This window comes from Odontesthes bonariensis, chromosome 1 (assembly GCF_027942865.1).
Source record: "Odontesthes bonariensis isolate fOdoBon6 chromosome 1, fOdoBon6.hap1, whole genome shotgun sequence".
Lineage (NCBI taxonomy): Eukaryota > Metazoa > Chordata > Actinopteri > Atheriniformes > Atherinopsidae > Odontesthes > Odontesthes bonariensis.
The window spans coordinates 27,220,579-27,352,382 of NC_134506.1; the positions used below are offsets into that span (position 1 = coordinate 27,220,579).

Genomic DNA, 131,804 nt, shown 5'->3' on the forward strand with positions numbered 1-131,804 from the left:
TAGAAATGTAAACCTAAATAAAAGTAATCAAAAATGCATGTGTTGCTGCATACGGTTTGCATTTTGGTCCACATTTGAACCTCTGTTATATTCATTTGGGTTCTGTTCTCTTCTACATTGGTGTAGTTTCTACTCACTTGATATTCATTCACAGAGTCTATTTGTGTTTAGGAAGTGGCACAGAATACAAATATGTACCATGCTTTTTAGCCCCATCTCATGTTACTAACTATAAGACACCACTGAGGACACGGTGTGCACTTGCTTTACTTCAATAGTACATTGTGCAATATTTTGCCACTGGAAATATTTTTTTTCTGCCAGCCACACAGTGTTGTAGTTGTGGAGCTGTTTTTTTTTAACCTTAAGAGTTTGTCTGTGGGCAGATTTTAAGTGTCACAAATGTGCACGGTCCAGTCCAAAATCTTTCAGGGTGTTAATTTGAGATTGCAAATAACTGCCTAGTTTGAAAATGGATGTGATCCAATCCATGGATAATGAGATAATGAGAACTCACATTAGAATTCAGTAATGCCTAATGTGGAGCCTTTGATGGATCACCATGTTGCATCTGGTGTGATCCCATTGCAAAAAAAAAGCTGTCTGGCGTGTTTATGTTCTGCAGAGCAAACAACAGATAGGTGTGATGTTAGCTGGTTGTTTTCAGTGTCTGAATCTTGTCTATTCTTTCTCTTCCCTTTTTTTGTGCTTTCTGTCATTTTGATTCTCACCAAATCATTGCACAATAGTCTGTTAGTCCTCACATGTCTGCTCTTTTTTATCACTATGAAAACCGCCGCATGTGTTTGCACAGAGAAGAACAGAGGAGGTAGACACTGGCTGCTGACCTCAGCTGAACATATTCTGGCTTTTCTCTCTGGACTGTGTGTACAGTATGCAATGCATGTGTGTACTTTCACATGAACAAACATTTTTATTAGCCAGCAGGGTTGGGCCGAGGGCAGGTTGAAGGGTGAAGAGAGAAAGAATTAAAGGTTTCTAAATTGGTGCAAAGAGTGACTTTCTCAGAATGGTGACTTTGTAGGACCTAAAGCTAATCGTGAAGGGAAAACACACATCCTGACCTGAAAAATACAGAGACAGATTCCTGCATCTCCAAAAACACAGCACACAGATAAAAAAAAAAAAAAAAATCTATTTCATAGCAAAGTAAAACATTTCATCAGTCTTGTTCGATTCCCAGGATGCAAAGTGAGAAGAATCTTGACCAAGCTTGAAACTGCTCAGATTTGTGTGGCTTTCACTTGTGTAATCAGACCAAGGTCTTTCTGGTTGTTGAAGAAGTTGAGAAAAGTTGAAAAATATGGAATAATCCCATCAACAGGTCGAAAACGGTGATTAACTTCACGGGACAGCCAGTGAGACAGCTCTCAGGCAGCTAATGTGGGCTGAATACACAAAGGTTGATGGGTGGCAACAGAGAATCCATTGATTTCCGCATGTCGTTGTGGAGTATCAGAGGCCTAATTGCATGAATGTCAGCTGTGTATAAGTGGCTGTTCTGCATGGGTCTTTTGGCTCAAACTGTATGCATGCACAGAAGGCAAAGCACTGACAAACAAAATCAATTGTAATTTCAACAGCTCACATTTTGACAAGCTTTCTTATAGAGCCCCGCTGTTTCCTTGTACAACTTTACATTGGTGTCTACCATTATATTTCTGCATACTTCACCACTAGGGCGCAAAGTTACATCTTTAAAGCTACTCCGTATAAATGTAAAATGGGCTACTTGCTAAACTTTGAACCTGTTCATGAAATTTTAAGTATGTTTTAGGAACGATGACCTGTGTGATAAGTCTTGACTTATCATGACTCATTTCATTATATATTACAAGAGAAATAGGAAGCAAGTGCATAGTAAAACATGTACAAATTTAAATGGAAATATAATATCATGGTTCTGATGAGCTAAACTTTAAACAGCTTGCAAACTGAGGAAAATATGCTGACCCATCACGTGAGCACATGCCCCCTGCTAGGGCTAATCGACATTTTTAGCTAGAGCTTTGATTCGCTAAAAAAGGATTGATCAACCCTAAATTTCACGAAAATGGATAAATGACTTTTTTGGACGTTTATAATAATAAAAAAGAGAAGAAGAAAGTCTACTTGGATCCCGTTTTCGTTTATTTGCCCGTCTATACCCTCTCGTCCATCAATCACAAGTGCCTGCAGGTGTGGCGACCATGACAACGCGGAAGTGAGCTGCCCTGCGCGCAGGGAGCCGTTGAAGTCCGTCGTCCTCAGTCAGACACGATGCCTGACAACAGCAGTACCAGATATTGTCAAAGATTCTCATATACAGTCCTAAAATGTCTCCTGTTCTTCTATGCCTGCATCTGGTGGGTGAGTACTGCTTATCGTGAACGAGGACAGCAATTGTTGTTGGTCTCCCGGCTGGCTGGCTGACTGTGTGTTTACACTCGGGACTGAGGTTTCTGTGTGTGCAGTTACTGTCGTTAAGGCGTTCATTGACGCGTGTTATTATTTTATCCACGGTTCTCATGTGAAGCCCTCGATATGCAGTTGTAAAGCGCCAGGTGTTGGACCTGTGGAACAATGATACTGCTTGGATAAAAACCTTTTACCCTCTACGCTGTGGCCCCACCCTAAACAGCGCACCTTTCCTTTACCTGCCTGTTGAGACTGGGCAGAGCGACAAATGAGGAACAGCATTTGGTCTGGGAGCTTCCACAGACCGTGGGGGCATGATTGTTCTCCTGTGGTCACACACTGAACCACAACATGATTCATGGGTGAATCACATGTATTTGGTCAGAAAAAATGATGATTAAGTGGCTCTAAATGACTGAGTTGGTCCAATATTTGGGTTCAGGCGTTGTGCAGGCTCATCGACGCGGTTTTAGCACGTGGATCACAGTGTGGTTGTCTGCTGTCATATTGTATCTGACCCAAGAGTCTAAACGCCTTGATTTACAAAACCAGTTTCTGTGCTTTTTACAGCGTGAGTGTGGGGATCTTTATATCTTTACAATCACAGAGCGCACAGTCTGGCCACCAAAGACTGGGAGGGAGCAACATACTTATATGTGCAGAGTAATTATCACCTGGATCTCAATGTAATGGAGATTTAAACTAAGTTTAATCTCACTGTTTAACATCTGGCATGCAACTCAACTGTTTTGTTTCACTCTCAAAGTAATTTTTGCTTAATATTTAATGTAAAATGTCATGTTGACATGGTCCACTCCAGCCCACACTAACATTAAGCAACTAGCTGGTAAACTTGTGGATTGTTTAGAAGGTTGATGATGTTAATATTTTCGCAACTGCTTCAAAGTGGTCTAAAGATTTAATAACTGGTTCTTATCTCGGCTTTGAGTGTGTCCTGACATTGGGGTCAAGGGAGGCAAACTAAAGAGCACCGTTTGCTTAACCTGCTGGTATGTCAATAAATGAGCTAATTTATGCTTTTACCTGGTTTATCTTAAGCTGCTGGGGTCCAAGTCTTTGTCCAGTTAAAGGGATTTAAAAGTTAAGGTTTTTACTTTGAGAATTAAGGGGGAGACATTCCTTGATAATTTCAAGTTAGCTGTATAAATGGGAAGTGTGTAAGGAAGTAATATCAAATATCAGAAGTGAACAGAACTATTGAATGAAACTAAAACAAGGCTTATGTCAAGTTTGTCTTTTTATTTATTTATTTTTTTTCAACATTGCCAACCCTGCAGCTGTTTCCTTTCAAAGAAAAAAAATAACAGATTATTATATTTGTGAAGGAAGATGGTTGATTGACTTTTGAATTGAAAATCAGTTGAAAAAAGAAAAAAAAAAGGTTTTCCGTCTCAGATTTCAGAGCATGAGGTGGAGAGGCACAGAGGACTCAGTAATAGGTTCATTATGGAGATTGAATGCTGCACTGATAAGGGGAGGAGATGTAGATTAATGACTTGTATTTAGTTTGTTCCTACAACTTGTTGATTCAGTCCTGTTAAAAAGACATTTTCCCTACTGACTGTCTCTAAAGAATGTGGTTCGTGTCAAGACTCATGAGGAGTTTTGGTCAAATTTTCACATCCTCCTGGAAACGTAGGCTTACAATCGGCACCATGATGCCTGACTCAGATGTGTGGGGGTTGGATTCAGCTTATTTGTAAGTAATGATTTTACACAGTTCTTGCAATTAATACCAGAAAAATACTGAATAAGAAGAATGGGGAGGGGGGGCCTCCCCTGGCTTGTAGGACAGGATGAACATGTGCTGGATATCAGCTGCAGAGGATGTAAACAAGTCAAATAGAACAATGTACAGTACGTTGGAGGAACAACATCCAGACAATGAGTTATTTCCTGCTTACTGTGCACAAAGATTTAAGTAACTCCAGGTCAATCACAAGCTGTAAAGAAACGTGTGACTATTTGGACTCAAACTGAAACTGAAGGAAAGTATAAAGATAACAGGTGTGTTAAAAGGCTGGAGTGGATTACTGAGACATGAGTGGAGCTCTATGGAGCATGTTTATAGTTCTCATTGCAATCTGAAGCTGGTGCCAGATGGTTTATTTCTGTCAGCTGAATTTTAATGAAAAAGTAGAAAGATTATTATTTTTTTAACAATGGCCTTGTTAGTGCGCTCTTAGCTCTGAATTCCCTGTATAGCAAGTTATTTATTCATTTTTAGTCTGCTGCATGATATTATCTGCTTTTCTTCTTATTTTTTATTTACACATTGAAGGTTGACTGAAGTCACTCAAACTCTCACACAAACACTTCCCACTGGGGACTTGTTAGTAAAATCCGGTCTGACTTTTGACTTCCTAGCAATCATAATTGCACTGTAATTTGGGACAATGGGAATCATTACATATTCAGCTCTTCACATTCCACCCACCATTGCCTCATAAACGAGTCCTCTGTTTTTCCCATTCTGAGCCCACAACGGTGCCTACTGAACAAGCAAGTTTTACGTCTAAAGGAATGCAAATGACTCACTTAGCCTGTAGGTTAAGAAGTGCTTTGTTCAGATTGCAAGATCCTTACAGTCAGAATGTTACTATGCTGATATTTGGCAGATATTCTGTTTACTAACACACACAATCATAGTAGCTTACGTGCATAGTTGCTGTTCTCATGTGTCCACCAAAATATTTGACAAAATGGCACCATACTAAAAGTCAAGGTCAGAGTCACTTTCTGAGGTACGTTTAGTTGCAAATTGTCAACACGGTAACAAAAATGCACAGAGAAGAGAAGCAGTCACTGGCACTACAACTGGAAAGAAAGTGTGTTTTGAAAAGTAAGATTAGAGTTAAACTTTATCACCAGCACAGTTTTTACTGTCTTAAGTTGTGCAGTTGTTATTCATCCTCTTGGTATTGCTCATCATACTGGCAGCTTTGTGTCTTTGTATTCCTTTGTTCATCAGATTTAACCACTTTGACCAACTTTTTGTCGATAACCTGGTAACAACAGTAGGCATCCCGAAAATGGTGGGGTCTGTCCTTAAAATATGGCGCAACTATCCCAGCATGCAACATGGTGCGAGCTGTTTTCACATTCTCTGTTGCGAACCTGTAAAACCTTCTCGACTGTGACATTTACATTCATGGAAGACGGCGTACGAGGAGGACTGTTCCTCTGCCAATCGCAGTGTCTGTAGTCACTGTGTTGAGTCATTCTTGGGCAACATGCTGCGGTACATGTGAAGCCTTGATTGGTCTGTGAGGGTGTACAATAGAGATAAGTGTTGCAGGTTAAGCCAGGGAGTGGTAGTTGAATGAGTGAATTAGACTTGTATTGTAAAACACTTAGAGGGAGAACTGCACCAACAGTGCAGTGTGTGTATTTGAGTTAATTCAGAGTTGTCATACTGTAACTTTATTTATTTTTATTGCTTGACACAAATGGAAAAAAAACAGCAGACTGGAGACATGAGTCACTTTCTCGCTAAGTGACAGTGTGGACTCTTACCAGATTGAAAGAAATGCATTCAATCTGAAAGGTGTCTTCACGTTCTTGCCAAACCCCCGTGTCTCCATCGTGATTCTTTGGTTGAACCCGACCTCTTCATGTCCTCGTCTCCCCACGCTAACAGTTTTTAGTCCATTCTCAGAGCTGCGTTTTACTTTCAGGCTCTGCACCGTCTGCTCCCACAGCAGTGAGTCAAGCACAGTAATAGCACTGTCAAGTTGTTTTAACAGTGTGACAATGTCGCCTTGGCCTACTGCCCTTATGTCACCAATTCATCCACGAGCTAAGTGCATACTGATAAACACAGTGCTGACTCTGTTATTACATTTGTTCCACCAAGGTAAGAGCTGGTGGGATGTTTTCACTGCTGTTTGTGTATTTGACTGCCAGTATGAAAATGCTAAAAAAAAAGAAGGACATTTTTTTTTATTGAAATCGCTTTGTTTGAAATAACAAAGATATTATTATTTTCTTTGTTTTCTTTTTTCTTTTGCACATCTATAAGTCTTTTGGTAGAGATTGCGATTGTTGTAATTTTTCAATTGGTGACAGAAATTTTGCGTTTGTCTGTCTTTTTTTTTTTTGTCCTTGCTGTGTGTTTCTGCCCCCCCCCCACCTTTTTTTTTTTGGCAGACTAAAAGTGAGCCAGCAGCAAGACACCATAACAGACAGCAAGCAGGGACTTGTAAGGAGAGGACATCATGGTGGATTATAAACATAATTGGAATACTTATGTTAAACACCTCTTTTCTTTCTTTCCTCTCCACTTGGCACTTATGTCCTCTTCCTTTCTGACATATTGTTTGTCATTCTTAAGTTTCAAATGCTGGTTAAAGATAGTGGGGGACAAAAAGAGGATCTCTTGATACTAGAAATTGGCAGTCCTCATAGGTGCTGTTGAGTTTTTGAGATTGTAATTTCAATATGGATACCAGTGTGGCTGCTGCTTTGCATGAAAAGTCACTGAAGCTCACAAAAGAATTTACTTCATGTTGCCAGATGGTGTCATTCATTAATTGGCAAATTCATCACAGAGTGACAGTAAGCCAAATGCACCTATTTGCGCCAACATCGGCTTGCTTTCCTCTCCCTGTGGTCACATACTCTGAATTTCAATACAGCTGCTTCTCAAACAACAATGCTCTTGTTTACATATTGAATTTTTTTTTTCACATGTTAGTATGCCGTCACTTTGAAATTGTGCTACTATTACTCTGCGCTAATCCTGATTTTCTAGCCTTGTCTGATTTAAAATCACCATTAACATAATGACAACAGCTGGCCTGTGTGTTTGCCTTTATTTACATTTAAAATTATCACTCGGAGAAACGGAAGTGAAAGAATGTCATCTCTTTCACACGGCTCACACTAACGTCTTGGTAACAAACCACAAGATAAGCACTCTTTCACATGTACGTCAGCTGCTATCTTCCTGTTAACTGAGCACAGCAGCACGAAGCAAGATGTCAGGCTAAACTGGCCCACAAAATTCAACTGATATGTCAGATGTAGTTGTCCTTTCAGGATCGTGCAGTAAATTCCTCCTTTCATTCTAAATGCTCTTTGTTTGCATATTGGTATGTGGCTGTGTAGTTCCTTTGCACGATCGTCCTACTCAAACATCAAAACTTTTCATACACTCGTGCTGTCTCTTGTCAGAGTTGAAGTAACGGCTGCAACAAATGACTTAACTTGGCTCAAAGTTTACATCATCTGAAGTCCACAGAACAACCCTTTTTGTCTTTTGTGGCCATTTTCATTTGTAAATTGACTGTCAGATTTAGGTCACCACAGGCATAACTACTGTTGCACGAGGGCCTGTGGTGATGAAGGAAATATAGTTCCTTATCGTTTAGTTTTTGTCATATCTTTCATTAACAGATTTGCAGTGTAAATAATCTCACCATTAGGCTGTCAGTATACAAGTTGTCAGACTACATGTGCCCAGTGGGCTGTTTCTGTAGCAATGGTGCCGTGTTTCCAAAAATTCCTTTGGGGAGTACTGAAATGGGTCGTTGCACTGTAAATTGTAACATTGATTTGATAGGGTGCTTATAATTGAAATTACTCAGCAAATTACAGGTTTGTTGACTGGTTATCACGCTTACATTATTTATTTATTTATTTATTTTATATATATATATATAGTTTTTGTATGAACTGAAGATTTTGAACCAATAATGTCATGCCAGCTTTCCAATCATAACTCAGGTGTCCCTTATTTTCTTTTTGTTTCTTGTTGTTACATTTTAAAGGAAAAACCAGTGAGTTCTACCTCGAAAACAAATTTGTCGAGGCCCTCATATCAGCGATAGTATTTAATTCACCATAGCTTCAGTGTGTAGGCGACACGTCACAGACGGTAAAAGTACAGCTCGTCTGTTTTTATCTTGATTGATGTTGATGATAATGAAGACTTTTAAGTTTATTTCTCTAATTGCATGTGTCTGCCCTCTGTTAAAGCTCGGTTACTTTCATGCCTGCTGCACAGGAGGTTGTTGGTGGCGATACATGGGCTGCCGTGGCAGTTCAGCAAATAACACTTTGCTGAACGTGTGTTTTCTTCTGTGTAAAGCTGGCGTAAGAACAATTTGAGTTCATCAGTTCATTTAAGTAAGGTCCATTTTAGTATCACATCATTTGAATTTCATGTTGTGTCTTTAAACTGTACAGTGATGGGGAGTAGAATGTTTTACGGATGCTCACTTCTGCTTAATTTTTTTTTGTGCCGCCTTCAAAGGAAGCAGTTTACAGTGTTCGTGTCTGGTACATGTTTTATTTCAGCTGCAGCTTTACCAAAGCTGTTTGACTTATTGGGATATCCTTGTCTTACTCAAGTAATTTTCAGGGACAATCTGAACTGGCAAATCTTCCCTTTAGATGAGGGAAATTTCCACTCTGGAGTTTTTAGATTATTGATCCAGGGATCATTTCTTAAAATCCATGTTGTGGTTGGAATTCTTTGTTTTATAATTAGTCAGGACCAAACTGAATTCTGCTAACTTTCTCTGCAAACGAGTAGCAGCAAATAATTTTTTTTTTTTTTGTATCTGTAAATCTCAACAACTAGAACGAAAAGTTTGATGATGTTTTTTTTTTTTTTTTTTTTGTCATTTTGGTGAGCTGACCCCTTGCATTAATCTTTCCTCTCATAATATCACTTGAAGATTTCAACAGGTACACAAATAGTTGTGCAAACTTAGGAATAGATTGAGATAATGTCATTCACCTGCTGTAAACTTATTTGACTGAGTAGCTTCTTCCCTGAGGATATATTTTTTGATGTTCCCAGAAATTGAAATAATTTCTGAAGAAGAGCGCTGTCACAGGCTGCTTTATTTGCTTCAAATAAGTAAAACAAATTGTATCTGACTTACTGGACTGAAAGACCAACATTAACCTCTTTAAAGCTTCGCTACTAACATTTCTAAATCATAAGCCTTCCTAGTTGGAATCCACAGGCCAAAAAAACATATAAAACTGTTTCATAGTGCAAGTGGTAATCACTGATCACATGGAGCCTCATAAAACAACAGAATATTCAAATTTTCTTTTCAGTATGCACAGCCTTGTTCTCATATGTTGCTCATAGCAAAATTTATTTTTTCTTTGAAACTGAGTGGCTCCATCATTGCTTTGTCACTTTTCCAGCTGTGGCAGACATAATTAGACTGATCCACTGACTGTCATTCTTTTATTCATAGTAAAAGCTCCTAAGATCTTATGACTGCTAATTTCCCAGCATGTTTAATCTGATGACTATTACTCTATAACTGCGACTCCTTTCTGTTTCCAGTTAATAGGTGGCTGTATCCTGGCCATTGGCATCTACGCTGAGGTAGAGCGACAACGCTACAAGACGCTTGAGGGAGTGTTTTTGGCCCCAGCTATAATCCTGATCCTACTGGGAATTGTCATGTTCATTGTTTCACTCATTGGAGTCTTGGCTTCACTGAGGGATAATCTAACTCTGTTGAAAGTGGTGAGTGCTGGGTAAATTAACTTTGATGTTTAGTCTATAGATTTTCGATTACAATTTTTATTTTTTCAAACAATTCTGTTTTGTTTTTTGTTAGAATAAAGACACTCAGGAACAATGCATGCACCTGTTGTGTTAATCTGCAGGTCACAGTAATTAGAGTTTATGGAGTTTTAGGATTTACACAGTGGACTGGTTTGTGATCAATCAAAATTGTGATCGATCATATCAAATGAAGCATTGAGATCTGTCAAGATAAGTATAGAATAAAGAAACAAAAAAACAAAAGTATAGATACAGCTTCATTGTTTTGGGCAATGAGAAGATCATTGTTAAATTTCACTGGTGATGTTTTCTTTTGTGCTTATGTTCTCTAAATCCTGACTGAAATTCATCTTAACATTTTTGTCAAAATTATCATAAAAAAGCTTTTAATTTCACTTTTTGTTTCATCAATGACGAAGTTAATGATATTTGTACCATTAACTAATGAGGGTGATCTGGAAATGTCATTGCCAAGAGACTGACCAAGTTCCTGCTACAAAACAAGTATGTTGACACAAGCTGTCAGAAAGTGGGAGTCCCTGGTTTCTCAGGTTGTTTAGAACGCGCAACAATAATTCTCTTGGACCAGATTCAATACACCTATAGAGAAAAGAAAGACCTCCATGAACATGGCTACATCTGGAGAATGCATGCTGATCAGTTCCACACCAGCTGATAAGCCTTGCCCGAGACTCTTCCGTGTGCCGATGTGTATCAAGAGCATCAAAGAAAGCTACTATGCAGATGTGAAGATATGCCATGCACTGCAGGAATATACAACGGACTAGCAGCATGTATATAGCGATGGGGTGCTCCATCTCACTCATTGTCTTTTGAGATCATCCTGATCAGCACAAGAACAATGGTCAGAGAAGTGCGGAATAAAGTAGGCCAATAATTGCCATCTTCGCTGTTTCATGGATGCTGTAATTACTTTGCTGCAGACAGCTGCATGCACAATGAGGCTTGAAGAATTGCTCTCCTGGGCCAGACTGAAAATAAAACTTGCCAAGTCCCACAGTCTGTCAATCCAAAAGGGTATACAGCTGGACCCAGTCTCCTTCCTTCCAGAGAGAATCCCAGGGCTTGTTGACCAACCAATCAGGAGCCTCGACAGAGGGTACACATTGGTTGACATGACACCAATGCCAAATACTTTTTAGAGAAATGGGAGTTTCTCCATGTAATCCCGCTATCCACACTTTTGTTATTCAGTGCGCTCTTGTTGGTGGACTCATGAACATTGAAATTAGCCAACTTGACAGATGCGTATAGTTGAAGTTGTTCTGGGGTCATTTGTGACCTCATGTCACAACTGATCAGTGATGCAGGGAGGGCATTTTATACGCAATCTATTGACCTCTGGGTTGGTGGAAACCAAATAAAGGGGGCTGCACGGTGGTGTGGTGGTTAGCACTGTTGCCTCACAGCAAGAAGGTTCCAGGTTCAACACCCAGCTGGGGCCTTTCTGTGTGGAGTTTGCATGATGGCGCCGGTGCATGGCAGCCTCGCCTCCGTCAGTGTGCCCCAGGGCAGCTGTGGCTACAATCCAGTAGTCTGCCACCATCAGCATAGCACTTTGAGATTCCGTATAAAATGAAAAGTGCTTTACAAATGTAATTGATTATTATTATTATTAAATACGTTAGGTGATTTTGTCATTTTTCTTGCATGATAAATGTTAACAGCTTTTTTTTTTTATTTCTTCTTCTTTTATTGAGGTAATTAAAAATCCTCTTTGTTTGTATTATAATACACATTCAGAAATTTGTTGTGAATTCCAGATCATGTTCTCAATGAGGTCTTTTTGTTAGCCAGTTGATTTAAAAACATCTGATTTTAGAACTCACAAAAAAAACAGCTGTCAGAAAATCCAGCAGAACAAGAAAACTCTGTGCTTCTTTGTGATCTCATTGTACGCATCTAAGCCATCGAGGCATTTACATCAGCTTTAAAACAGTGATGGAAAACCCTGGTTTAATTGTATCTTGGGTTTCACCATTTTATTGATAGTTGCCTCCAAAAGCAGCATGATTATTGTAGATATTAACATTTGAAGTGTATAATTTTTCTTCCTGTCTGTCATGTCACAGTTCATGTACACTCTGACAGTGTGTCTGATCCTGGAGCTGCTTGGAGGAGTCTTGGCGCTGGTGTTTCGCAACCAGGTGAGCTGCCCATGATGTCGATCAGTAAGCTGACAGTTTTAAATGCCCTTATGTCAGTAGGTAAGCGATGGAGGGATGTAAGAATAAAGCTTTTTCTCTTGTAGAAGGGAACAGGATAATAACCAAAGTTTGCACAACAGGAAAGTGACACTGGGTCAAACATTCTGTAAATTATGAGGGAGAACAATTAAATTATGTCATACCATTATTAAATTAAATTATACTGTTTTATTTAATTTTTTTGAGCTTTAGTATCTTTGACAACAGATAACATTTGGAAGATAACAAGATGATGCGAATAATTTTAATAGTATAGATTAATCATCCCTGACCAACTACATGACACAGAGACAGATGTAGTCTATTCAGTGTCAGATTATCGTTTTTACATCAGTATGTTCTGCCTATTTTAAGTTATTGTGTGTCTCTCCTCTTTTGTCAATTGCATCTTTAATATCCTCCTGCTTTTGAATTCTCCTTTTGTGTTTAATACTATCTCTGACTTCAGTTTTGGATCTAATTTCCTTCCCTGCAACAAATCCAGTTGTTGTCCCGCACATGTTAATGTCAAATGATCTCTTGTTTTGAATGCAGCCATAACTACACAAGCAGCTTCCCTCAGTACTAGCTTATATTGTGAACAATATTAAATAGAAAAAAAAACCAAAAAGACTGATGAAATCTGAGACCTTCATTGATCATTCGAAATGTAAAAACTGGAGTTTCTGTGATTTTCTTGTTGAAATTACTGACTCATTAAATGTGGAACAGTTTTTGAAAATGCATACAGTGCTCTCTCCAACAGATAGTCCAGGGGTCTAGACCACCCTTTAATGAATCATGTTAAGGCAACATGAATTGAATGTTTTTATTTGCCTTGCTCTGAAGAAGAGCCATTCCACTTAACTCCACTTATGTAAAACTACTGTGAAGTTGTTCCTGATGCTGCTTCACAACTGGAGGTTTTTATGATGGAGAAAAAACAATAAAGTTGTTGCTTGAGCATCATGCTCCAAAATCATGAGTGATCATAATATTCATGACATTTTTCTGGTTAAAGAATCAGTTTTGAAATTCTAATGAAAAATAGCTGCTCGGTCAAAGAACTGCATGAAGTATACAAGCTTGTTCAAATATATAAGGCAGATCTTCAAACGGCACCTTTTAACCATGCTGAAATTCCTGGCAACCCACAGAAATCAGGACCATGCAGAAATGTGTCAGGGTTAAATGATATGACGGTACTACCACACAAACTGTGTGACACTTTTTAAAAGTTCAATTTAAACTGATAGGGAAGCCATTGTTCATCTCAATACATGTACTGCCAAACATTTATCAGATTTTTACCCCATGAATCTTAAATATGTATAGTTCAGAATGACCAGTTATCAATAAAAGTCAAGGTTTAGTTCCTTTCTGAAACATGCATGCATACACACACACATGGATAGAAGTAAGAAACAATAATTTTTGTTGTGAAATGAGATATCTCCCATCATAACAACAAAAACGTTTCTTTGATAAGGCTGTTGGTACAGCATGATATGCTTCTGGGTCATCTGGCAGACAGTTGTATCTTGTCCATACTTTGTTCATTTTAATAGTAAGTAGTCTGTACTGAATCCTCTTTTTATAGCCTCATTAAGTGGTTGAAAGACGAAAGCTATAGCATGCTGTATGTAAATTGCAGATCTGTGATATTGGTCTGTATAAACAATATGGACTTCTCTTGTTACCTTCTAATTTACATAATGATTGCGTGGAGCTGGCAGTGGATGGGATTTTCAAATGCCTCATTATTTCTATCATGCGTGGATACTCCTGCTTCCTCCGGCATTACAAAAACATGTCAGGTGAATTAATAACAAGGGCAGCAAGGTTCTGTGTTCTGTGGGGGCTGTTGGTGGCCTGGGTCTGGGGGCCCTCTCGGCCTGCTTCTGATTGCTGGAGGGGGGATTGTGGCCCTATACACTGATATTTAAGCATGGTTAGCATGTGGGACCATCTATGTGTATTGCATGTTCATACACACACACACACTCACACACACACATACTCACACACACATTCATTAGCCCAGTAGCATGCTTACTAAGCAGTTGTTGTGCTGTCCTGTGGTTTTAGGTCACCTGTGTATTATATGAGATTGCTGTTGCTTGTGGTTTTTTTGTTTGTGTGTTTGTTGTCTGCTTACAGGTGCTCCTGGTGCTTCTAAGGTTGGATTCCCCATGAAAGCCGTGAATTGTCTTCAGTTTTGTTTTTACAGGTGTAGCAGCTGGTTGTCTGATTTTTCATTGTTTTTTATGTTTGTCTCTTCATGTTTCTGTTCCTTTTTTCTCTTCTTCGCTCTCCCTCTCTCTCCCCCGGTTCGGTTCGGCACTATTATCACATCATGTTAAATATTGTAACAAAAACAAATAAATAAAAATGAGGAGTTGATGGGCATCAAGGGGAGCTTTACATTCATAAAGCTTCCCTTGGCATAGCAAATGTGTTTAGCATAAACGGTATTCAGATTACAATTCTGCTGCCATAATGCTGGACAGGACAAGGGTAAAAAAAAAATGAAATAACAAGGGCAGCATGTATTGAAAGTTTATTGTTGTTGCAATGTTAACGTGTGCAATATTGATTTCAAAACTGCCATTTCCACTTGAAATAGGACAGTGACATGAGTGTTAATGAGGACTGCATTTCACTTGGAGGATATTCTACTTTTGTGCATGTTCCTAAACGAAGTCGAACGCAGACCCTGTTAATACAGCTGAGATTAGCACCATCTACTGATGTATTTGTTCAAATATTGCAAGTCGTATCACCATCATTGCAGTATGCAACAAGATATTGCATATCCCTAAAATGAACCACTCTTATTGGTAACCCAAACATTAACTGTAGATGTGATTGTGAGAAAGCATTGTTGTTTTTCTTCATTGACCACCCGTGTACCCTGACATGTGCTTCTATTTGATATGCTCCAGTGCAGCTCCCCCCTTCACTGTTACTTTAGAGTAAAAAGGCAGCATGTCTTGCATTATTTATTTATTTATTTATTTATTTTTATCCCATCAAAAAGAATAAATAAAATGTCATGGCTGTAGGTCACTGTGTTGATGGCAGTTTTATGTAAACTACAGTAATGATCAAGCTATGCTACTTCGCTGGTGTATCATTTGCACTGTGATAGAAGTAACTGTGTGACAAATGTGTGCATTTTAGTAAGATTTATTTTTCTTTGATATATAGATTTAGGTGATAATGATGGGATAAAGACATTTTCCACTTTAATCCGTTTCAAAGGAAACATTTTAGTTGACTCCACCACTCCCATTTCTCTAAATCTGAATAATGTACCGTGGTTTAAATATGGCTGCCATACCCTTGGAGAGTCAATGTGAGGACCTGACATGTTCAAGACTAGAGGAGGAGAAATTAAATGAAACCTTCAGTCACTTCGATCTCAACAGGAGTAACATTGGCTCATTATCATTCATGATGGAGCAATAATAGTCCATAATAAGCCATCCACAGCAGTCCTGAAAGCTTTCTGCCCTGTCAACAATTTTCAGTCTCTACCTCTTGAGGAAATTACCCTGCCAGCTTCTTGCTAAGCTGTGTGCACTAATGTCTGCATAAGGCAGCAAATGGCTTTATTTAACTGTGCCCTGATATTTGGGAGTGGCCCCAATATATTCGCATTGATTTAGATTCAGAAAGGGTCGCCAAAGAGCCTCATACGCTTTTCTCAACCTGCATTGAACAAAACCCAGCAATTTCCATGGAGATCATTTTGCTTCATGTCCTGCATCCTCTGTTCGGTACCCAGGTGTTACTCAGTACTATTTCCAGATGTGAGAGTGTTTCTCCAACAGAGAATCTCCTGCAGACTTCATGATCTGCACATCATTAGAAAAATCTCCAGTATTCCACAGCAAACACTATTGTAAAGTGAAAAAGCCTAAAACTTTGTTGTTTCCATCGCAAGTGATGCCTACAAGTAAATAAATACTAACTGAAAATCTCTCAATGAAGATTCCCTGAAGAGTCCAAATTGAAAAATATTGCCATTCAGTGCCCTGCACCAGATTGTGACTGACAGATGTGAGAGGCCATAGTGTCACATTTTAATGTTCCAGTTGGGTGTATCAGTCACCTTCACTAATCGGAGCATTTCCCCTCCACAGCTGCCTGATCATTGATCAGCTGTGTCATGGAGACTGAAAAAGTGTGGTAACATGACCTCCTGCACCCTAAAACATGCACTAATGGCTTGCTTTTCCTCCCTTACAGACGGTGGAATTACTGAACAAGAACATTCAAAGGGGCATAGTGAATTACTATGATGACCTGGACTTCAAAAACATCATGGACTTTGTGCAAGAGAAGGTAAAGTCATGCGCATATTTCCTTTGTCATTTAACAAACGTGATTGAATCAGAAAAATAGAAAGTGTATTATTTCCTTAAACACTAGATAGATAGATGGATACTTTATTGATCCCGAAGGAAATTCAAGCATCCAGTAGCAGACATATAAGAGCAATAAAAATGTTTATACAATTATAAACCCTTTAAAAACAATCTAAGAATTTAAAAAACAGTTTAAAAATATAAAGTGACCAGTGAAATTCAGAAGTGCCATCACTGAGAGCTGTTGTACAGCCTGATGGCCAGAGGAACAAAAGAGTTTTTGAGTTGATAAGGCACTGCAGCACAGATGCCAACAGGTTTATCCTTACGAGGAGGAGTCAGTGTTTGTTGGGGAAAGCAGCATCACCAGTGTACTCGAATGTTCACAGCACGATGAGTCCAAAAGTTGTCAAAGCTGTTCAGAGCCATCAGTGTGCACCTGCTCTCTAAGCACTGCCGCACACACAGTCTGAGGCTAGAGATCTGTTTCCCAGCTTTTATTCTCCACTTTTAGATTCAGTGCCTAGAGACTATGCACTGTTCAGTCATTGAGAGTAAACAGCAACGCACAACAAACTCCACTGATTGGCACAGGCCAGAAGACAGATGATCCTTCAGTCTGAACTTGTGTGATGAAGGAATATGTAGTGTGACCAGCACCAATACCATTAGAGCAAGATAATGGCAGGATTAAATAATATAGATTCCAAATTTCAACAACCAGCGACATCCATGCAAAAGCCAGTATATCTGTAAGCAGAAAATATTCTCCTTTTCCTCCTCTATATCATGTTGAGCACAGGGCCGTAACGAGTGCATGTTCGGCTCAGCATCCATGACTGTGACGATAAATCTTACTTGTAGCAGCACAACAAACAGTAATGTTTACATTTTCTTCTGAAGGCCGATTTATTGTTCCCAGTTCATGTTAACTTGTGTAGATATAAACTCACGCTGAGATTATGGGTATTTAACAAAAGCCTTGGCGGCAGAGATGCACAATTCTCCAGCAGAGCAACAGGACGTTGCCACAGAGCAATAATCCTGTGTAAAAGGCAGAAGCAGACTGGTTGAAAGGTTGGTTAAAATAGCACAATATGTGCTCAATACAACACTGCATTTGTTTATAATGAATGTTTATGCTGCAGACCTGTCGGTAACCAAATGTCTTTCTGATGATTCAATATTTTTTCTTACTCCGTTTCACTGCAGCTCTTATCTCCCCCATGAGAGAGACTAAGAGAAGAACCAGATAGAACAAAAACACGAGCAAGAATATTCAGTTGTCTCACTGTTTTTAGGACAATGTCTGCAAGTGGTAACACAAAACTTCAACTCACATCTGTAAGGCCGTAGCCTATTACCAATGAATTGTACCCAAGTGAGGACTTTGGTGTAAAGATTAGATAAAGATACTATTGTAACTAAAACCTTTAATTCTCAGACACAGCTAGTAGCTTATAATACAATAACTCTTGTAAATGAGTCCCATCAGCCAATGTTCATCAACTATTTTTAAACGAATCATTTTAATGTCATACCAGTAGTAATACTGGTGTTTATTTTTCTTGTACCGTTGCCTCTGCTGTTTTGACACTTACTATAACTGCTCCAACTCCTTTCCTATTGCTACTGAGTTCTGAAACTACCACTGCCGAAATGATTCTGCAGCACCTGAAAATACTGCAGAGGCTCCTACTGTCATTCTAGCTTTTTAACACACTTTTTAAATTGTAAGGTTTATGGTTTGTTAAGTTTTCTCACTTCATGAGAAAGGGAAATCCCAAATTTCCCTTGGGCAACATACTGAACCCCACATTGCTCTCCACACTTGTAAGATGCTTTTGATAAAAGTATCTGTTAAATGAATTTAATGTAATCTAACCACAGCTTTTTTATTTTAATACTTTATCATTTTTTTTGCTCAACTTAGTTTTATGTATATATTGCCAAATCATGAAAAAATATCATGTCTCACTTTTACTGCCTTTATTGCTACTTTTGGTATAGCTGATGATGCATTACCTCTACCAGCTGAACAGGGTGTTGTGTGGAACAAGAGATTATACATGTCACTGATTAAACCAAACAGCCAATGAAGGGACAAAAATACCAGCTGAGATGCCAACCACATGGCATGATGGTGTGTGGAAGTTGTGCAGCTTGTGTAAAGTGGGTCTAATTTTCCTTCAGAGGCTGTGGGGTCAGAGAAGTGGGCTATCTATGCTCAGATTTGCCTCTTCCTTTAAAATGTATAGATGCTGCACCTCCTCTAGTCTCCTAATTGGACAAGTGAGCAAAAATCAAGCGGCACTGATGCACGAAATGGCTCTTCGTTGGTTTGTCTTTTCCCTGAACAGTCACTGCTGAAAGTTTAACGCTTCCACGAAAGCATTTGTGCACATGTAGAAGAGAAATATTTTATTTTGTTGGCAGAAACTCATCTGTGTGCCTGATTTTTTTTTTTTTTTTTTTTTGTGTACATGAGCTTCTAAACTAATTGAATGCCATACAAATAACAACTTTTGGAGCATCCAGATGATCACTGGCTCAAATTACCATTCAGCTGTAATCTAACAGGTGTTGGTCATGATTCATTTTCCTTGATGGTGTGTGCAATGTTCCTCTCCTCTGCTAATCTATAAAGCTTATTGCAGAGCTCTATTCATTCAGTTTGTTTCAGTTGGCTGTCTCCAGGCACAACGTCCCTGTGTGCTCAATAAAAGCTTGAAAAAAAGAGCTCTCCAGCTTGAGACTGTGTGTGGGAGCATGATGTACTCTGAGAACAGGTTCACACTGTCAACTATTAAGAGCTCAATTAAAATCTTTCCACTGTGGAACAGGGCAAATTTTAGATATTTGAATAAAAAAGTCTCGGCTTTCCAACATTTGTGGACAGATCAAACAGCCTTTGAACATCTTCTGTCAAGTAAAGAAATGGCACGTCTTGTGTTTCTGGGCACGAATGACGATTTCGCTCAATTTGAACAATTATATTGACTTCTTTTTTTTTTTTTTTTTTTTTAAAGAAAAGCATCACCGGCTTTTGTTTTCAGATTGGTGGCAGGACACTGTCCACACAATCCCTGTAGGTTTTAGACTTTAAACGGTGTTTTAAAAACCCAACCTCTCTGTTTTGCATGACTCTCACAGCTGTAGATGTAGTGTCATTTAAGCTTATGAAATTAAGAGATGTGCATATGAATTAACCCCTTATTTCCCCCAACAGCACAGTGGTTGTGTACACCAGAGTACATAGAATCGTTGTCACACTTGATTAAAATCTTGTTTATCAATAAAAATCGGATAAACTCTTGGACTTAACTGGCTTTGCCATATTTATTCTGGCATGTCGTCCTCCAAAAGATCAACTCTGCTTTGGATAACAGTTTGTTACATTGAAAAGCATTTACACTTTGTTTTCAGACCAAGCAAAAGAGATCGTGTTACTTTTGCAGCTGTTTGTTCCTGTGATGTGCTGCTGGAAGATCTTAATGTGATTTAAAAACAAAACAAAATTTCGCTGTCCTTGATGTTAGAAAGTCATTTGGCAGAAATGTGTTGAACTTCATTTAGAGTTTTCTCCCTGGCATTTGTGTTAAGCTGCTGTCTGGTTCAAGTGTTCTTGCAGTAGAAGAAATTTAATCGTTTCCCTCAGGGACTCAAACGAGACACAATCAGAACTATCTTTGTGGGGACTGTTGCTTAAATGCAACCATCTATAGGTGAGTGTTTCTGTTACCTCGTTAGGATCTTTTCTGGGAAAATGACTCTCCTTGTGGGGACCAGTAGTCTTTATGAGGTTGAAATCCTTGTTCTATTGAGGAAGATCATCATTTCTAGGGCCCTGGTTATAACAGATGTTAGGGTAAGTTTGGAGTTATGTATTATTTGCTATAGTTGCTTGTGTTTAATGGCTGTACACAATGAATAGAAGTCAGTGCAGTGTCTTAATAAGAACAGCTGCATGTCTCTAGTTTTGAACGAGGCTACATTTGCTTTTGGTCCATCATATTTTTTGGAGGATGGTTAAATCAGATTTGTTACCGTCATGTGTAAAACCTATCTATAAGACCAGTCTTCTGGCATGAAAACAGCTTAATACTCAGCGACCTGAACAGTTTACCACTTCCAAACAGAAAACCACTTCTTTGTCGTCATTAAATTGTCTGAATCTGACAATTCCAACTTGTAACTTCCACTGCTTTGTGTGAGCAACTGAGCATTGAAGAAAAACTGACTGTGTGTACGCTCTTATCCCCATATTTATCCCTATTGCTTTTTTTGCAACTTATCACCAGCTCTAACAGTATGTCTGTCAGAGCATGTATGCAATAAACACTTAATCATTTTGTTGTGTTTGGTTAGTACTTTGAAAAAGTTTAATGATTAAATTTAAAATTGGTTAGCTTAGAAATAATCTGTGACTGTTCTAATAATCAAGTAATAGTTCCAGGTCTTCATTTATGAGTGTTTTCTGATTTTTCTTTGTCTGAAGTGATATAAGTGAATATATGAGTGTAATATATTTGGGTTTTGGACTGCCAGGTATTTTCTGTTCTCTTCTTACATTTTACAAGTCGCTCTGTCCCATACTCACAGCTCTGTTACAATGTTGGAGGGTGTCGTAATGGAGGTTGCACCACCTTTACACTCTGGGTTAATGCAAAAATATCCATTTGTTGTGGTGATAGTGTGACCTCATTTTGGAACACTTGCAAGAAACAACCCAGCAAATGTTGTGATTCTATTAGTTTTAGAGCTTTTCTTTCATTTGCCTAAAGGTAAAAGCAAGCCTGCCTTATTGCATGATCCAAATCTGTCCAAAGCTGCCATTTTCAGCATGCAGCTCAGACATGTAACATGTATTCATGTCCTGAAATGTGGCAGGCATTCATCAGCATTGATCAGTGTATTAGTGGGGGGTTGGGTCATATCCTGTAAGTTTATTTCAAGTTGACCTTTCTATTCGCCGTGCTTTAGTGTTCTGATGGAGATGTGACCTTTATTCCACCAGAAATGCCTCCATCTGTGTACAACACAGCAGAAGGCAGCCGCAATTACATTGCATAATTAATCAAATATTGACTGCTGTTGGGTCTTATTGCAACACACTGTAATTTTTCATTTTCTTCATCCTTGCCTCAATCACAAAATGGCTCAAAGATTAGGCATTCCTTAATAACAAGTTATACTGTAGCCACGGCAGTAAGTTTTGAGGATTGCAAGAGATTTCACAGCCCACGGCAAAGTAATTCAGACATTTGGACAGACATGTAATTTCCTCAGTATAGCGTGGTTGTTTGACACCTAGACTATCATGTATAATTATGTTAATTTTGAGTATTTTAAAGCGGGTAGTATTCAGGCAGAACCGCTTTTTAAAAGTGGTTACTTTTTGGACGATCTTACTTTCAGTGTGTTCTTTTGAGGTCGTGCCTGCTCTCAGTAACAGACTTTAAATCCTGCTGTTATAAAACCTGAAATGTCTCAGTTAAGTCGGATACTATTATTATTATTTTTTTTTATAGCTCACAGTTATAAATCATAAAACTGACTGGGGAGGCCTTGCAATCTGTACATCATAATGTCCTCTACCTTTAGACTCATGGAAAGAAAAACATTTGGCTTATTCAACCAACATTGTGAGCACACCATCTGCTGTGGAAAACGATAAAGAGAAAATTATTTCATATCAAGTGGAGATGAGATTAATAGTAGAAAAAGAAGGAAAGAATCTCTTGAGTCTTGACATCGATGTGGATTTGAATTTTAGAATATTTTACTGAATATAGACATCTCAGAGGAACAAATAAGTCATTTCATCAATATGTTATTGACCCCTTTGCATCATCTGAGACCTGATTTTATCAGGTTTTTTTTTTTTTTTTTTTTCTACACCGCAGTCCATCGATCAGAGAGGAGGTGGACTTTATACTGTCTGAAATGATCCATCAGTCATGCGGTGTGTGTTTATTGTGGTGTTATAGATCTTCAGCTGCTGCCCCTTTAGTTTGACCAGAGCTCTTTTTGCTAAAATTATTGACCTTTTTCCTCCAGAGAGCATACGCGGAGATGGAACTGATACTTTGTGCCCATAGCACTTTTCAACAATCAAATGGGTGAAGTTAATGATAATTTGTAGTGATGGTAGTCGTTGTATTGAAAAAGTTGGTTGTTGTGTTTTAAAAAAATGCATACTTTATATTACCGCAGGAGATTTTGTTTTACTTGTGTTGGAAGACAAGATGCAGTCTAATGCAATGGTGCAGAATTAATCCTCTAAAACCCCGTCAGAACACGAAAAGGAAAAGTCATGTAACTGGCACGTGTCTACATGTAAAAAATGTAGTTTCGCAATACAGGAGCAGAAATTTGTCCTTTACCTGTTTTAAAACACAAAGTAGCACTTTGTTGCTTCAGGTTTTAACGTATATACATTTCTACCAGCTAACATGACATAACATACAATAATCAGTGGAATCTATAGGTAAATAAGACGACACATAAGAAGTGGAGAGTACGTTGAGCCATCCTCATATTTCAAATGTGCTATATAAATAAATGTATTGGGATGCTGAACTCATGTGTGAGGATTAAAGCAGGAAATAAGGGATTTACAACCCTTGGCAGGGAGAACATAAAGACAGAAGAGCAGGAACAGATTAAACCAAGGTGGGGAAATTGAACTGTAGTAGAGATGTCTGCAGGAATAGAATTAATGGCTGTTTTGCTCACTATTTGGATCGAATGGAAAAAGAAAGAAAAAAAATCTGTGCACACTGTTTTTTTTTTTTTTTTTTTTTTTTTTTTTACTGAGGTAAACGTTCTCCTGAGTCTGTGATACAACTCTTTTTAACCACTTTTTTGTGCTTGCTTTAGTAAATGATAGTTGTCTCTTGTTTTTTGTGTCTGCTCAAAACATGTCCTGTCTCTAAACCTACAGTATGTGCACAGTTTTCTGTGTTGGTGTTGCTGCACTGTTATCCCTTTGCTTTCACCTCTGTTGTAATTGCTGCGGTATTCCCGACAGAGACGTGTCATTTAACAGGATGATGAATAAACTGTTTGCGTGTACATCCTAAAACAACTGCAGATTTTTGGGGGGCTTATTGCTAACATACATTTAGTTTTCTGTCTGTTTTTTTTTTTTTTGTTTGTTTGTTTGTCTGTCATAGACTGTGTGTGCATGTGAGGACCCCTGATATGTCGTGCATATGTTAAACAAGGCACATAGATCCCTGCACAAAGTTGCAGTCTGCCGTCTTGTCCTATTGCATAATTATGTATTTAAATCACTTTGTCTCTCAGTGTGAAGATGTGGTGAAAAGCAAAGCAGAACACTTTTTCCCTTCAAGTTTTCCTAAATATCATGTTTTGAATTGTCAATTTGCAATTGTGGAGTCATGTTTTAACAAGGCATGTAACATAATAAGTTATATAACAAGGATGAAACTTAAAACATTCAGCTTTTACTGAACTGAATGAAAATATTCACTCCAGGATTTCCTCTTTGCACAACTGCAAATAATAACAAAAATAACAGACGTGTGGTTTATATTAACAGGTAAATCAAAAGGTAGATTGAAATAAAAAAAAGAACAATTAAAAAGAGAAAATTAAAAAAAGAACAAACCAAAAAATGTAAACAACAAAAATAAGACGGCTGCCCTGTTTGAGAATATCCAGCTGCATCAACACATGACACATGTTGGCTAGCAGTCCCTCATTTTGCAAATTCTATGCCATCTGATAAAATCACCTTTGTCTAACTCTGGTTTGATGTTGGTAGTAAACGCATGTCGAACGACTAAGACTGTCCGTTCACATGCACAGGAAGCTGCAGGTGTGGACATAAAGAGGTGAGGGAGGAAGAGTTTTTTTTCACGAAGCAACCAGCCTGTGCCCAAAAGACCTAAACCCCTATACACACAAACACATTTATTTTGATAAGCATTTGGGTCACATCCCAATGCAGTTTTGTTCACTGAAACCAAACCTTTTGGAAAATGCCTCACAGGGTGAAGCTTTTCACTGACTTTGACTTTAAGTTTTATGTGTAGACCTGACAACCTGGGATGTGTCTTGCTATGTCCGATTGTGCGCTGTTGCTCTTTGGTCTGATGTCAAAATATGCACCAGGTTCCTCTTTGTTAACATGCAAACAGGAAACTCCACCAAAATATTTCCGATCCTAAACTCGTTAACAGCACTTTGCACAGTCATTCTCCCACAGCATTGGGACTGAGGCTACAGAATTATTATTTTTTTTTTATTTAAAAATGTTTTTTTTATTATTATTTTTGGATGAGATTCTACCTTGTTGTTGGAACAACTTTAAGTGTTAAGCTGATTTGCTTGAACATTGAGGGTAAGACGACTATGTTGAGATCACCTGTCAGTGTTGTCAGAAAAGCAAGTTATGTGAGGTCGGGATATTATCTGTGACAGGATGGTCATTAAAAGTGGTCTGGACTATAAAGTGTATTGCTGCTTGTACTTTGTATAAGGCAGTTGAGTGTCACTGTGGATTTGGTGTTGTGATGTTTTTTTTTTTTTTTATTATTATTTTTTTTTTTAAAGAACGTAGGTGTGAAAAACCTATTTTATACAAGAACCTGTGTCGCATAAGTTGTCAACAACAGTACAGCTCAGCTTTTGCCAACAGAAAAAGAGGCGGTGGCGGGGGCTGCACAGTGAGTAAGGTGGGGGGGGGGGCGACACCTGCTGGCTCCACTTTACAGGGTAAACAGATGTCATCGCATTATATCTTCACAAATGGTATTGTTTTTCATACCTTGATTAATTGAAACATTTTGTCCATGTTAGCCTGGATAAATTGTAGCAATAACCTTTAAAAAATGGTTGCTAAAATTTAAGAAAAACAGTTTGACGACCATCTGTTAATCAAGGGTTGATCCTTTAACATCTGGGCACAGATCACACAACTACCTCGTCGTTACTTTTACTTTAGGTAGAGTCGTGTTGGTGGTCAGAAATGCTACTAATCCATTTTCTAAAGAATAAACTTTTTACAAATTAAATTAAATCCATTTTTTATGGACATTGGGAGTGTTACCTGGTATGAGCGGCTTCCTCGGCATTAAGTAACAAGAGTAAATGTATGAATATGTCCTCCCTGATGGCACTGTTGAACAATACAATATGTTGCCTCAGATTAAATGAGGAACAGGAGCTCGGTTTCTCTTTAACCTATAATCACACGTTCCTAGTTTTGCTTCATGGCTACTATTGAATAATAAATGCAGGTTGGGAGCACAAGAAGGCAAACTGTCTGAGCTGAGCCAAGTGCCCACGCAGTTAGTCACAGTCAGCCTGTCTGCCAGTGAACAGCAGGTCATCAGTCAGTTGGACATTTGCTTTTTCACTCAACGTAATTGGCTTCTAAAGAATATGTGTCATCCTTCAATGAATGAGATGAGATAAAAGCAGATGTTGAAATGGAAACAAAGGTTTATCCATGACACCAGCTGATTCAAATGTTGTTGTTGTTGGATCCAACAGAAAAAATTGTCGTAACTACTAAAGTTTCTACAAACTGAGTGCATTTATAGCTAAGGCTCTAATGAGGATGGGTAATGAACTGGGTACAACTTCAATCTTCCCAAAGATGGGATTTACTGCCACAACTAATTGGGTAACTCGGTGCAGAGTTATGTTTCTGAGGTTGTCATTCCTGGCAAAGATGTCATTATTGCTTTACCTTCCTGTCATCTTTTTCTGAGTCTTGACCCAGTGTTGAAAGGCAGTTTTGTGGATTCACACCTAAGGGAATAGGCAGTAACGTCTAGGCAAACTTGAATCATATCAACATATTTATCATGTCGCCTGGCAAAAGAGCCGCCTCATATTTATTCATCATAACCGTTTATCTCGAATGTCTCCTCAGTTCTTTCTGCGTCACAATCCCCCTACTGAAAAGAAGGATAATAATAGTTTACTCAGTGAAGAGCAAGCTGAGCTAATACTGTGGCTTCGGGGTTTTCTGCCACCGTTTATGCTCTGAGGCAGCTGTTGGAAAAAGAAATTCATGATGAATAGCAATGTTAGTCACTTGATGTAATTAATCTGTGTGTGCCATCAAATGCCATCCATTGAGCCAGTATTTCTTTTGGTGAAATATTAAAAAGCATTCAGTTTCACAAGACTGGGACTTCTATCATTTTATTAAACTGTTTTTGTTTTAACTTGTCGCACACGTAGACGGCTGTATCCCATTAATCTTATTCAAAAGTTAAAAGGAAAATATTCATGGAAAATTTGTCTGCAGAAGAGAAAATTACCTGTGGTTTCATGAAATTGTATTGTCTGTTTTTAATGGTAATTCCAAAACAACCTTAAATGATGGGACTCAGAACACTCAGTTAAAACTAATATTGAAGTTGTTTGCAATAGGTTTTAGTCAAAGTGGCTTTAATGCTCTGTTAGAACCAATACACGAGCTGTTGTTTAAGCCTGGACTATGATGCTGTGGTCAGTTTGTGGTGACAATATCCAGATGTTAGTTCTTTTATTTTATAACATAGTTTTGGGCAGACTGGTGCTGTTTCAAAGCTACAGGTAGTTTAAATTGGTAGAAAGAGACCTGCAATAGGACTGTGATTAAAAAGAATTATAATAATTAATTTATTCTATTAAAGCCAAACACCTAAGCATTTGCTGTACAAGAAACCCTTGTTTTTTTTTTTGTTTTTTTTTACTGTTATTACCCATTAGTTTTCTACACCCATGAGAAAAGCTGTAGATGTGCAGTTTTTCAGGCTCATAATAATCAGGTTATTTTTGTATGAATAAAAGTATAAAGGCAGATGTGTACAGCTGTTAATGCCATTCTGAGAAATGCCAAGTTTCAGCTTAAAGATTTTTGGGAAAAATATGTTATATTTGACATCATGCTCATGTTTTACAAATGCAACTAAAGTCATGGAAATAAACTATATATATTTGACTAATTCACAAAGTGCCTAAAGATATTATTTTGAATTTAAGTCAGTGTTAAATGCCAAAAAATGCATTCCTCTGGAAATTGTTGGGTACAAGGAATGAGTAAACAAATAAATAAAAATGCATGATGTCAAAAGAATTATTGCTCGAGTTTCCTTGGAAGCAAAATGTAAGGAAATGAGGTGTTGCTCAAGACTTTTGCACAGTCCTGTTTATGAGGATAAGTTATTGTACATTCAAAGCATCCAAGTAAGCAGTTATTGAATTAAATGCATGCTACTTTGAATAAAGATGTAAAGTAAAAACTTAAATGTAAATTTCAGATGTATTCTTTCCTCTAGTCTGCAAGTAGTCAGGTTCAAGGAGCAAAAACACACAAAAAGCCACAAATTGACCAGTATATTTAAAAAAATAACACTTTTACGCTAGTGTGTCACCTTGGTGAAAGCTTGTAGAAGAGCTACATACCTGCATCTTTAAGCAAATTAAGATCAGAAACTGGGAAAATCTGTTTAAAGAAAAAAATAATAATAATTTTAAGTCCCCCATGATTCTAATATAATGTAGACTGTGACCCCACCTGCACCAACATCTGTCCCATGAGTGCTTAGCAGTTCCTCTGTTGTTACTCAGTATTCAGTTACTACAAGATTACAGGATTTCTGATTTCTCACCAGTCAGACCACACCTAAATTCTAACTTGTGACCACATCTGACAGTGTGCTGTTGATTTTAAAAAAAAAAAAAAAAAAAAAAAAAAAAAAAAAACTCTCCATGGGCTGATGCATTTACATCTGCCAAAGTTCTCAAAACTAATTTTGTGGGGGAAAAAACATTAGCTGTCTTTGAGACACATAAACAGACTTGCAAGGTGAAAAATAATCCAGCTTCCTTTCACAGCTGGTAGCAAACAGCCTCCTCCTTGGCTGAGGTAATTATCTTTCTTTAGTTGTTTCCTTTAGCTCGTTTATTTTCCCTGTGAAGTAATGATGTTTAGTTTTTCCCAAGGGTTTGCAAGTAATGGCTAAAAGACTGGGCAATAAAAAAAAGAATTGGTTGGTATCAAATTATTTTGTGTCCGTGAACCAACAGCAGGCCGTTGCTGGGTATCACTTTATTGTTTGAGGCTGGACGTCTTATTGATTTTGGGAGTAAACCTGTCATTCTGCTGCTTTCAATTGCTGGATGAATGTAAAACAAAGGGAACAGGAGGAAACCATGGATTTATGTTTGATTGCTTTTTAATAATAAACGTTGGAGACGGATATCTTTGTTCAAAATTATTTTGGTCCTTTAAGGAAAATAAGGGAGAAAAAGGGATGACAGAATAAATGACAGTTTATTTTATGTAGAACTGGGTTAGACTGACATGATTCTATTATTGCAATATTTGATTAATGTATGTTTGATTCAAACCAACTTGTGATATAAAAACTGACAACCTGGCCCTTTGTGTGTGAAGAGTTTTTGATTGATTTTGCCAAATTGACATATACTGATTTTAAAAGAAAAGATACAAAACCTTTTGTGTCATAATATATAATGCATCACTCAGCAAACCCACTACCTGTGCACTACACAAACACACACACACGCGCACAAAAGTGTGCACACATCCAATTACATGGAAAATGTCAATAATTGTGGCTCATTTCACCCTAAAATGTTTCTGGAAGTCTCCCAGCACAATAGAAATAAAGTTGTTTACCAGGTTGTGGCTCTGTGTTTATCTCACTCTGCCCCCCCCCCTCGTTTTAATTCCTGCCGTCTTTCTTGTCTCTGGCAGTTTCAGTGCTGTGGAGGTCGCGAGTTTGAAGACTGGGAAGTAAACATGTACCACAACTGTTCTGCACCTGGTCCACTAGCCTGCGGAGTTCCTTACACCTGCTGCATCACTACTAAGGTATATCTCACAGATTGTAATACCACTGCTAACACTAATACTATGCCTGCTAAAACTTCATACACTACATAATTATATTTCTGAATCACTATAATACAATGTGCAACTATGACAGTCAGGGACCCAGTTAACAACAGTTTACATACTGCTCTCAAAAACTTGTAGTGTTGTCATCATGTTTGTTTTAAGCCTTTTTTTCCCCCACGTTGTAAATCGGTGGAAATCCAAGATACAACCACGAAATGTAAAACGGCGAGCGCTGACCTAGAAAACAAGATTGGAACATCACAAACAAATGAACACTTAGTCCCACAGAAGGTCCTGACTGATATGCGCTTTTTGTTATATGAAAGAGCACAGATTGTCCTTGTCAGTCTATTACAATTGGAAAATTGATATTTGTTCAAGGTTCAAGCTGCTTTTTGTAACTTCAGATGGAGCCGAGCAGAGCCTAATAAACCGATGGACCACAAGTTTAAAGCAGCAACATTTAGGGTGTCTAAACAAATACAGTGAATCTGAGGTCTTGGTAGCCTTCTCTGCCTTGCAGCTTGATTCTAGCTGCTTTACCATTTATTAGCTGTTGACAGCTAAACTAATCAAACACCTGTCACCTGTTTGCTGCTATGTTGTGAGTTATGGAAATTAAGTCTTAAAATAAAAGGGAATGTGTGATGTTGAAAGATAGAAAACAACCATATTGGTCATTTTCAGACAATCCACTGTGTGCTGCTACGGTGTTTTAGTTAGGAAATCATGAAATAAGCTCATTAAATGTATCTCGTGTATGATAAAAGCTGTAATTATCCCATTTTGTTTTGGTTGGGAAATCATCTGACTGAACAGATGTTGTTTCAGTACCACCCACTGACAGATGCACTACATGTGGATATATGTTTTTAAACTGGTATAACTGGATGGTACTGCTAGCATTTGTAACATTAGCACAAGTATGCAAATAGTAAGCACATTATTTCTGTTTTGATCATAATAGGTCTGTGAAGCCCTGAACAGTCAGATTGGTGCGCCTTAGTACTGGCTATGAAATTTGATTAAATCACTCACACAAGTAGTGCAACCTTTATTTTATACATCTACACTGAGGAGAAAGAACGAACCAAATCACAAAATAAATTAACATTACCTTTGTGCATTACAGGTGCTGGTCAACGAATTAGAATAATTTGAAATAGTGCAATCAATAAATTCTTTGAATGCATTTTTCGTGCAGAAAGCAAATCAGGTGTTCACCGCACCTGTCCTACTCGTTAGACTAATCACAGAACTCGTTACCTGTAAAAAATTTGCTCAGCTGATCTTTCCAAAAGGCCCATTTAGGCCATTTAACTGTGACACTGTTGTTTTATTGAATTAGAATAATGGAGAAACCGTTTCATTGAATTAGAATAATTTTTATTATAATTAGAATCATCACTTTCTCAGTATTTTGTGGCTGCCCCCTTGGCTTGTATGACTGCCTGAAGTCTCCGCGGCATCGATTTGACCAGCTTGTCGCAAGTTTCCGCACTCACAGCTTCCCAGGCAGTGGCGATGTTCTGCTTCAGTTGGTCCAGCGTAGTAGGCTTTCTGTCGCGAATTTTCCGCTTGACGATGGCCCAAAGGTTTTCAATGACATTGAGGTCAGGCGAGTTGGCCGGCCATGCCAAAACTTCAAGCTGTTTTTTAGTGAACCAATCTTTGGTCGACTTTGCCGCATGAGCCGGTGCAAGATGCTGTTGAAATATGAAGTCTTCTTCGCCGAACTGTTCCTCAACAGTCGGAATCAGGAACGTTTCCAGAACATCTTGATACAGTATATCAAGATGTTCTGGAAACTTGCGACAAGCTGGTCAAATCGATGCCGCGGAGACTTCAGGCAGTCATACAAGCCAAGGGGGCAGCCACAAAATACTGAGAAAGTGATGATTCTAATTATAATAAAAATTATTCTAATTCAATGAAACGGTTTCTCCATTATTCTAATTCAATAAAACAACAGTGTCACAGTTAAATGGCCTAAATGGGCCTTTTGGAAAGATCAGCTGAGCAAATTTTTTACAGGTAACGAGTTCTGTGATTAGTCTAACGAGTAGGACAGGTGCGGTGAACACCTGATTTGCTTTCTGCACGAAAAATGCATTCAAAGAATTTATTGATTGCACTATTTCAAATTATTCTAATTCGTTGACCAGCACCTGTACTAGTGGATGTACCTTGTTCTATTTCATCCCTACTGACCGCCAGAGGCGGTGCTGAAAGCACTGAATATCCCTTCGCGCATGCGCCGTTCGAGTAGTAATACCAACAGAGTCACACCTGTGACATGTCGGGTGATCAATCAGAGGCTATATAGTCTGGTGTCATCCGACACTCTGTTCCTTTTTCTTCTCGCGTGCGGTTCGCTTGCACAGCATCAACCTATCTTTCTTGGTCATTTCGCCGTCGTCTGATGCCCCATTGCCTGTTGGCGGGAGCAGCGATATTTCGCCCTCCTAGGGGCTGCGACGAGTTACTCTGGGACCGATCTCCCGACTCACAGGTTGGTGTTGTGGTGCGCACACTTCGGTGGCTACTTTCTAGCCTCTCCAGTGTTGTTGCGCTTTAAAATTGGACGGTGGCGCCTTGGCCTACCGCTTTTTCAGTTAACCTAAGCTACATGCGTAGCCTCTGAGTTTCTTTTTTTGGTTTACTCGGTTGCGGTGGCGTGTCGCCCCCTCTCCCGATGTTACACGGCTGATTGCTTCCTAAACTAAGCTACCGGCGGTAGCCTCTGTGTTTTGTTTGCCTTAAACAGTACGGTGGCTGATTGTCTACCTGTTTTTTTGTATTGAGCTACCTTTTGTAGCAGCTGTGTTTCGTTTGCTGTGATTGGTGATGGCGCGTTCGCCCCCTCTCCCGATATTAAACAGCTGAGTATTTAAGTTCTGATCTAAGCTACCTGCGGTAGCTTCCAAGTTCTGGTCGCTTCGATCGGTTATGAGACGTTTCGCCCCTTCTCCCGATATTGACCAGCTGAGTATTTAAGTTCTGAACTGAGCTGCCTGCGGTAGCTTCCGAGTTCTGTTTTCTTGGATCGGTTATGGTGGCGCCTCGCCCCCCTCTCCCGATATTTACCGGCTGATGATTCAGTTTTACACTGAGCTGCCTACGGTGGCATCTGTCTTGATTGCTTGATTGGTGAAGGAGCGTTTCGCCCCCTCTCCCATGACCAGCTGATTTTCCAGTTTTGGACTGGGCTGCCTGTGGTAGCTTCCGAGTTGTTTGGTGGCGCTTCGCCCCCCTCCCGGTTTTACCTGACGTCTCACTCAATTTTTTTCATTGAAGCTTATTTGGGAAGGCTGCGTTTCGCCCCTCTCCCAGCTTTGGTGGACGTCTCACTCTGTTTTTTTCATTGAAGCTTATTTGGGAAGGCTGCGTTTCGCCCCTCTCCCAGCTTTGGTGGACGTCTCACTCTGTTTTTTTCATTGAAGCTTATTGGGAAGGCTGCGTTTCGCCCCTCTCCCAGCTTTGGTGGACGTCTCACTCTGTTTTTTTCATTGAAGCTTATTGGGAAGGCTGCGTTTCGCCCCTCTCCCAGCTTTGGTGGACATCTCACTCTGTTTTGCGCTGAGATTTGATCGGTGAGCCCCCTCTCCCGGTGGTAGCCACTTACTCAGTTTTGGTTGCCTTAACAGGTGAAGGCAGCGTTTTCGCCCCCTCTCCCGGTTTTGGCTAGCCGCTTGTTCGGTTCTGGCTGCTTTAATTGGCATTGAGCGTTATTTGGTGAAGGCTGCGTTGTCGCCCCCTCTCCCAACTTTCGCGGACGGATCACTCTGTTTTGCGCTGAGCTTTAACTGGTGAAGGCAGCGTTTCCGCCCCCTCTCCCAATTTTGGCTAGCCACTTATTCGGTTCTGAATACTTTAGTTAGCATTGAGCGCTATTTGGTGAAGGCTGCGTTGTCGCCCCCTCTCCCAACTTTAGCGGACAGAACACCCTGTTTTGCGCTGAGTTTTAACTGGTGAAGGCAGCGTTTCCGCCCCCTCTCCCGGTTTTAGCTAGCCACCTATTCGGTTTTTTGTGACTGCCCTGATTGGTGACGGCTGCGTTTTCGCCCCCTCTCCCAGTTTGGGTTTGGATTGCAGTCCGTTGTTCTGGACGTGGCTGCCGGTGTCAGCTCCCCCGGTCTTGCGGCCTGCGGTTGGGCTCAGGTCAGCTCCAAACATGGATGGCTCCCACGGTTGTGCGGGTTGTGGGACCATGCTTCAGGCAGATGATGGCCACGATCTGTGCCCTGCCTGCCTTGGGCATGATCACCTGGTGGAGGCCCTATCAGAAAATCCCTGCATGAACTGCAGTTACATGCCCCATGCCGTGAGGGTGACTCGGCTGGCCCAATTGCGCCCCGAGGTTGACAATGACATCCCTCTTTCTGGGCAGGTGACCCTTCCTAGGCGCTCGAAGCGCCGGAGTGAGGCCGCGGCCTCTGTGGCTCCTCCTAAGAGGAGTCGAACCAAGGCTGATCGGGGCCTTTCCACAATGGTGGAGCGTTTGTCTGCGGAACTTGCAGAAATGAAGTCCCTTTTCCAGGCACACCAGCTGGGTCCTTCGGTGGCTGGGTCCTCTTCTCCCCCCATGCCTGAGTTGGCACCCGAGGAGGACGCGTTGTCTTTGGCTGCCTCCGCCTCTCACTTTAGGAGTGAGGAGGGGGCGCAGTCGTCTTGTACAGGGTCTGGCTCGCTCTCTTTGTCTCAGGGGGCAGCTAGTGGGTCGAGCGACGGCTCTATGTGGGACGTCATGCAGATGGCGTTGGGGCAGCTGCAGTTGACCGTCCCGCAGGCGCAGGAGTCGGCTCCCGGTAGCACCTTTTTCAGGCGCGGACAGGCCCCTGCTCCATTCCTTGTCCCGTCATCCGAGGAGTACCTGAAGGAGCTACACGCTTGTTGGCGGGACCCCAGAGCCTTTTCCCGCCTCTCCCCAGATGGTCGCATATTGGAGGCTATGCATGAGTCGGCTAAAGCAGGCTTGGATCGCATGCCTGCGGTTGAGCCCGCTGTGGCCTCACTCATTGTGGCGCCGGATGAGGCCCTCCGTCGTGATGTTCGGTGCCCACGGGCTCAATGCCGTGTTACAGACGACTTTCTCTGTAGAGCCTATAACGCCGGGGCGCGCGCTGGCCGCCTTGGCAATTCCTTGGCGCACCTCATGTTCGCCCTTTCTTCATCCCTACAAGACTCTGGTGGGGCCACTACTGCGACTGGCTTTAGTGATGCTGCGCTTCAGGCTTTTGCGCTGATGACTAGGGAGCTTGGGCGCGTGATGTCTTTCTTGGTTCAGGCTCGTCGACAGGTCTGGCTGGCACAGTCTCCGCTGACTGAAACAGGTCGTCGGACCCTCCGTGGGGTGCCTGTGGTGCCAGGGGAATTGTTTGGCTCGGCTGCCTTGGAAGCGCTGGAACGGACTGTTCAGGCGCGGAACACCAGGCAGCAGCTTTCAGGCCTGAGCAGGGGTATGCCCCCCCCTCGGCGGACATGGCACCCGCAGGCGGGCCGCAGTAATATGCCGCCACCTCGGGGTCGTGCTCGGGGTCCCCCGGCCGCACGACAGGGGCCCAGCAGGGCCTTTCGTGAGCCAGTCCGCCAACCAGCCAGGCAGGCCCGTGACCCAAACTCTGGCCGCCACCCCTCCAGGGCCCCTAGGGGCCGTGGGGGCAGACGGTGATGCCTCCAGGCCGACCGTCGGATTTTATTCCCGTCAGCAGCTCCGTTATTGGGCTACTCGTACGGGGGACCCATGGGTGGTTGCGACTCTGACCCATGGTTACCGACTACAATTCCGACGGCGGCCTTACATTTCACGCCAGGTCAGGGTGACCGTGATCACCGACCCGGTAAAAGCCCATGCATTAGACCAGGAGCTTTCCGCCCTCCTGGCCAAAGGCGCGATCGAGGCAGTGGATCCTCTGCAGCAACCCAGAGGCTACTACTCAACGTACTTCCTCGTCCCCAAAAAGACGGGCGGATTTCGTCCCATTTTGGATCTCAGGGGACTGAATCGATATCTCAAGGTACTGCCCTTTCACATGCTTACGACAGCAGAGGTCCTTCAGACTGTCGCGAGGAACGAGTGGTTTACCTCAATAGACTTGACGGACGCGTACTTCCATGTACCTATTGTGGCAGAACATCGCCGTTTTCTCCGGTTTGCCTATCAGGGTCGCCACTGGCAGTTCCGAGTGCTCCCATTTGGCCTCTCTCTTTCCCCGAGGGTATTCACTCGGTGTGTGAAAGCAGCCCTCTCTCCTCTGCGGGCCTGCGGAATGAAGGTGCTTACAGACCTCGACGATTGGCTTCTTTGCGCTCCATCCCGAGCACACGCTTTTCGCGATACGGATCGTCTGCTTGGTCACGTGTCCCAGTTGGGCCTCCAGGTCAACTCGGAGAAGAGCTGCCTGACCCTGTCTCAGGTGACCATTTTTCTGGGGGTGTTTCTGGACTCGCCTTCCATTCGGGCTTACCCATCTGCCCAACGGGTGACCGACATACTCCAGTTGGTCGGCCGATTCAGGCGGGGCCGGCAGTTACCTTACATCACCTTCCTGCGGCTACTGGGCAAACTGACATCAGTCACCCGGGTCGTGCCCTTGGGTCTGCTGTCTCTGCGCCCCTTTCAGAGGTGGCTCAACAGCTTCCGCCTGGATGCCAGGCGGCACAGGCATCGCCAACTCCTGGTGACAGGGTCATGTCTTCGTGTCCTGAGGCCATGGAGGGACAGGAGCTATTTGTCCAGGGGTGTCCCCATGGGGATAGTTGTGTGTCGGAGAGAGGTGGTTACGACGGATGCCAGCCATACTGGATGGGGGGCGGTATGGCAACACAGAGCGGCTCAGGGCCGCTGGGGCCGACGGGATCGCTCCAGGCACATAAATGTACTGGAGCTGCGTGCGGTGCATTTGGCACTCAGACGCTTTATGCCCCATCTGGAAGGGAAACATGTCCTTATCCGGTCGGACAACACCTCCGCGGTCTACCACGTCAACCATCAGGGTGGCACCAGATCAGCACAGCTGCTGGAAGTGGCCACAGACCTCCTGGAATGGGCCTCTCCTCGCCTGTCCACCCTGCGGGCAGTGTACTTGCCTGGGCAGCACAACCACGTCGCGGACACTCTTTCCCGCCAGGCGACTGCTCCGGGAGAGTGGTCCCTTCACGGCGACGTGGTGCTCAGGATCTGGGACCTCTTTGGTCAGGCGGAGGTGGACCTTTTCGCCACGGAGGAATCGACTCAATGCCCCCGATGGTATTCCCTTACGGGGGCGTCAGGTGCACTGGGCCAGGATGCATTGGCTCATCCTTGGCCGAGGGGCCTCCTGTATGCTTTCCCACCCCTGTCTCTGATTTGGCCTACTCTTCGGAGAGTTGCCGAGGAGGGCCACAGACTGTTGCTGGTGGCTCCGTGTTGGCCGGCACGGCCGTGGTTCCCGCTTCTACGGAGCCTGTGTCGCGGCGCCCCATGGTGTCTCCCGAACAGGAGGGATTTGCTGTCCCAGTTGGGGGGGCTACTGTGGCACCCCAATCCCCAACGCCTCCGGCTGTGGGTTTGGCCACTGGACGGCTTGAGCAGCTGTTGACCGGTCATTCTAAAGCCGTCAGACGCACCCTTTTGAGTGCCAGGGCACCCTCTACTCACCAGCAATATGAGAACAGGTGGCGGCTGTTTTCCCGGTGGTGCTTTGCCCGCAAGGTTGATCCAGTCACCTGTACAGTGTCCACTATACTGGAGTTTCTCCAGTCTCTTCTTGACAGGGGCCGCTCTCCCTCAACGCTTAAGGTGTACGTCGCGGCCATTTCATCTGGTCATGCTGGCTTTGAGGGCTGTACTGTGGGGAGCCATGAACTGGTCTCCCTGTTTATGCGGGGCGCTCGTCGGTTGCACCCACCGATGGCCCCACGGGCCCCAGTTTGGGATCTGCCCCTAGTGCTGGAAGCTCTGTGTCACCCTCCATTCGAACCTTTGGAGCTGACGGACCTCAGGTGGCTGTCGTGGAAAACTGCCTTTCTGCTGGCTATTGTCTCGGCTAAAAGGGTCAGCGAGCTACATGCTCTTTCGGTCAGCCCTTCCTGTCTCAGGTGGGGTGCTGAGGACTCTGGAGTCACCTTGTGGCCAAACCCGGCATTTCTGCCTAAGGTGTTGCCTCGTTCGCATTGCAACCGGCCATTGAGGTTGGCACGATTCCGACCCGTGTCGGAAGGTACTGCTGGTGGGTCTCGGTCGTTGTGCCCAGTGAGGGCACTGGAGGCGTACATTGCAGCCACTGCTGCTATTCGACGCTCAGACCAGCTGTTCCTGTGTTATGGAGGCCCTAGGTTGGGTCGTCCCCTTTCCAAACAGCGCCTCTCCCACTGGATCGTGGATGTCATCTGCCACGCCTACGCTACGGGACGCTGTTCCCCTCCCGTTGGGGTGAAGGCACACTCTACCAGGAGCGCCTCTGCTTCCTGGGCTGCCCTGAGAGGGGTTCCGATGGAAGCGCTATGTGCTGCTGCATCATGGGCTTCCCCGAGCACGTTCACCCGTTTCTACAGGGTGAATGTGGCCTCCCCTCATCCTCTGGATCAGGTTCTGCGGCGAGGGTCCTCTGAGCCTTCTCAATGAGGTATTTGCTCTGGATTCCTCGTGACGCCGCTGGTATTAGTCATTCAGTGCTTTCAGCACCGCCTCTGGCGGTCAGTAGGGATGAAATAGAACGAAAGTTACGTATGTAACTACGGTTCTATGAATCCCGGATGACCGCCAGAGCTTCTCTGTCACTCAGAATCCTTGCATTACGCGAGAAGATTCTGTAGGAACAGAGTGTCGGATGACACCAGACTATATAGCCTCTGATTGATCACCCGACATGTCACAGGTGTGACTCTGTTGGTATTACTACTCGAACGGCGCATGCGCGAAGGGATATTCAGTGCTTTCAGCACCGCCTCTGGCGGTCATCCGGGATTCATAGAACCGTAGTTACATACGTAACTTTCGTTTTTCACATTCTGTTATTACAATTACAAAATGTGCCCTTTAATGTGTTTAGAAGACGCTGCAGATAGTCAAACAATTACTTCTCTTATACTGAAGGATGTTCACAGCTCTCTGTTTCCCCTTTACTTTATCTAATCCTCTGTTTTTCCCTACAGCCTAATGAAGTGGCCAACACTTTGTGCGGGTACAAGGTGCTGCAGAAGACGGTACGTCTGAACAAAGAAAATATTTGTTCTTGGTTAACCTTGACTTTGACATGCAGAGCAGAATAACTTAAACATTCTATAACAGATACTGGCTTTGTATGTTTTAAGTTGTCTCACTGACAGCTGGATGTTTCAGTACTGCCGGGTTTCTGTGGCTTCCATGTTTACTGCACCATCACTGCTACAAATCCCTGCTGTTCCAAGTCTGAATGAAGATCACATATTGATCAATTTCAGGGGGAGGAGGGGGGGAAATCTGCAAAAGCTAAAGCGTTTTTGATTCTGTAAAAGAGGAAAGGATGTTGTCTTTAACTTGTACGTAGTTTTGAAATTTGTTAGATTTCTGTTTTCCTCTCAGCGACTGGAGTTGTTGGACATCATCTATGTCAGAGGCTGCACTGATGCGTTCTTCATCTGGCTGATGGATAACTATAAGACGATGGCGGGGCTGTTGTTGGGGATCCTCCTGCCACAGGTACAACAAAACATACACATTTCACTCACATTCAGTTTTGTCTATGAAACCTTCTCGCAAGCTTCTCTTTTTGCTTATGGAAAGGTAGACTACCTTTGTTTGCCAGAAACCTACAAGCATATTGTCTGGGAAAAAAAACTCATTCCTGTAAACTGAAAAACTAACAAATTGTATGATTTAGCTGAGAAGTCAAAGCCATGTCACTGTTTTTGTTTTATTTCATTTTAAGTCGGAGTTTTCAAGCATGGATGTTTATTAAAAGCTGTTTCATTCATGATGTCTCTCTTGGGGAGTCCTGCTAACTCCAAAAATGGGGCATTGGCCGCAGATTCTCTGGTTCTTCTGGTTGTAGGGTGAGCCCTTTTTACAGCCTTATTCTAGTACAATCCAGAGAGTTTGGGGGCTTTTTATCATGATCCTTGTAAACAACTCATGCACGATGCGGTGGTCTGTGCTAAAGATGCACCGATTGCAAAATTCTTGGCCGATACCGATATCCGGTTTTTAAGGAGATCTGACCTGCCAAAACCGTTTTTTCCAATACCGATTTTCTATCTAAGAAATAATTATAATCATATAATAGACACAATATTTGTTTGGCTTGAATACCCTTTTCCCAGACAACATTTTCCTTATATAACTGCAATTAAAACCACAACTAGTGGTAGGCTATATGCTATCATAACCCCCCCTTTTCAAGAATAAAACATCACAAATAAGAAATGGAGTGAGAGTTTCAACAGTTCCTCCTGAGCAGATTTATTTTCAACACTGACACAGTTTGTGTATATGGCTTGAAACGCTCTCAAACAACTGTCAGAAAAGTACCACCTACTTGGTTATTTGTACCGTGGACTCAGGTGTTTCATCAGATTTACGAAGCCTTTATCCTGTACTACGCTAAACGGCTGGTCGTCCAGTGCCATGAACTCCATTATTTTCCTAGTGGTGGCGGTGGACTTTTCAGTGTTGATGTCGAACATAGCAGCCACGGTGGAGGGTTGCTGTGGTTGCTGCGACTCTGCTGCATCCCCCCAATCATACACGCATAGCGCTATCTATGCGTGCAAAATGGAATAAAATCTTTCAGCACCTAAATATGCACCCCACTCATTCTTCAGACAACACGCACACGCGGAGCAACTTGCTGTACTCAGATATTCTGAAGCAGAATTTGAATGGAGGTGGGGTGAGTTTCACATTCGATAAGATTTTGCTGCTTCTTTCGTTGTCATTTCTGTTAATTAGGGGGTGTTCACATCCGTTCCAAGCTAAAATGCGTGTTGAACTAAGAATCACGCACAAGCATATTGTTTCACGATGATCAAGATGTATGAAATAGAATTATGGAGGGCACAGCTTTGTAAATCGAGTGGGGAAAAATGCATATGTACATTTCTGCCTCTGTGCATAAACACAGTTTTAGTCATAAAACTAAGGATGCTTTTAATCATCTTGTACCTGAATATATTCAGAGAGGTGTTTCCATGTCCCTTCATGTGTGACACTATATTAAAGAAAAAAAGGCAAAAACCACCTTAAAAGACCTAAAAAAAAAATTAAAAAAACTTTGACTTTTTTATGTAATACTTTAAAAAATTAATTAATTAATTAAAAAATAAGACGATTGATAAAGATAAACTAATTGTGTCCACTTTGCTTTTCAGAATATTTTGTTTAAATCCAGCATGTGTTACCTTTAACTTACCAGTCGGTCGGTGATATTCATAGGCACTGCAGTGGTTTTGTATCATTTGTAGGTGTGACTCTCATAGAGCAGCATGTTCCAGCACTTGTCAAATCTGTGAATATCGGGAGCTCAGAGGAATGAAGCATTTATCCATATTCAGCAGCCTGTCAGGCAACTCGAATGACTAAATGAGTGAAAATGTAAATTTCCTCTTCTCTCTGACACATTTGTACACCAGCACTGAACAAAATGCTCAACACACCGCTTTATTTAATTTAGGAGTGATGTGCATTTAGATCAAACAGGTCACATTTTTTATTCATAAACCTACCGAAAAAAAAACTAATTGGGCTTTAACATGGTGCTAATCTGCGATTTAATACGAGCATTACAACTAAAATATTTTCATGTGGACCAAATTTGTGTTTTAAGATCACTATTATAAAGCCACTGTGACATTTTTAAAACCCACACTGTGCATTTATATGAACTATCTTATACTTTTCTGACATACCCAATGTGTTTGTTTCCTTATGCAGTAAACTGTGTGGGTCTAAGATGGATGGAATCTGTTTTTCAAAACATTTTTGACCTTTTTTGAATTCATGCGAAAGCCTCAGACACTCTGACAACTATGAACATATTAATGTTGTCAGAGCGTTTCTGACAATTTGAGCTATCATAGCAATGGGCTACAGATGCTACCAGTCAATTGTCCAGTCCAAACATCGGGTACTTCCTATTTGCCTTATTTTCTCTTTCCTGGTTCCTCAGGTGGTCCAAACATCAATCTAGCCCCCCAATATCAAAGATGTCTGTTTGCTCACTCCTTTTCTACTCTGAGTGAGGTTTGCACAAAAAACTGTCACAGAAGCCTTTTATCAAGCCTGTTGGAGATCTGCAGCTGGTGCTACATTATTTGCCATGTGGCTAATAATCTCATGTGCATCAGGCAAAAAAACACATTTTGACATGCAAGGTACTTTTGTCCTATTCAAAACAAACACAAAAAAACGTCTAAATCATTTAATAATCCCATCATAACCTGAATTATGACATAATGAAATATGAACAAGAGGAGCACAGATACAAAATCTAAATAAAGCATTGCTGGTGTATTATTTAGCGTTTATTTGTATGTTGATGTTCAGGTGCATGTCAACCTGTTTACGTAAGAGGAAACACGCAGAGATGAGGTATTTGGTTTGTTTTTGCGTATTTTATAGGATAAATTAAGTTTTTATTTATATATTTATCTTATTTTATTTCATGTTGATCTTTTTGTTCTGTGGGGGGCATTACTGTGCTGGATGTGGTCATATTGTCCTCTTTTTTTTGTTGTTATTCAGACAGTACATCGTATTATATGTGCAACCATCGTTTCTAAAACACGATGCAGACTGAGAGCTAGTGATCAAAAACAAAAGGCTTCCAATTTCTGTTGGAAAGGCTAAGATACGAAGAGAGGACATGAGTGAGAAAAGTAACGAATGAGAAACATCCGCAGTGAGCTTTCTTACCTTCACTCCCATTGAGATTCTGCCTGTTTCTGTGTCTCTGTATAGTTCTTTGGTGTTATAGTCAGCTGGCTTTATATCACTCGTGTTGAAGACGCCATCATTGAGTATGGTCACTACATGGACGGGCTGCTGGACCAACAGGACAGAAGTGCAAAGAAAAAGGGCCGCTTGGACAAATGGTTTAGGTGTATGCCAGAGTTGGACTGAAAACGGCGAGCACAAACATGGACTCCAGCCAACACTGCACGTTTGGTGTTCAGCAGATTATTTAGAGGTTTTTTTTTTTTCCTTTTTTTTTTTTCTTCTTCTCTGTGTTTTCTGTATTACTACTCAATAAATTACACGATTCCTGTAGATGTGTGCCTTTTTAGCTGTATTGTCTCGTGGATAAACACAAACTGATACGACCACTTTTTTTCCTGCGTTTGTTTTCTTCTGCCAATCGTCTACATAATGTAACCACTTGGGAAGTACTCCTAAAACCTTAAAAAGCTAAATAATGAAGGCCAAGTGACCATGTGTTTTATCTACATATAGACCTGGACAAACAGACATTTTAGACTAGCTTTTTAAAATCTGAATTTAGTTTTTTCTCCTTTTTTGAAAATCTCTACTGGTGCTCATTGAACCTCCATGATGTTTCTGGCACATAAAGAGCAATTCCTTCAGCAAGGCAAAGCCGAGGTGGCCTCTTGGAGACATGTAACGTAGAGCAACTGTAGAATCAGTTAAATTTTGGTACCAATCAGGATTACCTTTTATGAAATCTGTGAAATACAGTTTTGGCCTCATGGAGGATGCACTCTGAGTGGATCGTATTCTGGTGTATTTTCTTCACCAAAGCCATTTCTTTTTTGATCAAATACATTTTGTGTTGCAAGAAAACAAAGTACTTCTTGTTATTTTTAAAATGAATGCTAATAAAAAGGTCAGGGTTGTTGGTTTTTTTTTTTGTTTTTTGTTTGTTTTTTGTTTTTTTTTATATATATATAGCATGATAATGGAGTGAATATTAATGAAATGTAAAAGTCCCAAGCTGCAGAGTTAACAAGCTTTTTTGATGTCCTAAAGCCACAACAATACTGCTACGTTTTATACCCAGCAGCACCCCAGACCACCTCTCTACAACTGAATACATCTTTTTTTTTTTTAAACTCCCATTACATATAATACCACTAGAAATCGTTTCCCTCAATGCAAGTGGTCAGATAAATCTGCAGTATCATTTCTGCGACATAGACTGATTAGAATGTATATTACTGTACATATAAACATCCTACAGCATGTAATCCTTTGTGCCATGAAGAGCTACCATGTTTAAGGAACTGCGGTAATGAGGAGAGGCCAAATATCTCTTCTTAGCTCAAGTGTTTTTGTTACAACAATGTATGTCATGGATGCAACATATTTGCAAACCTTTGATGTTGGTTCTTAACAGTTCAACCAAGGTTTGCATTATACTTCAATTTGCTGTGGAAGTTATATTTCTTCATTGAGATGTTTTAGCTCGACTGTAACTTAACTTATTTGACCAACTTATTAAGTTTAAGGCTGAAGGGTTGCAAGGGAAAAAAGGAAGAAAAAAAAAAGGATTTGTAGTGTATTCTGTTCTGGGTTTTTGAATATGTGCTGCAGTAATTGCCTACTTTTCACAGATAGGCTGCACTCAGGCATAATCAGATTCACAATAAGGGTCCTTCTTGCTGGTTTAAAGCCACAAGAAGTGTTTAGAATTTAAAGTTTTTTTTTTTCTTCCTTTCTTTATCTTATGACCATAATTACAGTGTGAGCTCTGCTGAGATTACTAATGATGGTGATTATAGCAGACTATTATTTGGCCAATTAAAAAAACATTACATATAGAAAGGATTCCATTCCTGAAAGTATTTATACATAAAGATAGATAGATAGATTGATGCAGTTTGTATATTTTGGTCATTTCCTGCATATTATCTAATACTTGCTACCAAAGAAATTATATTCCAGTCACTGTGATGCTGTGAACATGTTACACTTTGCCAACATTTCAGTCATAATTAAAGAATCAGGAATATCCTTTTTTAGATCACACACAGCTAGTTATGTGTCACAGTTTCTGCTCACTGCCCATGTTCGTGCCTTAAGCTGTGTGCATGTCGCATGTCAGGTGTTATGAATGCTTGCGGTCATTATGTGGTAGGTGGCCTCTTTGTGAACTGCATTCTCTGTAAACTTAAACTCAATGAAGTGTGTTTTGAAGACATTTTCATATTGGATGTGGAAAATAAATGAATTTGATTGTTTAAAGAGTTCTTTGTCTTTGAGGTGATGGAATCAAAGGGTTATTTCTGTAAGCGGATGTTTAGATGTGGGAGGTGTTAAATAAATGATGGGTGACATCACACTATATTTTTTGTAGGATTCATCCTTGGTTTCTTGCAGTGTGTGCCTTTTGTATGTGAACATAAGTATGATGACAGTGCAGATCAGCAAGAAATGGAACAGATTTTTTCTTTTTTATTTGAATGAAAATCTAACAAGTATCTTACAATTGTAACAAGTCAGCAGTGAGAAGCATTAAAAACATTCAAAACACAAGTTTACATCAGAGCAAAATGTTTCTTCATATTGAGAACATATGTGTTTAAATCCACATGTCCAATAATCAGTCCATTAAGTCAGTGTTATTTGAACATTTGGGCTTTTAAAACAGGATTTAAACTCATTTGATTTCACATTAGGAAGCACCACCATGCAAGAAGTTTTCCTCTCATACAAAGTCATCATCTGCACATCTTTGCATTATTTGACTGTAAAAAAAAATACAAAAAAAACTTCCTCATCTGCTGTACACATAAAAGAAATATGTGTTATGAGCGAGGAGTGTCCATTGTGGTTTGGTGTTTATCTGTTATACTTTCTGCCTTCCTCTCGCTCCTGCCGCCCCGAGGAATTCCTGCTGAATGGAGCCAATAAATATTTTACTTTGGCCTCTGCCAACGAGGAGGAAATTATTTTTCCACATCACCAACGAGGAAGAGAGAAGCTTCTGTGAATTGTCTAAAGGGAGTGGTCATGTCACCTATACTCCATCAGCAAACACCTTAAAAGGCCAAAGCACCACTCGCACTAAATGCTGTTGTGGACCCTAATTTCAAGTGTTGATCACGCACTAGCGTGCAGTTAAAGTTGGGGACAGATGTGGTAAGAGAAAAATGCAAGTACAGGTCTTTAACCAGACATGAACTCTGGCCTTCTGGCATGCCACATAAGTCGTCACATAAAGATGCTTTGTCATGGGGTGGTCCGTGGCGTAGTGGGTTGAGCAGGCACCCCATGTACAAGAGACTATAGTCCTCGCTGCAGCTGGCCCTGGTTCGAGTCATGCATTGGATGGCCCTTTGCTGCATGTCGTTCCCCTTCTCTCTGCCCCCTACTTCCTGTCTCTCTTAACTGTCCTATCCATTAAAGGCACAAAAAAAACCCATTTAAATAAAAAAGATGCTTTGTCAGATGACTCCTTATCTTTACTTTGTAACCGACTGGGTAACCCTTTTGACAGGTGTCACTTTCCTATGAGCAGAGTAATCACAAATATGTCAAAAAAATCCCTGCTGCTGCTGTCCCTGTCAGGTGACTCACCAGAAACTAGTGGCAGATTGGAGAAGAGTACCATGTGATCACCTCTACCCTGAGGCATCTCTACTCCCTGAATTAGCAGGGAAAGTGCTTTCAAAATACATTTGATTCCTGGAGATATGGGCAGGTCTTGTTTATGAAGTTGACTTCTTAATTCCGGTCAATGCTCAGATTCTACGATCTGATATCCATCATCATGGTCCAGTACGGCAAACAGGTAGCAGCTAGCAGGTGAAAACAAACAACTGGCTAATACTTGTGGCTCTGAAGCTATACGGTGTCTAACAGAGAATTAAAGTTAAGGCCATTGAGGTTTCTGAAAATCCAATGAGACATTAAGCTGGTACATTTCAGAAAGACATTTGAATACCAGGAGAATATCAAGTATATGTGTGAATTTATGATCAAAACTAAAATGCTAGCAGTGACTGATTCCTTTTCATTTCCTTAGGCGGGAAAATTTTAGTTAATCTCAGGCTTTCAGTCATCTCCTGCTCGGTCTGTCATTTAGTAATTTCCTCGACTTTCTCTTCTTCTCTACAGCTGTTCACATGAGCAGACAGATGTGCAGGAACCAGAAGAGAGTAAAGGTTGTGTTCTGTTAGGCTCTCAGCCAGCCTTATATGACCATATGTGACACGTTTACAGAAGCAGACGGCGTCCACTTTAAATCAGACTTTTCACAAGTGGTTTATCGTTTTTTAGTTTATTTACAGTTCAGTGGATCTAGACTAGGTCTGTTTCCTCTTGCCTCTTTGTAATCCAGACTCAACCATGTTTAGGGCTCCGTGTGAGTAGTACAAGCTGTTGCTTGACTCCTATATTCATCTTGTTGTTCAAAATTGATCTTTATCACTATTGCAACTTAAATGGTATTAACTTAAAGGTACGTATACATATGTACAATCATACTCATTTTAAAATAGAGCAGAGCTGAGCAACTCTTTGACTCAGAAAAAGTAGAGCAATGCTGCAATACGGGAGAAGAGAAGAGACACGCTGAATATACAGAGAGGGACAGAGGCGAGTCTTACTAAGGACGCATTGGTGCAGCTTCTGCAGTGTAATTTTCTCATGTTCAGAAACTAAATGAGTCACTCCAAACTATAAAAACACATACACATTTACACACATCTCTTGCCATCCTCTCAGCTTCGTTTAATGGACCTTCTGTTTGTGGTTAATCATCCGAGCACAACTTCTAAATTGTTAAATCCAGAACATTTTCCCGTTGACAAAGCCAATAGATTCAGTTTAAATCACAATTAAAGGACCGGGGGTTGATGCATATCGCAGTTGACACATGAAATTGAGCCGCAGCTCAAATGTTAGGCTGTTAATGCACACTGAAATAACACATAGGTCAGAAATGTCACATTTCATAATGGCATAGTAAAGAGAATATGGAAGATAATGGGCTGTTTGCTATGAGCTTGTAAATGATCCATTCAATCAGGGAGCTAATGAGGAACTGAAATAATTTTTTTCACTTTAACAGTTGAGCTGCCAGCATAATTTCAAAGGATACTATTTTAATCACAAAGAAAAAGTCTGGTTCAGCCAAGGAGAGATGTGTTCAAACAGTGCACCTGAAGTTATACGTGCTCCAACTAAAACATTTTTTAAAGAAATCTGAAATCATGAAGACTGCAGTTTGTTCAAAAATCCATTTTATCAACACAAAAATACCATATTTAACTTGTTTGTTTCTCTCACAGACAAACACACACAGACATTGACAGTGTGTCATTGTCCAATAACGCGTGGGTAGGTGCTGGCCATTTATTAGTCCAGCGTAGTTAGATGTCTGGCCTGGTGCTGACATTTACCCCCTCAACACATAATAAACTACCCTGATCACCTTGTGTGGGCAGCTGCAAATGGAGAGTTTCTTCTTTAAAACCAAGAATGTTTTCTTTAAACATATAACACACTCCTCTCAATGTGACTGCAGAGAAACTAGAAGATTATTCTTCAGAGCAGCCGCACTTTTCCGAACCCTTCACTCAAATGACCGCGCATTAGCAACATGTGAGACTCATTTATTAGTCTGGTAGTCAGTCTGATGTGATGCTGGCATTTAACACAGACATCAACCCTCAATAATCTAACAACAGGAATGAATTGAGCCTGAAAAGCAACAAGTATAGAGTCTTCAAAAGGTACCACAGACTGAAACAAAAAATATCTGAAATGTTCATTCAAGTTTAACTATCAGACATGATCAGTGATATTAACCAAAATATAGTATATCTTGGGAATGCTCTTCATCGGTTTTTGTTGTATTCAGTGTCAAATATCAACAGCTGCATAGTTGCTGATATTGTGTTTTTGGTTTTGTCCGTATGTTTTGTGAAAATCAGGAATAATCCAGATCACTTCTATGATTTCGTGGTTCGAGATGTACACGTTGATCTGAAAATCTCTCAAACAGCAGCTGTTATGAGCGGTACTCGTTGAGGGAAGCACAGTGTCACTATAACTGCAAACGTAAAATTGTTATCTGTGAAGACAAAGCAAACAGTCTATGCAAATGATTACACTGAAACATTGTGACAACCGCTTTTGTTCATTAAAATTCTCCAGCTGAGGAGCCTATCTATGTACGCCACAAGCAATTGAAAGCAGAGCTTTTCTGTGAACACCTTAAAAGATATTGCTCTGAGTTTCTATGCCTCGGCATAGGTTGTAGATTTGTAGTATTGCTTTAACTTGAAGTTTCTACTTTACTCTTGTGAAATTGCTGTCAGTTTAGATTTATGACATGACATTTAATTACATTTTGGAGTAAGTGTTGGCTTGCTTTTGCTTTAAACATTTTGTCTCTGTTATACTACCTATCTCACCTTCCACTGAGTTTGGTGTTGCTGCTGAGTGCCCAAAAATCAATAGCTGTGGTCGAAAAAGATAGAAATACGGTCCTCATATAAGGAGCAAACACATTCAGCCACCTTCACAGTAATCAAAACTGAAGGTTGAATAACTATTGTTCTCTTCAAACAACATAATGATTACATGTGTATTTCTTCTCATAGCAGTTTGTCTGCAATATGTTCCGCATACTGAAGCTTATATAGAGAGTTTAGCAGAAAGCTGTACAAAAAATGACTCAAAAGGCGACCAACAAAAGCACCACACGGGCACCGTGGACAGAGAGGTCAGAGCCATTCATTAGAATAATACACTGCTATTTCCAAGAAGTCTTCCACACAAAGCAACCGCAAAGGTTGTGACCAATAACACGGTCGAAATATGACGAACATGACCCATAACAATGTTCTGTAAATTTCCATCTCTGTGCACGGCACAAAGAAATATAACTCATGAGGATTTCCAAGTGAGAGCAGACTTCAGTCCTTTGATAAACAACAAAATCCTCATGAAGCGGGAGGAGGTGGGCAGGATTTAACAGTTAGGCTAGCATGGCCTCAAACGTGTGGCTTAAACCATGGGAAACTTGATCAATGCCAACATTTGTTTTGTTTTGTTTTGGGGTTTTTTCACTTCAGTTTCATTTGGTCAATAACTCAACAGGTCACTTAAACACTTCTCTCACTTCCTGGTTTGGATATTACTTGGTTAGAGTTATAAAATGACCATTGTTTGGGTTAAAAGGCATACTTTTACAAGCGACCATCACTGACATGGATGCCATTTTTCTTGTTGCCTTGGTTACGCGTGAACATAACAACATGTTATAATTAAACTCCTGCTTCCTGCTTGGGTTTAGACGGTGACATTAGTTAACATTAGAGTTTCAAATCAACTTGGTTAGTGTTTAAAGCAGATGGTTGAGTGATGACAGTTCTTGATTAACAATCTTGGAGTAGACCATAGAAAATCTTGACAGAGATTTTTACAAGTTAAAATAATGATCTCAAACAACTAAAAGCATGTGTACTATTTTGTCACAGCACTTGGGGGAATGGCTTCTCTGGAAAAACAAGTAAAGGTGGATGAGCTGCTGTCGCAGTCAGAGGAAGACACCGTCAGAACCAGCAACCAAATATAGGACAGAATTACAACTAACCCTCTCATCATGCTTTACAGTACAGCCAATAAATCTGATTCCTTCTTCACACATACACTTGTACAAGCTGGTGTTTTTTAATGAAATGCAGATTTATGTGAAGATCGCATAGCTAGATGTACCCCGTTCTCTGCCTCACTATTTTTCTGCCTTTTGTTTTTCCCATGTATTTCTTCTTTGATCCCCTTTCTGTCTTGCGTGTGGGCAGCTGTGGCGCTCCGATTCTTAGCAGGGTTCCACTTCAATCACTTGAGGTTTATCAGCTCCTCTCCTGCAGTACATCCACACCGCTTCTCCCCACTTTGGCCTACACTGCAATTCAATTCAACTTCTCTCAATGCCATTTTCAGCCTACTTTGCTAACAGCCTTCCGTGCTACCTCCTTCCTCTTTGATGTATTTGATACCGCACAACTGCAGCTGGATAAATGATGGTCGGTCATATTGAAAGGTGGTTGGAGAAATTTGCAAGGAAAAGACATCTGCCCTGTAATGAGAACTCAACCACACTTACAGTGTGCTGTTTTGTGTGTCTACAGCAGTAAAACTACAAATGTTCAAAGTAAATATAATGATATAATAATATAGTATTCAACAAAAAATCCCTTCGATACTTTGTCTATTGCGAAATGATCAAATTGTCGTTGTCGCAAAGGGTATCTCATAATAGCAGTAATTGAGAAAATTGCTTGATTGTAATGGTTCGTAATTTAAAAAAGGAAAGAAAATTTTAAAAAAGTGAAATACACCGTTGTCACAGGCTGATGATTGTTGTCCTCCTATTCTCATAGTTATCCACATGAATCACAGCTAGTACAGCTGTATCTTCAGTGTCTTCTTTCCCTCACAAAGGATGGTCCAGTGGATCCTATGTTAAAGCGATACAATGTAACTTCTCAAAAAGCCCACTATGGAGCTCCCTCTACAGGCTTGGAGGTAATGTACGGTTACACTGTCGTAAATACAACACCCTTTCGCTTTCACGTTTCGCGTTTGTTGGCGAATCGGCGAGGAGTCAGAAGGTGCAAGCTATGTCGACTGTGAAGGTAAGATTAATCAAATGTACCTGGGAGCGTGAGAGGGGTCTATTTGTTTTTGCGGTAGGTGTGCCAGAAAGCAAGTCTCAGCTCAGCTCCCGGGCCGCTCCAGCAAAGTTACATAGCGCAGTTATTCCAACTCAGACCCCCGAAGGGCATAGGAGACAGGCCAATCGTAATATTAAAACTCATTCTAGCCGCACAATTTTTTTCAAGCTGTTATTTTAAGGTAGAAATGTTACATAGTATTACTTTAAAGGAGATCCGAAAAGCATCGGAGCTCCTTTCATAAGCATAAGAATTCAAACAGCTCTTATCATGCCTGCCACTTATATGCTTTCAGGTCACGTGACTCAGTTAGGAGATTCCTGAGCAATATTAGACTGATAGACCAGACCCAATGACAGTCCTCAGGTGCTTTCCTGCTTTGGAAATGAGCCCTTTGAGGTCTATGATCATGCCGGCGTGATCAGATCGCATGACGTCATTACGACTCAGACCCCAGAGGGTTTAATAACAACCACAGCCTTTCTGGGTGATGAAACCTAAAACTGAAAACAGGAGTTTGTGGCCTGTGTCTGAGTCTAAGCTCTATTAAATTAGTCCTTTTAATGAAAGGATATGAAAGTCATCTTCCATTTTTTATCATCGTTCCCATGCAGCAATCATTCATTTTTCAGCAGACCACGGTCTCTTATCACAGAGGGCATTTAATTTGTCACAGGAAGAACAGCATAGATGTGAATAATACCACTAATGACCACTTATCTATTTCACGTTCATATTGTATATGCTGACTCACTGAGACACATGAATGGAAGGCATGTAAAGGTTCAAAAGCTCTTCATACAGGAAAACCTAAGAAATTTGACCATGTTTAATCAAGCATGCAATGTGAAAAATGAAAAAGCAAAAGATCCAAACTGGCAGCTTGGCAGCTTCCATCAAATGTCACAATGAACCCTGGACTATTTGTTTGAAGAACAGGAAGGTCGTGACAATCATCACTTGATATTGGGCCAGTCGGTTATGAGTTTTCTGTAGGCTCTTGGGCGGCTCTTTGTCTTTGGCAGGTTGTATCTGATGGCTGGTGTGTCTCGTACATGTTGTGACGTCCTGTTTGTTTCGATCACATTGTGTGATATTGCAACATGTATGATGTGAAAGCAAAATGGGTTGCCACCATATCGTGTCTGCCTGCACCAGCGGTTTATGTGATATTTGTGATTCATTGTACTGCTTATGTAAAACATACCTCGCATTGTTTCTTGTAGTTCATGTGAGATTTGTCACAAAACACAAGAAGCCATGACGGGGGCAAAAAGCAGTGGGGACATAAACTGAAATGCAAAGGCTGACTTTTGGTTTCCATTTGACTGGACAGGTTGGCGAGGGCAATGCAGTCTGTTTTGAATACCTGATTCAATCCACGCTGAAGGAATAAATTTACCATGGATTAAAAACCGTGTCTTATTTTATGCCCTAATAAATGTAAATGACAGTAAAAATATTCATCCCTCAAATGTAAATGAACAGTTAATGTGCTGCAGATAATTGTGGGAGGAAGGGAGTGAGCTGACAATCAGCCAACACCTGTTTGTCTGTCATAGTCTGCAGTTGTGAGCGTGCCCAGGAAGCCAAGAAGATATTACACTTTCCCTGTCATACTGAGCTGTTATGTTTTCATCCGTGTTTTTACTGTTCAGTCGCTCAAATTGTGTTTCATGTACCCTCGTGCTAAACCAGCAGAGCTCTAACACCTTGAGTGCAGTAGGTTGCTAGACTGATAACAAACCCTATGTTTGGCTTTCTTCCCACTTTTCCTCTGATGCGTTCGTTGGTGTATGAACGTGTGTATGATAGAGGAAAATAAAACACTGTTTTTTTCCTGTATAAGTATGTTTGAATGAGTAAATGTGACTTGAGTGATCAGCTAGATTAGAAATGGGCTTGATTAATGCATTTTACCAAGTGTTATTTTTTAGTAAAATGATTACAGTTGCATGATTATACTGAATACACTGTAATATGATATTTTTTATGTTTTTCATGCTTGATATTAGATATCCATGCTACAGGAGTTCATCATTTTTGGAGCTGATCAGCTTGCAGTTCACTTCAAGCTCCCCTTCTTTTCTGAAGGTGGAGCTCAGTTGTGCTACTCGTCACACTTGCAATGTAATCTAATGTAATACAATAGACATATCATGCACCTGCTCCTTGCAGGCTGATGATAAAGTATGAAACAGTCATAGAGCATTTATAAAAGTAGATCATGTAGCTGTACGTGGATGTGAAGTGTCCCTGTATGTCTCAGCATTTAAAAAAATCATTATTATATGGACTGTACAGCACATTTCTAGTCTAGCTGACCACTCAAAGCCCATTCTACATGCCAAATTCACCCATTCACACACACTCATACAGCACGTCTACATCTATACACACTACTTGCTTTCTAATCATTCACACATACATTGATACACCGATGGATGCATCGGTAAGCAACGTGGGGTTCAGTGTCTTGCCTAAGGACACTTCGACATGTAAGGGAGGCGGAGTCGAACCACCGACCTTCCGATTGGTGGGCGACTGCTCTTCCTCCTGAGCTACAGCCATTTTCATTATATGCAAATCTTACTTGTACTTTACAAAGTACAAAGTCTTTTTGTGGACACAGGTTAATCCTGCTCATTCTTTTTATATGTTTTTACAATATATTTCCACAAATGTTTGAAAGTAGCTGATCCCTTTCTATATCGCCACTCACAGAGATGGAGCCTGTCCATTCGAGGTGTGGTTTCTTGTCTCATGTAAAGGTCCCGAGGCAAGCAGACATCATCGAGGCCCTAAATTAAACAGCTTGTCAGGTTTTCTCTTCTGGCCACCCTAAGTGGGTTTCAAGGAACCAGTAGAAATGTTCATCTTTTTTTGTTAAAATATAGTAGAATTTACTTTCATATACTTTATCACGTCAGTCTGTGTGTTAGTCTGCTGTTCACATGATCATAAAATGAACCAAATTAAATTGGGGAGGAACGAGTTCAGTGTAATGAAACAGATAAAGACTATTCAGCTGAACAAACAGTCTTTGACTCTCCTCGCCTCTCTCTCAATTACACTTTTCTGTCTGAACTTGGAAGCTAAAATTGCCAGTTGAATTACCAACTTAGAATGTGAAAGGAACCTAAAAATCCAATATGGCTGTTTCATGCACAAAAAAGAGGGATAGCTGCAGTTATAATCTGTTTGTTTGCATGTCTAATAATACAGGCTAAAGCGTTATCAACTTGTATTCCTAATAAGAACCGGGTCAGTGAACTAAACTAATAAAATATTGTTTTTTTGTCTTGCAACTGAAATGCAGTTAAGTCAGGTGTGGTTATTTCCCACGCAGAGTTACAACTTCTGTGGAAATGGAACAAAGTCTAACACTGGGTCTCATTTAGTCTCTTTTGCTTTGTCTCTTGATCAGTTTCAAATTTAAAAGTGCCAACACATGAATCTGTTGTCCATATCGCGGGGCACATATGACCTAAAGAGTGTTACAAATGTTTACTGTGCAATGTCATTCTTACTACAAATAAAAAAGAGATTCTAATCAAATTCCAATTCTAATCAATATGAGTATTAACGACAGACTCACAGATTTGACAACTCACAATTTTCAAGGTCAAAAATGAATGTTTTATTTCTGTTTTCTAAAAACAAATATTGTTTTTCGGGGGCGCAAAAGTTTGAAACTGGAAAGTTGCATGTTTTGCCTTTTGAAGGTCCACCTGTGAAAATCCAGATGTTAAATCATCAGTGCTCCATCAAGCGCTTAATGCGCCACATGCCCTAGCATATATTAAAAAGCTTGATCGGTTGAAAGAGATCAAAAGGTCAGTTTAGTCAGCTATGCAGGTGCTGTGTTGAATGCGTGCTGCTAATGAATCTAAAAAAGACCAATTACCTTCCTGTCTTTGCATCTATCTCTTTCTTGTTTAACTCTCTAATTTGGCTGTGACCTTTAGAGAGAAATGGTGGCGAGGCATGAAAAACATCCAGGGTCTGTTACAAAGACAAAATGAAAAAAAACATAGAGGAATGGTTGCATTAAGGAGCCAGTGGAGTGAAAGGGTCAAGTTGTGTTAATATACAATAAAGATCAGAGAAGGATATCAAGGATTCCTCAGATCCTTGATAAATGCCTCACGATGGTAAGGAGACAGTGTGAAGTAAAGATTCTTCATGTCATCCCTGTGAGCTGCAGCTCTCACAGTTTGACAAGATTAAAGAATTTCAGCAGCTGTGACCTGACAGCTCAGTGGGAAATTCATTAATGGATTTAAAATCCACAACAGGTGACAGTGACAGTTTGAACTCTATTAATACAGAGGCTCGGAGCCACAAGTTGGAACAAGATTGATCGCTCTGAAGAACATTCCGTCATTGAAATGCTGAGAAATCAAACACATACGATCTATTTTGTGGTCCATGACCTAAAAAAGAAACCTAAGCACAATAAGCATTACTGTGATGTCAGTAGTCACTTTTTGGGCCAATGAGATTTTGGGCACTTTGTGCAAAACCGTGGGATTTCAAGTCCTGACTTCCCATTTCCAAGGTGCATCAAAAGCGGCATTTCCATTTTCGTTTCAATTTGCAAGATCGCAATCAGGAGAAAAACCAGTTGGCCAGTTTCCAAGCTATCTATATATATATATATATATATGTATTTTATGTAAAATACAAGGTAGGGCCTGGCAGGGACAATACTAAAGTTTGCATGCATGTTTCTATCCATGTGTTTAATAACCAAACCTCCAGGATGTCAAATTTAAAATGTGAAAAGAAAGTCACACTGCAACAGGCGAGATCAAAATGTAGTGTCTGTGAACTGATTTGGTGTGTAGGGATCTGTCAAGCTGGCACATAAAGTTTACATGTTGGCTGTTCTGGTCTCTGTCCTACTGTGAGTGGGCCCCCCGCTGGTATGTTATTGTCTGAACATACAGAGACTGTGGGACTTAATCCTTATGTCTAAACAGTCAGTATGTGGTATTTATGGTATTTTTCAAAAGCCCGAAAGGGACACAAAGTAAAAGAGAAAGAGAAAATATGTAAATAAAGAGGTAATTCTAAAAACACAATGCTGCAAATGAAATAATTAAGTACAACAAAGCAAGGATTTAAAAATGCCATTGGTCCAGGATAGATTTTTATTCTATATTGCATTATATCATAAACTGTGTGTTTTATTGTAAATCTGAAAGTTTGTGGCTGCAGCTCTGACTGCACAACACATTACTCATTATGATGCACGTGCTTCAACTGTAAAGGCAGTAAGAAAAAATGATAAGCATAATCTGTTGTTCTGAAAGTCTCGCACACTGACAGTTGGTTTTACTGGATATGTGCTGTCATCTCCTGGTCACCCTCTGCAAAAGCAAATCCGGTTTATTCTACCCTTTTGAAGAGAGTCTGAAGAAAATAGTTTTATGAAATATAACAGAACTGAAACTCCTGTTTTCGTGTTTTAAGCTTTCACTGTTAAGCATAAACAGCACAATGTCCTCGAAACTTCAGGCAAACTGGAAAAACCTCCAAAACCTGCAAAACCTGCTTATTCCATTTGGATTATTATAATTTACGGCCGGTAGGTGGCGGCAAAGCTCTGTCATTCACAGTCCGGCGCGTGTTTCAGCAACCTCTTTGGTCATTGTCGTGTAAAAAGCAGCACACTTTGCCTGATTTATTTATTTATTTTAGCAGTTTCTGTTAGCGTTTTTAACACGTTTGTAAAGTTTGACCTGTTTGCTTGTTTTAGTTTTTCTACTGAATGGATTTACCTTGGGCCAGGGGATAGTTAATAGTTTTCACCAAAAACAAAATTAATTAATGCTAAGTTCATATGACGTGATTTGTTTAGGTTAATGTATATTTTAAAGCTTAATGGTGTGTTAACGGTTTCAACTGGCACATTGAATATGAGAGTCCTTGCTAACCATTTGCAGAGGAAACTGTTTTTTCGCAGACTGCTGTCTTTTTCGCAGTGCCAGTCATGTCTATGGTGCCAGTGCTCTGGTTTTTCGGTTCTTTGTTTCTCTCGCGATATTTGGATACACAACAGTCCTTCTACTATCAGCTGGCCGAAATGCAGACTGGAGGTTCTGTTTTACCCGCAGAAATGTTCAAAGCAGAAAAACTAAAAGCTTTGGTCAATGACCGACTAAAGGCGGCCGCTGAGGACATTTTCATCCTATTTGAAAAAACTATTAAAGACTACGAGGCGGAAGTGTTTCATTCAAGGCAAGAGACCGAGCAACAACAACGAAGGCTGGCCGGGTTGAAAGGTAACGGATTAACTTAGACCTTCACCACGAATGAGATGTGGCATGAGTCCTTTCTTTATGAAAGAAATTAGTTTATTAAGCTGTGCTGACGTTTTCATACTTAGAAAACATTACACGCCAAATAGCGCCATTTTGCATCCCCCGCCAGGGAAACGGGATGAAAAATGGATGTTGCTAATGTATCACATAATGGGTTAATTGGTATATTTACATGTTAGGTAATCAGACTACTTGTTATTCAGGGCTTTACAAAAGTGTTAATAACCCACACTAACTTTTCTTTACCCCCACCCTTATATTAATGATAAATTGGACAAAATGTCCCACATTCAGATTTTTTTTATTACATTTATGTATTTATTTAGTAATGTTGTGATCTTAAACCTAGTAGAAAAGTAAAACAAATAAAACTGATTACAAAAGAAATTGGTGGGGAAAAAAATATCTGTGAAGTAAGGATAATCCTGCTGGTGTTGTTTTATGTCTGGCTTCTCTGAGGATTTGTGACAACTTCTTCCAGTTCACTGAGTTCATTATGAATCACCATGTGATAAGGTTTGAAAATATTACAATAAATAAGTCTAGAGATGTTAGTTTGGCTTTTTTTTACCTATCACATTTAGAATATTTGCAAGATGTTGTTGCAGAAGTAGATTTTCATCCAGTAAGAACTTGTTATATAAGAATTTTAATATTCAAATAATTTTTAAAGCAGTCTGCATCCACATAACCTAAAATGGGTGATGGAAAGCATATTTTTAGACATCTTTTTAAAGGTATATTTCAACTACTGGCACATCAATGATGCATGTTTTACACTTTTCAGAACTTTACGTGGCATTTATGTTAAAAACCACTTTGGTAGCAGTTACAGCTTTAAGTCTAAGCACAATATGGGCCTTTATTCTGGGCAGCAGGGATGGTATTAGCCATATAATACACAGTGCCTGGGGTTAGCGTTCCATTAAAGTATTTATATATCTGATTAAATCCCCCTTTTTCTTGCTCTCATAGTCCATTGAATGCAGTCTGACAAACTCTGTAAAGATGCTGTAGTATAAAGTGCGTAATGCATTGTTGAGAGTTCAATCACTTTAAGATGGAGCTTATAGAGGCCCTCTTTAGGACCTCTGCTGACTTTCTCTGAAGCCTTTTTAGACTGACTGTCAGGTCTCCTCTTTTAGTCAGTTAGGAAGCACAGGATGAGCCCTGCTGGTTTCAGTCATCTTCAGTAGTGTCTCCTTTCCTTTGATGAATAGTTCAGTGCTCCCTATGATAAAGGAGGTCATAGATGAAGCACTGACACAGTTTTCCTTAAAACCTCGAAAATGTAATCCTCTCTTATCATGGCTGCCACTTAGACACTTGCAGTTTCTTTCACTCATTAAGAGGAAGCAATCATCGAGGACAAAAATGACTATTTGGACAGGTAGATTAGTGTTTATTGACATAATATGAACAGGTATACATGAAGTACATCTTGGGAATAATGAAGGCACGTTTAAATCTGAGCACAAATTTCCACAGCAAACGGTCCGAGAACTTTAGCAACTGAGAGATATTGGTTTTTGATTTTAAAGGATTTGCCAAAACTGTCACTGAAAATGCATTTTCATTTTGGCATCATGGGTATTTTTGTGTAGATTGAAAAACTGTAAAATTAGCTTAAATTCAAACAATCTGAATCCTTGCCTTTAATCTATTATGCTGCCCCTTTGGGCCTCAAAGAAAGACAAATCCATTCCCCACTTAAACATGACACATTTGTACCTAGCTTTCATTTTGCCAGCTACTCTAGGAAAATAACAACTTTTAAACCTTTAACTTAAGACCTTTGCATTTATGCTTTTTGCATACTGTTATATTCATGGTTGAGTGCTCCAGTGAAGACACTGTTGATAAGACTGAACAGTCAGTTGATCTACTTTGTTACTATTTCTTCGTGGTTGTATTGTTGCTATTCCAGTCATTTCATCAGCAGATCACTCACAAAATGTCAACATTTTTCTTGACTGGAACATATTTCAATGTCTGCCTTGTCTTGCTGTCTGTTGAATAGAGGCAAAGCTAAATTTGCTTGATGGAGTTAAAGTCTGATTTTTTTTCTCTGATGTGTGATCCTGTCCAGCTCCCCTGCAGCTCTCGGGCCAGGAGGGGGATGTTCGATGTAAGCAGGATGACTGTGAGGGGAAGACTAACCTGTGTGAGGATGACCACGACACCCGTCCTATTAAGCAGGAACAGGAGATAGAACTGTGGGCAGCTCCGGCAAGTGAAAAAGACGAAGAGGCTGATACCAAAGACTCCATATTCAACATAATCTACGTGCAGAGAATTGATGAAGATGAGAGGCATTCTCCACATCAGAGCCAGATAGTTGAAAATAAAGAGGGATATGCTTTGCCTGGAAGCTCATCTCACCCTGTTAAAGAGGGCTTTGGGGCATTAAAGCCTGCCAGAAACTGCCAGATGGGTGAAATAAGTGATGTTAAAAGGACAAACAAGGGAGGTCTTCACTCAGGTATTCACAGTAGCAAAACGCAGACGGCTGGAGGGAAAGTAAACTGTCTGTACACCTGCGACATTTGTGACAAGAGCTTCAGGATTAAATCCATTCTGACTCGCCACATGAAGACGCACACCGGAGACAGACCTCACAGGTGCAGTGTTTGCGGTAAAAGCTTCATTCAGCGCTCTTATCTGCAGACGCACATGAGCTCTCACTCTGGACAGAAACCATACACGTGCAGCTTTTGTGGCAGAGGCTTCACACAGGTCGGGAACATGAACGCTCACATGCGGATCCACACTGGAGAGAAACCCCACAGCTGCGCAGACTGCGGCAAAAGCTTTAGAGAGAAAGCCGACCTCGTGAAGCACACGGTCATTCACACTGGTGAGAAACCTTACAGTTGCACTGCGTGCGACATGAAATTCAGCGCTCAGTCTAATCTCACGCGCCACACCAAGACCCACTCAGGCGAGAGGCCATTTAGCTGCACAGTTTGCGGGAATAGATTCATCCGGCGTTCCCATTTAATCGTTCACACGAAGACCCACACAGGAGAGAGGATGCATCCTCGTCAGAGTGGGTCAGAACGCACATTGGATGAACGCTAAATAAAACCAAACCCGTGCTGGCCCGTTTCTTAGCTGTTCCTGTTAGAGAGTGATCAGGAAGTTGGACTTTATTGAACTTTTCTTTGTGTGTTGGTGCTTTGTGTTGTTAAAAAAAGACAATAAAAAAAAAATCACAAAAATAAACAGACATATTTTTTTTATCTCTTCCCAAATGATCAGTTGTTCTCAAATTTGACATTTATAGCCTTTCTATTGGTCCTGGAAGATGTTTTTAGTACTTTAGATGTTTTTAGTGGAGAGCAAAATGAAGAAAAATGTTACTTTTTAACAAAAATGTTCAACCATTGAATAACTGAAGACTGAAGACATAAATCTTCAAGACTCTCTTTGGAATATATTCCGTCGGGAATATCTAGTATAGAATAACAGTATATCAGTACTGCAGCTTCTATCCAACATTCCTCAGTTGAAGGTGAGTTTGTACCACGGGAGACGCTGGGGGCAACATGGCAGAATCATTGACTTATCTAACGATATAATATGTATCATATATCAGACTATACGCACAGTTTGATCCGCGGCATCCACAATAAAACATCTATCCTGTCAAACTGTGTTTGAAATGTTTGAACTGACAGAAATTAAATCAATTCCTGTGTCCTGGAACATTCCAACATTAACGCTTGGTTTTCTACATCTCACAATGTTTTGTCCTAAGATGTCTTTGTCTTGGGTCTTTTTTTAACCTACTTTAGCTGCTCTCTTGAGTTCAACATCTGGACAGTAAGTTCCATGAATGTCCAGCTCAGGGTGAAACTTTGTTTTTGCTTTTGACATTTTCATCTTCCTCTTTAGTGGAGAAGGTGAAAGATGGACATTTAAATTCCTCTACAAAATAAAGTGAATCTTTTAATTAATCATTTAATCGTTTAATAGCAGGAACCCTATTTTCCATTGAAGCAGCCATCGTACCAATAAAACTTCCTTCTAATTCTCTTCTGTCTAAAGTTATACCCAGGAGCTTGGTGTGGTTGGACCTGAGAACTTGGATTCTTACTAAGAAACTTACTTAATTAAACGTACTTAATTCAGCTGCTCTCACTATTATTAACAAATTTAAGAATGGTATTAATTATCCACTTTTAAAAATTTGATTCTCTGGAAGGGTTTTCTTGAGGAACTTTTCTTAACAGTAAATAAGTAGCTGAACTTCCTTTTTTTTTTCTACAGTAGTTTGCATTTAAAACACGAGGCAAAGGTATTAAAGTGTGTGAAGCTGACTGAACACAAACAATTAAATAAAAATCCTTATCAAACACTTTGCATGTTTCGAGCTGATAATCAATAATATGCGCAGTTCTTAAGCCATATAAGGTATGGGATCGAGAAAGCTGCACCTACATCCAATCAGTTTACACATATGAACTTTTATTGGGTCTAGTTAAAGTCTTGAGGTTCAGATTAAAGTCCAATAATAATCTAGTGAACAGCAAAAGACCAGCTATGCAAGAGACAAGAAACCTCCTCTTTAAGTACACAGGAACACACCTGAAGGAATAAGGTAATCAAATATATTCTAAAACTAAATTAAATTGAAATACCTTCTTTTTCTCTGTTAATTTATCTGATAGTTTCAAAGAAGCAACAGTTAAAGCAGAAGTTCTCAGTATCTTACTGTGGCTCTGATCGTTGGTTAATGGTGTAACGTGCAGTGAATTCTTTTTGCTTTGGAGATTTTGGTCAAAATTAACTCCCGTGACCTTGGAGATATTTTTGGGGTGAAACCCAGAGAAAAGTCGAACCCTTTCATCAGATTTAATGTGACTGCTCATCCTGATGGGTAACGTAATAATAGATTAAAGTAGATTACACTGACAAAATAAGCTTGTTCTTACCTTTATTGACTCTTAATCAAGTGAGGCAAAAAATAGATGCCGTTTGGATACATTTTTTTTTTTTTTTTTTTTTTTTTTAAAGCATGAAAATCTTTAATCTGATAATCTGTTTGACTCTCAGAATCAGGCCTAAAGCATTGGATGTGTTTTAGAAGTAACTATGACCATGCCTTGAAAATAAAGGCTTTCTATATCAATGTTTTGTCATTTGTTTTTTGTACAAAAAAGGGTTCCTTGAAGTTGCTGAATCCAAGAGGTGCTCCTCCACGAATAATTATGAGAATGTGGGATTTACTTGTATTGTAACTTTAAAAAACTAAGCCATGCCATTTCCGAGATCAATTGAAATATTGAACAAACTGTGTTATCGAAGTTGTGATCTCGATGTACTTTTGTAACTCAGAGGGGCTATTTCTCTACACTTTATTCAGTATTTCTTTACCTAAAGCTGAAAACCGTAGACTCTAAAAACGACAGCCTATGTTAGTCTACAGACTGTATAAAAGAAAACCATTCCCACCACCCGTGACAGAGTTGCTTGGACTTATTCCCTCCAGCTCTGTCGGTCGTTTATTATGAAGGGGGAAAAAATAGCGGAAGTGCGATGACGTCATATCCTTTCCGCGAAGCTGAAAATTTGGCGCCCCGGACTTAAACTACCATGAAACTATGAAAGATTCGTGTGAGAAATTGTCATCCAGACGAGCCTCAGCTATGAAGTGCAGCTGTAGTTTTTAGCAGTAAGTCGCTGGTGGGTTTGTGAATGAGATGCAGAGAAGCTGTGGTCGTGTATCGCTGCTGTTTGCTGAGGTTTGCTAACACCTGGCAACGAAGTCGGCCCACTCGCTGAACAGATACCCCAGGCAGTCTGCTAGTTAAACGCACTTTCATTCACACACCGGGCTGCTGTACTAATAGAGTCGCCATGAACAGGACCAAAATGAAGAAAACTAAGGTGAGTTATTGTTGGGGTAAACGGGTACTAACGAAAACCCGTTGGTAAATGCGTTTTTTTTTTTTCTGAAAGCATTTTTTAAATTTGAGTGTCAGATCCCACAAAACTGTTAAATATCCTTCAGTCAGTCCGCATAATTAATGGACAACAAGCAGCCGGTGACATATTGGTATGTTTGTGCTTTTGGTTGTTCCTGTCAGGTACCTGCAGGGTTACCTGGAGGGCAGCAGAACATCTCATCATTCTTCTCTTCTCAAAACCAAAAGGTAACGGTCTCTCTCCCCCCACCTCTGGTCTGTGTTTTCAGGAACCTGACTGGGTGGATGTCATAATCTCTAGAGTATTACTCATTGCCATTGTTTGCAAGTTTAATTTAGATTTAATTAAGAGTGTACACATGTTATGAAGGTCAAGTCTGAACCTCAGACTGCAAAAGGAAAATGTAATGCAATAATAATACATCAAATGTTGAAAGTGTGTATTTCACTATTTCATGGAAAATACAAGATCTTCTTGAAAACCAACTTGTCTCAGAAAAGTTGGGACAGGGCCAACAAAAGGTTAGAAAAGAAGGCTGTACTAAAAAGCAACAGCTACAGGGGCATGTTGCAACTAATTAGATTAATTGGCAACAGGTCAGTAACATCGCTGGATGTACCTTAGAGAGGCAGAGTCTTAGAAATAAAGATGGTTCAGCAATCTGCAAAAAAATGTGTCCACAAGTTGTGCAACATTTCAAAATAATGTTCCTTAAATTAAAACCTGTTTAGAAATTTGAATTTGACATAATCTACTGCACATGATATCATCAGTGGAGCAAGATATGCTTCCTTCCAGAGCAGATATTATTCAGGGAAGGCCTTGCCTTTTTTTTTGTTTGTTGTTGCAAGACTGCATCTAGATAGATAGATAGATAGATAAATACTTTATTAATCCCAATTTGGAAAATCTATTACAATAAGGCGGGTGAAGAGTCCGGGAGCTTGACTGGCCTGACTGCAGTCCAGATCTTTTCCCAGCTGAAAGCATTTAAGACGCCATAAAATGCAGAATCTTAAGAAAGAATACCCAGGACTGTTGAGCAGCCAAAATCCTTTATCAGAAAAGACATTTCTCTCCCAAATGTCCAGAAACTGTTTCTCATGAACTCGTAAAATGTCTCACTTTCAACATTTGATATATGTTCTGTGTTCTACTGTGAATAAAATACTTCTATTTTTTTTTAATGTTTTTATTTACATTTTACGCAGCGTCTCCCAACTTTTTTGGAATAGTTGTATTAAAAAAAAAAAATGAATATCAGGAGAATGGATGAAACTCTTGACTGGATGCATTTTTGTTCAAGATAACAAGTTGTTTTTCTTTTCCCCCATTATACTCATCTGATTGTGTTGCTTGTAGGCATTGTCCTCTTCCACAAAAGCATCCGTCACTGGCAGCGTACCCTGCAAGACCGGGCCTCTGATCAAAGATGATAAAAGCTCCCAACTCAAACTAAATTCCCCATCGAAGAGGAGCATCCTCGGTGACCTCGAAAACCTCCTTCCCCTCTCCCCAGATCTGATCCTCTCTGTGCCTGAAACCCCAAACAGTCAGATCAGGCTTACATGCTCCTCCGGAGACGAAGGTCTACCGTGCTCAGAGTCCGTCAGAAACAAAGCGGGCTCGGCAAAGCTTGGCGAACTGTCCCCCATCTGTCGCAGTCCCCGCTCTAAAGGTCAGAGAGTACAAAGAATAATGAACAAGGAGGCAAGAAGAACCAAGAGAGAGGATGGGTCTTCTGGCTCCTTGAAGAGACTCTTCAGTCCTCCTAAAGAATCCCACAATGCCAAGAGAGCAAGAACTGCCCATCCTTCACTACCAAGAGCTGCCGTCAGCTCCACAAGCAGCAGCGTGAAAGTGGGAGTGCCTCTGCCCGGCTCTGTGATGACGCCTCACCTCTCAAATGACCGGTCCACGGGTCCGTCTGAGAGCTCAGCGGATCATAGCCGAGATGTAGAAGCGGATTTCAGTGGCAGCAGAAGCACAGTGATATCACCCCAGTCTGTTTATGGCCACTCGACGGGGGGTCGTAGAGAACGTCCGGAGAAACGAGATGAGAAAGATTCTGGTTTTACTGCCATAACGGAGATGAAAGCAACTGAGGTGAAATCCAGCAGCCTGGATAAGAGAACGTACATCGTTACTGCTCAAATGCTGAAACCCAGTGCACAAACTGCCCCGCCTGCACTGGAGGGAGACGTTGAATTAAAAGAAATAGAAACTACAAGACCCCGAGTGAAAGATGAAGGCGGGGGCCTGAAAACCTCATCAGAACAGCAGCAAGCTGGAGGTACAGATGAATCCTGCCACTTCGTGTCTGTCTCATAGGATTATTGTAGTTGGTCCTCCCAAAAATGGATATATTTATTTACTAAAGTCAAATATTGATAAGCTAATTTAAATTTTTAATATATTTTTTAAAGTTCACAAGAGTTTAATTTCCTTTACTGCATTAAAATGTTTCAAAGCGTTTCTGTTTAAGTATCTCTTTGTGGTGGGAGTGAATGGGTAAAAATGATATCAGATTTGTAGTCCTGAGGGCAAGAAAAAGACACACATTATTTTTTTTTTTTAAATCTCTGTTTTGTTTCAAGTCTCTGCTAACTTGTCTTTTTTTTCCCTTGTATAAATAACAACGCAATACAGGAAGAACGGAACAACCCATTGAAGATGGATTTGATGAGAGCTGGTTTACGGAGCCGATGGATCATTATGAAGGGAGAGAGGATAAATCTAAAAAAACTCGGTAAGAAACAGCCGATCCCACCAGCTTCAGGAAACGTCTCAGCAAAAAGTAGAAGCAACTGAAATAAAGACAAAGGGGCGGCAAACGGTTCAGAGCAGAAGTGTTTGACAGCTTGTTCAAATTTAAATAATTTGTCTATGCTTTACTCTGTTGTGAAGCAAATCCTGTCTGTTCTTTCAGCAAGGTACCAAATCATGTGATCCTTTCCGGAGGCCCAAACAACCGCTACTGGGTTGTAGACATTGAGGAAAGACCTGGCTGCAAAACACTGACCATCGCATGCTCCAAGTCTCTGCACCCCACTGAGACATGCCTGCTGAAAGATGGATGGTAATGCTGCTTGAGCATGTACAATAAAATGCACTGAAGATGACATTTTTCTAAAGATTCCCAGATGGGCTCAGAATTATGATTTTTTTTTTTTGCATGTATCAGAACAAGTACTAAATGTTGCCCAACTTAAATCATTGCAGTTGTTTTAGAATATGTAATGTCACGATGTGGATTTATTTTCCTCCGTTCTCTCCTCGTTATTCTGGTATTATCCTTCTGTTGACAGTTTGTGATCATCAGGACTGTACAGATGTTTTAATGTATATTTGCTCCTCTTTGCACATGAGCATGAAATGATTTTTCCTTGTGTGTTTCCAGGGAGATGACGCCTGTGTGTCCCGGCGACGTGGTGCACCTGGAAGGTCGCTCTGTTGCTGGGACCTGGTTGGTGAACAGGGAGCAGGGCTTCCTGGTTTTGCTTCCTGATAGTCTCGTCTCAGGTACCAGCATCTCTAACTCCATCCGCTGCATGAGGCGCGCAGTACTGGGAGATATGTTCAAGGTAAAAGGATTGTCCAGGCACCAGACTTCCTGTTGTTGGTGATTACTGTGTGAACAGTTTGCCCTACTACAGTTAAAAAAGAAAGTATGCAGAGAGTCTCTCCTTACTGAGAAATAAGCAGCCACATATATTATGTGGTTTTTTTTGCGTGTGTGTGTATATATTTAGTAAATATAGTTGTGGTCTGCATACAATCAGGTTCAAGTGATGTTCTTTCTTAGTTTGATGTTGGTGCAATAAGTTACTTGCTGGTTGGTTTTATTTTCATATCTCTTTGGTTTCTCTGATGTTCGTGTTTTTTTTTTTTTTTTTTTTTTTTGCCTTCATGTAGAGTTTTGATGGAGTCTCCAAGCAGATGCTCAATGGCACTATGGTCCATGAAGTCTTCCAGAGAGCAGCGACGGCCAAAGATTTTTCTCTGGAGAAACTGTCCAAGCTGGCTGACGAGACACTATGCAGACCTCGTTACCTGGGAGACATGTAGGTCGTGCTGCAGACCATTTATAGAGCGCAATGACACAACTGGCAGTTGTTCAGTTGAATGTTTGAACTAAACAGTTGATGCTACTAGAATATGAACAGTTGTGGGAAATGTCCGCAGGACAACATGAATTCAACAACATCCGTCATCTCAAAGCACTTAAACCTATGAATGTGTTTGATGCAACTCTATTTAAATCCAATTATAATCCAAGTCATTGTAATCCAAATAGTGCAGCCCAATTAATTATAATCCAAGAGATCATAATTTAGGAATTTGCTATGACTTTGCCCTTTCATGTGTTTGCTCTTTGTTTGTTTCTTTTTGTCATTATTGATCCGCGTGTTCACAGGTACACTCTGGGTGTAAGTCAGGAGGAGATGAAGCAGGAACTGATCGATTACCTCCCGTCATTGGAACACTGGGCAAAAGAATACCTCATCTCTTCATCGCCAAAAGCCATCAGCCTTAAAATGTACATACAATTGCTTCGTGAATGTAACTAATGTTCAGTTTAAAATGAATCGCCTCTTAAAAGGTTTTTATCTGAAACTTTTAAATGGCTGATAATTTCTCCGTCCCTGTTCCTTTGGCTCCAGTCCCAGCGACAGCAGAGCTCTGAGCAGGTGCCCGGACTCGCCTGCTGTTGTCACGGTCACCGAGTTGGCTGATATAGAGGAGAATGTCTGGTCCCCCAGATTTGGCCTCAAAGGGAAAATCGATGTGACGGCACGGGTTCGAATCCAAAGACCACGAAGCGGCAGTCTCAGAAGCTCGGAAGAAAAGACGCTCCCCTTAGAGCTAAAAACTGGAAAAGAGACGAACTCGATAGAACATCGCAGTCAGGTCGGTGGTCTGTACGTGGACGGGTGGAGTCGGGTGAAAGGGGCTTTTTTTTTTTTTTTTTTTTTTTTTTGTTTTGTTTTTTTAATTAGGTTAAGGTGTTTTCCTGTTTGTAGGTGATCTTGTATACCCTGATGAGCTTGGAAAGATATAATCCTGAAGCCGGCCTTCTTCTTTACCTCAAGACTGGCAACATGCACCCCGTGGCAGCCGGCCACATGGACCGCAGAGGTACGGTGCGCCCACACATGTGCTGACCCACTTTCACAGCAGCTGTCGTGAACATTCACGTATAGTTTTTAAGGAAATTTTTTTTTTCGCACATTAACACTGGAGCATGTCTCGAGAATCGGAACAACACAAAGAAGATGGCATATGGGCCTCTGTGTGTTTCTTTAGTTTTAACAATAAGGTTGAAAACTAAGCAGACTTTACTTTACATGTATGAAGATAAAGAATCTTGCTGAAATAAGTCCCTTTTTCAAGCTAATTGTCTGTCTGACTGCAAAACGTTGGTGCGGTCACAGTAAAATAAGCTGACAGGTTTTCACAGCTGCCACTCCTCATCTCCTTCATTGCTTGAATTGTGTGTTTTGTTTTTTTTCAGAGCTGCTGAAGCTGAGGAACACTTTGGTCCATCACATTCAGAACTGTGTGGAGAGGGAGGCCAATCAGAGCCGCCTCTCGAGGCTGCCTGACATCCTGACAAACAGACAGCCCTGCCAGTATTGTCCGCAAAGGTTGAACTGTGCTTTGTATGAGAGGTAAACACTGTTAAAATGATTTAGTAAAGTCTAAGGAAAATTCAGAGTGTCTGAGACGATGAGCTAAATTTACTAACCAACAGATTCTTCTCTGCTTGTCATTCGTCTCCTTTCCGTCTCATATTGGTACCTTCCTATTCGGTTCAGAGTGGTGGATACCAGCTCTGCAGATGTCAATGAGGACGTTGTACGTGAATTTTTGCAACAAGAGACCGGTCACCTGACTCTGCCGCATCTGAACTATTTCTCCCATTGGCTGCTGCTCTGCTGCCTGGAAGCGACTACCATGGAAACGAAGAACGGTCGAAAGCGTGTGTGGCTTCAGTCTGTTGAGGAAAGGTACGAAGCTGGACTCGCTTATGTAAAGCCTTTTTCTGCACGTTTGTAGTTTCTATTGTTAGAAAGTAGAAATATTTAACTAAAAAAAAACGCAATAACTTGATACTAGTATTTACTGTTTAAAATACTGTTTCATCCGTTATCTTTTAAGTGAGAAAAACGGAAGCTGTGCGGGGAACCTGCAGCTCAGCGGCCCTGTGACTGTGAAGTCGGAGGGTGTCTTCCTGCATCGTTTCCAGCGCCGTAGTACCACCTCCCAGCAGGGTTTGACCAACAGCGGTCTGGCCAGCGGCGATCGCGTTGTTGTTAGTGATCAGGAAGGTCGCCTCGTTGGCTTGGCAACGGGGTACCTGTGTGAGGTCAGCAGAACATCAGTCAGCTGCACTCTGGACAGGTGAGAACAGATTCGCATACTCCTGCAGTTTTGCGTCTTTCAGCAAAATGACATTAAAGCTTTGTTTGTGTTTACAGGGACCTGTTTAAGTTCAGTGACGTGTTGTTTCGGCTGGATGGTGATGAAGGTGTGGTGGGCTTAAGCACTCACCTCACCAATCTCTCCCGACTGATGGGAAACTGTCAGGACAGGTGGGAACAGTGAAAATGATTCTGTGAAATTAGCACAAAATAGCAGGAGGGTGGTTGTAAAACAGGCTCATGTGAAATACATTGAATACATACGTTGGTTTCCCACATTTCTGATTTGGGACCTGACTGAATATTTAAATGTTTCTAACTTAAATGTGACTTTGTGCAGTGAGCGTCTGAGAAGGCTGATTGTTGACCTCCAACCCCCAGAGTTCATCTCCAACCTCAGTTTTGTTCTGCCCAAAGAAGCCAAGGAAACTGTGGCTAACATCCTAAAAGGTGCTTCGGCTCTGCTTTTCCACCCTCTTCATGTCATTTATTTTGTGTTTGAAGCTCAGTTTTGTTCCGCAGTCCATGACCAAAAGTGAAAGGGTACCATGATGCACATCTTTGAAGTCCTTGAGTTCACCAAATCCATGATCCGCATGGTTCAGGTCCTTGTTTTACATGGTCACTCTGTTCTATTCTGTAATTCGTGGTCAACGTGCCTGGTTGAGACGGTGTGCAGTAAATGTGTGTGTGTGTGTGGATCTGAGAAGACCGGATGGATGTTGTGTGTGTGTGTGTGTGTGTGTGTGTGTGTGTGTGTGTGTGTGTGTGTGTGTGTGTGTGTGTGTGTGTGCGCACATCTGTACAGCTGCAGCTACACTACCAAATGCAATGGCTACAAGGTTGTAACAGATGTGCTGCATGAGTGATTGCACCTGCTGAGAAGGTGAAGGGTCAGCGAGCATGTATCATATCAAATTAGCAATTTTCCAACATGAATAGCTTTAGCAATGATCACTCAGTTAGTACTGTCATACTAGATGCATCAAAACAGCTGATTTTACATGAGTAGCATTTGTGACGGTCACTATGACAACAACTGGACTTTTAAGATGGGAGAGGAAACGCTGAAAATTTGTGTGTTTTGTTAAGACAAGAAAACTTGTTTTGAATGAAATTGTTTGGAGGCCGTGTTTTTAAGTCCAGAATTTCTCAGTTCTACATGTGCTGAGATCCCACTCTGAAGACGGTACATATATGGGTCTTTTTCTTTCTTTTTCTGTTGGGACCATGACGACCTTATGTACACGCCTGGAAAGTTTGTGCACGTAGTAAAGCTTAAACTTCAGTTTTTAGTAAATTCCCTCTTTGTTCCATTGGTGTGTGTCTGTATGTCCGTGTAGGTCTAAACAAACCCCAGAAACAGGCCATGAAGAAGGTGTTGTTATCGAAAGACTACACACTGATTGTTGGCATGCCCGGCACAGGGAAAACAACAACCATCTGCACCCTGGTAACCCTCAAATAATGGCTCGACCATTAAAAAAAAAAAAAATTTAACTCCGTCCTTTGTCTGTAAGACCAGAACTCTGACCCTCACTTTCTCTGTTTTGTCTTGCAACTCTCCGCTATTCTCGCTTTTCTTCTCAGGTTCGTATCCTGCACGCTTGTGGATTTAGTGTTTTACTGACCAGCTACACCCACTCTGCTGTTGACAACATCCTGCTGAAGCTAAAACGCTTCCGCGTTGGCTTTCTGCGTCTCGGGCAGGGACAGAAGGTATACCATAGCTGACTGCTCTTATTTAACAGTTGAAGTAACCTAAAGTACACGTGTTCAATTCCACACTTATTTCCCAGCAACACCCTTTGTGCTTTATTTGCTCATTAAGAAAAAAATAAAATCTAAAATTTCCTATTAAATCATCACTATATAAAAGCTGTATAGTAATGAAATAATTGTGGTAATATTTTTCAAAATAGTATTTAATAGAACAATAGTCAGTATCTCTGATTTTATTTATTTTTTTACTGCCCTCACCAGGTTCATCCAGACATTCTGCCGTACACAGAGGAAAGTGTGAGAAAGAAGGGGGTTCACACACTGCCAGACCTGGAACAGCTCTATAACAAAGAGGTGAGGACCTGGCTTGTGAAATATTATCACAGTAACGTTAAATACGCTACAATCAGCACTGCTTCTTTTTGTATTTTTATTTTAAATTCATAAAATAAATAAACGCATCACGTGTCATCCTAGCTGGTAGTGGCAACCACCTGTATGGGCATCAAGCATCCGGTCTTCACACGCCGCCAGTTTGACTTCTGCATCGTGGACGAGGCATCGCAGATCAGTCAGCCGATCTGTCTGGGACCACTTTTCTACGCCAAGAGATTTGTGCTGGTTGGAGATCATCAACAGCTGCCACCAATAGTACAAAACCAGGAAGCAAGGTCAAGAATATCTTGATGGTGGTTTTTAAAGGGAGCGAGGGGGGGGGGGCTTACCTTAAAAGTTGCTTTGAAGAGTCAGGATTTGGAGGATTTCAGGGATTCAGTCTGAAAATCGTTTCCTTTTGTTTGTTTGTTTTTTTTTTTTTTTTCCCTTTAGGTCTCTTGGGATGGATGAAAGTCTATTTAAGCGACTGGAGCTCCACACTGAGGCAGTGGTGCAACTCAACGTGCAGTATCGAATGAACAGGTAGACATGCATGCATTCATTTTTTAACAAAAAAAACAATGTAAGGGGCTTTGATCTTTATCATGCAACATGAAACAACTTAATTCTGTAATGTTATGACTACTAAACAGCTCATGAGGAGCAAATAAAAGTATCGCAGCTCCATGATTCATTATGTTTGATGTATCCTTTCACTTTTAGGCAGATCATGTCTTTGAGTAACTCTCTGATGTATGAAGGCCGGTTGGAGTGTGGATCAGAGAAGACAGCCACAGCTCTGCTCACGCTGCCATTACTGCCGTCTGTCCAGTCGGAGCTTAGTTCCTACTCTCGGACTCATCCTCAGCTCAGTTTGTCCTGGGTAGAGGCCACACTGCTGCCCAGCAGTCCTGTCTGCTTCCTGGACTGCTCAATGGTTGGTAGAATATTGAGGACACTGGACGTGCAATCTGTTTTTGAACATTGACAAACTGTTGAAGAAACCTCAAATCGGATTAATGTTGAATGAGACTGTTTTTCAGCTGTTCTGACAGACTACTGTGTGTACACGGGGTCGAGTTGATTTTAATCTCCATTATCCTCACTGGTTTCTATAGGTGCCTGCACTGGAGTCGGTGGAGCAGGGGGGAGTGAGCAATTATAACGAAGCCGCTCTCATACACGTGCTGCTGTCTCTTCTCATAAAGGTTCTTCAGCTTCCAGATGTTAAGATTAAGGATTCAGTGACAATATGCGATTGGAAAAGGGTGAACAAGTAGCATACCAGTGTAGGAATTTCTGGTATGAGCTTATTTTTCCTGTTTTCAGGCGGGTTGTAAGACCAGCGAGGTCGGTGTGATCGCGCCCTACAGGCAGCAGTTAAAGACGATCTCGGCTCTGCTGCAGTCCCCTGCTTTCGCCGGTGTGGAGGTGAACACTGTGGACAAATACCAAGGACGAGACAAAAGCGTGATTATTCTGTCGTTTGTCCGGAGTGCCGCAGAGGAAGGAAATGTGAGTGATTCTCTTCTTCTTCTTCTTTTTTTTTTTTTTTTGTCACTGGATGTATGAGCAAATGAGTGGAAACCTGACCTGGTTCTCTCCTGTCTGTCCATTCAAAGTTGGGGGAGCTGTTAAAGGACTGGCGTCGCCTGAACGTGGCCATTACCAGGGCTAAACACAAGCTGCTGATGGTGGGTTCTGTTACAACGCTGCGACGCTACTCCCCAGTGGAGAAACTACTCCATCATCTCCAGCAGGAGAACATGATATCCTTTAGAAAATCGTCTTGTACATTTCTTCATTTTCAGTTTAAAAAAAACAACAACAAAAAACTATTCAACAAAAGCAATGACGCTTCAGCATTTTGTTTTAATCTGTGGAAACTGTTTTTCTCCTGAACTGTTTCTTCACATCATCCAGCTTCCACCTGCTGCCCACAAGGCCTTACCCAGCATGCACCTGTGACAGCAGTCTGAGTCCAGGAGGGTGTTTCAGGTCACCTATTCCATCTCACAGTGAAGAGGCCAGTGTCTGTGGATCATCTCAGCAGGGCAGAGAATTCTAAGAATTGTCTGCTTATTTAGTGGATGATCCATCAGGAGACACGCACCATCCTTATGGGTTAGGGTTAAAAATAATTTGAAATGACCCACGGGATTTGAGCTGACTTTTAAGTGAAACTTAAATATTTCAAATAAGGCCCGAGCTAACTTGTATAAAACAAAGTGCTTCTCAATATAAAACCATCAGTTGCATTCAAATTCAAAATGATTTTTTTCCTGTATGTTTTTTTTTTTGTTGTTTTTTTTTCCTTCCAGATTTGAAACCTTTAAACCACAATTGCACTGTGATAGTTTGTTTTCCAAACCATTGAACCTCGATAATAGCTGGTCACTGTCCAGAAATGTTTCATCAAATGCCTCTGTTGAGAGGCTTGTGATATTTTACATGTTGTTGTTGTTGTTGGTACTTTCATGGAACATTTTCTCACAACACACGAGTCGCACAAACAAACAAACTTTTAAGGATATTTTTCAATCTGCTACAACAGTCATATAAGCTCCTTAAAAATCTTTGAAAACTGAAATGATCTCACTCAAGAAGGACCAAAATGCTAGATTACCACATTTATTGTCCGTTTCCTACCAAGAACAACCATTTCTCCACCTCAGGACTTTTAACAGGGTGATGCAGATGACATGTGTGACAAAAAAAAAACCTGAAAGATTTTTGCGTGAACAGGCTTTATTCTATTGAGTTATGCCATCACCGGCAACTGTTAGGAAATTGCACCAACAAACTGATGAATCGTTTGGTGGAGTTCTTTCTTAAAAGCCACGGTTATTGAAGCATGTTGTCAACAGCAGAAACTGAACTAAAACCGTGGGTTTTGGTCATTCAGGTCTCTCCTCACAAACCAGCTGCACAGAAACGGCAGCATTACAGAGGAAACAACATGTTATCACAGATATTACATGAATTTCGCAAGAAACCGCAATTCAGGACGGAAATAGTTTTTGTGGATTCTAACGTATGAACTGTGAGTCGTGGCTCATTTATTTCTGTGAGCCCCTGTCGGAGTCTGATAATACGCCAGCTGTGATTCTACCTTTGATCCATTTTCCTTTGCAGCACAACCTCAGATGTGATGTTTTCGTTTCTTTTTTTCTATTTAAAACTTGTTTGAACATTTGTTGTTGTGTAATGTGAATAAATAATGCTGATCCGAAGTGTAAATGCTCTTTTGACTCTCTCGTGTTGGTTAGCTGTGGGATGTTTCTTTATCAGGTGGACCGGTATGAGCTGGCGTCTGTTTGACCTTTAATTTAAAACCATCTCAACAGAAATGGTTCAACAGAGGGCCAACACCTTAATCCTCCTTTAGCATGCACTTGCGACTACAGTCTGATTACTCCCTGCATTACAGAGGCGACCTCTCCGGCTATGTTGATTCTCCCGTCATCTCTCACTTCAAGTTCCAGCTCCCCCCCTCGGCTGGAGCACTGGTAAGCTACACAAACACACAAGATAATCTGAGTGTAAACGACAGACTATTTATAGTGGGTGACAACATCTGTTAGAAATCACATAATGTTAAAAAGTTGAAGTATAGACTTCATCGGCAGTTTTGATTATTTGGAATTGGTAGAATTACTTACCCAGCATTTTCTTTTTTCCAAGTTTTTGAGACCAGTAGCTACCCAGGACAGTGTGGGAAGATCCTGCAGGGACAGAAAAAGCATGCAATCTATATGAAACACACCAAACATTTAGCACCTTTAATGTTTAAGCGTTTATATATATATATAACTGCATCATCTGTTGTTTTTGACCCGTTGCTTGTCTCTAAATGTGTACAGCAGCACTGGAGTAGTGTAAATTAAAGCCTTGTCAGATGATGATCAAAAGGATGTAATTGAGAAGCGCTAACAGTTGTGGTGCTGGTGACCATCTTACCAGTGACGGGATCCTCTGGGATACCAGCCCATGGAGCAAAGTATCTTGAGTAGAAGTCATATCCTGGCTGACAGTCCGGTGACCCTGTGATCAGATGTAACAATGTTTGAAAGAGGAAATGTTTTGATAAGCTCCAGATTGTGGCTGCCATCCTGAGTGAATCTTAACGTTACTGTTTGATTCATATTTGTGGGCCACTGGGAAGTTACTTTAAACAGACGGACTGTTAAAATGGGTAACAAGTAAAACTCAAATGTTTCCTGAAAGACAGAGTGTTCATGTTATACTATACTATGTGTTTTAACTATTATAACAATGTTAAAGTTGAATTACTACGTGTTGTCTGACGCAGCAAGCCATAAAACTGTCCTACAACACGACTGGTTTAGGTGCACGAAGCGGGCCTGGTTACCTTTCATAGTGATGATTAGTCCTTTGACTTTTCCACTTGTCTCACTGTTCAGCAGCGCGAAAGGATCCACTTTCAGACTGGTTAGCACTGACCTGGAGCCGATACACATGCGGCACAAACTCAGTTTAGAGATTTTTTTAGGTGTAGATCAATGTCAGTGGGTGTTTGAATTCCTGGCTGGCTCTGTTGGGGTGTAATGGACCTTCCCACATGGGGTCAGAGTTGGAAGTATACTACAAGTGTTTGCAGAGCCAAGAGCTGCACACGAAATAAAAGGAATAATCATGAACAAAAGGTTTAACTCAATTTTTCACAGTTTCTGTGCATTTTGTGTGTGTGTGTGTGTGTGTTTAGATGGCAACCTGTCACAGCTGTCCGACAGTCGAATCATCAGCTTCTTGGTGTCGGAGTTCAGAAAAACATCCTGAACTGGGTGGTCTCCAACTGCCACCTGTAATACACATGCAAATGCAGAGAAACAGTTAAGCACACGGGACGTATTTGAGCAGGTGAACTCATACTGGAGTAACTGGTGTACAAATGTCATTACTAACCTTGATAATGTCTCTGAAGTCATTGGGATCCTGATATTGGGGGGAAAAAGGGATTTTTATGGATAAAATTGACTTTTTAAAAATACATCTGAACATTCTTAACTCTTTTCCAACATCTTGCGGTGGTATATTGCAAAAATACATGTTACATTTATGCTATTACAGCTAAAGTTTTATGTAACATCACTGTTGGACGGTTGAGTTCATAAATTTGGTGAATTGTAAAGGGAAAAATAACTTAAACGTTTAATATTCTACACACTCCATCTTGCAGCAGCACACCCACTCACTGGTTCTTCAGGCAGATAGATACAACAGAGATATTAGATGTCAACTAGTATTCTGTGCTTCTGCAGCCTTGTCCAGTCATGCCTATCTGATCATGTAATGATACCTCATGGGTGGGTGGATTAAGAGGAAAGTCCATGACATATCTGTCCCCCTCCTGGGTGACAGCCAGGTTTCCACTCCTGGTTTCAAACACCACTGTTGGATTTACGTTCTCTGAGGGAGCACAAACGGTGCACATATTATAACGGTCTAACCCTATCACATCAGCTTTGTGTGTTTTTTAAGAAACCAACACAAGTGTGTATTGACTAAAAATACTTTAACGTGCACACAATTTAACACATTGTGCCTTTACAGTATCAGAATGCTTCAGAACAAACTCTTCGTCCACAGTTTGCGTCTCCAATAATTTTGTCCTTTAAAGTAATTCTGTCAGGGAAATAGACTAAAAGTGCACCCTGTTTACCCTTCCGGTGTATGTGTCTTACTTTGAAACTGGAATAGCACAGCTGCAGAGGCCAGGGTGGCGTGACCACACAGATTCACTTCAGTTGCTGGTGTAAACCATCGGAGGCGAAATCTTGATCCTGTAAAATTACACCACATTTTCAGATGAGTGTCATCTTTATCACACGTATCTTTTTCTGAGACATCTAAATGCAATTATCCCTAGAGCTGTAACATTTCCAAATGCAGTTTAAAAACAAACAAAAAAAACTTACTTGTACTGAAAAGATCGTACACAACCACTGTCTCTATTGGGGAAACTAGCAGTTCCACTACATGCAGGTTTAAAAGGTACGGTAATATCTCGTTTACTATGTCAAACCAGAAATGCTCAACAAGAATGAACACTAATGTGAGTCGTGACGTTTCTTCCATCAGGTGAAATTGTCTGCTTTTACATCCATGAACAGTTGTGAGAACATTATTATAGAAATAACTGAACATAATGGGAGATTTATTTGTAAGCGGTAGTGGAAAAAATTTAAATAAAAGAAAAACTATAAATGAATATAAAATATTATATATAAACATTTTAATTAGGTAAATCAATTGTATGGTATCATATAATTCCATTCCAAACAGATTTTAATCGGAAATGTTGTGCCATCGACCCCACTACGTCTACATAACAGCTTTAGTTTACAAAGTACTTTTAAGATGGAAGATTTTACTCAGTGGGTAATAGAAGAAGTTGCACAACAGTTACACCTCTTTGGTGTCTTAAACAGAGCTGTTTGTTGTCAAGGCCGCGCATCAGGTAACTGAGTCCATATTCAAAACCTTGATTTAGCTCCGCCAGCTTCTGCTCTTTCCCTCTAAACTTCTCACATGGATTTGGATTTTAGTAAATGTTATATATGTTATGCATCAAACCTGTTTGTTCTAATGTCCTTTCTAAGTAACCATCTCATGCAATATCGGATGCTCCCATTTTAAAATGAAGGTATAGTACATACAACTGTTCAAAGAAGCTCCAGCCTCAGCAGTAACGCATTTTTATTTAAACTATCAATCTAATGCCGTCATAGATGAGCATTCAGTCAGTGTTCAGTCGTGTACTTCTTTCAACCCTTCAGTCAGTATTGCTGCCAGTGCTTGAAGTGATTTTCTCATGCAAGACTGTTACTTTAACTTAGATCAACCATCTGAACAACTCTTTAATGAGATAAGATATCAGTCTATTTGACGCTGATTCTAATACTGATCATCGGAGGGTGAACCCTTGACCTCCAATTTCTTCCACAATCCAAAATGTGTAATTACGCAGCCAAATGCCAACGTATCCTGAAATCAGCATTTGAGTTTTTGACGGCTCTACAGTGCCATTTTGAAGATAAGTTTTAAATATTCAGTATCAATATTGAACACACTTTAACTTCTTTGTTCTAGTCAACTCCAGAAGCCTAGGGTATAATCAACTCTATGTTGTAACCCTGACCCAGAGAATCATTTGTAGCAGTTTTACACACATAAGTCAGCAGCTTGGACAGTAATATCAAAAACTGTAAATATAAAGGAGACAATAGTTAATACAAAATGCTAACCTGACACCAAATAAAGGGCATTTTTGTTGAACAAATCTCAAAAGATTTGTGTGATCATGAATAAGTAATGTAAGGGCGGTAGATTTAAATAGAGCTACCAGTGGTGAAAGTATCAGAAGGGTTGATTCTGGTGATGAAGGCAGTTTCTGACAGGTTCATCTCTGCTGCTATTTTCAGATACAAGTCCTCGTTCAGTTCCTGTTAGAAACACATGGCACAACACACAGATATGAATATGTTGTATTGATCTTAAATGACACGTGGCGCATGTGCATAGTAGTGTCTTGGGCTGCTTGGATGGTTGATATTTTACAACAGATGGTTTAATCATGCAACACTTTTAACATCTGACAAGAAGTGAGAAGTCCATGACGGCTAGTAATCACAAAATCAAAGACTTCTACTTCGAGGCGGCGGGACGCCCGACCGGCCATGTTTGTTTTTTTCGGGAAAAAACACTGAAGTCGCACATAATTATTTGGAGCATAGTCCTGCTGAGGGGCTTAAGTAAGTCAACACTCTTTGTTTAGAAGTTTAACCAGGGAACGTAGTATATACTCGGTAAATAAACCCTCAATATTTCCATGCTTTGTGCTTTGCTTATAGGTCTCTCAACAACTCGCACACACTCACAACACACTGACCCAAATGTTGTTACTCACATGCATGAGTGGACAGACAGCAGCGGGGTTTCCCTTGAACGCTAAATTAGTGAATGAATCGATGGTAAATACGGGGATCTCCATTATTATGACTGGATTTAAAATGGAAACGATCTGGAACAAGCAGCGGTGTCAGGTTAGTTTTTTTTGTTTTTTTTTTGCAGCTCGATGGACTTTCAACCCCGACCGGGTTAACGGTATGACCTCAGCTGCACGTCCTCCACGCCAGAGCTGCAGACTCACTCAGTGTGCTCCAGCTGCATTTCAACACTTTGTGCGAAGCTGCAAACCAGTCATATGTTGCAACAAAATTAGGCTACAAATACTGCGCCCTCAGTCCAAATGGCAAGACTCAACGAAGACTAACAGGATCAAAATATGTGTAAAATTGTAGGAAAAGTGCAAAAAGATTGTAGTTGCACAGTAACTTGATTACATTTTTGTTTGTCTTTACAAGATGGCAAGAACATGGTGTTCAAGGCCTGCAAGATTTTGTCACAGTAATTTGAATTTGCAAGATGCCTATTCATGCTCTCAAAGTTGTCAGTTTTGTTAATGGTGGCTTACAATTGGGTTCAGTTCAATACTACTTTATCAATCCCAGGAGGGAAATTATATTGTTGCAGTATTATTATTTTTAAATGTACGCTTTTGTTATAGATACAAAATGGAATTTAAATCAGCTGCCAGCCATGTAGAAATTTTAAGTGTAGCAGAGAAGAAGTAGAGTAGAGTAGAGTACCATTTATTAATCCCGAAGGAAATTAAGGTGTCTAGTAGCAAACATATATCAATACAAAATACACAAGGCAATATACACAACATTGCACATATAACAGCCATATAACTCTTCCATACATTCAGGTTTAATAGAAATCTTCAGAGGTTGCCAATAATGGGTTGGGGTGCTGTTTTTGTGGCTTGGCAATAACTCAGCACACAATGTTGCTATGGACATCATTTCCTTTGCCGCAGAAGTTCTCAAACCTCAATAAGTTGAAGGTGAAACCGCATATCAGAGGATGTCACTCCACGATGCAGTGCTTTGAAATGCTATAAGGCAACAGAACTGAATACAAAAAGGGTCACACTTAAAATGTGTGACCATCTTGAAACAAAATTTAGAAGTTAATAAGTAGCTTCCCATACATACAAAGAGTGGGTGTGTTAAAATTTGGCACACAAGATTGTCCAAAAGCTAAAAGAAAAAAAGCCAAAGTGAAGAGTTTAAGTCACAGGTTGGACTGGTAAATGTCAATAGCACCAAGGCATTGACAAGTAACACAGGTGAACCGTCTCTGTAGACAACTTGGACAAACTCACAGCCAACGGTTCAACATCTGAGGTGCAAAGGCACTTCTACTCTCCATGAAAAAAATATTTTGTCCTCCCATTCCTGCTTTGTCCCCATCAGGGGTCAGAGCTTGTCCATTTGATCTGCCAGTGATCTCACACTTCCCATGAGGCTCGAAGGAAGAAATAGTTCAAGCTTCCTCCTCTTTTTCCTAATTTTGTTCCTGCTCTCTACCCTAGGTGTCTCCTCTTCATTTATTTTGATTTGTGGTCTTATTCCAGGCATTACTTGGGCTTTGGAAAGCTGAGTTAGCTTCTCCAACAGGTTAACAACTTTCCTGTCGCTATGGTTATGTATTATAACAATGTAAACATAAAATGCCAGTGTTAACAGTAGAAGTTCTGTCTTTTGAGAGAAAAAAGCTCAGTAGAAAATCTCAATAAGATGCAGACGGACGCAGTGTGGCCAGAGCTGCTGCAGCAGGCTGGGGCATTTTTGGGACATATCTTTTTTACAGTTTTACAACAAGTGTCTTATAACAACTATAATGCAATGATGAAAGGAAGGCATACCGAAGCACTGTATAGCTTATTTCAGAACAATTCTAAGGTACTTGTATTTAAGTACTCCCATTTTACACTTATATTTCTACCACATTAGAAAGCTTTCAATGATTGTTACTTTTAAGGATGAAGATTTCATGCAATGAATGATATAGGACACTTCTAAAACACAGTACAATGAAAAAGATATCAGATACTCCCTTTACCCTTCTGACGTGATCGCATTTGGACAACTGTTTAAACTGTTTCAATCCAATATCCCTCCAAACATCAAAGATTGGAGAAAAACACAGATGATTGAAAACGGATTTGTTTAACAGCACCTACTTTTCCTCTCTTATTAATCTTATTAATCACCAACCCACATAAGGTTGGGAGTACAGGCCCAACTTTTTGCTGATGCTCATATACTTTTCCTAAATATTTTTAATTTTATTTGCAATGAAGTGCTTTATTGGTAGTTTGACTAAAATAAGAGATTCTGGCTTATATAGAAAACTATATAAGATTCCATTATTCTTAGCTAAAGATTAAAACACTAAATTTTCCTCTTTATGTCGAACTCTCGCGACAACATACCTGAGTGTGTTTTATGACAGTATCACCTGAGAGTTGGGACAGGAGCAGAAGACCGGGTACAGGAGCTACATGTAAGATCATTCAAACGGTTTTGCATGTTTTTCACTGCCGACTTACATATTTCTATGTAGGGATACATACTCATACCCGGTTCCAACGCACGACCGTTATCTTGTGAACTATTTCAGCTTTTACATTTGACCGCTGTCACTGTCCTACAGTTAGCCTTAGCTGCTAGCTTGCTAATGCTGTAAAGCTAGCATTTTCACGACAGTTTGACTGTGAAAAGGCGTTAGCATACGTGCTTACTAACCTATGGACCAGCCTGATAAATCGTCTCTATTTGTTGTTGCATATGAATAGATAGCGTCTTGTAAATGTTTTTTATTAACGCAGTCATACAAGTCTTGTGAATTAATTAAAAAACTAAATATGACCATCAAACCTGTCTGCCAACACTTGGAGGAAGTTTGAAACGTTAGCTAAACTGACACGCTTTAACTTGCACGAATGTCACACATAAAGGGCAATAAAATTATTCATTTCGTCCTAAAAGTGTCAGTCTGTCCTAAATTAAACACAGCATGTCTGTGTATTGGTTCGTTACTATGTTAGCTGCTGCAAAACTATTGGGCTGTTGAACACCAGTTCAAGCTTCGAGCTGAAATTATGTTGTGTGTGTCTGTGTGCTATGTTTGAATTAGATGTACTATTCATAGCTGAAAAACACACCTAGAAATAGAAACAACACAGTAAAAGTTAACATCATCTTTAAACGTGAACAAAAAAAAGTGAACAGAATAAAACATTTAAAAAATTTTTTTAAAAAAAAAAAGACGAGTTCACACTAAACTAAAGATGGTGTCTGGTAAAACAGTTTGTCCTGTGCATATATGTTCATATACCCACTAAGCTAGTCTTACTCTTAGCTAGCTCTGGATTTAACTTAATTTAAATTTTACATGAGGGACCCAACTCGGTGGCCAGTGCTTGTAGGGTCAAGGGGAACTTGGTATAACGGCTGCTGAAAATTGACAAAATTATTAGCCTATTTGTAATTATTAGAAACGCTGGAATTTAATGTCTTGCTGCTGGATTGTGCTCTCTGTGGCAGTGAGGATGTCTCTGAACGAAGAGGGTTTTGTGGTGCGGATCCGAGGACTTCCCTGGTCCTGCACACAGGAGGAAGTGGCCAGTTTCTTCTCTGGTGTGAACACACATATCGTTGAAACCTAAAGCATAAAATTAACTGAGTGTTGAATGATAATTTTTTGAGAGTCGTAAATTTATCTTAGTTCTCCTCCTAGTTTGAAACTCTCTTCAAAGTTTTTTCTATTGCAAGAATAAACATCCCAACAGAAAGAGTTGCTATTTCAGTTGTTTTTGCAGGCATTTATTGCCTCATAACACAAATGCAGTCCCGTTTACCTAACTGACACGAGATTAGTTTTTCTGCGTCATCTCTTGTTGCTACACCAAAAGTATACCAATATTATGACCATGAGGAAACTATTTTTAAAAGAAACTGAACCAGTACCGTTTACATGCAGACTGTGACATCGTGGGAAAAGTAAATGGGGTGTGTTTCACCTACTCAAAAGAAGGCCGTCCCAGTGGTGAGGCATTTATTGAGCTGAAAACTGTAGAAGATTTCAAGAACGCTCTAGCGAAGGACCGTAAATACATGGGACACAGATACATAGAAGGTAGGAAGTTTTCACAGTTACAACAGAAAGACAGAATGCCGAATGTTGGAGTTGTAATCTCTTACTTTGTACTTTATTTTTGTTACTTTGCATGATTTCTGTTTATTTATGAGATTGATTACTTGCAGTCCAGGATCAAAGTGTTCTGTTACGATTTAATCCGTTTACGTTAGCTTCAGTAGCCTTACACACTATATGTGTCACAATACAAAGTTTCTGTGTGCGCTGTTACAAAGATGATACGTAAATGAGAAAAATGTATATATATCTATGTTTGAATTATCATCTCTGTTGTGATGTTTGTGCCTCTGTTCCTGTGTCTGAATCAGTGTTTAAGTCAAACCGTAGTGAGATGGACTGGGTGCTGAAACGTAGCGGCCCTGCTGATTATGACAGCTGCAGTGGCTGCATGCTGAGATTGAGAGGCCTCCCCTTTGGCTGCAGCAAGGAGGAGATTGTCCAGTTCTTTTCAGGTACATGAACATTGAAACATGCATTATGTGAAATTGTAGTGCACTCTGGTGATGGAAAAAGTAGTTTTTGCAGACTTACTGTTCAGCCATTGTTGCAGTTTCTCCACTGTTGTCTGAAGGCGCTGCAGAGCAAGCAAACCAAATTAGACAAAGTCATTAAAAGAAACTCAAGCATGTAAAGTGTCTCAAAATGTAGCACTCGCCTGCTGTTTCGTATTTGTTAGAGGCCTACGCTTTTCATACAACCCCGAATCATTGAACATGTCTTACTTAGCCTCATTTACAAACAAACAAAAAAAAAAAAAAAAAAAAAAAAAAAAACTGGCCAGATAATAACTAAATTATATTTAGTTTAGAGGAAGACACTTTCATACATTTCTCTAAGTCTGGTGGTTCTGATAGATCTTCAAACCTTAATGTAGAGATTCTGAGTTTTTGTTGCTTCTAAAGGCGTTTTAGTCCCTGTTAAAGGGGAACTCCGGGGCATTTGAAGCGCAATCCCATTGCTAGAGGTTGTCAAATACTGACAGTAGGACACAGACAGGTGCAAATCTGCGCTCCCTGTGCGGAGATTGCGCTGTTTGCGCAGCCTGTCATGCGAGACTAATACGTGGTGGCTAAGGGGCAAGCGCTAACCCTTCCACATAAAACAACAACTTGCACACTGCAGAAACGTCACACCACTTTATAAACCATCCGACAATAAAGTCACAAGCCTTACCATCAAAACCATATGCATGGTTCTCACATTACTGGCATGGGGACGTTACAAAACAACTTTATAAACAGCATGTCACTTACCGGTTGTCAGTAGGCGCGCGCATGTTAAAGCCCAAAACAGTCAATGGACGATAATCCCATATACAAAACAATTATCTTCTCTAGAAAAACTGCGTTCAAGTATTTAAAACATTACAACAATACATGCCCAGTAATATTGTTGTAATGTTTTAAATACTTGAAAGCAGTTTTTCTAGAGAAGATAATTGTTTTGTATTTGGGAGTATCGTCCATTGACTGTTTTGGGCTTTCACATGCGCGCGCCTACCAACAAGAGGTAAGTGACATGCTGTTTATAAAGTTGTTTTGTAACGTCCCCATGCCAGTAATGTGGGAACCATGCATATGGTTTTGATGGTAAGGCTTGTGACTTTATTGTCGGATGGTTTATAAAGTGGTGTGACGTTTCTGCAGTGTGCAAGTTGTTGTTTTATGTGGAAGGTTTAGCTCTTGCCCCTTAGCCACCACGTATTTGGCTAGCATGACAGGCTGCGCAAACAGCGCAATCGCTTCACAGGGAGCGCCGATTTGCACCGGTCTGTGTCCTACCGTCAGTATTTGACAACCTCTAGCAATGGGATTGCGCTTCAAATGCCCCGGAGTTCCCCTTTAACAGGTGCTCGCTTAAACATTCCCATATTAGGAAATGTGTCTTGGATTGTTTCATAAAAACGCCGCCAACTGCACTTTGAGCGGTGCCTTCCACCTTGACAAATCGTAACACAAATCATTAACTTGACTTCACTTTCTGTACATCAGTATGGATGTTACACACACACTTGTTCGTTCTTATTTTTTAATTGTAGTCTGTTACTAAACTTGTCCATGTCTAGAAATGTTAGTTTGTTATCGGCCATGATTTACATGTTAAGCCATTATTTAGCACGCTCATGTGACTTGAATAAAAATGCCTCATAAAAGGATTTACTGACGGGATGAGCTGAGCTGGGCTGGGCTGGTTTGCCTTACGGTAGAAAGGCCCACAAAACTAATCTGGAGTCAGTTTTGTTAATAAACTAATCTGCAGCTTTTAACGAGGATGATCACAACTGAGAAATCAATATAGATAACTCTGTGACTCAACACCAATTTAGAAATGGATAACTAAATAAATCAAGTCAAATTGGCTGGTGAGCAGTTGTACTAGAGTTGAAAAATAAATGTACAATATTGTTGCTTTAATGCTTACTCCAGGCCAGTGCTTGTTCTTTTTTTCACTGCTTAGGACAAGCAAGCTTAGGTCCAGTTCCTAGACGACCTCCTTTTTTTTTTTTTTAATGAAGTCTTAGTAGGTAGTATAACCATTTGTGTATTCGCTGTCATGACCCATATTTCTCCTGAAAACTCCACAGATTCTCTGGGTGTTGTTCTATCTATTCTATCAGTCTACCTACCGACCTATGTATTTGTGTGCTTGGGTTGAAGGGTTGAGAATCGTGCCAAATGGGATAACTCTGCCAGTGGACTACCAGGGGAGGAGCACAGGGGAAGCCTTCGTGCAGTTTGCCTCAAAGGAGATAGCAGAAAAGGCTCTGGGGAAACACAAGGAAAGAATAGGGCACAGGTGGGACAGATGGGAGAGGGACGGGCTGGACTGGGTTGGCTTCTATTGTAGTTCTCAATGGGTGATCATATTAGAATAACTGTAGTATTGATGAGATGGGTTCTCTTCTGGTTAAATGAAAATGATGGGTTGGTATGCCAGAATATACAATTTAAACATGGTAATTTAATTGGGTGGGTCATGTAATGCCTGAATATTATGAGTGGGATTTCATGGGAATATTTCTTGCTAAATGTTGAAAATTGGGATAAAAGGAAATGTATTTAATCTTTAAGTTTGAAGTTGGTGTGACTATTGTATGACAAACAGTTCTGTGGTCTTTTAAGACAGCAACATCTGGATAGATTTGATTGGTACTTCCTTTATATATTGACATGTGTTGTAGATAGAAAACAGTGGAAGAGGGGATTAAGTGTAGAATTGTTGCAGTCAAAGCATCTCTGTGATTCTAAATCAGAAACGCAATCAAAGCATAACCTAAACGCCTTGTTAGGGATTCGCTTTATGTAAGTAACTGTGGTGAGGTTGGTGTAAAAAAAATCCTTCAGCACAGCCCTAAGCCCAGCTAATGATGAGATTTTGTTGAGGTTGTTCATTCATTTTGTAGTACTATTTAGAATACTTATCTTTGTGTGTTTATCTTCTCTTTGTGTAAATCATATCTGTGCCTATAACCAGAGTTGAGCTATTTCTACAACTTAACTCTTTCCTTTATCCCCTTCATTCCACGGGCCGCTCATGTTGCAGATACATAGAGATCTTTAAGAGCAGTCGTAATGAGATCAGAGCGTACTATGAGCTCCCCCGAAGGGGAATGGGTGGCCAGAGACCAGGACCCTATGATAGACCCATGATGTCGGGCCCGAGGGGGGGATTCTTTGCGCCCGGGCCCGGCCGTGGTGGAACTGTGATGGATAACATGAGGAGTGGAGGTGGTTATGGAGGAGGTATGCCAAATATTTGCATTAATACACATCATCCAAAAACAGATCAGTATGTATAAACAAATCTGTGTACTTGTATTTCTAGCGATGTCATTTTCTAAATGTTCTGTCTGAAGGGTTCATTAAGCATCACTCTTAACTTGGGATGACAAACCTTTTCTCTCAGTGGTTCTGTTCCTCAGTTCTGTCATTGATTCTGTTGGTTCTTCAGCTTTTATGCCTTCAGTGTGGGAAAGTTTAACGTCAGTTATCCCCTTTCTTTCTGCTCCGTTTCCAGGTTATAGTGGCTTTGACAGCTACAATGGTATCAGCAACTACTGCTTTGGCAACGGTATGTTTGATGAGCGAGTGAGAGGAGAGAGGGGTGGAAGAGGTAAAGTTCAAACGTTATTTACTCTCGAAAGTTTGGCAAACTAATAGCTTGCTGTAGAGTTTATTACATCTGCTGAGAGGATCAAATGGTTTTCAGATCATTTTACAGTTTGGCTTAACATTTTAGAACTTAAATATTAGTTCAAATCTTTGCCTGTCACACCTGTCATTTATATAAAAACTCTGCACCTTGTAAGATGCGTTATTAAATCACCTGCTGTTTCGTTTCAGTTTCATCTGCAAGGTTTTATTACATTGTCATGAAGTAAAATTGTTTCTTCCCTTTAGGAATGGGAGGTCCCGGTTATGGTGGACAAAGTGACGGTGGCTCAGGTTTTCACAGCGGGCATTTTGTCCACATGAGGGGTTTACCTTTCCGGGCCACAGAGGGAGACATTGCTAAAGTAAGAACACACAGAGTTACCATGGCATCCTGCGTAAGGGAACAGCAAGTCCTTTCGTTCAAAAGAATAAAAGTTTTATTTCGATTTTGTTTTGCCTGGAGAAGAAAACAATGACAACTGTTTGATTTCAGTCATTCTGGAAAAACTTCAGTTGCCTGCTGTGTAATATTTTGGCAGATTTCAGTCAGAGGCATCCTCAGGGCTGCTATAGAGCCCTCTCTATGTGTCTGGAATTTATTAGTATTTTTAAAAGTTAATGTGATAATGCATTAATGCAAACTCACTCAAACTGTATTAAAAAGATGAGTCCCATTAATGCAGGGGGACATATAGTTAAATTCTTGATCCGCACTATAGTTGTTGCTGGAATACAACCAGCCTACAATATCATATTCTGGCTGAACACCAATAGCGCTGCTGGTGATATGTCATGGACAATATTTAGCAAGATATCAGCCTCCAGCAAAATAACAACAGCGATTCAGTTACCTGATGGTGTTAAGTTTTGTAATCTTGGCAGAATCTGTCTTTATTGCGACCTGGCATGTAGCCGATCTGGGCCGTGCAGTGACGAGCAGAAGCCAACAGAGTCTAACTGTGTTCTTATTTAAACAAGAATAAGAACCAGGGCCAGTCTTGACACTTAATGGATGACGATGAATATTCTTATCACTTCTTCCTAAACTCAGCCAGTGATGCAAAGTGAAATCAGTTTGTGCAGATTACATTTTTTAATTGCTTGATGGTCCTAGGAAGGATTGAAATGGTAAATATTCTAACAGTTTTTTTTTTTTTTTTTTTGCTAAAGACGAGACCGTAAACGTTGATCTGTGAAATCTTCTTGTTTTTTTTCCCCACAGTTTTTCTCTCCTTTACATCCATTGAGAGTGCACATTGACGTGGCTTCTAACGGGAAGTCGACTGGAGAGGCAGATGTAGAGTTTCGTTCTCATGAAGACGCTGTTGCAGCAATGTCCAAAGACAAGAATCACATGCGTACGTCCTCCGTTTCTCTTCTTTAAATGCTGCTCTTAAATTTGTTTCCACTGACACTTTTCTAATTTAGGATTCACAACATCTATGAGACAGAGCTGCTTGTGGATTGACAGCAGAGCCACAGGCAGTTAGTTACAGAGGTATAACACCACATGCTGGCAAAGCCACAAGAACAAACTGACTCTCAGGGTTCTGGTTGACATTCAGAGGCTTTGGGAAACTGTGGAAGAGTCACTGAAAACATGCATTTAGAAAACTCTGGTGTTGGTATCAATTTAAACTGCTATTGTAACCCATAAAGGTATTTCAGATGATACTAAAGACTGTAGCAGAGGCAACATTGTGTGTTAGTAGAAACAGTATGAATGATGTTTTGATGTTCTCTCCACAGAGCATCGCTACATTGAGCTGTTCCTAAACTCAACATCCAGTGGAGCAGCTGAAATGAGTGAGTTCTCGTTCAGGCAATCATGAAACCATTAAGCTTTTCACATATTACGGCTAATGTGGCCCTTAGATATAATTCAAACCAACTCATTTGTGTCAATTCTTTCAGGTCGTGGTGGGAGTGGTTACTATGGTAACTCGGGAGGCGGAAGCTCACGAAGCAGCAGCCTGCGAGGTCCATACTGATGATGTCACCCAACTCTTCCGGGTTCATCCTGGCGTTTGTCTGCATCTCTTTGGGCCACATTTAATCTTTAGTGTTTCTAAGCAGGAAAGCTGATGGGAAGTCAAGTTGCTGTTTGACCAACTTGTTTCTTTTGGATTGTCGTACAACTGCATCCAAAATACAATGTCAAACAGGTAAAACCTCAGCAGCACCACTTTCACACCCCACCTAAAAGCAAAAGAGGAACAAAACAGCTGCTCATTCGTTTAATTCCCGGAGCCGTGACAGGTGCTGAACATTAAAGGTTCTATTTCTAATGCTTTTTTATGACCGTTGGATGATGTAATATAGTTTATTACAAGTCACATGAACACAAAAAGATGTAGTTACAAAGTACTTAAGACAGGTCCATTTATTCTTGTGATCAAATTAGGAGAAATCCAGAGTTTTAAATTATACCAGAGCAGTTGCAGAGCTTCATCCCACAGATTCAAAGCTGTGTTTGTTTAATACACAGAAAAAATGTATATACATGTACTTTTATGGCGCTCCAACTGAAGGCCCAGGTGTGGTCACGTGGACTCTGTCTCCTAATAAAACAGTTGACACGGAGGTTATCTTGATCCGAAGCGTTCTCTTGAAAATAAAGAGACCATCCTGAAAACACAGATTTCAGATCAGCTTTCCTGGTGTGAAAGGTTTTCTAAATGTGATCCAGTGTGTTTTTTTATCAATGTTTTCACAGTTCATTACAGAATTTAAAACCTAAGTTGAATATAATTTTCCACTCTTAATGAGTGGAAGCGAAACAAAATCTATATTTGAGCTGTAAGATAGCAGATGCAGCTGTTGTACATTTTGCCTAATAAATTTTATATTTAATTGTCCGTTTGCCTTCCTGACTGACTTTATCCATGAAGATGTGTTGACTGATTGCAAACGAAGCTTTGGCCCGAGGGTAAAGGAGTTTTAAACGCTAACTTCATAGATTTAAGCCAGTTCCAATAAGTAGACTGGTGTGTCATCATTAATGTTGAGAGGAATTTCATTCCCCAGCAGAAATAACAGTAAATGTATTGTGTCTGTAGCATGATGTAATCAGAAGCACTAACAGTCAAGACAACAGACTTCAGGCAATAGATTTAATATTAAACAAAACGGTTTCGTAAGCTAGCGCTTTACCAACATTATGTACAATGTATAGTCATATCAACACTGTACAAGTCCCACAGAAAGCTGGGAGATTCACAAGATTGGCAAAGCAAAAGAAAAGGACTCGGATCAGAAAGGGTCCCTTAAATACTTAGAAACACATTCTGAAAAAAAAAACTACATGGGAATGAATACTTCCAGGTCTTAGAAAGTCACTGGTTGTAAACGTTAAGTGCCAAACCAGAGTATGTACTGCAACTTGTGCTACAACAACAACGCTCAAGGCTGTTGACAAATCAAATTAGAACCTTGGTTTTGGAAGAAAAAAAAAAAAGAGGTTTAGAGTTTGACACTTTCCTTCTCATGAATGCAGCAGCAGTAAAGAAATATTCTATAACATCTGATCATAACTGACCTTCAAGTTAACAGGGAAGTTCCCCAATCTGTGAAAGTACACGTACAACACGATGTGCATAACACATAAAATCTAATGGAAGTACAAATTCCTTTAGATTTGACAGTATGTGATTATCAAGTGTTTCAAACATTGTGCCAAAGTTGTCAGAAGCGTGTGGCACTTAAGTCTGTTCAGAACAGCCGCTACCAAGGGAAGTCAACATCAGTGCCGTCAGTGGTTCTTCAACACGAGAGCCTTCCAGACTAATGGTGACCGATCGATTGTGTCGCTCCTCTCGATCCTTTAAGCAGCATCCGCTGCATGAATGTATCAAACAAACAGTGAAATGTGCCTGTGATCAGGACTGACTGACTAGTGTTGCTACTTTCAAATGTTTGTATTATGATGTAGGGCTAAATCCTTACTGTAAAAAGTGTGGGACTTTGTTTGGCAGCATGAAAAACAGGTGGGGAACGCTCACTGCAGAGGCTCACATGGCACCATTAAAGTATATATATAAAAAAAAGCCCCACTATTCTCAGTTCCCTTTAAAGCCAAAGCCACGCGGGGAAGTTGTGTACTCTGTCTGCAGAGCGTCTGAACTAACGTGACTCATCGCAAACATGGTATCGTGACAGTACATTTGTGACAGTAGGCCTTTTTCGTGCCTCTAGACTGAGAAAACATATTCACGTCAAACAACTACTACTGCTAAACAGGGGAAAGAGTGAAACCAGTTTCTATTTTGTGGAAAAGTTCTAAGGTGCAAACCTAATGTTTGGCTGGACTACTCTTAGTTTTGAGTACAGCACACGTTTTGATGTTGCACCATTTCAATAAGCTTATGCAATGTCACAACATTTACTTTAATTTGGCTCTGACCTGATTTGGCTTCATGTTATGTGTCTGCGTAAAACACTGCTTTAAGATTATCCGTGTTCATTTCCACTGAAAGGAAGACGCTCTGGAGTCGAACGCAGTAACAGAAAGACGACAACTCATTGTACAAGCTATATAATCTCATCTGTCTGTCCATGCAGTAAATGTGTACAGTTTGAGGTTTGTCACGTGCATTATGTGATGTGGGGCTGAGGTACACTGCGAATTGGTTCAGAAACCCATTTGCATTTAGCAGAAGCAGTCAGTGCAATTTCACTTTCAAGCTCTTTGTAAAGTTGCTCCCTCTTTAGAGACCAAACTCCCATCCTCACCACATGGTTGTTTGACTCAATTGCATTGTAAACTGCACTGCCTGGTGTCTAATTTTTTTAAATATACTGTATATATAAATGTATGAATTGTATATTTGAGACAACTGTGATTTGATAATATCAAGTCGTCCTTTTCGACAACTCTTATCTTCTTATCTAGAAAGATATTTTAGCCCGTTTTTTTTTATCCATCTGATCACAGAAAACATTTCACACTCCCTTCAGATCAACTGCAGAAAATGACGAGTAAGACTGTTGCAGGTGCCACTTTTTCTTCTTTTTTTTCTTTTAACCCGAACAAACTACCATCCGCATCAAATGTAATGCACGCTCGTGTGCTCGGTCCACCCTGGGCAGCAGCACTGACGATAAGAGACGGACGCTGCAGAGGATTGTTGATCAGATGGTTTTTAAATCGTTGTGGCAGTGTTACAGGGGTCGCTCTCTCTCTCTCTCTCTCATGTTGGATTGGAGGAGCATCGCTGGAGGAGGAGGGCGTGGCAGGTGTCGCAGACTCTGACTGGTTTGGGAGATGCTGGCAGAGGAAGCTCATTGTCAGAGCAGCTGTTGCAGAAGATCTCCCCACAGTTCCTGCAGTGGTGCTGTGGACAGACAGGAAGAGTTGTTGTCGGGCCTTTTGATTCACTTATTTGCTGCTCAGAGTAGTCAATGACTCGTTACTCTTTGAGTTTAAGGCCACAAAAAAATAAATAAATAAATAAAAATAAACGACTTGCTGTGCATTTCCTGTGAGGATTTTTCTTCCAGGAGAAAACCAGAAAAATGCTTAAATCGTGTGAAAAGAACGAGTTTTACTACCTTTGAAGCAGTTTGTGATTTTCACTTTGGATGCGTTATTTGAGGTCTTGTGAGGACTGACCTTTCGTCTTGAGATGGAAAACTCCTTCTCACACAGCTTGCAGTGAGTGGCCTCTTTGTCCTTCAGCCACACCTGACCCCCCTGAAACAAAACAATCATATTTTTATTTTTACGCGCAACAATGAAACAAAAATCACATCTGATATTGACACTTATGGGAGGCTCGGGGGTTTTGTTTTCGAATTTTTGACCATCTGCTTCTGTACCTGCAGTGCTTTGTTGGCCTCTTTGATGTCCTCAATCTTAAGTTTAGATCTGAGAACAAAATGTGGAAACTGGTAAATAAATCAGATAAAGTCAGCCACTACAAGTCACTGTTGTTTGAAATAAGAAGACTTCTCTGAACATTAGGTCCTACTCTTACCAATGTAGGTTTTTTGCAGTATTTCTGTGTTGCTGAAAGTTCTCGTCATAAAAGCACATTTTGAAACTATCAGTTTAAAACCGAGGAGCAGCTCGATTACAGCAGAGTGAAAAGCATCAGGATGAGTTGACATACTCGCTGAGTTTGGAGCCCAGTTCCTCCAGAGCTCGCTCTTGGTCCTCACAGATGGTCTTCAGCTGAATGTTTTCGTCCTGGAGACGATGGAACTCCTGGAAAAGCAACAAACAACACAACCCATGCTTTCAGATAAAACCAAAGCATATCGTACACTTCATTTGTCATATAGTCAAATAAAGTAAATGCACTGTATATTTCCTGCTTGTCACCTTTTTCAGCCCGTTGATCTGCAGCGCCTCTGTGCTGAGCTGAGCCACTGCGTCTCTTTCTCTGTCCAGATCATTTTGTAGTGTCTGTCTCCACTCCCTCTCTATCTTCAGGTCTGTCTCCAGCTGCTGGCTAAAGGTCCATAAACACACACACACACACAACAAAAATACAAATGTAGAGGCTGAGCCCATTACGTTACTGCACACTGGTTTTTATATATTGGTTTAGCTTCAGGTTGAAGGTCGTGAAAGTTGATCAAAGCAGATGTACCATACTGAATTTACACTGCAGCTCCTAGATAGTTGATTAGAACCAGCTCACCCATGCTAAACGGCTCATCTAGGTCAAATGTGTATTTGTGTGTGTATGTTTCTACGTCTACCGTTTGGTCTGTGTTTGTAGGCATTTGGCTTACAGCTGCTTCTCTCTGTGTTCAATCTGCCGCTGAAGGCTGTCGGCCTTGTTGGCGAAGTCCAGCTTGAAGCGCCTGGTCCCCTCCTCGGCCGAGGTGCGGTGCCTCTCTGCCTCCTGTAATCTGCACCATTATAACCAGGGACAAACTCAGGACCATGGAGAGAAAAAATTGGGAGGTGGGGCGCTGGGTGTTTGTAGGGGGTGAAAGCAACAGAAGGTGGCAGGAAGAGAGGCTGGAAACGTAAAGCTTCTGGGGGAAACGATGAGGGTATGGCAGAGGTTGGGGTGAACCCTGGTTGTGTAACGTGCACCGTTACAACACCAGGACATAAAACTGTGACACAAAGGGGGGAGATTTGAACCGTGGAGCTATAAAACAAAACATAAAAGAGTACAAAGGGATGATGGCTCCAAAATAAAGACACCTAATGAAACAATGAGGGGAAAAGCAACGGTACGGACAAGAAGAGTAACGAATAACTAACCAAATGTAGCTTCTGAGTGCTCACGGACACAGAACTATCATTTCCATGACAGCCTCAAAAGTCTCTGCCTTTTGACACATCAGTGGAAACGCTGCACATGGTGGAGATTCAATTTCACGGCTTGTTTAGTGGATATGATGAGTCGTAGTTTTAAAATGAGTTTATCACACAGCATTATGAACTGTTGACTTACTGTTATTACTTGCAAAAAATCTCATAATAAATGTTCCACTGTTCAACAAGCTCAACATGGCCAATAACTCCAACAACAACAAGCACTTTCAAAACATTTCACTTTATTGATCACTGTGGTAAAAGACAATACTTGTGAGGGTTTTTTTTTTATTATTTTTATTTTTTTAAAACAGCTGTATTTGTGTTTAGTTCTCTACAAATTCTGATAATTATTAACATGGAGTTAGAATAGGCAGAGAGATTACTACCTAATATATACATCACAAACGTCAGTAAATATGCCAAGACGAGCACAACAGCACAGTCCCTCTTTTACAATTCATCTACAGTTCTGCAACTAGTCTGTTTTAGGCTTCTGCTCCTACTCTGTAGTTCACCTGTGGCAAAGTCTCCCCTTTAATTTTCATCTCAGGTGAACTTTAGAGAGGATGGACAACTAGTAGGAGACAAGCTGTATCCACAATCGCTCCCTTTTCAAAGTTATACTGCACCACACATCTCCGACTTGTTATTTGAGCGTCCAAATTGCAAACGAGAAATTTATGCCTCAAACTTTATCTGTACACCACTTTCTGCAAGACCACCATTCGGTTGCAACATAACAGTTAAGTAACGCACGAGTTGATCTGAAGAATCAATCTACTATTGAACTATTACGAGGGGAACGTAAGGGGCTTGAGTGTGAGTGCACAATGGACTGATTTCAGACACGGCAAAGTATGTCACAGCCAGTCTGAAGCAGGTCAGGAGGAGCGTCACATGCAACGCAAACCAGCAACAGATGAGAAGCAGGAGGCTGCAGAAAGACATTCTTGTCTGACTACACGTCTGCAGCGAACCTCAGACCGACTGCGATGAAATGCAGGCGGCGGAAAACTGATTTAGTGACTTTCTTTCTTTTTTTACCATTACTGCTCAAGTTTGACAGTTGCTTGCGCGTGAAAATAAATGTCCTCTTCAGGCACGGGGACTGTGGCAGAAAGCAAAGCAAATAAGTAGTTTGTCACATCTCAGCCAAGCCAACATGGATGCGACTGCGGGACTAGCGGGCGAGACATCTTTTTTTGTGAAACAGAAAGGTCTTTAGTGCTAACGTTATCACTCCAGATAACATTATCCTGGCTCCAAAAAAAGCCCCGTTTAAACATTACAGTGACTCAACCTACTGTATACCATCTCACTTATTATGATCTATAACGAAGGCCCTATATTACACCTCAAGAGTCCAAACTAAACTAAATTACTGCATATAAACCGACTGCTGGAGCATGTGTAAAGTAGAATATAATAAATCTAAAATGTTTGTTTTGAAATCATTTTAAAGACACCATACTCAGACAGTTCTCCACTTTGTTACACACAACTGCTCGTGAACTTGAATGACTAAAACTGTCGGGACATTCAAAAGAAACATTTCCTCACTCATTACAAACACAGTTGTCTGAACGTTATTTCATCAAAAATTATTAAACGCTCTGCAAAAAATCTCTATGAGTCCCGGTTCTTTGCTGAATGTGTTTCATGAACTAAACCAAAGGTGCAGCCCCGTTTCACCTGATCATATGGCAGCTCTCGGGCCCTAAAATCAACTGGAAATCGTGTGCAAAATAACCAGAAAGTTCTTCTAAGTTCAGCCAGTTATTCATGCGTGCTTGTCCTCAGAAGGAGATGTCCTTCACTAGCTTGTACTGGTGCTCTGTGTCTGTGCTGGCACACTTCACAAATGACATAGCGAGGGTTCTGGTCTGACTGAGCAGATCCTTATCGCTGCACAGGGAGCAGGGACAAAATCAGGAGGGGAAAAATTAAATAAAGGAGGAGGTTTCGAGAGAGCAAAACGGGGTGGACAAATGGTATAAAAGAGATGAACAGAAGGGAAGGAAAAGGAGGAAAGAAAGGGAGGAAGAAAGGATGTCAATACGTCAGTATTCTAAGAGCCCCTGGTTGCACTAAACATTTATGATTCATGGTTTATCACAAGCAGAGCAGGAAGTGTTAATGAGACACCGAAACACAGAAATCGGATTTCAGGCTGCCAGGTTCACCCCATAATTAAATTTCCACAGTCTGGATATATTTCCTTTCATAGCGCGTGAGCAATGAGAAGAGTTTGGAAGGAGGAAGGAAAGGGAATGTAGAAGACAGATGAATAGAACTACAGCTGACAGAATCTGGAGGGTTCAGGTAGCGCCTGGACAGCAAACAAAAACACAAATCATCACTTCTGCTTGCTCTAAATGTAAACATGTTCACTTCTGAGGGGGAGATGTTTCTCACATTAGCGGCTAAATGTTCGAATATGGCTTCATCGGAAGCCTTTAACGCCTTTTCAACTACAACAAAGAAACTCCCACTGAAAGTGTAACCGGGGTCTGAGTCCTGCAGCCTTCGTAAACCTTTGAAGCAGTACAGTCACAAATGAGATGGAACAGATTTAAACCAATGGGAGAGGAGAGGGGAGGGATGGACTGTGTTGACTGGGAGACGATGGGGCAAGGAGGGCACGTGAAGCGTCAATGAACCAGCAGGCAGCTACATGATGACAAATACAGAGCCCTCACTCTGAGCATGCATGGAAATACAAGCAGCTTATCTTATAAGACATGACAAGTTAAGGGGTGCAGGGATTCCACATGGAGGTTATTAATCATACACTTGTCTAGTAATTAATTTTGTCATCAGGTTCTAGCCACGGCTCCTCCCTGAAAGTTAAGTTTTATTTCATTGGAACGGGAGTATTTCAGATCGATTTCAGCTGGCGATGACGAAACTTTGTCACATAAACTTACCAGTCAACTCTAACTTTTTTATGAGAAACAACCAACAATTATGTAGGAGAAATCTGGATGTAATGACTAGGATTTGCACCTCTTGATCCATTTCCTAGGGGAAACCCAAACACCGACAAGCTCAAAACATTTGTTCCCGTGTTTCCACAACTGAAATGTTCCTAAAATGACTTGATTACATAGTCACGTAAATTCACGTCTATATTTTCAATGACCATCTGATCTATAAAAAAAGAAAATTATAAACGTTCTTTAAAGGGTCTAAGTGACATCAAACTTAAGCCTCTTCCACATGTCAGCTGCACCTCAACCCGCCAATGTTCCTCCTCGTACTTCACACATGCCAAACACAGGCAGCTCAGCCCTGCAGCACTGTGTACCTACACACATAAAGCTGGCATTGCTTCTTCTATTGTTCTGGTGTAACCGGTGGGGATGGCTTACAGCGCACCTAAAGGTGTTTCGTGTGTACTGCATCGTTTTCAGCAAGCGTCCCGTTGTCATGTGGACAGAGAAGCTCCTCTGTGTGGTCGAAATCGTTTTCTTACCCGTTTTTAAAAAAACCCTCGTTTCGTTTTCGTGTAGCCGTAGCCTAAGTTTTAAGCGACCGTTTTGACTCTCCCTCTTTGCCAGCCCTAAGGCGAATCAGCGGCGGATCAATTTTGACGCCCTGTTCTGCTTCTGTTTTTTCCCCACATGACACGATACACAACGCATCAGTCAAGTCGCAACAGTCCCGGGTTGAAATTTAATTTTATTTTATTTTTTTAAATCACACGTGAAAGAGGCTTCAGTTTGCTAAAGAAGCATGAAGCAGCAGCAGATCTGGTTAAGAGGCACATGGGACAAAGTGATTTGATTAGTGGGTGTGACGTGGCCTTTCAAGCAAAGTAGAGTATCTCACCTCTGCTCCAGCTGCTTCATGGTGGCAGTGATCTGATTGGTCTTCTCCTCCAGACGACTGATCATGTCATTCTTCTTCTTCATTTCCTCATCGGATGACTACAGAAATGAGAACAGCTGGCTTTCAGTAGTGAATACTGATGACAATTTCACTCCTTCTCGTGTCTGTCTTGTGAATTAAATGAGGATGAAGGTATTTTTGTACCTGCATCTTCTGGTACATCTCCACATTGATGGCTTTAACCTCGTCCAGCTGTTCCCTCAGTCCGATCAGAGTGTCCTGTTTAATGAAAATGAAAGATTTAAATTTTTTTTTTTTAAATAAATAAATAAATAAAAAATACAAATAACAGCGTGTGACAACTGTTCTCGTGATAATGAGAACTCCAGTTTTACTGCTGGTCGACTTAAGGCTATTTGATATTTTAATGAATCCAGTCTCATGACGTTGAAACTAAACTGTGGCTATGATATCTAACAGCTTGGCTCTAAATATCAGCTGCAGGTGTTTCTGCTGAAGAGTTCACATCTCGCTGGCAAGAGGCCAGAAAAATGTCCAAATGTATCTCGTGATCAATCTCACTCTCAAAAATACCCACAAGATATTCATTTTAGATAAACAAACAGGGAAAAACTGTGTTCACCTGCTTTTCGTGAATGTCCTTCTCCAGAAGTTTCATGGCCAGCTCCATTTCCTGCTTCATCGACACCTGGACCACCAGCTCATTCTCCACGTCCTGAGAATGGACAGAACACATGTATGCCGTCTGTTATTAAACACAATTGGCATTTATTTAACACACAGATCCACAGTCTGACCTGTCTGAGCTGACACTCCTCTTTCAGCTGTCTCTGAGCCTCGTTGTACATCTCATCCAAACCCTGGCGAGACTGTTTGTACGTGTCTCTCTCCAGCGACGTGTCTCCTTGAGTTACCTGGATCAACAGGGCGGGGTTAAACCACTTTGTGGGTTTGAGACAGCAGTATGTGTCTTTTGTGTGACGGCGTACCTCTAAATGTTGTTGTGCCTTTAGCAGAATCAGGGTGTTGTCACTCCTCAGCTGCTGGTTTTCTTCCTGCAGTTTGATGATGTTGTTCTTGGCTATGGCTAACTGCAGACACATAAATGTGCTCGTGTAAACAGAAACACAGACATTAAGCTGGTTGTTAACAGCGCTAACAATAACACTGGGATTTCTGAAGTTTTAGCTCGGACACATTTGACAACGGGCCTCACCTCCTCTATAAGTTTGGAGTTGGACCTCTCCAGAGAGTCAACTCTGCCCTGAAGACCACCAACTGTGGAGCTGCACACAAAAACATTTTTTTTTTCCTTTTCAAATTACGGGACTGGGATTCTAGGAGTGATAACTTTCACAGCGCAGGTGTTACATGGTGTGTTCATTCTTCCACTGGACGTTACGTGGTAGTATTTGAAAGACTATTCGGACATGTGTCTTCAAGTACAAAATGAGTCTTACTTCAGCTGTCGGTTCAGTTCCTCTACGTAGTTCTTCTGATCCAAAATGGATGCTATCTGGCTATTCCTGTTGCCGTGGACACAAACACAAACCAGAGCTCCGCATCACACACTGAGGAAGAAACTAGCTGCATAACGAAAGGGGAAACACAAGGACAGATCGTACCTCTCCTCACTCCTGTAATCGTCAATGTCATTCTTCAAGTACATGGAGAAGTCGATCACTCCAACCTCAAATGAAAAAAAAAAAAAGAAGATAATGTCATAAGGTAGCATAACCAATGCTACATGTGGCTGCATACAACCACATATATGCATGAAATCTGCCAGTCCATCATAGAGTCGAAAAAGAGAAAAGATAATGAAGGATTTTTTAAATAAAGAATTGAATGTTTCAGTCATTTCTACCCACCCCCCTGAAAGTATCCATAAATACCAAATCACTTCCCATTAAAAGCATCTCAGCCTCATTCAGTCAGGTGTGAGCACAAGCTGAGCAGGACGCTTGTAACAGTGAGAGACGTGTAGTGTCTCTTCCCATAAAGGGAAACATGACACCACGCTCCCTCCCGATGTCAAGATAAAACGACTCAACAGGCAGCTCTCGTCTGTGACTGAGCTTCCTGAAACTGAGCAACGGAAGATAAACTGTTCCAGGTCCACGGTCAGGTAAGCAGAGTCAGCAGAGTTTCAGTTGGCTTGAGACATGAATGTGTCGTGGTGATCGGTGTGGCGAAAACAGAAAAAGTTGATTTAATCATAATGAAAATAGAAAGAGTGGAATGTAGAATTTTACCTGAGAGTCCAGGTCCTCGCCTTTGACACACAGATTAGCATCGATGACGTTCAGGCCCACCAGCAGGCCCACAATCACTGCTCCCTCTTCCTCCAGCATCAGAGCTGAATTCTCATAAAAGTCACTAAGGAGAAAGATAAAACTTGATTTGATACACCACCTCTCTGTTTATCCTTACAAAAGGTCTGCTGTCAAAATACAACGAGCCTATTGAGGCTTATTCTGCCTGCGTGTACCTGAGCAGGTCTTTTCGAGTGATGAGGAGTCGCAGGTAGTCGGCCAGCCGTTTCTGCATGAGAGCCAAACGCAGCCACGCCCTGGCTCTGCCTAAAGGAGTCCTGGGAGACACGCACATGTACATCAGCGATGAGATTAGATCATGAGGATGTCGTGAGAGTTTCAGACTGTTGATGTCATAAAATGATGGGATGGTTTTCCCTCCGCCGTGTCTTTTGAGCTTTTCTGTGTACAAGAAAATTTCAAGTTTGTTGATATGATTGTTTTGGAGAATCCTCTGAAAGTTGTGTGGGCTCACTGTTATTAACCTTGCTGGAACAGACACGCTTTGCACAGTTTTGTGTCTGAGGTCTGGGCCTGCACTGCTTTGCCACGTCTGTTGGTCTGACTCAGCAGAAGAAAAGGAAGCAGAGTGTGCTGTTCGTCTGAAACAGCACAAATGTTCCTCATTTTACAGGAGCAGGCAAAACAAATGTGAATATTTCTCACTCGATTCCCTGCCTGGATGTTAATAATCCACACGTGGACATTTTAATATACAAATGTGTTAACGGGGACAAAAAAAAAAGCGACAAAAATTGAATTTCCACAATCTGCCTGACACTGGCGACTGTTACACTACCATAACGTTTTAAAGCTACATGTTGCCTAAAACTGCCAGTGCAACACACATTTTAACATCTCACTGCTTGTCAGATCTTTATTAAGCGTCACCACAAAAGAGAAACAGAGAAAGGGAGAAGTGACATGGCAGGAGGGTGAAAGCTGAAGTGAAAGTAAATTACACTCAGGTACTTCCCTGACGTGGCTCAGGTCACATTCTCATGTTTCTCCCGTTTGTGAGCGTGCGATTGTTGTGGCTCATGTTCCTACACCGGTACATTAAGGCCAATTTAATGAGTGAGTGACAATGTTAGTGTGAATTTATTTCTCACTTGAGACCAGGCAGGTCTCGCACAGAGGCTGAGATCTCTGCTGCTTCTGGACACAGTTTCTCCACCAGCTCCAGAGGACCCCACAGAGACTTGTTAAACCCCAAGAAGGACTTCTTCACTGGAGAAAGAGGGACAAGCGCATAAAAAAATAAAATAAAATAAAAATAAAAAAAATCAGTGAACTTGATCAGGGAGGGAAACTCAAAACGTTTTCCAATGCAAGACATACATTTTTTTTTCATTTAAAGTTAAAAGATCCTCCGTCTCTTACCTTTGAGACCATGTTTGAGGCAATGCTCCATGACCACAAAGAACTGCTGGAGAGGCGGGTAGTCTGAGTCCAGGGTTCGTCCGAAGCTCAGAGCTGACTCAATGAGTCCTTTAATACTTAGCTTGGCCATGTTCAGCAGGTTGGCTCGCTCCATGGCCATGGGGTCTCGCAGCGCTACCGGAAAAAAAAAGTCCCCAGTAAATACTTAAACATATCAGGATACATTTGATTATCAAGAATTCTTGAGTTTGACATAAATACGGCGGCATATACACCTTTCACATAAGTGTTTGCATTATTTCAATATCATGATAACACGACTGAACATAATCATTATAATCGTTACATTCAAAACTCTACATAACCAGAAAAGTGTGGAAGCTTTCTAAAATGCAACAAAAACTTAAAACGTGTCATTTGTTCAATTGAATTTCATCCAAATCTTTTAAAGACACGGGCACAAAGAAAAGGGTTTTCAGTGTTGCCTGAGACTGACTTCATTGCACCTGGAACACACTCGTTTATCTATTGATCATACAATTAAAACCCATTTCAGGAAGATTCTACAATCAACAGATTAATTAGGGTTAATCAGGACTGGGTATAAAACATTAGAGTTTCCAAGCAAGGATGGGTCACTCGTTGCCAACCCCTTTATGCAAAGCTTGTCTTAAGTTAAGGAAAAAAAAAATGCCAGCACAAAATTTGAATTTACTTTTGTTTTTCAATATCTACCGAGTATAACACTGTAAAAAGATTCAGGAAGTCTGAAGTGCATAAAGGACAAGGACAGAGACCCCCGTTGGATGTGCGTGACTTTCAAGCCCTCGTGTGGGACTGCAGGAGACGCAGTCATGCTACTGTGATCAATAAATCCACATGGTCCTGACAGCATCTGCATCCAGACATGCAGCCTGAAACTGTACTGCACGAAGAGGAAGCCACATATCAACTCTGCACAGAAACGCTGACGAGTCCTCCGAGCGCGAGCTCATCTCAGATGGACAGAAGAAAAAGTGAACACTGCAGATGTGTGAAGGTACCATTGATGAAATTTGACATTTGCTACCATGAAGGCGATGCCTTTTCCCAGGAGATGTCTGGTTATTTCAGCGGCACAATTCCAGACTTCCTACTGCTTGACGTTCAACAGCGTTACTTAATAGACAGACACAGTGTGTGTTTGTGCCTGCAGCCCAGACCTGCCTTCTGTTTAAAATTAAAAAACAACTGCGCACTCTGGAGCAGCTGAACTCCTGTATTCAGCAACAATGGACACAGATTTTCCTGCGAAACTCCCAAACAATTAAAAACACATAAATAGGTTGAAAGACTATTCTTATGTAAATCAAATGCATTCAAACTTCTTTAAATATAGAACTGCGAATCAAATCCCGCTTTTAATTGAAAAAAAATAGTCATATCAAATCTAGTCATTGGGACTTACATACTCACTGGCTTGACTCTGTTATCGTCTGAGGGATAACTGGGTCAGCCAGGTTAATGTCTTACAAGCAGTCATTACCTGAGACATGCGAAACAGGGAGGAGATTTAAAGGTCGACTTCACTTAAAAAATAAAATGCACATCTCCATTGGTGTATCAGGCTCAGTGCATTAAGTCCCAAAGACAGTGTGATCTGATTCCACCAGATCAGACCTAATTTATATCAGAAATCTGTGAGCAAAGTAAAATATTTCTTTAAAAAAAAAAAAAAAACATTTATTAGCAAAGTAGTAATGAATCTGAGAGTAATTTTCAAACATTGCAATGAACATGCTGCTACAAACCCATTAAAGAAAATCTGCAGGGTGCGATTTTGTAACTTCTTGAAGAGCTATGCTTTTAAAAACTGCCCGACGAACTCTGGGTTAATGTGTAGCCAAACCCCAGGACAGGAAAGAGCGATCAGAGGTGGAAACGCTGCTCAGCAAAGTCAGAGAGCTTCAAATGCAGCGGGCCTGTAAAACAGGTCAACATGCAGACCGCCTAAAAGAAGTGAAAACCTTTCAACTGTGACGATTGTCATGTGACTTGTACCGCGGCACATCCAAAGGGAGGGTAAAAAGCTACAAAACTTAAAGCATCTTGAACCTTAAAATCAAACATAGATGGAAGATTAGCATAAAACGTTTAAAGTTGCCCTGAAAGGTATTTGCATAGTCATACAGCTAATGTGTCGCCAGTCAAATTTGACCAAAAAAACACTGTCATTTTTAACTGCATGATGGGTCCAAGATATTAAAAGTAGATGTAGAAGTTTGGCATTTTGGCCATAACTGGCCATTTCAATTGATCTGAGTCATTCAAATGCAAGTCTGCGATGTACACATGACAGAAATCAGATTATTTTTAGCTGAGTGTGTGGGAGGGTATGACAAGCTTGACAAGACAGACAGAGATGCTGGCTGCCGGGCAGATAGAGCAGAGCTCTTGCTCATACTGAGCCTGTACTATTACTATTACAGACTTTGTGGAACGATCACAAGAATGACACAAGGGAGCACAAAGTATGGCCTCCCTCAGGGAACTCATTTCCACTTTCAGCAGTGCAGCATGTGATGCTGGAGGCAATGAAGTGGTGGTGTAAACAGCAGCAGTGTCTACTGTACCAATGCTAATAGGAGGATGTACAAAAGCATGAGAGCAGACGGATGAATGAAAAAAAAAAAAATCAATTGGTCACACATTGGGTGTGGAAAATAGAAACAGCAGAAGAGAGGTTTGTCACACCGTCACATCTACCACACCAGGGTAGACTGTTCAGTGTGCTGCAACTCACTGAATTCTTCACATCTCAGAAAGACTGATGAGCACCAGACTACTTCATATTTCCTCGAAATCTAAACCAGCATCTGAATCAGTGTCAGCGCTCTTGTTATTGTTAACATCCTTAAATCCTTGCATTCCCTGATGCTGATACTCTACCTTGGACGGTCCAGTCTCCTGGGAGAGACGTCCTGTGTTCGGACACTTTGGGCAGGACATGGATGCTCCCAGAAATAGTCTCGGACGCTTTCCTGGCCAAAGCGAAGATAGGAGCCTGCCACCGCCCGTCTCCTCCTCCACCTTTCACTGTGCTGCTGCTGCTGCTGCTGCTGTTAGCTTTATCACCACTCTTTTCCTCCTGTAGCCTCAAAATGCCAAACACCTGAGATTTCTCCTTGCTGCTGTCCGCTTCAGCCAGAGACAGGTCGTGTTCTGCTGTCGATGCCATGCTCACAACAGCGTCTGTTATTGTCAAAACTAGCTGTGACGCTCGAGGCGAAATTTGTCAAATGCATACGGTTTGCTAACCGTTAGCGAGTTAGCTTTTTTGCACAATTCATTGGGCGACTGTAGCATCGAAATAGGCTACCTGGGATACCGCTGACTAAAGGGTGACAGGTCTAACCAGTGTCCAAAATCAACAGCCCTCGCGCTATCGGGAAGCCAAACCTTAAACAGGCGACATGATGAGCGTCACGACCCGCAGCGACAGCACAGAAAACTGCTTCCCGAAAAATTTGCCTTTTCCTTGCATCGCGGAGGTGGTGTACAGATTTGTTTACAGCAACCAAACCAAACCCGACAGTTGGCGTCTCCACGGTCCCTCTGCACCCTCCGGAGGGGCGGGCGGTGTCAGAAGGCCCACAACACACACAAAAGACAGCGCTACGTAATGATGTTAGTGGCTGCGGTGTTTGCCGCCCCCTGCAGGCAGGAAGCGGTAACTGCAGGGCGGTGTGCCGGTTGAGGATGCTGCTGCGAGAGCTCAGAAGGCTGTTTTTTGTTTTTTTTAGAAATGTGAGAGGGAACGAAACAGTCTAATGTTTACTGTTATAAAAACACCCGAAAATCCTGAAGTAATATGTCTGTGATATAATGTAGTGCATTTACTTACACAGTTACCAGATATACGGCCCATCTAGGCCATATTTAGATAATCTGAGCTTTTCAATACTTATTGTTTCTGCAGGGTGAGTTTGGACTTGTGGCGTCTATATCTCCAACTGTGCACTGAGCCCTCATAAGCAAATTCTTAAATAGTAATGCAGTGGAAAAGAAGAGAAAACAGTACAGAGCTATGATGGTGGGAATGACAAACACGCACACAGTCACCAGTAAAGAGGAATGAGATGGAAGGAGATGGAAAGAGCAATACAGTACAGGTTGTGGTTTCAATCTCCAGTGAAACAAACATGTTGCATGAAATTTAAACCTGCATCTAATCGTCATTTTATTATCAACTGACTTCCCCTTTTTTTCTGTTTGATTATCCCAGTTATAATCCTATTTCATTAATAGAACAACAACATGTTTAGGATAGTATTATAGAGGGTTAAGAAAACAAGCAAACCACAGATAGCAGAGATTGCTGCTTCTGTTTGCTGTCTTGGCTTTACTCATGAAAATGTCACCTGTTGGGAAGTTAGTTGCCTTTTTAAGTGGATTTTGCAATAAAGCTTTAAGTAGTTATTAAGAAACTCTCACTAAACCTAAGTCATTCTGGTGCAGTGATGTGTAGGTGGAGATTTAAGATGTTTGTGTGAATGTTTTTGGTTGGACCACATAAGAACGTGACATGACACCAGGCTGCAGTGGTTGTTATCATCACACAACAGTCATTCAAAACTCAACTTCCATCATACCTTGGCTGTAGGCTAACCGCTCCATACTTTCACTGTGAGTGATGCCCCAGCGATGGAGACTCTGAGGGGAGTACATGGTGAACGGGACTCTCGCTGGACTTGCTGCGAAGGGAATTAGGAATCCCTGAGTCTTGAAGTGGTCCACACTGGAGTGGTTTACGTTGACTTAGTGTTACGCAGTCAGGTTTTCTTGCTTTTTTTCCCCTGGTATCCCAGATGAACCGGCCCCCTGCACTGTGGTGAATTATTACAGTATGTTCCAGTTTGGTCAGATTTGACACAGGAGCTGCTGAAGAGGGATGCCTGCCTGGCACAGAACACAGTGACACAGTGAAATCATGTTGGCTTGTTCAGTGCAAAAATAAAATTGAAGTGATAGTAAAAAGACCATTCCACATGCACATGATTCTGAGGTAGACCAGTCATGAAACAAACTAGACTAAACAGTTTGGTAAGTTGTAATCAATGAATGAATAGAATTAAACAAACTTACTAGCCTTAATGTATGATCATCAGTCCGCTATACTCTCTACCTATAAAACAGAGACCAGTTATTCTCTATATCTTCATGAATCATGAATAAAATGCTTTATAATAACTGCTTTCCTCTCAGATATTATATAGAATTGTAATTTTCAAAAGAGATTAATGAAAATAGTACACTCACCACAAAAAAAAACGATTTACAGAAATTTTTTTTAATTTTCTTTTTATCACAAGGAATGCATCCAGTGGGCCTCCACCTCATAACAGTATAGCTGCAAAAGCCTCCAAAAACACCAACAGCAAATTGCTGGAAGCATTACCGCTGTATTAGCCTGCAGTAAACCGTGTAACTGAACCCACTGTTTTTCTTCCTCTTGTGTGGATTTCCGTTCCCTCCCTTCTCTAATCGCTTAGGGCTGACCAGGAATCATATGACCAGCTCACTGCAGGCCTATGACTCCTTAGCTGTTTGTATGCACTGCCTGTGTTAACTCCCCAGAAAGTTTGTTTCTCATTTTCCAGAGAAGAAAATGAAATCATTTGATGTTACATTTTTTTCTTGTGTACATTTTTTTTTACAGCTCCTTCACATGTTTGTCCGCCTGTCAGTATCAATATATGAGTGACAGCTCCATCTTTTCGTCTGCCTGCAGGCTATGCAGACACATATATTCTACCCGTTTGTCTGTCGTTAACTGCCTTTAACACTGTGCCACAGGCAGAAATCTACCAACAATAGCAATAAACAGCTATATAACTTGAGCCAAAATATGTCATTCCATTTTTTTTTGTTTACATCTTGATGCCATACAAAAAAACATAACAATTCAGTGTCTATAATGCACAATCATGTGCACAGTACATGTATCCTTTTGAGAAGCTTTAGTCTCGCTGCAGCAGTTCACTTTCAAAATTCTGAATTATCCAAACGATGAGTTTAAAGCTGCATCCTGTTGGCATCTCCCCTCCTCTCCGTCAATCTTCCTCACCCACTCTCCTCTCATCTCTGAACCACACCTAAACATTCTCACTACTACACACCACTATCAGGGCAGTGTGTCTTGTACCATATGACACTCTCAATCACTGTGGGAGCAGGCCCTCCTTCACAAGAGACAGCGGCATCAGCCAATCAGTACACTCCACTAGAAGCTCCTTCCACCAATCATGGTGGGAGGCTGTTTAACGGTAGTAGGAAGGCTTTCACCGTGCAGCCATGCTGCAGCTCATAAAGCGCTGCAGATCAGATACACTGAGTCAATATCATTATCATTATAATGGTTAACAAGAAACAAGAGAGACGACATGTGCAATTTTCCTTTTGACTAATACATAGACAAATTATGGCTACATTGTTACAATATGTGTAGTTATTCGACACACCACCATTCCTAATGGGCTGTAATCACTTAAACATTCAGTTGTGAAATTACTCCATCTCACCTCAGCATGAAGAAGCACAGTGTTGATCCTGAGGCATTCTGCTTGTCTGCAATCTGTAGACGTGGAACTTCAGGTAGTGAGTCAGTATAAACTGGGCAAGATGGGCTTGGTGCACTTCGAAGCTTTAGTTCATCTGTCCAGTTGTAGCAGCTACGTACAGCAATCAGCAGCTCCCAGGTGTCCCATGATACACACATCAACGATGGTGAATAAATGATATACTGTCTCTCTACGCTAAGTTACTACAAGGCTGCAGTATTGGTTTGAGTGTCTGCAGTCAAGATGCAGTAAGCCGGTACACACTCCGGGGATATCACCGACAGAAACCACAACCATCACCCCACACAGCACCCAATGGCAAGCGAGCAGGGAGGCTGGGAGAGGGGAGGGGGTTAGGAGTAGCACAGCAAAGACGGGAGATGGACGGTAGAGGAAGGATGAGGAGGCGGCTTGTATGGGGATACATGCACATGGGAGAGATGAGAGGAGCTGACAGAAAGACAACAGAGCAAGAGAGGGGATTTATCTGTACACATGTAAACCCACAAGTTAGCTGAACATATGAATGAAATACATAAAGCGATGAATGAAAACGTCACGTCTGTTAGCATCCAATTAGGAGCTGCATGCAGAGGGAGGACCTTGTTGAAGCGCGGAAGTGATTGGCTTTGTTCGGGAGTGAATGACTTTGCAGCTAAAAGAATGAAATCGAATTACTGCAGCTGGAAAGAACGAAGTGAAATATGAGACCGAGTGCTTTTCAAGAAACCAGCGCAACCAATGAGCAGAAAGACTTTAACTTCATCAGCACAAACTGTTTTTCTTGGTCTTTGAAATCAGAATAATTGTGAGTATAAAGGAGAGAATTCTGCTCAGAAATGTATAAATGGAGAGCAAAAGAAAAGTGTCTCTGGTATGAAAAATATTTATTTGTAAAATATAAACAGTACAAACAGTAGGCTTCCTCTACGAAGATAATGAAAAGTTACACATGTTCACACAGTGAGCTCATTTTAATCTACAACAAATATTTTAAATGAATCAGGCATCAAAGGCAGACGTGATGGTTTTAAAACAATTAACTGTTTCTTAAAAGTTAAAGGAAACAAATGTTGTTCATACAATATTTTTCAGTATTCTAAATACTTCAGCTGCAAATCATTATTTAGGGTTTATCTAGAAACAATGACACAACGAGCCATTATATGCTAAAAAGTAACCTTTCAGGAGAAAAGCTGATAAATATATTTTGGTTCAACATGAAACAACAAAATTTGCTGCCTCACGAATCAGCTGAATCCAGTTTACGGGGCGATGCATTGTACTCGACTTCCCTAGAATTCACCAGACACGTAACGATCACTGATGCCTCCATTCTTATATCAAGTAACAAAGCAGCACCTCCGTGATCTGAGTTCAAAGCAAATGCAGGTGAGACTTTTCTTCTTTTTTTTCAAACCAAGAAACAAACCTCTTGATACACACTTAATTCTCGCCACAATGGATTTCAAACACCTCAATTTTACAAGCCATAGGGATACAAAAATAATCATATATGAGTTTTAGTGTTTAAAATAGTCCATTTACAAGCTGAATGCCTGAGGAGATCTACATATGGCACAGTGAACCTGCTGCGACCTACTAGTGTTCAGAGCCTTTGAAGCATTTTAATCCTCAAACTCGGCCGCATAAAGCACCTGCTGGAACTTCATCCGCACCTCCATTCTTTTTTTGATGGTAAGCCTCTTCAGTGAGGGCAGGAGGCTGAGCAAAAACATTTCATCTTCATCTCTGAGGCTGCTGAGGGAATCTGCAGAGCTCATATCAGTTTCTGTCATCGTTTGCCTCCTGCGTTTCTGAGGTGACACGACATCCTGATGGCCGCTGGGAGAGGACTCCATCAGAGAGAAACTCCTGCTGACAACAGGCAGGGAACCGATGTGCACCTTCTCATCTTCATCTCGCTCATTTTCCTGATTATCTGCTCTTCCAGTTACCTGTGTGGCACAAACAAGCATGGATAATGAATGGCCCACTGAGAAGAACACACTGGTTAGCTTCAGCTCAACAGGACCTCCTCTTTACCTCAAACTGAAAAAAATACTGATCTGAAAACGTTCTCTTTGTGCATTGATCTATTCTTTATAATGAATCTGATAAATACAGCTACATTTTCAGTTCATCACAGAGATCGGACGGATATGTTGAGGTTTTGTTAAAAAAAAAGTCAAAACAAGGGTTTTTATGTTGTCATACATTTAAAAATGTTAATAGCAAAATAATGATATTTGAAATTTGGTGCGTCAATTTATTAAAAACATTTAATCGCAATTAATCTCGTGTTTGTCTACAGTTAACTCTTATCGCAAAATAGTACTTGTCAAAGTCTTGCAGCAAAGTCTTGACAAAGTACTGTCCAGAACATTCTTGAGCTTTCTGATAAACTATATGCTGAAAGCTAATCAGAGCAAACCCGAGCCCAACAGAAGGCTTCATTGACCTGAATGTAACACTCTTTCACCTGTGTAACATTTAAACTTTAAAGAAAATAATCCCACACATTGTAACTCTGTCTAACCTCGCCATAGGTAAAGTTGTCCTCGCTTCTTTGTTGCAAACTCCTCCGCGTGGTCTGTCTTTCACCGGCTGGAGTGGGGATCTCTGCATCAATTGTGTGTTTTGCTAGCAAGTGATATTTGAGACTCGACGTACTGCGGTGATAACTCAGTTCACATCGACAGTAAAGGCAGATAACTTTGGTCTTGTCGAGGGAACCATCTGGCAGGGTTTTAAAGGTGAAATTACCATTCAAAAGACCCTTTCCTTTATCCATGTTAGCTTGTTATTCTCAAGCCTGGCTACACTCATTGATTTCCCGCTGCCGTACGTCGGGAACGCGTTTTCAGGGAGAGCGCGCTTCCCTCGTCGCGTGGAAGGGGCGGAGCTGCGGCGGGAACCGTCCTGGAATGGGAACTACGGGGCGGACCAAGGGTCATATCCACAGGAAGAGCCTCGATTAATCTTGCGTCAACAAACAAAAAAAGGTGGCGTTAAGATGAATTTTCGTAAAGTCGTTATTAACGCGTTAATATTGACAGCCGTAATATGAATATTGTTGGAAGCTTACAAAACCTCATATTCAGAGTGCTGACTGCACTGTCATTAGTATGGCTACTATATATTTAATTCTATTATTCTTTATCTAAATTTTACTCTTGGTGATATTATTATCCCCCCCCCTATTCTGATGTTATTACCTCAATTGATTTGGGGTAGTATTAAAGTTATTTATTTACTTTTTATTTCTGCGCTCCTATTTTGCCGTTTAATTCGACCTTTCTCCATCTTAACAACTCAAAATTTAACAAAATACTTTTAAAGGTGGGAGAGCATCAATCTACGTCCATTTATTTTTCATTTGATGTGAAGGTGTCAGTTCGATTTATACGAACGCGAAAGGCTAAAACGTCTCATCCATCCTAGAAAATTAAAAGAATGAAATATAAATGAAAACAATTCTGCTGTTAGGATATTTTCATGAAAGCTAGTTGTCAATGAACTGCTTTTGTACTGAAAACCCTCGGCCGGATATCGATAGAGGCAGCTGTCAGTGAAGATGTGGCTGGATGTTTCCGTGCATTCAGCTCATTCAGCTTGTAAAAAGCTGCGGTTACAGATGTGCGCATGAATCATGATGGATATGAATGAATCTAAACGGAGCTCCGTGTCTGTGTAACGGTTAGACTCAGTGACAGCGGCTGCTTTTCCATGACTGCTGATCTAATGTGTTTCAATAAATACGTGATCACACTTGTCTAAAGGACAGACAGGCGGACATACAGTACACACCTCCTCGGACTCCCCCATGCAGCTCTCTGTCCTGGGCTTGACATAAGCGCTCAGCCAGCCCAGCTGGTTGTACAGGACCGGCACGTGCCTCTCCACCGGGTTGTCGCCGTCGTCCAGCTGGGGGAAGTTTCTCTTGGCCAGTCGCTTTTTCGCCTTACAGAACTTGTCGCGCAGATTTTTCCATTTCAGCTTCACTTCTTCCTCCGACTTTCCCATGGCGTCCGCGATTTCTTTCCACGACAAATGCCCCTTCATGTTGTCTTTGTAGTCGCGGCGGGACTGGTCGTAGAGGTTCGGGTGCTCGCGTATCAGCTCCGCCAGCCTCTTTTCTGTAGTGTTCATGTTTGGCCCGCAGATCACTTCACCGCGAAGTCCTTTCGCACAGCAGACAACGACCTCAGTTCGTTTTCCTCCACAGGTTCAAGTCGTCAGAAGGAAGCGCCGAGCTCCAAAAGTTCAAAATAAAAGCTAGACTAATTTGTTTCCAGCAATCTCTCAGCAAATAAAAGACGACTCGTGTGAAGATGTGAATGGAAACGAAATTATGACCATTCAACTTATAATTGACAGTCCTTCTATAAAGTGTCATGGGAGCGCCAACAAGCTACTAGTTGTGGTATTTTTTTGTTTGTTTGTTTGTTTATTTATTTCATTTTCATTCATCACTGTTGCTATTTCAATCTCACGAGGAGACACATCTGTCATCACACATGTAGAGCATATACTTATGAAATATACTCACCTTTGTATTTCCATATCATTCCTTTACTCATCTTTGTATGTACGTATTCATTGACATTGACCCTCCTGTCATTCCAGCGTGTCAGTGACAGTTTTCACGTGTCACCACAGCTCAATACCATTGTTATCCATGTCAGTGTTATTACCCAAAAGCCCACGTTCACCCACTCTCGTGCTGATGTGTTTTCTGTTTGTCTGCACTAGATGGCGTATGCGCACCTTTCTGTCGTTCCTGCTGTCTTGTTGTCTCTGGTTATAGTTCAGATCGTTCGGTAAACCAGGATCACGTGGGTGTGGGTAAGCTTTGTTTTATTGACCCGAATGCAAAAATGATTTGAAAACAGACTTAAAGGTCTATAAACAATGTATCTGACTGAGTGTACAGGGTTGTCGTTCTCCATGATGTTTGGGGGATCAAAGGGCTCCATTATTTTTCCCCCCCACTGTGTTTGTGTGCGTGTGTGTCTTTTTTTGTTTGTTTGTTTGTTTGTTTGTTTGAGAATCGGTGCTACTGAAACCTAGTAGTGGTTAGCTAAAATCAGAAGGGCTGGTTATGGTACAAACTTCATAATTAACATAATTGCTATCAGGAGGCGAATGGCTTTCTAAATGCATGTTTTGTAAACACAAAGAAATAGCCTTGAAGCATGCAGCCGCTCATTATGACAAATCATTACAATGGAATGTGCGTTTTATTCTACGTGTAAGATGCTTTAAGAATGTCTTATTTTGCAGCAACCACAATTATGAAAGCAAACATGTAAACACTTGCTGGACTAACCCTTAGTCTTGTTTATATTTAGCTGTTTATGCAGCCTATTGGACTGAGGTTTGGATATTTTGGCGGGGGACAACTTGATCAAAGGCCAGATTCAAAGGAAAGGCTTTCCCAAATTAGATAAAATGGGAACCATCTCAAGACCACAGGCAAGTGTGACGAATTCTTCAATTGGTGCATCAAATTTCAATTCCTTGTGAAGGCGACGGTGCAAAGTGATGATACGTCAGACTGGGCTCTGCTGGGGGCAGTTTAGTCCCTGTATGGGACAGCAAAGATTACAGGGACTGCACAGATAATACCAACAATTACAAGGAGGGATGTCACATGGACTTGCACACCCTGTTACAGCAAATATTGTGGCATAAGGTAGTCTAGACTACCTACACAAGATCTCACAAGAGGTGGCAGCTTGTTATTACTGGGATTCAGAAAGTCAAGACCCCTTCATTTAAATCAGCACCAGTGATTACATGGACGGCACAAGAGATACTTACCAATTTTCTTTAGATTGAACTGATAAACAGATGAATTTGCTGTTCGTGTTGACGCAGAAACAACTCAAGACAAATTGTTACAGCCTTCAAAATCTTCTGTTCTTTTCTTTGTACATCTGCGTATGATTTTTGCACAAAGAGAATTTAGTGCTTTTACTCTGTTGAGAAGTTTTTCAGTGAAACCTAACATGGGATTCACTCGTTATCATTGTGATATGATGACTGATGTTTTGATATCTAATATTAAAGCACTCCAGCAGTTGTAGTAACAGTCTCTCTGACATACAGGATGAATTTTGCCGTCAGCAAACTCCCTGCAGCAATATTCAGCCCACGTTTTGCTGCCAGGTGTGTGATCTGTTACCTAGAGGGAGCTAAAGGGGCTCAAACAGAAGAGGACGGCAAAGAAACATCTGAAAACAGCACAGAGTTGCAAAACTCCCAACAGAATTGGTGATGGTAAAACCAGCTATAACATTGTTTTATATACTTGTGATCCCATATTTGGCCATCTTGAAACTGTAATTTCATACAACACCTTTTTTTTTTAAAGTTTGGGTTTTTGCAAAACATAAATATAACCCAAAATGGAATGATTGGCAAATCATGTAAAGCTGGAACACAGCAAGAAAACACGAGAAGAATAGTTAAAAAAAATGCTGCAGGTACAACATGTACAACAAGTTAACTGGCAGCAGGTCACCGTTATGACTGGGTATAAAAGGGAGTCCAAAGGTCTGGGTTCACTACTGTGTGAATGACACGGTGATTCACACAAATTACTAGATGAGCTAATTAAGAATGTTTTACAGTATACACTTCCAAAGAATTTGGGCATCTTATATGACAAATTATATCATCAAGTGACTCAGAGAATCCAGAGAAATTAGAACCAGTGTTGTTCAACCATGATCTGCAGGCCCTCAGGGAGCACTTCATTAACAACAGACATGATTCTGCAATGACCCCATCCCGGTCTACCCCGTGTTTCGCCTGATGGCAGCTGGGGTAGCCCCCCCCCACCACCACCACCACCACAACAACCGCGATTTGGATTAAGTGGGTATAGAAAATGGATGGACGGATGGATGATGCTGCGATAGGAATCACGGTACGAGCTCAGAACACTTCTGAAAACCCCTGTCAGAGCCTGCATCTTTTTATTATGACAAATCAAGCTGTTTGATTTACACGGAGGAGGCACTAATATTTTGATGCTCAGTCAATTAAGCAAAAAGACCTTTTCACCTTAGCATTTGGCCACCACTAAGCACCTTAAAAAGCATATTCTGCCACTGCTGGAGCTTCTTGTTCAGTAGCATCTTGATGGGAGTCATTGTGCCTCTCTCTGCCTGCCAGGCGGTCCAGGAATTTGAACCACTGACCCTCTGGTCACCAGGTCACTTCTGCTAACATTTGGCTACTGTCCTCCACAAATGTTTATTTTCTGTTCTCTGTGCATGTCCTCGATGACCTGTTGAAGTATCCTGTTGCACAGTTAGCTCAAAGGTTTCCACTGAGTTTAAAATAAACTGTAACAAGTGTGTATTTACTAAGTCTGCCACAGTCCAGATAAAAATAAATGGGTTCTGTGCTCACAAGGCTGTTTGTCTGCTGTGTTATCTTCCCTACAGTGGGTAACTTAACATCCCAAATCCTCTGGACACACACTCTTTCTAAGCCACACACACCCTCCTGCAGTGAGAGTGACATATTTATCTTTAGAGGAAAGGAGTAGGGAGTGCAGAGTAAGATACACTGCCTAAAAACAGGCTGCAGTCAGGTAGTCACAGATAAATCTGTAAGTGAGTGTCAGTGAGCCAGCATGAGTCACATGATATGGATCAGTATGAAGCCAGTATCTCTAAACGGACAGTTTAACGGGACAAATCTGTAACTAACACCACTCTCTAGGTTGCCAAAGGGTTGTCAAGGCAGCAGCTTTATCATTCTTGTCTAGACCTGATAATCTTAATATCTGGTGAGAAGAGGAGACATTTTCCAACCCGAGTCATCCTCTGGTCTCTGCGTGTTTGTGCTGGTGCAGAGCAGAGCAGCTCTTTCCCAGACCAGTGATAAGTGTCACCTCAGTGGGGGCTTTAACACCTGGGCTGGTGTAAAGGCAGGGTGGGGGGCCAGGGGTAGAGCGTGAGAAGTCCAGGGTTCACACCTCATTGACGATAGGAGATGATCCTGTAACTAACCTCCTAATACCTAATACACACTCTACATGAGATCTATGCAGTAAAATGAAGGAGGATACAGTCAGGATTGCCAGTTTCACGTCACTAATGACAATTGTGTCATGGGATCTCTTGAGATAGGAGAAACGATACAGGAAAGTCAAAACCATTTCCTTTCATTTTACAGATAAATGGAGTTCTCAGTGAGAAACTTGGGAGATAATGAGCATATTTTGTACTGCATTTTTCAGGGATGATCTGCACGCTGCTAATTTTTGATAGAAAAATTGCAATTTGACAGAACTTTCTTCTTCAAAAGGCAAGACAAGGCAAGTTTATTTGTATAGCACAATTCAACAACAAGGTGATTCAAAGTGCTTTACAGATACATTAAACAGTAGAAATAAAAAAGAAGAAAAAAACAGCCCTGCTTTGGCCTGTGTCATCCTGCCATGATGTCATTCTTAAATAAGCAAGCAAGACAAAGAAGGACACGCTTATCTCCATCAAAAGATAGCTTTTTTTTTTTTTTTTTGGTCATTGTATTTTCACATTGTATTTCATTTGTGTGCACGTGTTATACATGCAATGTGGCTTGTAGTCAAAGGATGCTTGCTTCTTTTTGATAGAGCTTGACATTCCCTGAAAACAAGATTTGCTATTTTCACCATACATTTCTATGTGTCACGGATCATGCGTAAAAATAACCATGAAGTCTCATAAACAGCTTCTCTCTTTCGGGTTCTCTAATTGCTGCCCTTCATGGCTCGAGACTCACATGGCTGCTACTGTTTTGTTTGTTATTAGTCATATTCTTTCTGGTCAATGTGTAAAGGAGGAGGGTCCTAGAGGACAGAGCGGATTCTGTTTTGGTGGATCAATGGGAGACAAAAAGAGAGAAAAAAATTGTGCCTGGAGCACAATGAGCAAAGCCTTGATGTTAAAATAAAACCATCACCACAAACAGAGTATTTTTTGTTTAGGTCTACACTTAGTAATCAGAACCTTTGAAATGAAATAAAAAGAGCAGAAAACAAAGTTAAAATTGAATTAAAACTGTAAATGAGAGTACTGTGGATGAGATGATGAGGATCTGCATGCTATCGGTATCCCACTGCCTGGATCATACAGACAGACCCACACACACACACACACACACACACACACACACACACACACATCCTCTTCCTCTTGGCAGATTCATGCTAAGGAGAGATTGGGACTCATTTGTACCATTTAAGGCTTCTGTGAGACTTGCTCTTTGCCCTGTACCTTACTCATCATCGGGGTGTTTGACAGAAATCTGAACTCTTAACTTTAATTAAATTCAGTTTTATTTATGAAGTGCCAAATCACAACAAATGTCATCTCAAGGCACTTCGAAGTTTACATCTCTCACACACACACCGTACACACACACAAAACCACGAAGTGATAGTTATAAAACTATGGAAGAGAAAAGCAGCTAATCTCTTCAGTATAATTAATTTTGTGTGTCATAACAGCTGAGGTCTTGCCTGACTTGTCCATAACACATTTTCCCATTTCTCACATCAAGTGAAAATTTATTCTATGAACGACTACCCATTAAAGGGATAATCCGGAGTAAAATGCACTTTAGATCAATTTACGGGATGTTGGGAGTACATACGTTGAGTTGACATCAAAATCATGTCATTCGGATGTGTTTTGAGAATTTCGATTTGACCGTTTTTAGCCAAAAGTCGTTAGCTTGGATGTGAATGGGGCAAATCATGTCACCGCTACAAAACGCTATTTTTATACCTCTTCTACAGCTCCAAACAACATAACACTTACGTGTCTGCTGCAGCTGCCGCTACAGACCGTGGTGAAGTTGGTTTGATATTGGTTTGAAAAAAAAGACACCTTATTTCCTTATTGTGAATATCTGTCGAATATCCAATATCAAACCAACGTCACCACGGTCTGTAGCGGCAGCTGCAGCAGCAACATTTCCAGAAAGGTACTGGCTTGATTAAATTCATTCTGGACTCTATATCTGACCACATGAAGACCTCGGGACACTTCGGTTTGGCTTTAGGGACCCTCTACTCACTACCACGTAAGTGTTATGTTGTTTGGAGCTGTAGAAGAGGTATAAAAATAGCGTTTTGTAACGGTGTCATGATTTGCCCCATTCACCTCCAGGCTAACGACTTTTGGCTAAAAACGGTCAAATCGAAATTCTCAAAACACATCAGAATTAAATGATTTTGATGTCAACTCAACGTATGTACTCCCAACATCCCGTAAATTGATCTAAAGGGCATTTTACTCCGGATTATCCCTTTAATAGACGAAACGTAAAGTGAAAAGAGAGAGTCAAGACAAAGAATAACAGGAAGGATTCCTTGCTAGGCTTCATTTTGGGTGTGAAAAATACCATCTTAATGTGAGTTGAGAACCAAAATGATGCATTTTTTAAAGTTGTCAGCTTAGTGCGGACCACAAAGGTCAAACGCATGACAGTACAAAGGTACAAAGGGAGGTGACTGTGTGTGTTTGTCAGTTCTATGCTAAAGGGAAGTGTCTGTACTTATCAAAGAGCAGGATGAGCTGACATGTACCTGCTGAGAAGTTATCAGCTTTTTAACTGAGCTGTTACCCTTCCACCACCACACAGATTCAGCGTGTGTGAGGTATTTGTGTGTGTGTTGGGGGGCAGCTATCTTATCAAACTCTCTTCCATGTAAAAATGACATTATTGAACCATGTGGAGTACACCACATAGTTCACAGCGAAGCATTCAGTCTGATCTGGCCACTGATGAGTCATAAAAGAATTTCTTAAAGATGCCCAGTTGGAAAAAGATGACCTGGCAGGTTGCACACTCACCAGTCAAGACACACACACACACACGTTTTCTTTTTCAGTGTGATCAAAGAGCTTTCCGTCAGGGATTTACAGCCATGGCTGTGATTTAAACGGAGGAAGACGCCACCGTGCTGTGACAGACTTTAAAATGTCAGTTTAATGGGTCTTGTCCCATTTTTTTTCTTTCAAACTGAGCTACTGTACGCCAAGCCATGTTTCGCTGCCTTTTTAAACATAACTGGAAATAAAAACACATTACATTTACACTTACAGTGACCCTGAGAAGCATTAACACATTAAGGAGACCAGAAATAAGAAGAACATGTTGTAAAATCACCACAAAAATGAAAAAGACCCCAACACATTTCACAAAACAGAAAACACATTTTACATAACACAATGAAAAAAAGAGTATTTAAAATAGGAAACTGATTTAAAGACCATAGAGCATTTTAGAAAACATTTAGGAAAACATTACCACAAAACATGGCAATTAAAAAAAAAGTTTTTTTTCCCATAAATGTTGTGGTTAAAATGTTGTGTTTTCTGAAATGCTGCATTCCTGTTTGGGTGTGGTCTTTTGGGAACTGTTTTAAGTTTCATTAGATGTTGTGTTTCCTGAAATATTGTGTTTTGAGAAATATTGAATTTTGTGAGAGGCGTTACCTGTTTTTCATTAAGTATGATTGCATGAGTTAGGTTGCGGTTACAGCTCGACTTGGACATTTAACTGGACCAATGGCCTCTTCACAGTTTAAAGGCGAGGGGGCAGAATAGATTTTCTTTACTGTCCACCTCCATGATGATGTGGACGAAAATGTTCAAATTGTCTCTTGTAACTTTCTTCATGGGAGATCATCATACACGTAAGTATAGTCGAATTTACTGCACTGAGATTTTCTTTACATTTCTTGAAGGGTGCTTTTGTCAGATCCTGCTGCGGTTATAAGATCAGGATTTTATTAGAGCAGAGTGACCGCCTGGAAAAGCTTTAAGCGGCTGCGAGTTGACACGTTGTCTTAACGTGCTAATCTTCAATCAAAATTTCGAATGCGTGAAGCATTCTGTAAAAAAGTAACAGAAAAATATATTGCGTATATAAATATAACTTTTACTGTTTTTACAAAAAGACCAAACTTTGGGGCATGTGCAGAGTGCCTAAGAGTCTAGATCAGAGGTCTTCAACAGGGGGTCCGCGGAGGTACTACAAGGGGGTCGCGAAATCTTTGGTTGATTAGACGATTTTTAACATTTAAAAATCGTTTTTTCTCACAAATTGTGTGCAAACGTGTGCCATCCACAGATGGTTTGAAGATTCATTGTCCCATCTACATGCATGTTTAAAGTTAAAATCTGTGGATTATTTGAATAGCTCAGTGTTGTATGCAAGATGTTTGTTTATAAATGGCAGTGGCACGGCCACCCTGTACCTTGCACATGTTTAAAATAAAAACATGAATATATTAACCTGTGTATTATTTGAATAGCTTAGTATTGAATGTACAATAACAGAGTAGCTATGTTTATACACGGCACTAGGCCCCGTTAAATATAAAACACAATTATATGCCATATAAATAGTAGGGGGATCCCTGCTCCAACTCTCCATCAGTTTGGGGGTCCCTGGCCTGAAAAACGTTGAAGACCCCTGGTCTAGATGAAAGTATACATGCAGAGTGATTCGATCACCAGCCTCATTATCCGGGGGTGTGTTCGCCCAGTTTTAAGAAGCTTCATTTAATACAATTTGGGTAAGATTAACATGCGTTGACTCTGAGCCTTTTGCTGTCATGTAATCTGAAACGCTTTTTCTCAAATATTGTTTTTTGTTGTCTGAGTTGCTGTTATGTTTTCCACTGCAGAAAATACACAACAAATTTGTACAGACACCCAAAGCCGAGAGAAATTCAGTTTGCATTTAGAGGTCTTTCAAAAGCCTGTGTGCATGTGTCGCAGACTGAAATATGTGCTCATATCTACACTATGCAGAAATATTTGTGTAGCAAAAGCCGAGCACGTATTTTACTTTGTGGCTCTGTCTGAATAAAAAACACCTGTTTCTCACAGTTTGGCACAAATAAGATGCAAACTGGCCACATGCTGTTTGTTTTGTCAGTGCAAGTAGTCTTTCTAAATGTAAAAGAAAAAGCAGAACCAAAAAACAAGGTGTACACTCTAGAAAATAGTGACAAGATAGCCAAATTTGTATCAATAGTCATTTGTCAACTATTGAGTGCTTTAGCGCTTTAGATCAGAGCAGATTTCTGAAGTAATTATGCCTCAGGAGGATGAACGGCTCTGCACTAAGCTCTGAGACTTCCCTGTTATCTTGACCTTTGGCTGTGACCCCCTCCTTTTTCTACCTCCCCAACCTGCTTGCCTGTTAACCTGTGCGTCATGCATGTGACCCATCAGCACTTCAGAGGAAGTCCCAACAGAAAGTCATCTGTGGAGTGTTAAAGCGTTACTGAGAGACAGAATGATATGAAGGAGGATGAGGGCAAGAAAGAAAGACAGAACAGAGTCAAAGTGCAATGATTCATGCATTAACACGTGAATGTCAGTGAAAAGTGGAAAAGGCCTGGTAGTTTCCAGCAACAGGGGGTACAGCATGGACATGCAATAATCTAGTAGTTAAAGGTGGAATCCAAAGCAAAACAAAGTGTTTTTCTTCTAATTCTGTCAGGCTTTGGAAAACAAGCTACTAAAACAATAACAAAACAATAATTTAAAAAATATATATATACATGAACAATACTACAAAACTTATAACTCAGGTGCAATGTAAATTGTTTCTTTATTTTGTACGTGCTTTATTGTGAAAAATAACAAAAATGGAGCAAAATTCAAATATGTGTTTTTTAAAATGTTGAAATTACAGGAACATGACATAGAAAAGGGGACAGGGTGTCAGGGTCTGTGGTTGTGGTTCTGTATTTTGTTGATCTGGCTTCTGTCTCAATGATCATTTCCACTTATTTAATTCCTAATATTGGGTACTTATAATTGGCTTTACACACTTCATGACGTCTCCCTTCATAAGAAAAAGGGAGAACTTTCTGTCGCGGGAATTCTCCTGAGAACGAGTGGGTCTGGCTAAAGGACCTCATGACTTGTGAACATACACAACTCAAGTTGCTGGCTAGGAAGCTAAAAAATTACATGAACAAGAAAACACTTTGAAAAACACTTTGTTTTTGAGAGGTTGTAGAAGCAACAAATGAATATGTACAGTTGTCTTGTGCATAAATTTATTTACACAAAGTACCATTAGCCCCCCTTGTTGCCTTCTCACTCAATATAACCATGTTGTTTTTGTACCAAAAATCGATTAATGCGTCTAATGCCAACATGACACATCTGAAACATTTTCACTCACTGCTAGCGTTCAGACTCGTGGCCTTTTAGCGTTGGAATAGCCTTGACTTTTAGCTTCAGTCTCCCAGCAAGGCCAGTGTCATACTGGTTCTTGTTAAAGAGTTATCATTCCTGAAGTGTGACAAACAAACTGAAACCTTTTCTTGACTTTGTTGTTAGCCAGAGAAAAAACAAACTGCATCCTCTAAGATTGCACAGTCTTTAGGACAGCTGATTAGGGTCAACTTGGCATCCCAAGCAAAAACTAATTTTCTCAAAAACATCTCTGAAGCAAAAACAAAGTACCATGCTCTAAAAAGTAGCATTTTAACACTGCAGATAAGCCAACTAAAACATGGAAAATCATGCCACGGGACCTCACTTGCAATGCCTTCTACCTGCTTTTTTGTTAATAAAGGATGTTTTAATTCTACCTCCTGCACTTGGCTCCTCTCCTTACTGCAGACATTGGCACAGGGACAGCACTTTAGATATTAGATCTCAGTAAGTCCCCAGATTAATGACTTACAAATACTTTACATCACATGGGCTCCATCTGAGAGCTAAAATAATCTACCTGTGGTGATGAAAATTTACTGCACATCATGTAAAGCGAAGGTTAATACAAAATAGTCTTTGCTTTCTTGCTTAAGAGTCAGTTGGGAAGACTGATTCTATTCTCATGACTGCATCACAAGTGTAGTACCAACTAGCGGCCAATTTCACAATCTACAAACAGATCTTGAGAGATGAAAGCTCAACTCTGTCCACAGATAATAAGAAAACTCAGCTGCCTGGTATAACCTTTGCTATGCCAAAATAAGCACACATATGCAGGTTTTTAAATTCAAGCTGGTATAAAGCTGTTGCTGCTGCAGGGTGATTTGATAGTAAATGCAATAAACTCTTTCCCCATGAAGTCACATTATTTGGAGATGTTCAGGAGTGGCTGTGTATTATAATAAATATGTCTGCAATATTGGTTACTGACTTTTTTTTTTTCGCCACTGATTGCCCAGCCAGCTATTTAGTAAGAATGTGCCAATGTATGAATACAGCAGCAAGTACTCCAGTGCATTTAAAACAGGCACATGTGCATGCTGATTTGAGTTGTTGCTACATACTGTCTGCTCTTGCTCTACTGTACTGTGGATACATGCAAATATACTGTATGTGCTAATTATATCAGCATAAAAAGGGTCATCAGAGAGTTTCATTCTACTCTGATTCCACTGGATGTTGTTGCGTCAGCTTCTGGCTGCAACGCATCAGAAAGAGTTGATTGTGGCCACTTAAACAATGTTCGTGATTTCACCAGATGCTCCAAAGCACATTTCAGAAAAGTCCCAGAGGTAGCTTAGGGCCCTGCTCTGCTAAAACATAAACCTAGCTAGAAGCTGTATCATGCTGCACAAAGCAGATGAGACAGCAGAAAATCAGGCACAAGGACAACTTAGAGAATCTGGCTGCTTTTCAACATAAAAGACTCAGAGCGTACTTGTGATTGTATATCACATAAACCAGTGGCGTCATGCCAGAAATAAAACCACAATGTAGTCAAAGCGTGACCACATCTGGTGGAATCCCGGGGTTAACGCTATCCAAACAGGGTGTATAGTACAGGAACGGCAGCATTCTGTAGTCTTGGTTTATGGCCACAGAAATGGTGGTGCTGCCCCACATTGTACATTGTAAGGTCTCTGCATCAAACCTATGCCAAACCTATGGCATAACTGTGCACCCTATGCAGTAACCTGATCTGCATCTATCCACATGCAACTTTGAATTGTATCAGTGGAAAGGATAGCAAATGTATTTGGCCAACTAGTTATGCAGTGTGTACACAATCATAATGCTATAACTGGTTTGTATCTTATTACACACACACAATACCCAGCTATCTACTTGTGAAGCCATGTACTGTTTTCTTTATTTCAAAGCTTTGCCAGACTATGTCAACATTTGTTCTGCCTTAATCACTTCAGTGGTCATACACACATATTCAGGGTCTTCCCTCTGCAGTTATTTAAGTAAAAGTAACTGTTGTTCATCATTGTTTTTATGTTCACTTTTTTCTTTTTCAAAGAAGAGCTACTGAGTAAAAGGGGAGAAGGAAAACCTTTCCCAGTCAGCTCTAATTCAGGAAAATCAAAGTTTTAACTTCCCGACAAAAAAAATAAATAATATAATAATAATAATAATAATAATAATAATAATAATAATAATAATAATAATAATCTAACAATTGAAATAAAATAGAGAATAAATTCTTATTTTCTTAAAGATTTTGTTTGTGGTTAGCATCAGTAACACCTTCACTCTGCTATGCCACTCAAAGCTCATGCTGCCACTTTTTAACAGCACTGCTGAAGATTTTTTTTTTCTTTTTGCTAGAAACCAGTGGAAATGTTCCTGATGCACATGTTTTTGGGCAATATTTCAAAAGTTTAAATCAGTTTGAAAGTTATGTGGCAACAAAAGAATCAATCATACTATTTATCAGATTTATCAACAAACTGGCATCAAACCTTACCGCCAACCTGGGTTTTTTTTGGCTAAATGTTCACAACGTTGTTGGCATAACTTTAAACGACTGCCAAGTTTAACTTTGGGATTTTTCTATTCCTGCCAAAAAAACGTGCCTACCCCACATGAATTTAACTCACACACACACACACACACTGTGGACTACAACTGAGAGAGTTAAAGCCAAATACATCTGCAGAGAGGACTACCACAAAGTAAGAGACAAAACTTGGCGTTTTTTTTTTTTTACTTCATCATTAGGATGGAAACAAAATATCAGATAGGAGCAGTCCGTGTGTCAGTTCATGCTGCGCACATATTGCAGACTCAAAAAAATTTCATAAAAACAGGTAGAACTGCAGAGTTCAAATAAAGACTGTTTGTGTGGGTAGGATTTTAATGCAATGATGTGTTTTTTGGAGCTTGCGGGTTTTGTGCCCAACCTATAACATACCGACAGGTAAACACAGACAGAAATTCCTTTCTTGACCCAGTGGACAATAAATTATCTCCACCTCTTTGCTCTAGGCAGAGCCAAAAGTATCTGCAGGACACAAATGATGAAAGCGGAGAGAAAAGAAAAAACAAACAGAGGAGTGAAAAGAAGAACAAGAAAGAAGTAAACAATAGTTGGAAAGTGATCTGGGGCTCAGTTAGCTAAAATACTCACATGCACATGCAAACAGTTGTGGTACGCTACTATGGTATGCATGTATACATCCAGACTACGGACATTTGGGTTAACCATAAGTTGTTGAAAAAATTGTGGTCAGTACTGCTGTGTTTGCTGAATATTTTCTATGATACAACTCTTTTTGCACAATATTACGCCCCCACATACACAGAGATACATTGTCTTCCTCATGTCTGCTTGTATGTTTTTCAGCAGCTGTCAACCAAGATAGCTTTTCAACTGCTCAGGACAGAGCCAAGAAACAAAAAGCAGAAGCCTCACAATCAGACCTTTGGGACACAGCGGTATCTTTACCCATAGAGACTCCATAGAGGCTGCGGGCACCAGAAGGCACAGCGTGTTTAGAAATTCTGTCTGTCTTTGCTTTGCCATACAAGGATAATTCCAGTTTGTTAAAACACGTGTCTTTTTTTTTCTCACGAAGTGATTACTTCAAGAAAAGCTTGTTGAAGGAAGAAATGAGGAGTACGATGATCAGACAGCCAAACTAAATAAAACCAAAGCACAACAGAACCATCATTATTCTCTCAAACCTAAAACAAAAAGGCTCAGATGAGTGTTGAGATATGAGATTAGTGGTTTTTATATTTGGAGTAAAAACCAAGATTATGGAAAATGAAGCCACTGCTAAAGTGCAAGAAACTGCAGTTTGTTGAATGGCCGGATGATGCTGGTTCCAAATATCTGTCAAACCTTAAGATTCCCGTGTTTAACCCAAAAGGTTGATATCTTGGCAGCTACATATTTTATACACAATCTATAGTGGAAACTACAGATTATAGATAAATACCTGTTAAAACAGGTATTTAAACACTGCTTCAGTTAATACTCACATCCCATCAAGACACAAAGATGAAATCAAGAAACTGAAGGGATCACAAATAAGAAACTTTCAGACTAGTTTCACACCAAAAGATCAAAAAGGTAACTTGATCCACAGAAAATAACATAAAAAGTTGTTAAATTATGAAATTCCTGCATTTTTATGAGCATATTTCTGGGGATAAAATATCAATTTGGAACATGTGAAACCCACAGTTTTCCTGAACTTTATCAAGTAGTTATGTTGCCTGAACGTAAACAAACACTCGCTGAAAACAAAAGTAAACAGTGACAGAAAGACTAAACTAAGTCCAAAAATGATAATGCTACAGCACTGACTGAAAATGCAACTAAAGCCTCGTTCACTCTGCTTGTTTTTTAGGCTGATTTTCATGTTGCAAATCGAGGACAAATGGCTCAGATGTGAAGGAAATCAGGGTTCAACTGGCTGTCGCCCGCCACTATGCGTCAACACGTTAAAAAGTCGATTCGTCAGGCTTGCATATGTAGCATTTTGTAGGATTGTTGTGTGTACCGTCAGCGAGGAGCTCCAGCCAATGAGAGCACAAGATGCAAACAAACAAACATACAAGTAGCATGACAGAAAATATAGTCCGCTTGGACATGGGAATCTGAGCATGATTCTTTTACCGTGTCAAGAACAACCAATATACTTCCATTGTACTATATCAGAGAAAACCTACAAGCTCTCCTCAAGTGACCAAAACCAACTGAATCCCCGGGGGCTTCTTGTATCATATTGTAAAATGTCTACATGACAACTTAAAATGCTCGATAAAGTTCAGACAGTCGAAGGAATTAGTTAAACCTGGGAGAAAATCCTGTAGTGTGAGACCTACAGCGGATCACAAGAAAAGATTGTCATGTAGTGACCAATGTCACTGATAATCATGTAGTGTGAACTTTGCTTAAATTAAACAAGGAAATAAGGTCCTGAAATGCTTCTAAGAAATAATGGTATCAGATGACACATTAATACCAATCCTATGAGAGAATTTCTGTATTTGTGCATTGTTATTACCCTTTACTTCAAGGACCTAAAGCGTACTAACATTTTCTCTCTCATGACTTGACATACATGCCTGTCAAAAGTAGACAACAGGAGAAAAATAGAAAAAGCTGCTCACAGTTTTGTAGCCTTTATGTGAAATTAACACCTTTAGATCTGTTAACTTAAGTAGTTGTAATATCATTTGATGACAGACGTGACTGATTCACCAGTGAAACGCTGCTGAGAGCTGAAGCAAAGCCCTCTGTTACATTCTAAGGGAAGGAAACAAGTGACTTTTACCTTGTAGGATCAGCAACCAGAAACATGCTTCTTTAAACCAATGAGCGTAAACTCTATTCATGAGAAAAAAAGTGTTTCCTATGCAGAAGACTGAAGCCATGTCTGAGTTCCTAGATAGTGGAGACTGCAGTGAGTAGCCAACAAAATAGGAAAGAATTTAAGTGGTTGACATGAAACGACCATAACTTTGGGCCCAAATACAAAACAACAACACAACATGGAATGAGCCTCAGTCTGCCATGCAACAAAAGACAGTCCAATAAATACCTCACTGTTGTGTTAGTGGGGAACCCTAGATGCTTTTTGTATCACACAGACACACATTGCTACCTTGAAATCCCTTCACAACTTAGCACGCACACACTAGCAAACCCACACAGTTGCTTTGAAATCCTCGTAAAAGCCATTTTCTATATCCACTTAATCCAATTAAGGGTCGGAGAAAGGGTTGTGGCTTAGCAGAACTGCCGTCAGGCGAGTGGCAGGACACACTCTGGTCATGTCGTAAGTGCGTCATTGGACCAACACAGAGACAAAACGAGACAGACAACCACACACACTCATATTCACTCCTGGGTTCAACATGCATGTTTTTTAGACGGTAGGAGGAAGCCGGAGTGAACCTGCACATACACAGGGAGAACATGTAAACTCTTCACAGCAAGGCAGAATTCAAACCAGGAGCCGTCTTGCTGTGAGGTCACAGGGCAAAACACCATTCCAACGTGCAGCCCCAGCTATGATTATTTCATACATTAAACAAGAAGTAAAAGGAATGCGGCATATGTACAATGTCTCTATACACAGGATACATTTTATCTTGATGGATATTTTAATGTTACTTCACTGTCAACAAAAAATCTTATAAAAAGAACCAAAGTGTCAATAAATCGAACCAAATTGCAATATTTCACTTTAATTTCTGTGCACCACAGAGCTCAACTTACATCCATAAACTGATCAACAGGCCCCAGGATGTCCCTTCGTTACAGTAAACATGGGCACTGTAGCATACTTTGAGCCAGTCCCATTTACACCATCACACAGTTGTAGTAAAGAAAAAAAAAGATAAATCAAAAAATGGAAGATTGCTGCAGGCTCACATGTTGTAAAACCTAAAAATGGAATAAACATGGTTTATAAGTCTTGTAATTTTCTCCAGTTTATGTGCCTGAGCTGGGGAAACACCTGGAAACAGGTGATTCACCGTCACTTTTCTAATCCTCTGCCACCAGTGTCATTTCTTTCAGCACAACGTTCTGCTGAAGAAGAAGTCCCTGTGTAACAATAACATATATCGAGGTTTGCGGGTTATAAAGGGCTACCAGGACTTTGTTTTAGTAAAGAAATGTTGCAGTTGAATCGATAACATCAAGCTAAAACTCAAAAGCGCGTATTGTTGTAAATGTAAACATGTGATTTGTCCAGATGCTCTGCATTTGCAAATGGCAACTGGTTTAGCAGTCCTTTGTAGCGGAGGGATTAAAGAGCGTGCTGAAATGAAAAAAAAAGCATATTGAAAAAGATAGATCTGCTAATTGTAATTTAAACTGCTGTATGACCAGAAACCAGTCATTTAGGACAGAGAACACTGTTGTGCATAACTATTTGAGTAATTGTGGGAGGAATGCTCTGCATTGTCTTGGAGTTGCTGTTTACACGGATACGTCTACACACTGAAGCAGACACACTCACACACAGACGCCACCGTGACAACTCACAGAAACGCAAATTCTGAGTTTACCGTCACACCTCCTGAAATCAATGTCAGTGATGGCTCAGATAAAACAGTCCACAGGGGCCCACAAATTAAAACGCATGCACATTTTTTTTCACTTCTGAAAGTGTCTTTATTTTCCTGAGTAAGATGTTATTGAAACAAAGTATTTGTTATGTGGTCAGCTGAACTAACAAGCTTTCTTTAACTCTTTACTGAATACGGTGTAGAGAGATTGGAAAGATGGTGAGAGGAGATGGCAAACACATTAGGAGACACACACACATACACACTTTTACAAAAGAAGAGGGGTCCCAGGAGAGGTGTCTCAGTGGAGAAGGGGCTGACATATGGCCAGCAGACCACTGCACTGGGTGGGGCACTGCGAGTGTGTGAGGGTGGGGCTGCTGCATGGTCTGATGAGGGTGCAGATGAATAGACCAGTGGTTAGAGACAGTTGAAACTCAATATTCATTTTCACTGTTGCCCTGCTGCTGCTTGAATATGTGTGTGCGTGTGTTTTCTGGTGTGTCAAGCTTCTTTCAGACCAATTACTGGAACGGTTTGTCTGAAAAAAAAAAAAGATATCAACTGCAATGAACTTAAGGAAAAGTTTGAATTTCAAGTATCTGAATTTATCTTCTTTTTTCTACCACATATTTTTCAGCATCGGCACATTGATTTCATTGTACTGTTTTCTTCTTGGTTTGTAAGTGGTCTGTCCGGGTGATGGACACGGTACCCTCAGCTACAGTATAAACAAATCTCAGCGAATGTGGAGACCAAAGGAGAATTGGATAAATTCAGGGCAGGTCGTCTTGGAGGGTCAACCTCATTTCATCAACATGTGGGAATTCCTCCACTCTGCCAGCCAATTCCTAAACATAAACACATACAAACACACACAGACACACGCACACACAGAGAGCCAGGGGTTGTTTGATGGGCTATTTGACTGAATGGCCTATCGTCATGGTTACAGCAGCACTCCATCAGTCCATTCAAGGAACAGATGGCC

At 40.7% G+C, this 131,804-nt stretch overlaps 7 protein-coding genes across 13 annotated transcripts; 4 read left to right on the forward strand and 3 right to left on the reverse strand.

The window, feature by feature from the left end:
* Positions 1–2,210: 2,210 nt before the first annotated feature.
* Positions 2,211–44,713, forward strand: tspan15 (tetraspanin 15). Of its 2 annotated transcripts, none has more exons than XM_075462512.1 (8): positions 2,211–2,370; positions 9,752–9,937; positions 12,073–12,147; positions 16,441–16,536; positions 29,311–29,427; positions 38,590–38,640; positions 38,999–39,115; positions 42,371–44,713. In XM_075462512.1, exons 1-8 carry the CDS (start codon positions 2,281–2,283, stop codon positions 42,530–42,532), a joined length of 894 nt encoding a protein of 297 aa, XP_075318627.1. In that variant the 5' UTR covers positions 2,211–2,280; the 3' UTR covers positions 42,533–44,713. The 2 variants fall into 2 exon arrangements, with proteins under 2 accessions (XP_075318627.1, XP_075318635.1); XM_075462520.1 differs by having other exon boundaries at positions 2,249–2,366.
* Positions 44,714–57,117: 12,404 nt separating this feature from the next.
* Positions 57,118–60,961, forward strand: LOC142385153 (uncharacterized). The gene is made up of 2 exons (XM_075471394.1): positions 57,118–57,347; positions 59,476–60,961. Exons 1-2 carry the CDS (start codon positions 57,149–57,151, stop codon positions 60,465–60,467), a joined length of 1,191 nt encoding a protein of 396 aa, XP_075327509.1. The 5' UTR covers positions 57,118–57,148; the 3' UTR covers positions 60,468–60,961.
* Positions 60,962–62,981: 2,020 nt separating this feature from the next.
* Positions 62,982–75,079, forward strand: dna2 (DNA replication helicase/nuclease 2). Its single transcript, XM_075462533.1, has 25 exons — positions 62,982–63,278; positions 63,479–63,544; positions 64,680–65,610; positions 65,967–66,066; positions 66,247–66,396; positions 66,718–66,901; positions 67,233–67,381; positions 67,735–67,857; positions 67,982–68,228; positions 68,342–68,456; positions 68,833–68,989; positions 69,137–69,328; positions 69,480–69,722; positions 69,800–69,913; positions 70,083–70,192; positions 71,086–71,195; positions 71,333–71,461; positions 71,726–71,818; positions 71,942–72,135; positions 72,293–72,382; positions 72,563–72,776; positions 72,958–73,047; positions 73,169–73,354; positions 73,462–73,608; positions 73,754–75,079. Exons 1-25 carry the CDS (start codon positions 63,249–63,251, stop codon positions 73,805–73,807), a joined length of 4,218 nt encoding a protein of 1,405 aa, XP_075318648.1. The 5' UTR covers positions 62,982–63,248; the 3' UTR covers positions 73,808–75,079.
* LOC142378253 (phenazine biosynthesis-like domain-containing protein) lies at positions 74,457–80,020 on the reverse strand. The gene is made up of 10 exons (XM_075462545.1): positions 79,770–80,020; positions 79,206–79,305; positions 77,545–77,643; positions 77,160–77,269; positions 76,766–76,795; positions 76,574–76,662; positions 76,212–76,303; positions 75,800–75,883; positions 75,502–75,564; positions 74,457–75,353 (listed from the first exon to the last, which is right to left on the reverse strand). Exons 1-10 carry the CDS (start codon positions 79,851–79,853, stop codon positions 75,241–75,243), a joined length of 864 nt encoding a protein of 287 aa, XP_075318660.1. The 5' UTR covers positions 79,854–80,020; the 3' UTR covers positions 74,457–75,240.
* A 2,199-nt stretch (positions 80,021–82,219) lies between these two features.
* hnrnph3 (heterogeneous nuclear ribonucleoprotein H3 (2H9)) lies at positions 82,220–90,944 on the forward strand. Its single transcript, XM_075462613.1, has 11 exons — positions 82,220–82,276; positions 83,320–83,412; positions 83,756–83,911; positions 84,241–84,384; positions 86,590–86,728; positions 87,476–87,675; positions 87,950–88,045; positions 88,333–88,448; positions 89,309–89,444; positions 89,836–89,892; positions 90,001–90,944. The coding sequence occupies exons 2-11, from the start codon at positions 83,325–83,327 to the stop codon at positions 90,075–90,077; spliced, it is 1,209 nt and encodes a 402-aa protein (XP_075318728.1). The 5' UTR covers positions 82,220–82,276; positions 83,320–83,324; the 3' UTR covers positions 90,078–90,944.
* A 241-nt stretch (positions 90,945–91,185) lies between these two features.
* rufy2 (RUN and FYVE domain containing 2) lies at positions 91,186–109,802 on the reverse strand. 6 transcript variants are annotated; one of them, XM_075462585.1, is made up of 21 exons: positions 109,476–109,802; positions 108,040–108,079; positions 107,547–107,849; positions 102,916–103,089; positions 102,645–102,762; positions 101,709–101,810; positions 101,473–101,596; positions 100,843–100,907; positions 100,678–100,743; positions 100,434–100,503; positions 100,207–100,308; positions 100,015–100,131; positions 99,840–99,962; positions 99,401–99,475; positions 99,197–99,294; positions 94,825–94,944; positions 94,409–94,538; positions 94,197–94,291; positions 93,904–93,952; positions 93,698–93,778; positions 91,186–93,419 (listed from the first exon to the last, which is right to left on the reverse strand). In XM_075462585.1, exons 3-21 carry the CDS (start codon positions 107,620–107,622, stop codon positions 93,276–93,278), a joined length of 1,929 nt encoding a protein of 642 aa, XP_075318700.1. In that variant the 5' UTR covers positions 107,623–107,849; positions 108,040–108,079; positions 109,476–109,802; the 3' UTR covers positions 91,186–93,275. The 6 variants fall into 6 exon arrangements, with proteins under 6 accessions (XP_075318700.1, XP_075318691.1, XP_075318708.1 ...); XM_075462576.1 differs by having other exon boundaries at positions 107,547–107,853; XM_075462593.1 differs by having other exon boundaries at positions 99,840–99,932; positions 107,547–107,853; positions 109,476–109,800.
* A 637-nt stretch (positions 109,803–110,439) lies between these two features.
* On the reverse strand, positions 110,440–113,743 carry LOC142385159 (uncharacterized). Its single transcript, XM_075471408.1, has 2 exons — positions 113,325–113,743; positions 110,440–111,472 (listed from the first exon to the last, which is right to left on the reverse strand). The coding sequence occupies exons 1-2, from the start codon at positions 113,664–113,666 to the stop codon at positions 111,143–111,145; spliced, it is 672 nt and encodes a 223-aa protein (XP_075327523.1). The 5' UTR covers positions 113,667–113,743; the 3' UTR covers positions 110,440–111,142.
* Between the last annotated feature and the right edge of the window lie 18,061 nt (positions 113,744–131,804).

Bases quoted from the DNA above. Each gene is read 5' to 3' on its own strand.
- tspan15 (XM_075462512.1), top strand. From the start codon at position 2,281: ATGCCTGACAACAGCAGTACCAGATATTGTCAAAGATTCTCATATACA. The intron at 16,537-29,310 runs GTAAAGTCATGC...TGTCTCTGGCAG, and splicing joins TGGACTTTGTGCAAGAGAAG to TTTCAGTGCTGTGGAGGTCG. The intron at 39,116-42,370 runs GTACAACAAAAC...GTCTCTGTATAG, and splicing joins TGGGGATCCTCCTGCCACAG to TTCTTTGGTGTTATAGTCAG.
- LOC142385153 (XM_075471394.1), top strand. From the start codon at position 57,149: ATGCAGACTGGAGGTTCTGTTTTACCCGCAGAAATGTTCAAAGCAGAA. The intron at 57,348-59,475 runs GTAACGGATTAA...GATCCTGTCCAG, and splicing joins AAGGCTGGCCGGGTTGAAAG to CTCCCCTGCAGCTCTCGGGC.
- dna2 (XM_075462533.1), top strand. From the start codon at position 63,249: ATGAACAGGACCAAAATGAAGAAAACTAAG. The intron at 63,545-64,679 runs GTAACGGTCTCT...TGTTGCTTGTAG, and splicing joins TCTCTTCTCAAAACCAAAAG to GCATTGTCCTCTTCCACAAA. The intron at 69,914-70,082 runs GTGGGAACAGTG...GACTTTGTGCAG, and splicing joins ATGGGAAACTGTCAGGACAG to TGAGCGTCTGAGAAGGCTGA.
- LOC142378253 (XM_075462545.1), bottom strand. From the start codon at position 79,853: ATGGAGATCCCCGTATTTACCATCGATTCATTCACTAATTTAGCGTTC. The intron at 77,270-77,544 runs GTAAGACACATA...GTGCTCCCTCAG, and splicing joins TGTGCTATTCCAGTTTCAAA to AGAACGTAAATCCAACAGTG. The intron at 75,565-75,799 runs GTAAGATGGTCA...CTGTCCCTGCAG, and splicing joins CCCAGAGGATCCCGTCACTG to GATCTTCCCACACTGTCCTG.
- hnrnph3 (XM_075462613.1), top strand. From the start codon at position 83,325: ATGTCTCTGAACGAAGAGGGTTTTGTGGTGCGGATCCGAGGACTTCCC. The intron at 83,413-83,755 runs GTGTGAACACAC...GTTTACATGCAG, and splicing joins AGTGGCCAGTTTCTTCTCTG to ACTGTGACATCGTGGGAAAA. The intron at 89,893-90,000 runs GTGAGTTCTCGT...CAATTCTTTCAG, and splicing joins CAGTGGAGCAGCTGAAATGA to GTCGTGGTGGGAGTGGTTAC.
- rufy2 (XM_075462557.1), bottom strand. From the start codon at position 106,132: ATGGCATCGACAGCAGAACACGACCTGTCTCTGGCTGAAGCGGACAGC. The intron at 94,539-94,824 runs GTAAGCCAAATG...ATGGACCTTTAG, and splicing joins GAACACAGAGAGAAGCAGCT to CCAGCAGCTGGAGACAGACC. The intron at 94,292-94,408 runs GTGACAAGCAGG...TTGCTTTTCCAG, and splicing joins AGATCAACGGGCTGAAAAAG to GAGTTCCATCGTCTCCAGGA.
- LOC142385159 (XM_075471408.1), bottom strand. From the start codon at position 113,666: ATGAACACTACAGAAAAGAGGCTGGCGGAGCTGATACGCGAGCACCCG. The intron at 111,473-113,324 runs GTGTGTACTGTA...TGTGCCACACAG, and splicing joins GCATGGGGGAGTCCGAGGAG to GTAACTGGAAGAGCAGATAA.